Source organism: Natrix helvetica (assembly GCF_964273705.1).
Source record: "Natrix helvetica genome assembly, chromosome: 1".
NCBI classification, from domain to species: domain Eukaryota; kingdom Metazoa; phylum Chordata; class Lepidosauria; order Squamata; family Natricidae; genus Natrix; species Natrix helvetica.
Window position 1 is genome coordinate 304,611,362 of NC_138548.1, and position 140,713 is coordinate 304,752,074.

General features: G+C 38.4%; 4 protein-coding genes across 7 annotated transcripts; 2 read left to right on the forward strand and 2 right to left on the reverse strand.

The window, feature by feature from the left end:
* The first annotated feature begins 14,361 nt into the window (after nt 1–14,361).
* On the forward strand, nt 14,362–28,270 carry TSEN2 (tRNA splicing endonuclease subunit 2). 4 transcript variants are annotated; one of them, XM_081935350.1, is made up of 12 exons: nt 14,362–14,501; nt 16,289–16,507; nt 16,630–16,711; nt 17,720–17,756; nt 20,283–20,763; nt 21,199–21,276; nt 21,973–22,023; nt 22,501–22,639; nt 24,266–24,302; nt 25,136–25,247; nt 26,437–26,526; nt 27,851–28,270. In XM_081935350.1, the coding sequence occupies exons 2-12, from the start codon at nt 16,319–16,321 to the stop codon at nt 27,908–27,910; spliced, it is 1,356 nt and encodes a 451-aa protein (XP_081791476.1). In that variant the 5' UTR covers nt 14,362–14,501; nt 16,289–16,318; the 3' UTR covers nt 27,911–28,270. The 4 variants fall into 4 exon arrangements, with proteins under 4 accessions (XP_081791476.1, XP_081791477.1, XP_081791479.1 ...); XM_081935351.1 differs by having other exon boundaries at nt 14,367–14,518; XM_081935353.1 differs by lacking the exon at nt 14,362–14,501 and adding an exon at nt 14,548–14,720.
* Nucleotides 28,030–33,661, reverse strand: MKRN2OS (MKRN2 opposite strand). Its single transcript, XM_081935355.1, has 4 exons — nt 33,279–33,661; nt 32,926–32,975; nt 30,558–30,720; nt 28,030–29,036 (listed from the first exon to the last, which is right to left on the reverse strand). The coding sequence occupies exons 1-4, from the start codon at nt 33,494–33,496 to the stop codon at nt 28,802–28,804; spliced, it is 666 nt and encodes a 221-aa protein (XP_081791481.1). The 5' UTR covers nt 33,497–33,661; the 3' UTR covers nt 28,030–28,801.
* A 1,659-nt stretch (nt 33,662–35,320) lies between these two features.
* Nucleotides 35,321–53,306, forward strand: MKRN2 (makorin ring finger protein 2). The gene is made up of 8 exons (XM_081935354.1): nt 35,321–35,783; nt 36,965–37,093; nt 38,194–38,381; nt 39,959–40,266; nt 42,981–43,195; nt 44,045–44,155; nt 49,916–50,060; nt 50,479–53,306. The coding sequence occupies exons 1-8, from the start codon at nt 35,755–35,757 to the stop codon at nt 50,620–50,622; spliced, it is 1,269 nt and encodes a 422-aa protein (XP_081791480.1). The 5' UTR covers nt 35,321–35,754; the 3' UTR covers nt 50,623–53,306.
* A 4,547-nt stretch (nt 53,307–57,853) lies between these two features.
* Nucleotides 57,854–117,243, reverse strand: RAF1 (Raf-1 proto-oncogene, serine/threonine kinase). The gene is made up of 18 exons (XM_081937034.1): nt 116,927–117,243; nt 99,368–99,454; nt 92,741–92,971; nt 89,646–89,758; nt 88,331–88,433; nt 86,551–86,708; nt 81,627–81,722; nt 80,558–80,711; nt 76,392–76,419; nt 75,361–75,485; nt 73,622–73,739; nt 69,101–69,185; nt 66,852–67,028; nt 65,525–65,571; nt 64,620–64,738; nt 60,663–60,794; nt 60,426–60,560; nt 57,854–58,993 (listed from the first exon to the last, which is right to left on the reverse strand). The coding sequence occupies exons 2-18, from the start codon at nt 99,401–99,403 to the stop codon at nt 58,853–58,855; spliced, it is 1,998 nt and encodes a 665-aa protein (XP_081793160.1). The 5' UTR covers nt 99,404–99,454; nt 116,927–117,243; the 3' UTR covers nt 57,854–58,852.
* Between the last annotated feature and the right edge of the window lie 23,470 nt (nt 117,244–140,713).

Consider the following 140,713-nt stretch of genomic DNA (forward strand, 5'->3'; position numbering starts at 1 on the left):
GGCAAAACACAGAGGACTTGTTCTTTCACTGAGAAATAGGATTTAATTAGTTGCTTTACCCTTGTTGGCTCAAAAGTTAAAAGGTGGAAAACAGAACCACCTGAGTGTTAAAAATAAGCACTTGACAAAATATTAATTGTTTAATGTACATGCTTAGTGTTTTTTCAAAGTTATATTTGTGGGGTCCTCAGAGAGCAGCATGGACCCCGTAACTCAACTCTGAGCTACAAATATTCTCTGCTATTGGAAAAGTTAGATTTAATTCATAATGCAGCAATCCATTTATTATCAGGAATTAATCTGCAAGTCCACTGTATAGCCATCGTACTAAAATACAGTATGGTATATTAATTAGCTTTCATTTACAATTTAAAATGTTTAATATTTAAATTCCTAAATCGGTTTTGACAAAGTAATCCATTGTTTTAGTTTTGACTCAATATCAAACCTATGCTATCAGGCCCCCTGCATCAATTTTCTTCCTCACTTGAAATTAAATTGAAGCAGGTAGTGCCAGTCCTTCTCAGCAAGGAGGATTCTCCTGATTCTGCTCCTTCTCCCAACTTAGTATGTGTTCCTACAGCAGTTTTGCTCAACCTCAGCAACTTTTAAGATGTCTGGACTTCAACTCCCAGAATTCCCCAAAACACCAGGCATCCAGACTGAGGTTGAGATACATTGCCCTACAGGCTGAGATAGAAGTTGTCCCATATAGATAGATAGATATAGATAGAAGTGGGTTTCGGATCCCTTTGCAACTGGTACGGTGCAACGGGGTCTGGCAGCCACTATATGAACGCATGCATGCATTCTTACCTCCTGCAATGCTCTGCGACGCCTCCGCGATGCTCCAGCTGCTTGGTGGAGCGTCGCACAGGTGCCATACGCTACACGCGCAGATGGCCTGTTTCCTTCAAATACAGGTAAGAAACGAGGGCGGGCAGGTGGGCCCTCCGGAGCACCATACCGGAACAGTACCTGGTGCTTCTGGCAGACATCGGTACGCCCGTATCAGGGCGTACCGCCTGCAACCCACCACTGTCCCAAAGGTACTTCACACTCTGCACTCAGGTGATCCTGAGGACACAGATAAACCTTCAAGTGGCCTCAATGACTCTCTAGGCCAGTGTTTCTCAAACTTGGCGACTTTAAGTCCTGTGGACTTAAACTCCCAGAATCCCCCAGCCAGCATAGCTGGCTGGGGAATTCTGGGAGTTGAAGTCCATAGGACTTAAAGTCACCAAGTTTGAGAAACACTGCTCTAGGCTAAAATAATACAAATAACCAGCTGTATGAAAGGAATATAAATCGTTCCATTCCTCATCATCCAGTCAGAAGTAAAGTAAAGCTTCTTGGATGAGAAGCCAAACATTTTCAAAGAAAAAACAAAGAAGTTCAGTTGCCTCTTGAAAAAAAAGGCACCTTTGGGATAGTCATGACCTGTATGACTGAGAATCTCTATAAACAAGAAAAAGTTGTTTCAAAGATTTAAAAGGGGCAGGTTGGGGAAAGCGATTTTAGGAAGTAAACTTTCTGTTTTACTTCATTTGATTGGGGGATGTTTCTTGTATCACATGTGAGATATTTTAATAAAGTTAATATTCTTTCAAATGTTGTTTTTATGGTGCTTATAGTTTACAGTCTCATTTCTATTTCATTTTTAAGAATATAGCATTTTACTTATTTTCTTCTTAGAGATATTTCAGAGTGTAAACTGCAGGTACTACTTATAATAGTAGAATGCTATAGACTACCACAATAAGATGTGTGTTAATATGCAAATCCTTATCCATAAATTCACTGAATTTAATGATGCAAATCCTTATTGTAGCAAGCCAAATTTGCGGGAGAATCAAGATATAAAAAATGCCTTTAGAGAAACTGGCAGGAATTAAAAACAAAGCTAAATTTTAATGGCATGTAAAGCATGTAAGATAATCTCTGCTTTATGAGCCTTTTTTGGCAAAGTGACATACCATTAAAGTATCATTGCAATAAACCAACCTTATATAAGCAATAGCATGACTTAAATGAAAAATCAGCCTTTCTATACCAATACCAATATGTAGCCTTTTAATACAAAAAGAACAACTCTGTGGCACTCAGTTGGATTGAAATATGTTGACATATGTTGCCATTCTGTTAAAGTCTTTCTCTGGATTGTGATATATACCTCGTCCCAGTAATTCTAAGCTTTATTATCTATTTACCAAAAATAGTAAAAAGTATCTTCACAAAGACTGTCATTCCAACATACATTTTATACTCTATTTCTATTATAGAAATTCTATTATACTTATATATTTTTGACAATTCATTAAGTGCTAAAAACCAATGGTACACCATCTAACCCAGGGCTGTCGAACTCACGTCGTCACGGCAGCATCATGTTATGTATCAGGACTATTTTCTCCCCTTCGCTAAACCAGGCGTGGGCGTGGCCAGCACGTGACGCATCTAGCCCGCGGATCAGGAGTTTGACAGCCCTGATCTAATCCATTCCCTGCTCACACAAGTTCAATTGCTCATAATTATTTACTGTCTAATTTTGTATGCCACTACACAGAACCTGGCAATCTTCAGGATAATATCAGAAACTAAGAATTATACTCTTGATTTCAATTTAGATTTTCCTTTAAAAAAATGCAATTGATCAGCATAAGGCAACCAAGTTTATCTAACTATAATTTCTAACAAAAGTGTCCTGGAGTGGCAACCATAAAAGAATTTTGGAGCCAATCTTCGCTTTATACGTTTTCCAAATCCTCAAAATGCATGTCTAATTAGATTAATAAGGGGATTATTAAAGTCTACATTTACCTTAACTTTATTATACCATAAGCAGCCATGCCACCTAAATCTCAAATCATGTTGTTCTAACTCCAACATCTTCATGTTTCTCAATTTTACACCCATATCAGACAACAAGCAACAATTTTAAGTCAGATAATCCTCGCCCACCTCTTTTTTTTAGCATCTTACAACAATTTATATTTAATTCTTGGTTTTTAAATATCTTTTGCAATTGTTGAAATGGTACATTCAACTAAGGCAGTGCTTCTCAAATAGTGGGGTGGGCCCCCCAGGGGGGCCACGAGGCTCCGTAAAGGGGGGCTCAGCTCAAATTATTTTATATATTTTTGTTTTGCAGGTTAAAGTTTTTTTTAATATTGTGTTCCTTTAAATCCTGTGCTCCTTTAAATCTTTTCTGCTACAGTTAATAAAGCTATTCTATGTTGTAAATTGATCCACATTTCTTTCTTTTTTTATTCTCTTATACATTAATAAGGATACAGTGTTATGCAGAGGTGTGCTTATAACAATTTTATAGTCAAATGATACTATTTACAGTCGCGCGGGGCGCGCGAAATGTTTTCTTTTTCCTAGGGGGGGCATGACAGAAAATAATTGAGAAGCACTGAACTAAGGTATGTAGGAAGCACACTGTTAGATCTGGGCAACGAGAGAACAGACTGCGGACACGAAGTGACTTAACAGCTCTTTATTAGTAGTAGTAGTGATCCAGCTTGCTCTGTGGCCGGAGGGTTCCCCTTTTATAGTACTTGGGTACGCCTCTCGACCAATCAGAGCGATACCTGTTTCCCGCTGTAGCAGCGGATCAGAGAGGAGACTTCCTTCGATATATGTTAATATCTAACACCCCTCCCCTCCTAGACGGAACGTTGCGGTTAGTCACATAGTCCTTTAGGTACGTTGGTGTTTGTCTTATTCGGGAGGAGCGTCGTAGTTCGGGTTGGTTAGAAGTAGTTGCGGGATCGGTTTCTTCCTGTGTTTCGTTTCCGGGTGTTTGCAGGCTCTCATTGCTTTGGCGTTCGGGGATCTGCTCGCTTTCGTTGCTTGGGGGTTGTTCCGCTTCGCGCTCGACCTCTTGTTCTGTCCTTGGCTCGCAGGTGTCGTAGTTCTCTGTGTTAGGGCTCTCGAGTGGCTGGCTTTGCAATGGCAGGTAGCTCTCGTTTTCTGTTCGTAGATCTGAGTGCGCCAGGCGACCCCGTAGTTGATCGATGTGCCTTTTCCAATTCCGCCCATCTTCTAGTTCCAACAGATACGATCGTGGACCCGTGATGCCAATGACCTTTGCCGGCATCCACAATGTCCCCCCTGCATAGTTGTGGGCGTATACTGAATCCCCTATGCTAAAACTCCGAATTTTGCTTGTAGAGTCTGGGGGAGCTGTGGCAGAGTAATTTGGGTGAAGACGGTCCAGGTGAGACCGTAGACGGCGGCCCATGAGTAGTTCAGCGGGGCTCCTACCCGTCGTTGCGCTAGGGGTAATGTGTTGGATCAATAGGTAATGGTCAATGCGTGTTTGCCAATCACCTGGACCCATCCTAGCGAGGGCCTCTTTTGCGAATCGCACCATTCTCTCCGCCTGTCCATTTGATGCCGGATGGAATGGCGCGACGAGGGCGTGCCGAATTCCCTGACCTGCTAGATATGTCTCAAATTGCATGGCTGTGAACTGGGGCCCGTTATCGGAGACCAGGAGGTCGGGCAGGCCATGAGTGGCGAAAAGTCGCCGTAGAACCTTAATGACTGCCTCTGCCGTGGTTGAAGTCATTAGGACTACTTCTAGCCATTTTGAGTATGCATCCACAACTATAAGGAAAGTCTGACCTTGGAATGGCCCTGCGAAGTCGATGTGTATTCGCGACCAGGGTGCTGTAGGCTTCTCCCATTCTCTGGCGGGCGCTTCCGGGGGTGCTGGTCTCGATTCCTGGCATAGGTCGCAAGTGGCCACCCATTCCTCTATTTCTTTGTCCATATTTGGCCACCAAACGTAACTTCTTGCTAACGCCTTCATCCTAACAATCCCCGGATGACCAACATGTAAAGCATCTAATACATTCCTACGCAAGGCATACGGAATAACGACTCGATCCCCCTACAATAAACAACCTTGTAACACTGAGAGTTCATCCCGTTTTGACCAAAACACTTTGAATTCCGGGCCCACGTTTCCCTTCGGCCACCCCCTCCAAACCCAAGTTTGAACTTGCTTTATTAAATTGTCTTTAGAAGAAAACCTTGCAACATCGTAGGAAGAAACCAGTCCTGAGTCCAAACAATCAATGAGCAGCACCGGTACTTCGGGAGTGGGGTCTGGCAAAAGGTCCGGTAGTGGGCAACGGCTGAGTGCGTCTGCGTGTCCTAGAGTGGAGCCCGGTCGATGAATTAACTTGTATGAGTACGCAGCCAGGAAAACAGTCCACCTGGTCATGCGTGGAGAAAGGGAGACTGGAGTGGGGCGGTTTCCCGCCAAAAGTCCCAACAGCGGTTTGTGATCTGTAATCAGTTCAAAATCGCGGCCGTAGAGGTATTCGTGGAAACGTTTTACTCCAGCTACAGCAGCTAGCGCTTTCCTGTCCATCTGGCTGTAATTCCTCTCGGCCGATGAAAGAGTCCTGGAGTAGAAAGCGATGGGTGCTTCTTTTCCGTCTGGCATCCGGTGGCTGAGGACTGCGCCGACTCCAAAAGGTGATGCGTCGCAGGTCAATACCAGCGGTAGTGTCTGGCTGTATTGGACTAACAGCGAGTCAGTGGTGAGCAGGCACTTTACTCCGGCAAAAGCTGCTGCTTCGGATCGTTCCTTATTTCCATGGTGTGTTCCTCTGGAGTAGACGGTGTAGTGGCTCAGCAACGGTCGCCTTCTGTCTCAGAAAAACGCTGTAGAAGTTAAGTAGTCCGAGGAAGGCCTGCAACTCGGTCTGATTCCGTGGTGTGGGGGCGTCCTGGATCGCCTTAATTTTCTTTGAAGTGGGGTGTATTCCCTGACCATCGATTCTATAACCCAGAAATTCTACGCTAGGCACGTTAATTTGGCATTTTTCCTTTTTGAGGCGGAGACCCTTTTCTCTGATTCTGGCCAAAACAGTTCTGACTCTTTTATTTAATTGCTCCTTGTTTGCAGCGGACACCAAGATGTCGTCAAAATAGGGGACGACTCCCGGTATCCCTTGCAAAAGTCGTTCCATGACGCTCTGGAACAATCCTGGAGCAATACTCACACCGAATTGTAGCCGGTTGCATTTGAATGCTCCTCTATGCGTCACTATAGTTTGGGCCTCCGCTGTGGCGCTATCTACGGGCAGCTGCTGGTAAGCTTGTGCCATGTCTAATTTAGCAAATACCTTTCCTGGCCCCAACGAGTGCAATAAGTGCTGTACTACAGGCACAGGATATGCGCTTTGTTGTAGCGCGACATTAATTGTGCATTTATAGTCCGTGCAGATGCGGACTGATCCGTCTGGTTTGACTGGGGTCACAATGGGCGTTTCCCAGCGCGCGTGATCCACCGGCTCAAGGATTCCTTGCTCCACTAACTTATCTATTTCCTTATCTATTTTTGGGCGGAGTGCAAAAGGCACTCGTCTCGGTTTAAGTCGGATTGGCGCCACTTTGGGGTCTAAATTGAATGAGATCGGTTTACCCACATACTTACCAAGACCGGGGCTGAACACATCCTCGAACTCCTTAAAAATCTGCTCAGCGCTGCTGTTTTCCACGGCGTTGATTCCGGTGACTTCTAGCCCCAAGGATTCAAACCAATCCAGTCCTAGGAGGTTTTGTAATGGTGCGCTGGCGATGGTCACGGGCAGCTGGGCTACGATGTCCTTGAAACGGATCTGGAACGTGCCTTGGCCCACGATGGGGACTCGGTTCCCCTGGTAGTCTCGTAGCAGGATGTCTGGAGCGCGTAGTTGGCTCTTTTTGAGGCTAGGGATAGCCTGTTTCATGGATGCCCATGAAATGATCGTCAGGGATGATCCTGTATCAACTTCCAGCTCGCAAGGTGAGCCCTCCAAGAGGACTGTGACTTTCAGCTTTTTAGGCCGCTTGGTGCGGACCTGGCTTATTGTTGTGAGATACGTTTGCAATTCCTCTCTCTGGGTCAACTCTATCTCAGCATCTGTATCCTGAAAATACTCTCGTTGAGCGTCTTGATAGAACGCTCTCTCAGCTCTTTGTATGTAGTCTCTCTGGGAATACGCTCGCTCAGCTCCTTGTGTGTAATCTCTCTGGGGATACACTCGCTCAGCTCTTTGGGAATATTCTCTCTGGGTAAACACTTGTGGATTTCTCTCTGGGCGCCCTTTTTGATTTTGCCAAGCCCCTGGGTTGGGCTTCTGTTGGCGGTACATGGGTGGCTGCCGTGAGGCAGGGACTTCGCTCCGGCACACTCGTGCGATGTGCCCAAGTTTGTTGCAGTGCGAACAAACAACGTTCCTGAATCTACAGGTAGACCTGGGGTGATTCCCTCCGCAGCTTGCGCAGGGCGGCAAACGGAATCCGGGTCTCCCCCCAGGCCTCAAGTGACTGCTCCGCATCAGGTGACTGTCCTCGAACTCGGGATCCTCGTAGTCGGGGCTTGTGTCCTCGTAGTGAACTCTGGTGTGTCTTGGCGCTGGCTGGCCTGTGTTGAACCCGCGTTGAATTGTCTCCGCTGATCTGTCTGCTGCTTCTGAAGCTCTTGCCTCGTCGAGTACAATCTGTAGGCTTAAATTGGTTTTGGCTAACAGCCGTTTTTGTAGGGAAATGTCTCTCAGCCCGCTAACGAGTCGATCCATAATCTGCTCATCCAGGTCTCTGAATCCACAATGTGTGGCTGCTTTTCGTAGAGCTGCAACGTACTGGTTGATAGATTCTCCCGCCTTCTGGTTCCTCGTGTTGAATGCTTGGCGGCAAACATGGCGGGAAGGTTTTGGCGCGTAATGAGTCTGTAGAGCCTGTTGCAACGCCGTCCATGATACTGCCTGTATTGGAGTAGGCGCTGTGAGGTCTCTGGCCGTGTTGAAGACTTCTTTTCCGCAGTAGCCGAGGAAGATGTTTTTCTTCCGGGCGTCGGTGATCCCCGTGTATTCGTTCGCTTCGAGAAAACACTCGAAACGAATCATGAAGGCTTCCCATTCGTCATTCGCTGGGTCGAATGGAGCGGGGGGAGTGTGCATCGCCATCTTCTCTCGTTTGAATTTGTTGCGCTGTGGTGGCCTGAGATGGCTGCCGGAATTTCTGCCGAATTCCTAGGCTGGATCAAATCCGGAGATTCTGGAGGTAGCGTTCTTCGTCCTATCTGTCTCTCAATCCCATCCTCGTCGCTAATGTTAGATCTGGGCAACGAGAGAACAGACTGCGGACACGAAGTGGCTTAACAGCTCTTTATTAGTAGTAGTAGTGATCCAGCTTGCTCTGTGGCCGGAGGGTTCCCCTTTTATAGTACTCGGGTACGCCTCTCGACCAATCAGAGCGATACCTGTTTCCCGCTGTAGCAGCGGACCAGAGAGGAGACTTCCTTCGATATATGTTAATATCTAACACACACCACAATAGTAATGGGAGATTTTAACTACCCTGACATCAACTGGGAAACAAACTCTGCACCAAGTGGAAGATCCAACAGGTTCTTAAGAAACCTAGCAGACAACTTTGTTTTCCAAAAAGTAGAGAAGGGAAGAAGGGGATCATCCATATTGGACTTAATCCTCACTAACAGAGAGGAAATGATAGAAGGTGTTGAAGCCATAGGAACCCTGGGGGCAAGTGACCATGCAATATTGGAATTCAACATTATCCAAACACAAGTAGTAGAACAAAGCCAAACTAGAGTCTTGGACTTTAAGAAAGCTAATTTCAATAAACTTATAGAGAGCTTGGGAAAAATTCCATGGATGAGAATCCTCAAGGGGAAAACAACTCAAGAAGCTTGGGAAATTTTGAAAAATGAGATTACAAAAGCCCAGTCTAGCACAATACCAATGAAGAAGAAAAATAACAGCTCCCAAAAGAAACCAGCATGGCTGCATAAAGAACTATCTGACAAACTGAAAGACAAAAAAGGTAAGTATAAAAAGTGGAAAGAGGGGGACATAACTAAGGCAGAATATCAGCAAATAGCCCGAGCCTGTAAAGATGAAGTGAGGAAAGCTAAGGCTCACAATGAAGAAAGGCTTGCTACAAAATTAAAAATTAACAAAAAAAGCTTCTTCCAACATGTTAAAAACAAGAAAAAGGTTGAGGAAACAATTGGTCCAGTGCTAGGAGAAAGTGGCAAGAAGGTGACAAGCAACAAGGAGAAAGCAGAACTATTTAACTCATGTTTTGCATCTGTCTTTACACAAAGGGATAAAACAGTCCAACCTATCAAAAGCAGCACCACAACAATCAGATTAGGAACACAAATTGAAATAGGGAAGAAAATGGTAAGTGAGCACTTGTCTACCCTAGACGAGTTCAAATCACCAGGACCGGATGGATTACACCCCAGGGTTCTGAAGGAACTAGCAGACGAGATCTCAGAACCACTGAATTATATCTTTCAGAGATCCTGGAACACCGGGGAACTACCAGAGGACTGGAAAAGAGCTGATGTGGTTCCCATCTTCAAAAAAGGGAAAAAAATAGATCCAGGAAACTACAGACCTATCAGCCTGACCTCAATACCAGGAAAGATTCTGGAAAAAATAATCAAGCAACGAATTTGTGAACAAAGTAATAGCCAAAAAACAACATGGGTTTGTCAAAAACAGATCATGCCAGACTAATCTTATTGCATTCTTTGACAATGTGACAAAATTAGTGGACCAGAGGAATGCCGTTGATATAGTTTACTTGGACTTCAGTAAGGCTTTTGATAAGGTAGACCATAACCTACTACTAGATAAAGTAGAAGAATGTGGGTTAGACAGCATCACCACCAGATGGATTCGTAACTGGCTGACCAACCGCACTCAACGTGTAGTCCTCAAAGGAACTGCATCTACATGGAGGGAAGCATGCAGTGGAGTACCCCAAGGCTCTGTTTTAGGCCCAGTACTCTTCAACATCTTCATCAATGATTTGGATGAGGGAATAAATGGGAAACTCATCAAATTTGCAGATGACACCAAGCTGGCAGGAATAGCCAACACTCCAGAAGATAGGCTTAAGATACAGAAGGATCTTGACAAACTTGAACATTGGGCACTATCTAACAAAATGAAATTCAATGGTGAAAAGAGTAAGGTTCTACATTTAGGCAACAAAAATGGAATGCACAGGTACAGTATAGGTGATACCTTGCTCAGTAGTAGTAACTGTGAAAGGGATCTTGGAGTCCTAGTGGACAACCATTTAAATATGAGCCAGCAGTGTGCAGCAGCTGCCAAAAAAGCCAACACAGTTCTAGGCTGCATCAACAGAGGGATAGAATCAAGATCACGTGAAGTGTTAATACCACTTTATAATGCCTTGGTAAGGCCATGCTTGGAATACTGCATTCAGTTCTGGTCGCCACGATGTAAAAAAGATGTGGAGACTCTAGAAAGAGTGCAGAGAAGAGCAACAAAGATGATTAGGGGTCTGGAGGCTAAAACATATGAAGAACGGTTGCGGGAACTAGGTATGTCTAGCTTAAGAAAAAGAAGGACTAGGGGAGACATGATAGCAGTGTTCCAATATCTCAGGGGTTGCCACAAAGAAGAGGGAGTCAAACTATTCTCCAGGGCACCTGGGGTAGAACAAGAAGCAATGGGTGGAAACTAATCAAGGAGAGAAGCAACTTAGAACTGAGGAGAAACTTCCTGACAGTTAGAACAATTAATCAGTGGAACAGCTTGCCTCCAGAAGTTGTGAATGCCCCAACACTGGAAGTCTTTAAGAAGATGTTGGATAGCCATCTGTCTGAAAGGGTATAGGGTTTCCTGCCTAGGCAGGGGGTTGGACTAGAAGACCTCCAAGGTCCCTTCCAACTCTACTATTGTATTGTATTGTATTACATCAGTGGTCAATATCAATATTGTCTGAAATAAGAGCCTCCTACATAAAATTAATCTAAATTGCTGAAATTCTATTCAACAATTACAATTGTAATTTATCCCACTTCAATAAGTCTTTTTAATACTGTTCCATACCTTAATATAATTATTTCCCCATATCAGACAATTTATATTAGTTAATTTGATCCCCAGATATTTACTTTCTTCTCAATTTTAAAGCCATGTTTAAGACTGGTTTGATCTTGTATAATCATATTTTTAACCAACATAATTGCTTTTTGTTTTTTTAAGATCAACTAATGCATCAAAGACCTTCAATTTCTTTATTAAATGCTCAATCCCATTTTGAGATTCTCATAAACATAAACTAAATTAAATCATCAGCAAAAGCTATGAATTTGTAAACCACTTTTAAATTTTCAATCTCATTATTTTCTTATTCTAATGTCTCTTGTTCAACACCTCAAGAACAAAAATAAAAAGCCACAAGGATATCTTGTCCCCTTCTGTATCTTACATGAGTTAATTAAATTGCTATTACAATAATATTTTTCTGTATGCATAGATTTAATCCCTTAAATACAATTCTCTCCAAAATCCATACCTTCCAAAATTTGGAACATAAATGATCAAATTACTGAAAGATTTCTCAGCATCTAGAAAACTCGGTGCCACCTGTTTCTCATTGTGTCGTTGTAGCTATTCTACTATATCCCATACAATTCTGACATTCTCTCTTAATAGTCACATTGATCATCATGAATAAAATCCTGTAAATTTTTCATCAGAAAATATCAATGTAAATATTTCATAGTCGTTATTCAATCAATCTATAATTCTTAGTTGAAACTGAATCTCATCCTTCTTTTAGCCCCTTTCCAAGATTCTGGCAGAGCAGATCCCTGTAATTCATCATGCTTTTAAGTGGTTGAAAAAGTTGGTCTTTGAAACACTTATAGTATAAACTTGGTAATCCATCAGGCTTTGACTCTTTCCCTATTTTTATAATGGCTTCTGATATTTCAAATGTTGTTACACGATTATGTTATAGAAAGCCTTAACAAGCAATTTACAAAAGTGATTAGAAAAATATGTGAACCCTGTATCTTTAAAGGCACTGACAGTGGCTTGGGATACAGTGGCATTCCTCATCTCCCAGAGCTCTAAACCAGAGCTGTCAAAATCTCGGCCCATGGGCCGGATGCATTACGTGCGTGGCTCCCACACCCGGTTTAGCGAAAGGGGGGGAAAGTCCTGATATGTCATGTGGCGCCATGTGACAATGGGAGATTGACACCCTTGCTCTACACCCATTGGAGATCACTGGCTTGCAGTCTTCATGAGGAGTAATTGTCTGGAGCACTTGGGCAATCCCAAGTGGTCTCCTTGTCCAGAGAGGAATCACGAAGAGTCAGTTTACTCACTGTCTCTTCATCTGTCATGGTCATTAGCTCCACCTTCAGTAAAGCTCTCTTCATCTTGCCATTTCCCCTCTCAATGAAAAAGTGTTCTTTTAATCTCTGATGGGAAGATCTTATTTTGATATACAAGCATACTACATTTCCAGGTTAATGCAATAAACATGCATCTTCCTGTATCAACCCCAAAACTCAATATAAAGCAATTACAGATAATACTACTTCAAGTTATTTCCAAATGATTTAATCAAATGCATGTGTTATGCACCAGGTTACTGACCTTTCTTTAAATAAGCTGCAAACGTGAGCAATTTGGTTATCATTGTGAAATAAAGTAAACTGCTATTAACCCCAACTAAATATATTGACACATACCTATTTCTGGCAGAAAATAAGCATTTCAAACTTTTAAAGAAGTCTCCATGTATTACAATTTCTCTAGCTATACTTATTGGGACTAAAATTACTGTGGGGTATTATTTTCTGAGCCTTTCCCTCCAAAAAACAAAATTTAAAGCACAAATTTTGAAGCCAGTTTCAATCCTTGAAGCCATTATCAATTTCACAGATTAGTGATCCCGCAAAACAGTAGATAGCCATGCTTACTATGTTAAAGATAGTGGGTGATAAATAATCCCATTATTAATGGAATGGTTTGAAAGGGCAGTATGGGGGCAGAACGGTTGCCCAGCTTATAAAATGCTGTCAGCCATTCCATGAACTTTTCTGACTATAACACACTTGCTTCTGCCTGTTCTGACACTGCCAACGTAAATTAAACAGGGCAAAAACTAAGGCCAGTCAATATTGCTTTCAACATCCACTTTTCTGAAGTAATTAAAGAACATTTCATTGTAAGTGCTAGATTGACAACAGACTCCATCTCCCCTCTGTTTCCCCCTCACCCATTTTACTACTCATATTGGTGTATTTGCTTTGCTTTCTTTTTCCTTGTTCATTTTATTGTCCTATTATTTTATCTTCACTTCATTTAAACTTCCTTTTTGTTGTGGTTGTTATAAACCACCTAAAATAGCCCCATGGCCAGGTAGGTGGCAAATAAATTTAAGAATTATTAAATTCCAAGTAGTCACATATTCATTATATTAATTTCAATTATATTGTTTATAGTGTTTCACTATATTCATTGTATTTTAGATATTTGATTGGAGAGCAATTTGGTGCAGTAATGAAAGGCACCAGGCTAGAAATAGGAAGAGCTTGGGTTCTTGTCCTGGTTTAGGTACAAAGCCAGCTAGGTGATCTTCAGTTAGTGACTAGCAAGAAGGCAAAAGTAAACCACTGTCAAAAACTTTGCTAAGAAAAAAGCAGGGACCAGCCAACAGGATTCAGCACTGACCCGAAGACACAATGCGTGTGTGCTTGTGTGTGATACGCACCTCAGAATCCAAAAAAGTCACTGAATTTATTATACAGGCAGTCCTCGATTTATGACCATAATTGAGGCCAAAATTTATGTTGTTAAGTGAAAATTTGTTAAGTGAGTTTTATCTCATTTTCCGACCTTTCTTACCAGTTGTTAAGAGAACCATTGCAGTTGTTAAGTTACTACCATGGTTGTTAAGTGAATCTGGTTTTCCCATTAACCTTGCTTGTCAGGTCACAAACGGGGATCATGTGACCCCAGAACACTGCAACCATCATAAATACAAACCAGTTGCCAAATATCCAATTTTTTTATCACATGATCATGGGGATGCTGCAATGGTTGTGTGAAAATGGTCATAAGTCACTATTTTCAATGCCGTTGTAACTTTGGTCACTAAATGAACTGTTGTAAGTCGAGGACCACCTGTACATTACTATTTTTTTCTGACATTTTAAAATTCTTTTACATTCACATTGCAAATCCTCAGTTTTGGAAAAAGTTGGCTGGAAAACTGTAATTGTTGCAGAGAAAGAAATAACTGGATGTGCACAGAGATATGCAGAAATAATCTCCCGACACACCATTGCAACGAAGACACGCGCGTAAATACCATTAAGCTCAACTAGGCTCAGTTCGTTATAGCCCCCCCTCCTCCTCCTCCCCCTCCCCCGGAAAAGGCACCCCCAGCAGTCGCATGAAAGGCACGTGACCGCCCGAACCGCGATGACGGAGCAATGACGTCCCTTCGTAATCACGCGCTTTCTCCCTCCCCGCCCCCGCCTCCTCTCCGTTGCCTCAGCAACCGAGCCGTAAATCCACGCCATCTTCTGAAACGGCCTTCTGCTGCGCTTTTCTGTTGCCACAACGACCACGCTGGACCGTAAATGAGAACAGTCGTCAAAATAAAACCCTTCGGCTCTAACAGTACGTGGGGAGTTTAAGTAAGCCGGGTGGTCTCTTTCTGGTCGGGGTCTTCCTGTGCCGACGTCACAGGGGTTTGCCTTGCTGTTATCTGGGCGGGCGCGCGGGCAATGGTTCGGTCGCTGTCTTCCATTGGGTTGCTTTCCGACTCCCCATTCGAGACTGCCGCCCTGGGATTTCTGTGTGGCCTCCTATCCACGCATTGAGTGAGGCCCAACCTGGGTATTAGCTTCAGTGCTCGGCAAGGAAGCGGCGAGAAGTTAGGGCTAGGCTGCCCTTGGCCGCGTTACGTTTTACTCCCAAAGCTCAGTTCCCCTCTTAGACTCTAGCTCGCGAGCTCTGAAAATGGAGCTTTTTAAAGTGAAGAATATAGAGGCCAAATCAGGGAGATATAACTCTTCGCGCGCAGATGTAGGTGTATTTTTTTAAAATCCTCATAGCAACCTAATTAAGGAAAAGGCATTCTTTTAGTTTTTAGCATCATTAGTAATGCGAGAACAATTGGGTATCTGTGTAACAAGTTCATATACTGCATGCCAGCTTTTCCTCCTCAGAAGGCATATAAAGTCTTGAATGTCAGACCTAGAAGTAAACATGCAGCTGTTGTTGTTTTTCCTAAGGGAAACAAGCTCTTGTTACTTCCATTTTTTCAGAGAAATTTATATGGCGTTTCTTACTTATGGTACTAAGACTAGGACATATCTGCAGAAACCCATTGATAAACACTGTTTGAAATAACCATAAAAGTTATTTCTTAACTGTTCTGAATAAGATAAGGGGGGAGGGAATACATGTCTGTCGGGGGTGGATGTGTTATTACTTTCTCCTCAGTTGGCTTATGGTCTGTATAAAAGAAGAACTTGTGCAAGTGTCCTTTTTTTCCCCTTTCCCATTTTGGTATTGAGTAAAAGGTTATAAAAAGTGCCAGAGCAGATGGCAGCATCTAGAAGACACTAGACATTCCCCACCAACCTCCAGGAATGCTAAGCATGATGCAGCCTGTTAAATAATTGGATGGGGAGAACATGGCAAGTGGCTAAACTGGAGACTAGAGGGAAAAGTCAGGATGTATTTAAAAGAAAATAGTCATATTACTGCCAAAGGTTCCAGTGTCGATGGCTCTATGACATCCCCCTGAAGCTATATTTGATTCAAAATACTTCATTTTGTATTTGGGAAGAGCCTATACCTCAGTAAAGAGCCATACTATTATCATGCATAAAAGTCCATATTCAGTCTCTGGCATCTCCACTATTTTAAGCCTTGGACCTACACAACACTTTGCAAGCTGTTAAGAAAATGGGTAGTCTTTGTTTAACAACTGCAATTGGGACTGGTATCACTAATCCACATGGTTATTTAATGAGGTATCACATTACTATGATGGAGGTATGACCTCAGTTCTACCAACTCACCTGTAATCATTTAAGCAACTCACCTGTAATCATTAAGCACGTCACATGACTGCAGTTTGCAATTTTACTGACAGCTTCTCCATTCACTTTGCTTGTTGGAAGCAGGTTGTGAAGCACAGAAATGGTGTCCATAGGATACAATAGTTATCAACACCTGATTGTAAAATGCCTGGTTCTCAATTATTATTACAGAAATGCTACAACAGTTATAACTGCAAGGACTTATCATAAGTTATTTTTTCAGTGCTGCCCTAACTGTAAATGGTCCTTAACAGGGGATTTGCCAAGTGAGGACTACCTATATATAGCTTTGGACAACAAACAGTTAATAATTTAGAATATTACTAAATATTTATTTATGCTCTTTACTCTTAGGTTCTTCCATTGAGAGAAAGATAATACCAAATGGCAGAAGCAGTTTTTCACCCTCCCAGAAGGAAAAGAAAAGTATATGAATCCTATGATTCCCCATTCCCTATTTCTCCTTCCGTAGAAGGCAGTCATGGAAGAGTTTATAAAATGTGCCGGGCTGAATTGATAAATAACAATGTAATTGTGAAGAATCCTGAAGATATAGAACAATTATATAGCAAGGTATTTTTTGCTCATTTTATCTGTATAATTCATTAATCAGTCTTGGATACTGATCCTGCATTTCTGTCGGAACAAACATGGTTTGTTAAATGAGTGATATCCTAGCTTTGCTTGTTTTCTAGGGATTTTTTGGAAAAGGTATTCTTTCAAGAAGTCGACCAGAATATAATATTTCAGATCCTATGTTGACTGCTAAATGGAAAGGTAAACTGGCGCGTGTGTGTGTGTGTGTGTGTGTGTGTTAGACTTAAATAACCCTATCTTACATACCAGAATCCTGGACAGGATCACAGAACAGCAACAACCAATCTTCTGTCTCCCCACCTCCAACCTGGCACCCTAAAAGCAATACGCCTCTACACAGCCACATTCAACTGAATTGAGCTCTAGCTTCACCCTATTCTACAGGAAGAGCCAGTTGTTCAAAGCCTTTCAAAAGATTAGGAGAGTGAAGCCCTGCCATATCTCAGGAGAAAAGGTGCTTCACAAAGCAGGGGCTGTGGAGAGAAGGTGCACTTTCTTGATCCCATTGGTTGGTAGCATCTATCAGACATAGTTGAAAAAGTAGATAGGTACTGTGGGAGAAGTAATTGTACAAATAATCTGGCGTTTCACCCTCAAATCTTCCCTAAAAAGGAAAGATTGGAGAATGGACAAAAATTATCCAACTCAGTTGAGTCCAAGGAAGGCCTCTTGAGAAAAAGGCTTACAGTGCCTTCTTCAAGGGAGGTTAGCCCTGCCCCATCCTCCAGTGAGTCACTAATAACTGCTCGGATCCAACTGTATGTCACCTCCCAGAGGACCTGAAGCAACCAAGAGGGGCACCAGTCTAACACCAAAATAGCAAAACTGGCATCCATGAGGACCTCTGTCTATTTCCTCATAAGTAACCAGCTCAGAACCTTCCCAGATAAATTAAAAGGGCATTTGGTTACACAATATTGCAACAGTGCTGCTTTGCGTTCTCTGATTGTGCAGATTGGAAGACAGCTACAGTTTTCAAATGTATTTCAAGATTAGCATATTTCTAAATTTATTAACCCCATATATTTATATAGTCCCTTTCCCAACATTCAAAGTCATTTTCATAATAAAGCATTTTGAATATTATATGGTAAATATATTATTATGAATGTCTTTCTGAAATTGTATCTAAACAATTATTAATGCTTTAATATGTATATAAAATAGTAACTATACTTTCTATTGCAGATGCTAAATTAAATATGCCAATAATCTCATCAAAAAAGTAAGTTTTTCTTTTCGCTTTGTCTAGCCTAGAGCTTCAGCATGCTTAGTAACTATAAAAATAACAGTTTAATCAAGTGTTGTTTCATTAAGATACTTTAAAGAAACAAAGTACTCTTTCTTTGATTCCCCAATTAAATCTTGGACCGTCATTGTTCCAATTATTAAGTGATTATACTGGAGAAATCTAAATATGGGCAGGTTTTTTTGAACTAAGAATTATCAAGCAATGATTTAAGTTCTAATTTGAAATGCCTTTTGAGTATTACCAATAGAAGATAATATTTATGGTTCAGGGTTGAACTGTGGGATCTTGGTGCTCTCGGCTTGGTAGTTTTCTTACAAGCATTTCATTACCAAACTGGGTAACATGAATATACTTTCGAATATTAAACTAGCAGTCATCTGTTGCAATATATAATATACTGAATGTTGCTTCAGAATTAACAGGAAAGTATATCAAGTGTGGTCCCGTTTTCTTGTTCTCATATCAAAGAAAACAAAAAAATGTCTAGGTGAATTACACTTTTTGTACAAGGGCTTTATATGAAGAACCTTGACTTGTTTAAATATTGGTTAGTGAAGAAATTAGAGTGATTATGGCTTGTTTTCAATTATAATTTCAGTAAACCCTGTCTTTCCAGAATTATCGGTTATTTTCCTTCTTGGAATTAACACTTTCTTCTGGAGCAGTTAAGCTGGTTGCACATTTAAACTTGCCTTTTTGAATGGAGGACAGTTTCTGGCCATACTTGGACAGCAGTGGAGTTTGAACTAGTTTCAACTTTTCAGACTCAAATTTTATAATTCAGTAGAGAATGTGTGTCCATACATTTTATTCTCACAAAGGATGATCTTTAAAAAATTGTCTATGTTTCATTCCTCACTGACTTTTAATATAGAGATAAAAACATTTGTCTGAGAATGGGACACATATTCACATTCTTAAGCAATAATAACGACTTCCCTCTTTATAAGAGCCTGAACTTTAGAGTAATCCTTCTTTGTTATATTTGGGATGAAGAAAAAAGCCTTGCTTGTGGCAAAGAACATATTTAAAACTGCTGGATCCTTTCACTCTGACCTCTGATACCAAAAACAAGTTGCTTGTACAGTTAGAGGTCCTCAGATAATTATAAACGCATACAAAAGATGTTCTTTTCTTGAAATTACCATATACCTCCTTACTGAAATTTAAGAAGAATTTTAAAAAATATTGTGATGTCAAAGCAATCCAGAAAGTTAAAGGAGAACTCTATGTTTTAGAATTCTTAATCAGGTCACCATTTACTCTAGATCCTTAGGTGAGGAATACTGCTGAAGAAAATTATTCATCGGAATTTGCTTGTTTGTTCAGAAATAGGTTTATGTTCTATTATGAAAGTCACATCTGCCATTGCTGTTGTTCAAGAAATATGCTGAAAAGTCATATATTTAAGCATGAGTTAGCAGAATCTTAGAAATAGCAGTCATGCTTTGGTTTGGTTTATTCCATCTTTTTATTTTCAAAAGATGAATACAGGCATCAGAGCAATCTTGAATCCTAAAGGGCTGAGCAAACAACTCAAAGAAGCATTTAAAAATGGAAGTGTTGGAGTTTACTCTGACTGCCATCATCAAACATTACTGGCATCAGTAATTCTTTCTGAAGCATACTTCATATCCCAGTCAAGAAGAAGCCAGTATTATATATTTCAAAGTTTTCTGATACAGTGAATAACAATATAATAATTATTAAAGAAATTACCTTCTGAACAATTAATACAAATAAATGGTGAAATTAAATATTTCCTTTAGTCCATTGCATTTTTAAAAGAAAATAATTCTCAAATATTCCTAAAAAAATGTTTTCTAAATTTAATTAAGACCCTAGAACTCAAGCTGGAATTCAGATTCAGCTCTACATTTCTGATCTGACATTGTTGTATTATGTTTTATTTTATCTACATGTTGCTGTTCCTCCGGATGCTCAGCTTGCAAGAGTAACTGGCAAATAAAATAAATAACACAACAATCATAAAAGATATGAATAAGAGAGAGAAATTACTGGTTTCATCATTCAATAACACACGTTAACAGTAGTGAATTTTTAATGTATTTGCCTCAATTAATGCCACAACTTGTCTTGATCAAGAGATAAATGCTTTAGCAAATAATACTTTATTCTTCGTACGCACCACTGAGAATCTCAGAGGTTGGGGGGTTTCTCACTTAGGGAAATCTGGGTTACTTCTCACTAAGTAACCCAGAAAGATAATCATGCCTGTAATCTTTGTATGCTGTGCAATAGAAGAATAACCATAAAAATGTTTATGAGCAGCCAGAGATATAGAATATATGATTAAATAAACTAAATATTATTTATTTTTCATATTTATAAACCACCCATGTTCCCTCAAAAGAGGGACTCCTAATATACCAAGGTCTTCAGTAAAACTCGAGAAGTGATCATTTGTTTTACGGATACTTTTTATATTGTTCATAAGTTTATTTATGAGCCCATCCTTTCTGTTTTCTTCTATTCCAGATACCAGCATTATGTTGAATGGGCTAAAAACCGTCTGTCAGAACAAGGAATGGATGACTTCACAATTAACAACATCATACAAAATTACACTAAACAAATTAATCTGAGAATAGAAACTGGACAAAATAATGGATTTCAAGATGAAGGAACATTTAAAATGGAAACTAATAAAGAACGAACGCTTTTAATGGCTTCATCTGAAATTAATGACAATAACAGGTCTTTCAAAGATAATTCACGTTGTGATTCATTAGCTAAACATGACTGTAGTGAATCAGATATAACAGACTCTAACATTTTAGCTAAAACTCCTTCACCACAACAATGTGTTCTCAATATGTATGATAGCTGCAGAGAAGACAATTATGTTGAACCAGAATCTCATTGTTTCAGTAATAATGAATATGAGCACGAGCTCGTATTAATAGAAGAAAAAGAATCAGATTTGTGTATGAAAGAGGAAACAAGTGAGGAATTGCATGTAAGCATAACTTGATTGTGGGTAATGGTAAAGTCAATTTAAAACTTATTAAATTGGGTATTTTGCTTTATAGATATCTTTATCCCTTTTTATTAAGAGTTCCTGAAACTAATCAGTTGATGGATATCAGCAAAGAAATCATTTGCCATTTTACTTAAGGAGTCTGGTTGCATTTCCTCTGTCCTATTCTAATGCATGTTGCAACACCAATGAGCCTGAATAGGGACATCCAGAAAATCATGTCTTTGCCTGCAGAACTGTTATAATGTTAGAACAAAAGCTGGTGGATTTAGGAATGAAAAGCCAAAAATATCAAGAGGATGTCTTATGACACAAGGAAAAATAATTCATTATGATGGCTGACCTTTAGCTGATGCTATGTAAATTACAGAGTTGTTTTGATTTATTCTTTATAACTTTCATTATTTCTTGTAGTTAATTAAAAAAGCAAACTTAGTATGCCGAAGAAATCCTTTTTTGATTTTTGAATATTTGCAACTCAGTCTAGAAGAGGTAAGTTTTATGTTCTCTCTTAGTTTGCATCTGTATATATTAGGAAAAAGCTTTATAAAGAAGTATCTTTTTCAAAAGTCTAAACTGAAAACTTCCAGGCAAACGTATAAGACTGGGAGTTTAATGGATGCTTGCATAATTGGAACAGCAAAGTGACATTGTCTAGCAAACCTATTGTAAGAAGTTTGATTAAGCAGCAACTAACTGGAATTACTGATCCATTTGCCCCCAAATGTTGCATGATAGCAAAAATTGACTCACCAAGTCTTACCATCTCTTACTTTTTTTACAGAATGTTCCCTGAGATTTTCCCTTGATTTCCTCCTTCAGCAATGGATTTCTGTTGCTTAGCACTAATGTACACAATGGAAGTTTATTCCTCTCTGGACTGCTTCCATTTTGTGGTAGTACATAAGTAAAGGGGAAAATATCGGGCTTTTCCCAGTTTAACTTGCTTAGGAAAATGTCTCTGGTATTATAATTGCTGTGTAGATATAGTTTTCTGTAATCCTATACTTGCTTATTCAGATGTAAATTAATCTAACCAAATCCCATTTTCTTATAAAATTGTCAATATTGTACATTAATTTTGTATCTTTAAATATGATTTCCTTTTTAACTATCTATGTAAGAAAGCTTTCCCAGTATTCTAGTACTTTAAACATTAAACTAATTTTTATTTGATGTCATTTTTAGGCTTTTTTCCTGGTCTATGCTCTCGGGTGTTTAAATATTTATTGCAATGAGGTAAGTTAATTGCAATGAGGTAATGTTGTCAGTAGTAATTCTTGAGTGAGAGATCTGTTGATTGGAGTACTTATTAGCAAATAATAAAGCACTCTCTTTCTAAGGCACTTTATACCAACTTTAAAAAGAATGCTACTTATTTATTCTTGTAAATATTTTTATTAATTAATGTATGTAAATAATGTTTGACTACATACCTGAAATAATATTTTTGTTTAAAACTGACTGTTCAACTTCTATACAAGTATGAGGCAGTACTTTTTTAAAAAGAAATTATGCAGGACCTTTTTTCAGAAATTATTGTTGAACTTTTATCATTGTGAAATATTAATAGCCCTACCAAGCTACTATTGTCTGTTTTTTATAACATATTTCACATTTGGGTTCTATTTTGTTTGTTTTTATAATTTTGCAAAGCACTGTCTAGGACATTTTTAGAATATATTCATTCACAATAATCTTGGTTGTGTTTTTAAGGCACCTTTATCTATCTTGAAGTTATGGGACCTTTTTAGTAAAGCACAAACCAATTTTAAGGCTACGTACATGGCTTATCATTACTTCCGCAGTAAAGGATGGGTTCCTAAAGTTGGCCTGAAATATGGAACTGATTTGTGTAAGTAGTGTTCTTTCCTTATTAGCACCTAACGAAGTAACTGTACAAGACTGGATCCACCTGCTCTGTAATGTGAATGCTCCTCTTTCTTTACCTTCAGTCATTCTTTAGTGGGGTGGATGTTCTGCTGCTAGGAATATTGGCATATTATCTTAAGTATAGTTTCATCTGCTTGTCATATTTTTGGAACATATTATGTGAAGGCAGCAGTACTCTTCCCTGTAAGCTTGGGTTTAGTCTGAACATCCCATTTTAGGGATTTGTGCTGTTTGGAGAAAAAATGGCAAAGAATAATGCTGGGCTTATTGTTCTATGGTATGTAGTCCTCAACTTACAACAGTTCACTTAGTGACCGTTTAAAGTTACCACAGCACATGACATGACCATTTTTCACAGTTACGACATTTGCAGCATTCCCATGATCAGGTGATCAAAATTCAGATGCTTCGTAACTGGTTCATATTTAAGACTGTTGCTGTGTCCCAAAGTCATGGGATCGTTTTTTGCAAGCTTCTCAATGTGGAAGCCAGATTCACTTTAGAACTGTGTTACTAGCTTAACAACTGCAACGATTCACTTAACAACTGTGGCAAGAAAGGTCATGAAATGGGGCAAAATTCACTTAACAAATGTCTCACTTAACAACAGTCATTTGGGCTCAATTGTGGTCGTAACTTGAGTACTACCTGTATATGATTGTATTTATGTATTAAGTTGATGTATTAAAAATTTTTTCTGCACATCAGTAAAACTCTGCTAAACAGTCTCTGATCCCTTAGCTAATTGTTTCCTTATAAGGTTCCAGTTTCCTCAACGCCTTCAACAATGGCAGGGCTTCTAATTTATTTGAAAGGTTCTTAAAAATCCAGGGATATTCAGATATTCATCTGCCTCAAACAAAGCCCAGTTGAACCGTATAGTACAGTCTGACATTAAGAACTGACCACAGGAAATATTTTGTGACATTCTGTATAATGTCATAAAATGCTTTATGAAAATTGTTATAATTGTTTTTATGAAATTTGTTAAATTTCAATTCCATGGGAGTCATGGGACCCAGTTTTGGATGCATTCTGTAAGTTAGCCTATTTGAGGTATCTTGGCTCAAAAGGTTTTGCCCTATGATGCACCATTTTGCCCCGTTACAGACATGAGAGTGTCTATGGAGAATCCAGGTCATGATTGTTCCAAAGGTGCTTTTTCAAGAGGCAACTGGACTTCATTTTTTCTTTGAAGACATTTTGCTTCTCATCCAAGGAGAAGCTTCATGGATGAGCTCCAAGAAGCTTGTTCTTGGAGAAGCTTCTTGGATGAGAAGCTAAACATCTTCAAAGAAAAAACAGAAAATCCAGTTGCCTCTTGAAAAAGCACCTTTGTTACAGACATGAGAGTTTTATTAGATGGAAGTTAGTAAAAAATCAGTTTACTTTCAATAAATATGTGGTATCATTGTAACTTATTTAGAGTACATTCATGCTATAATATTAGAATACAAGCTCATCTTACTGTAAAGTGGTTTAGATTCTCAAAGTTTTGTAGTGGGTTACCACAATCTTACCTTGTTATAACTAAAAACAAAAATATGACTTTTGTAACAAATGAATGTTCATTTTATTCCTGTTGTAGTGCTATATCGAAAAGGCCCTCCTTTTTACCATGCCAGGTATAGCATTAAGGTTTGAATATAATTTTCATTTTTACTATATGCTATGCTTAATTTTTATGCTACTTGAAAGTATGATTATATGCTTGTTTCTAATTTGCTTTGGCATAATTCCAAATAGTGTTTTTCCAAAGCTGAAGCTAAGAGTAACCTCAAATTAGCAGATCCCATGGGCGGCCATCTTCAGTAAGAACATTCAGATAACCAATCCTACACTGGAATGTTCTGTTACCCACAGAATAACTCTGGAGATGCCCTGAGATTCAAATAAGGGTCTCAAATACTTGAATGATTGGAATTTCAAACATAAAGAACAGTATGTTGATTTTGTCATACTTCTATTGCATTATCAGTATGTATTTTATTAAAAGCTGCCTTATCTTTAAATGTTGCTTTGATGAAGGCAAACCAGTATTGCTCCTTCTAATTAAAGTAATTAAAACATGAAAGTGGGTGGTGATGAGTACCTCTCCTCACAAATATTTGTTCTGGGGGACCCTCACTGCTGTCCAGAGATGATTTGGAAAGCGGGGAAATGCCTTTGGTGGCCGGGGGAGGGGATGAATTTTCATGCCTTTGATGAAGATTGTTGGGGGCAATATGCTGACTCTGTAAAACTGCTTGGAGAGGGCTGTAAAGCACTATAAAGCGGTATATAAGTGCCATTGCTATTGCTAAAAGAATATGAAAAGAGAACTAATATCCTATTGTTTGCTGAATTGATTCTTTCACTTATGCTGAAGGAACCATCAGTATTTTAAGTTATTTGGGTTGTGATTTTGGAATACATGTTTTAACTTTTCATCCTAAAAATGTTGGGGGTTATTTTCCAGCTACTCTGTAATTGCTGAATTAATTAATGATGATTTTGATGGACCATTGCACAGACCATTCAGTTGGAAATCTTTGTCTGGATTGAACAGAACTACAGCAAATGTTTCCAAGGTAGCCAATAAGAAGAATCATTTTAAATTACACCAAAAGTGCTATGAAGGAAAATTGATGTATAACTTTAAGTGCAGTAGGTGAAATTATACAAAGAGTGTAATAAAACAATTTTGCAATAAATGAGAGTAAGTATATGTGTGTTTGTATGTACAGTATGTTTCTGGTTAACAGTGGAAAATTATCTTTCATATATGTTTCAGTGTGTGAATTGTAAAGCAATCACAAATGTGGTCTAGTCGACTGACACTGCTGTGATAGAGAAAAGATATATGAAACAGATTTTAGATTCCATTTTTGAAAAAAAACTGCTTTAAAAAGCTAAACTTTCATAATGCTGCTATACAGTATTTCAGCTTTCTAGTTTGTAGGGGGCTTGAGTTGTTCAGATTCTATTTCTCTAATAATTGAGGTTTGTTTGAATACTTAACTACCCAGTGCTTTTGCAGATCACTTTTCAACTATATTTTTAATTTTTATTTAGTTTGTTCTAATACACTATTTAGGATAAATGTTGATAATTCTCCCTGTACATTTCAGAAAGAGTAAATGGATAGAAGGAAGCAACTGAATTATAGTAGCTTGAGATGAAAGTTATCTCTGAAGGCCAAGTAACCTAATTTTGAGGGCTCTGCACCACTTAGATTCAAAGCCAAATGGTGCTTCAGACGATTCAGAAGCACAAATAAAATACATGCCCAAAACTTACACCAAATGCATATTTTCTTGGGACTGGGCTGCAACAGGCAGCTACATAAACCTAGGAAAAGACACAACTGCTTTCAGGAGTTGCAGGCAAGTCTAAGTTTCCATCCCTGCACACTCCAAAGTATATTTTGCCTTTGAATCTAAAGTGCTATGCATCCTTCTAGCTTACCTGTTCTTACATATACATTTTTCTCACTTCAGTTTCCTCTGAAAATTAGCTCTTGAAAATTGCCAGAATGATTTGGAGCTTCCCTAAATGCAATAAAGAGCTCTCAATGCTCTTCAGAAAATGATAAGATTTTGTATAAAACTATCTTATAGAAGGGCCCTTTTACCCTTGTTTTTAATTAGAATAATAGATGCTGTCTGTCTCATTACGGCTATAAAGAGTGAATGAACCTTAATTTGACGTTTTCGGGAAAAACATCTGTTGTATTTCCATTTACTTGACATTTTGGTAACATAATTTATTTGTCACCAGGAACTCATGTTCTGCTATTTGATTAAGCCATCTGATATGAATGAAAAAGAAATGCTTTCACCTGAATGTCTCAAAAGAATGAAAGTCCAGGTATGTATGTTTCCTCCCAATGTAATGTTTTGTCAGAAATGAACATTGAATTGTTTGTTTATTTACTGCTATAGTAAATAAATATACTGTGTCATTTATTCACTGTCAGTTCTCTAAAACTAAATATATATATTAGAAGAGATTGAAATACATCTTTTCTCCCTAAGAAATAGGAGTGATGCATAATTCAGGTATATTAAACTAATTCGTCCAAGAATAAGTTACAGGTAGACCTCATTTAGTGACCGCTTTGTTTAGCAACCATTTGCAGTTATGACGCTGATGCAAAGTAATTTGCAGCTTTACATTTACAACCTTCCCAGGTCTATAAAGCAAAGGAAAGCTTAAGTAAGATAAGCCCACAGTTTCACTTAGCAATGGCCTCACTATACAGTCAAGTTGCCAGTCCCATTTTTTAATCACTAATAAGAATTGCCTGCAATTATGTTTGAAAGAACAATGCTAAAAATATGTTTTGGTATAGTAAAATAAACTATGAAAAATAATGGTTTGAATACAAAATACTCTGTTCTTTAATTTTAAAGGAATTTGAGCATATTTTATCTTGAAATGAAGCAGCCCCATCAAATCACAAGAAGTCTATGAAGCATTCACCATACTAGAATATGTTCAAAGAGAAAAGGCTTAAGAAAAAAATCTCATAATATGTGCAGTGCTAAAAATCAGCTATGTAAAACATTCATCAAATAGGTTGATCTTTAAAAAAAATCTAAAGGTCAGCCAAACAATATTGGAAGTGCTATTGCAACTGATACAGGAAAGTATTAGTGGTAATTACTTTCTGTGAAAATGCCATAAATACTGGATTAGCAAATGCCAAAACCCTAATTGGGAATGTGCACATTGGGCAATTCTAGTGATTTGCCATTCTGCCTGTCTGCTAATAAGTCTGATAGTGATGCGGGTACTCAGGATGACAAAGATATTTTCATAAATAATCAAATTCATAAATATATGCTCCTTCCCCCTCTCCCCAAAATATAACAAGGTTTATCTATATTTTCATTGATCAACTGTTGCCTTATTTAGGGATGAAGCAACAATTATATATTGATTAAGGGGGAACAATATTTAGGAAATAATCATTCTTCCATTTCCATTAATAGTCTCAGTACCACTCATAGTTGTGCCAATGATAATGTTTCTGGCTTGCTATAGCTTGTAGACCAAATACTTACATTAGATAGAAGCAGCCCAAATGCAGTATTTCTCCTTAAGCTATCTCTTAAAGGATAGGAAAGGCATAGGAAAATATGCATTAGCTAACAATATTATTCAGTAACCAATGTCTTTCTTTTTAAAGGAATTGATCCTAAGTCGCTGGGTTTCATCTTGTGAACGTAGTGAACAAGAGGAGGTGTGAAATTGGAATCCAAAAGTTGAGCAATATTAATAATAGAAATGTAGCAAACTAAATAAATTTTAACTATTCCTCCTTTTAGCATGTATATTACATGTATATAATATAGAGCACTACAAGTTTGATTTTTTTTATGAAAGCTCAAATGGATAGTGACAATTAACATCAGCATGTTTTATGTCTATTAGCTTAATACTTCTAGAATTAATTAACCTCTACTATAGTCTTGGCTCAAAATGTTGTTCTGGTTACACCATGTACGTTGGAGATGGCTGAAATTGATTAAACAAAGTAGGTTTTTTTTTACTTCTGTCAACCAAAATTTCTTGCTACATTATGCCAAATAAAAGTACATTTTATTCATGTGTTTGATAGTTATATGTCCCTTCCAGGTCTATGATTCTATGGATGCCGAATTTAATTTTGTTGGTTAACTTCTATTCATGAATACACCCACAGAAAGGAAAATGTCATTGTCATTGCTAAATAAAATGTCATTGTCTTTGCTCCAGTGCCATCTGGAGTAGAGAAAGAATTATTAAAAATTGTCTTCCACTTCCAACAAAAAGGAAGTGTTTCTTGTTTCTTCATCCCATCCATGGATTTTATTTCTATTTGTAGATTTTTAGACTTCATTTCAATGTCTTTAAATTAAAATAATGCTAAATATAATTATTTAGACAGGTAGAAAATGTGTTTATTAGAAAAATTACATTGTGATTCAGTTTCTGCAGTTTTATGGATAATAGGAAATAATTCTGATTTCTCTTGGATTTCTGTCTAATTAAATATGATGGTAATGTTTCCCACTTTCCTTACAACAAGATAGGAACACGCCTTATGTCTTAACACGAACATTTTAATTTTACTTACAGTCAGTGCTTCGGCCTAAAGTCAAATGGCAATGGTAGAAGTACTGCCTTTTTGAGCAGGATGGTCAACAACATAAAAACCATTCTTGCATATTTCCTTATAGATGGTGATATATTTGGAAGCTTTTCTTGTTCGCGGAATTACAAACTTCTCTGTAAATTCATTTTTATTCATTTGCTGTTGCTTTTGGGCACTCAGCACACAATTAATGAATGTTAGTGCATATGTATAACAATTATGGAAACATTCTTCATATCTGTTAAATAGATAAAGAGAAATGAGTCTCAAAGCAACAAAAAACAAAGCTGCATAACTACTGTATATTTTATTAACTTCTGGTTTATTTATAACACGTTTTCTCAATGGGAATAGAATTTAAACAACTCTTAACTTATGTAACATAATTATCCTGCTCTTTAACCAAAACAGACATCCAAATACCCTGTTATTCATTCTAAATAAGGGAGAAGAAAAGAACAAGCCAGGCACTGGTTTTAGTTGCAAATTTGTATCATGCTCAGAATATAAATAAATAGTGGCAGCTTTATAAATAGAATAGATTTACAAATAAGAAAAAGTGTGGCAAAGAATATTGCCATACAAGGATATTGCAACAAATTATTTACTAGTCCTGTTTATTATTTGAGCATTATTGGAAAATGTGAGTTTAGTAGCTTCTTGCATGGAAGGCAAAAAAAAAAATAGATTGATAGTAGGAAAGTTCTGCACTTATCATGAAAACTCACTGCCGTTATTAAGTTAGTAACATGGTTGACTCTAGCTTCTTTATTGACTTCAGAAGGTTGCAAAATGTGATCACATGACCCAGGGACAATGCAGCCATCATCAATACATGCTGGTTGCCAAGTGCCCAAATTTTGATCATGTGACCATGGGATGCTGCAATGGTTGTAAATGTGAAAAACGGTCATAAGTCACTTTTTTCAGTGGCATTGTAACTTCAAATAGTTACTAAACAAATGGTTGTAGGTTGAGGACTACCTGTATCCCAATTTTTTAAAAATGTATTTTGAAAAGATCTTTCTAGTTTGTGTCTGAAACCAGTTTTCTTTTCCTGTCCCAAATCTTTCTTCTGGAAGAATGAAGAAATCTCAGAAAACAAACATCTAGTACTTGCCAGTGCCACCTGAGATTGTTATCTTATTTCACCTAATGATAAGTGAAGCTCATTCATCTAACATATAGAAATATTATGGAACACTAGAACTGCTTTCTGTTGTAGAATCAATAGTTCTTCTAAACTTTATCACAGCTGGTTCAAATGCAATTTATTCATTTAAAACTCTTGTTAAGTAAATTAAACACAGATAGTCCTTATTTAATTACTGCAATTGGGACTGGGAACTCCATCACTAAATGATGCAGTCATTAAGTACAACCCACATCATTAGGCACAATGTCAATGTAAGTTGCAACTTACATTCACTGCTGACTTCCCCACTGACTGCTTGTTGGAAGCCAGCTGAGAAGATTGCCCATGGCAATCATGTCACCATGGGATACTGCCACCATATAAATGAGCATTTTTTTTGTACCATTGTAAGTTCAAATAGTTGCTAAACAATGCAGTCACTAACTGAGGACTACCTTTATTTCTTAGAATAGGCTAATGAAGACAAAGGTTCTGAAGAGGTTTATTCTCTCCAAATGATTGCATGAGACTCATCTATAACTCACAGTCTAAGCAAAGTCCAAAAATTTAACGTTAGTTTTGCTATCTTAGAGGGAGTCACCAATACTATTTTAAATTCTGTACCTGTGTGGAAGCCAAATATCTGTTGCTGAAAATTGTCCTAGATAGGTATCCCATTGGTTAAGGAGGCCATACATATCAGGCTGCACTAGTGGAATGCTCACACATTGTTCCCAGCCGTATTCAGCAATGGTAATACCAGTTTCATTGTAATTATACACCAAACCTACAAATACAACAACAGATGTGATCAGAAGGGCGTAACGGCTATGTATGCAATGCTAATATGGAAAGCCTGATTATTAGTAACTATCTCTTGTGATATTTTCATTTCCTTATAGACATGTACAGAAGGTATTTGAAAATCCTGGTTATAAGAATAATGTGGAATAGTGGAACAAAGAATATTTACCAAGAGTGGTTTTCTGACCATCCAATTGTTATCTTTATTGTCTAAGAATTTGGTTTCTCAAGAACATTAAAACATATCATTTTGAACAATAGAAATATTATTCCAATAGAAATAGAATATTTGAATACTAAATTTACTTTGCAAACATAAATAAGTTTTCAGAGTTTGCCATCTTTTATCTATGTTCCCATTCTGAATGATATAATTAAATCTTTTCAGCTTGTCCTGCAAAACTGCCCTTTTACAGGCTGCACCCTTATGTGCACAACATTCACTCTTATTCTGTATGTTGATGTCAAATATGCAAGACAACTATGAAAGATTTAGTCATTATTCAACATAAATCCCAGCAAATAAAAAGATAGGTGAAATTTTAGTGAGTAGGCAGTCTATTTGTACACAAGCCCTATGTTCAGTGAGAACCTTTAAGTGGAACTGTTGATTTAGACTTGAGGTATAACTTGACTATAACTTTGTTGCTTATCACCAATCTGGTATGTACATTGAGAGCTTACACACTGGGGAAAAATTCCTTGTGTGTCTAATCATACTTGGCCAATAAAGAATTCTATTCCATTCTATTCTATTCTATGTAAAGAAAAAAAGATGATAGAATGAAAGCAAAATAGTTTGAAAACTGAGAAACAGAAGAACCCAGGAATATTTGCTAAAGAAGAAATACCAATGCTATCAAAGAAAGAACGCCGAAAGAGTAGGATTAATACTCAAGAAGCAGCCAATGCTTCTACATCCTATGTATACAAAGAAGCCAGTGGCCTGAAGAATGGAGAAGTAGAGAACCACCTTAATACACATCGTCAGTACAAGCATCCAACTGTTCCTTGACCAAGAGCATCCTGGCCCTCACATGCACTCAGAACTGAACTTCTGCACAAATTAGAGAATTAGCAAACATTTGAAATTAATAATTTCAAAAATATAGTGCTTCCAAAATGATCTCTGTCTTCTCCAAAGGCTCATTAATTTACTCAGTACAAGGCATAGAAGGGGGATCCTATCAAGGGTTTCCTAGTTCTCTCTAAGTATATATTCAGCCCCAAGATATGTTGCCTCCCCACTTCTCAGTGGAGTAGATTACTGGACACTTTTGAAAAGAGGGCTGGGCATATACAGCTGATTCTGAGACTACTGGCAATCCAGTTTGCATATCCACAAACCATGCCATTCCTAGAATCAAACTGCCTTTAAAACCTTATTAAATTATTTGCCGAGAAGCGGTGAGTACATGGGCCCTTCTAACTGGAAAAGGCCTGAGGGATAAACCAGCAAAACTGTACTTGTCTGGAGACTTCCTGGTCAACACAGACTTGTGTTTGAACTGAAGGGAAGGAGTTTTGAGTTGTAAAGCTGCTTCCAAAGGAACAGAATGATATCAAGAGTTAGGAGGAAACAGAAGTTGCAGATAAACTTGGTTTATTAGTGAGGAAACTGTTTTTCTCATTCTGTTATAATTCTGAAAACACTCTTCCTAGTTGTAGCTAGGGCATATATTTATTTATTAACAAATTCATATGCCCATCCATCTAACCAATAGAATTTTGGTCAGCAAACAGAAGAAAAAAGCACAATAATTATGTGTCATGAAGTTGGTGGCAACTCGGCAACCACCTAGATTTTCTCCACAATACACAATCATAAACTATTACACGTACCTGCATAAGAAACAGATATATGCTGTACTTCACTAAACATCCTGGTTGCAAGGGGGGGGGATGACACGATGACCCAGATCTTTATGGCTTTCTAGAAGGCCAGGAGGGTTGGAGCCCTCAAATCTCTGAGTGTTCCAAAAGTCAGAAGCTATGACAGAAAAGGCACATTTCCTAGGCCCCACACTAGGTGACACTGCTTCATAATGGCCATTTCATATTTCTCTTAGCACTGCATGTAACCAAACTACTTTATAGGATAGAAAATACAAATTGTTTGTCCTGTACAGTATATATTTACAATGCAAGAAGACTTCATACTAGAAGATTAATTATATGTTTTTCTTACCATTGGTATTAGTTATTCCAACATGAAGGTCAGAATCTCCATCATAATCTCTGAAAAGACATTTTAATGTTTCACTTTGGAAAAAGACAGCAGATATTTTTTTCTTTTACTTATTTGAATAGTTTTTGAAAAATAGGCTGGACATAATGCTATTCAAATACAATTAGAGATACAAAAGTTATTTGCTTAGCAAGAGTAATTACTTCTAAAAACCACTGAGTAAAAAGATCGCCTGTAATCAAATGTGTAAAAATCCTTTTCTAAATTGGTGCTTGCCTTACATTCCAGTAATGATAGAAGGCAGCTTCTATGTGCCTTGTTTCTAACCATAGAATAACAAGGAAGACCCATACCTTAGAAATGTCCCTATAGTGGGTTTCAGTAAAAAAGCACATTTTTCTCGGTGTCCATTAACAAATGGGCTTGGAATACTGACAGGTGCTTCTTCCAAACTTCCATAAATCAACCTTTGCCCACACAATGGACAGCTCTCGGGAACTAAGCAGCCAAAAATGTCTTTGTCACAGTGGGTGACTTTAATTAAGGCTCGCTCTGAGTCCAAAGGTTGCATGATCAGTCCTTCCTTGGGTAAATGAACCTGCTTTCCAACTTGTATTTAATAAACAAAAGCCAGTAGAAGTGGACATTGAAAGAAGGAAGAGATCGGTTGAGAATGACAGATCCCAGTACCAATTCTTCCTCTACTGTGGACTGGATTAGCAAATGAGATACAAGATATGGGAGGGACAGCTTTTCCTGGACATTCTTTTAAAGAGATAGTGTTCACTTTTTGTACTAATTGTATCTGGTACTTGTGTGCTGACTTAGATTTGATAAATGGAAAGCATCACATTTGTCTGTTATTAGTTTATAGAATAACCTGTTAATTAATGGTAAACAGATACCTCTTTGTAGATCTATCTCCCATGATTAAAATAAGGACTAAACACATTTAGAATTACCACATCTCTTCCTGACAAAGATCTTCTGACTTTTGCACCGCAGGCAAAAATGTAAACTGTTTTCTAGTTTATTTGGTCATCAACCAAAACTTTCCAAATACAACTCTACTATTCTTGTTAGTTCTACTGGCTGAGATTTCAGGAACTGCAGTACCAAATTACCAGGAAGAAACCAGATTGGGAAATAGTAGTTTTTGTCCTTGGCAGGAAAAGATCAGCATCCTAAATTTAATGCTGGTTTATCATAGAGTTATTAAAGCCAGGGGATGGCACCTTTTTAAATTAATATTCTATTAATTTCAATAATTCAAATTTATTCTGATGTACAAATAAATGCAAGAAAAAAACACAGTTGTCTAATAAAACATAGATATGAAAGATCAAATAAAAGTTAAGATTTCCAGATCTGAAACAGCTGCATACTTCTCATAAACTGCCAGATATCAGAGAGTACAAGGACCCAATACCGCAAAAGTTCCCAAAAGTTATATCCCCGGTTCTACCTAGGTAGTACTGTTATGACTGCAGTAATCTACTATCCGAGTACTGCACAGGTTATGTTTTCACAAAATAATAAACAAATATATTTATTATAAATGCTTACAAATGACATAAGATCAAGAATATTTGCAACCTATTTGGAGGAAATGCTGATTTTCCAATGATTGCTTGACATAACTAGTTGCTATCCTTACAAGATCACAAGGTTCATTTTTAACTGCTTATGTGCTTTATATTATACTGTTTTATGCAATATAAACTATGTCTGTCCTTACCTTTACCGTCATGAGACTGCTGTAACACTTTCCTGATCTCTATGCTCTGCCTTTTAATCTATACATTTTACAAAATAACTTCAAAAGGAGAACACAGTATGAAGAGTTTGGATTAGATGAACTTTAAATTGATTTAAAATGTGATGGTTGTTATTAGCGCCAGAATTGTTGCCAGTTATTCCACATACACTGAAGTTTTAGGATACTTATATTTTCTCTCTGTGTTTGTGTCTGTGTGTGTCCACATACAAAACGGATTTGCTCATTTAAAATGCATTTTAAGTTAAGTACTGATACATCTATATAGCTCTATCCTTCAAGGTATGTCAAGATAAATCTTTTAGTGTCCCAGTTTCACACCATCTTTTTTTTTGCTCTAACTTAAAACATTTTATTGCAATAAATCTACATTGACCCAACAGATTGCATATCTATTTCGCGCCTCAAAAACGAGGACAAAAACCTCCTGTTGCTTGTTGTGCATCCCACCATTCCCTGCCAGATAGGCAACAGGAATCATAGATATCCCAAAAGCAGCGGGTCCCGAGACCCTATCACTTTAAACTGGGGAGGGACACTCTGGGCGACAATCTCGCTTCCACCAGGCGGCCGCTGTCCGGCCTTCCGGATCTCTATCTTCTGTTCGTGAATATACTGTATACCTGGGGAGCCGCGTTAGTCTATGGTACCCAAAAGGCAGGAGGGCGGCCGTTCCTTTCCTGACTGACAGCTTTTTTTATTAAAAGGCGGCTTTCCAATAATTTGTCAGTCTGGAAAAGGGCGGCCGATTTCTTTCCGATATTTATCATAAACGGCCCTCCTGCTAAAAGATCTATACCGCCCACACTCTCCCGGGTGAAGGAAAGCCTCTCTCTCTCTCTCTCTACCTCCTGCTCTATGGTAGAGCGTTTCATTCATATTTTCCGGCCGGAAACCAGTTCCTGTAGCAAAGGCCCGGCTCTCTTTGTTGGGATCCCAAACAGCTTTCCCTTCCTCTCCCTCCCCCCTCCTCCCCGGCGCTACAGCGGAACCAAAATGCGAGGAGCCGCGCAGGGAGGAGACACCGAAGCAGGAGCGGTGCCAAAGGAGACATGAGCAGCACGAAGGACGTGACCTGCAGGTCTGAGTGAACAGTTACCGCTTGGGATGAGCTTTGCTTTCCTCCCCACCCCGAAAAACGGACGGGCGCCTGGAGACGCTCCGCCCACGGGGAGTGGGGGGAGGGAGGAGGAGGACGGGACCGAGACGCCTCCCGGCTCCTCTCGCTCCCTTCGCCGGTCTCCTCCATCTCCGACTAAGCCTCGAGAGGAAGGGAAAAGCCGGAGAACCGATGGTTCCTTGTCCTTGTTTCGCTCACTCGCCATCCCATCCCTTTCGCGCGGTCCCTGGCGGCCCTCTTTCATTTCCCCCGGTTTTGTGTGTGCTGTAGTCCTTGAATATGCGTATTATATATAGGAGAGCTTTTCCCGCTAACTCGCCACCCCATCCTTTTCATGAGCTCCCCAATGGCTCTCTTTCACTTTCCCCAGTTTGTGTGTGTGTATGTGTGTTGTGTGCTGTAGTCCTTGAAAATGCGCATTATACATAGGAGAGCTTTTTCCCGCTAAATCCATCCCGCTTTTTCACTCGGTCCCTAGTAGCCCTCTTTCACTTTCCCCATTGGGTGTGTGTGTGTGTTGTATCCTTTGAAAATGCTCATTATACATGGAGCTTTTTGCAGAACAGAGAGGGTTATTGAGTGTTACTGATTCCCCGTTAAAAGATCTAAATCAGATTTTCCCTAAATGATTCCTAAAGGAAAGGGTTTCTTGGGACCAAGGCCTTCGTGCAGTTGACCCAGAAAACTCCTCAACATCTCTACTAGTCAATATCAGCCGGTTCTCTTAATTCCTTATCATAAAAGATTGAAGTTTCACACAGGATGGAAGTGTAGCATTAATCCTGTGGATTGCTGATTTGCCCAAAGTCTCTCCTTATTGATATTCAAGGGAATATTTTTAGGATATAAAGTACATGCATTCAGAATCTTAAAATATATTTTGTAAGTTCTTTTAAAAGCGCCCCCCCCCAAAAAAAAAAACATTGCTAGAGGCAGCAGCGTAACCTTATTTGAGCCGTGAATTTAAAATCTACCTCTTATTTTAGGATATTTGTATATTTCAATATACAGATATTTTGCATTCTGCTTTTCTGAACTTTCTGGAGAAAATCTTGGCAGATTTATTTATGGACAACAAATATTGAAAGAATTATGTATTTTGACATCTGTTGCTGTATAACTTAACATTTATATTATTGCAGGTATTTTGTACAAGGAGTATGTCGTGAAGGAAATAGGTGTCTGTTTTCCCATGACTTGTCTACAAGCAAACGATCTACTATCTGCAAATTCTATCAAAAAGGACAGTGTGCCTATGGAAGTCGCTGCAAGTATGTATTATTGGTTTCCAAGAGAAAACCTGCAATTTTATCATGCTAAAGACATTTAAGAAGCTGCTTATTGTTTGTGTACTTCTTGTACTTCGTGTCAGTGCAGTTCTCACAATTTCTTACTAGCACTGTTTGCTGTGAGATGATTGAGAGCTGAAGGAATCTGGTAAAGCCACTTTTACAAAAGGAACTTTAGAATTTTGGTAACTGTTTTAAAAGAAACTGCAGAGAGATATGGTCCATAAATAGGTTTCATTTTTAGGGAGATGGCTTTCTAAAAGTTTGCACATTTAGCAATCCGACCATATGCATATCTACTCCAAAAGAAGTGAACTTCAGCAGATCTTGCTCTCAAATAAGTGACAAATTTGGCAATCTCAAAGTACAATGATAATGCAATGTTCAGACAACTGTTAAAAGGAGGAAACTCTTGACTTTGTAGTTTAATTCTTTTTTTTACTTCCACTCTAAAATCTAGTTCAGATATAAATTATGTGTTAAACTTCTAAGAAGTCAGAAATACTGATCTATTGTAAAATATCCAGAGATCCACCAATAGATTCTGATTTACTTTCTATATATATCCACATCTTAAAGTTATAATCCTGCACATGCTTGAATATTTATTTTATTAAATTCAGCAGATTGAATTAAGATTGTTAAACTAGAATATATGACAATCCATATTGATTTTAATGAGCAGCTATATCAGACTAATAAACATTACCATGAATTATTATTTTTAAATCATTTAAAATTCTACAGTATATCATTATATTGCTTTACAATTATGTTACATTGAACTTTGAATTTCACAGTATTTTATATATATACTTTTAGTTATATTATAAAGTTAATCACTCAGGCATTTAAATAACTAAAAGCCTGTTAATTCTTATTTATTTTATCTTCGGCATCTAGGATTAGAATAATTTAAGTTCCTACATTGAGATTATCAGTTCTGTGAAACAAATCAATATTGCAAGTATTGCTATCTTTCAAACCATTAAAAATTTCACAATAGCAGAATCTTATCTTTGTGTTCAGTGAGCTTTCTGAAATAAATGTTTTTAGATTATCATTGTTTCTCATTTGTTAAGATATGATCACGTTAAACCTCTGGGGTCCTCTGCATCCGGGGGCCCAGTGGGTTCTAGACCACTTTACATTGCTGCACCACCATTCCAAAGACTTCACTCTCCATCAGAGCAAATCCCAACTGTTACCAAAAGTAAAGTACACGAATCTGGAAAACGTGAAAATAAAACCTTGGTGCTCAGGGACAGAGGTGAGTAAGACTGGGTCATTTTTAAATGGATTTTCTTTTGTGTACTGATTCCTTAAATGTGAAGTATTTCAATCAGTTGTTATCCTGGTTACATTACAGATATACCCATATAGTTTTGTTGGTAGCAATAGAGAAGTTGTTACTGGCTTCTGGGTTTTCTTTTAAGTTTAATCTGCAAACATGGTATGGTATGCAGCCTCTCATCAAAGTATTAACCAAGCCTAATCCTTCTTAGCTTTTTGAAGTCAGCCATGGTCAGCCATCTATCTGGACTTGATTAGTTCTTCATGTCCTATCTTTTCAGAAAATAGACCTATTTTTTTTCTAAACAACAGCAACAACCTATTGTACTATGAACAGTAACTAGTTGCATATAATGATTTATCATTTTCCTTAGTCATTTACCATAATATCCATTCCCCTTATATTTCATTTGCCAATAATGGCAATTATGTTATACCAAGTGCAGTTGTTCAAGCCAAGGATAGATACATCCAAAGTATTTGCTTCACCAGACATCTGAAAATACAAGGCTCATCTAAATAGTTGATTACCATCCTTTGCCAGCTCTCTGTAGAACCAGGTCTTTGGACATATATTGTATGACAATTCTAAGGATTTCATCCATTGGAAGCATAGTTCATCATATTGGTTAAAAAACCTTTATGTAAGAAAGCTTCCAACATGTCTCATACCATTCATACCTATTTGAGGTGATTTTTTTTTTTACTATTTCTAGCAAATGACAGGAAATACCTTTTTGGTGCTGGCATCATGGATATAGAATGGCCTTGTCTTAGAAGCTTGCCTGACGTCAGTTACATTTTTTTAAAAAAATCACCTGCTAGGGTTTTATAGATCCTGGTTTTTGCTTTTTATGGGTCATAATTCACTCATTTTTTTAATTTATGTATAATATCAGGAAGATTTTATGGAATAAATATAAAGAAAATAATCGGGTCCAATATTCTTTCACTTGCTAGACTGACCAAGAAATAGATCCTACATTAAACTGTGTAGTTAAGGGCAGACCTGATTCATAATGGGTGAAGTCAGAAAGTAAGTTTAGCCCCAGTTTCCACCCCAGTAGTGATATTGAATTGCATTTCTTGATATTCTTCTCCCTGATTGGATGGCTGCTACTTATGGAGGGTGAATAGTACATGCTGTGTTTGGAGACCCATGTTGTAGCCAAAATATGCTCAAGCCTCACCTCTAAAGATCTTGAAACAAGTTCTTTTATGTGCACTCCTCTGGTTGTCATTATTGGTATTTTGTTAATCTGCAATGATTTTCATGTACTGCTAAGAGATTATGTTGCTGCTGCATAGTTTTGTGGGGAACTAATAGCCATAACTTTGTGGTTTTACAGTATGTCGCTGGAGATTATAATAATTATTGTGCTTTGAAGTTGAAAGCAGATTTTCCATCTTTGATGGAAGCACATCAACTGCTATTAAAATTCAAGCTTAGAAATGCTTACTAATTCCCCCTGCTTTAGAATAGGGATTTCATGAGAATTTTAAATGTGCCTTTTTTAAATGTGATCAAATATATTTTTTTCTTCCTATTCCAAGACTTGTGTGGAACCAATGAAGAAAGGACAAGGCCTGGTTCAGTAAGTGACTTGGCATGTTGCAGTATGCCAGCCGATATACCAGAAGCAAAGCCCCATTCGTATTTAGATGCTATCCGCAGCGGGCTTGAAGACGATGCTGAACCTGGGAGCTCATATGCCTATGATGAGCAGTTGTGTCCCTACGCAGCAGCCGGCATGTGCCAGTTTGGGGACCGGTGCCACTACCTCCATGGGCAAGTGTGTGAAATTTGTGGGTTGCAAGTACTCCATCCCTTTGATCCAGAACAGAGGAAGGCACACGAGAAGGTAAACGTGACCAGAAATAAAATTAACTTGGCTCTTGTTATTTTCAAATCAAATAATTATTTAATTGACAAAAATAATCAGGCCAACTAATAATACAGGATGTAAAATTTAAGAATGATAAAGAGTGAATAATTATATGGGTATGTAAAAATGTGGAACTGGTCCTCATCTGATTTGCTAACTCTTGCTACACTAGTGCCAATTCCTAATGGATTTTATGTACTGTTGCACAAAACATGACAACTGTGTATGTTATGGGGGAGGGATAGGTATTAGCACAGGTTATAGGCTTAGTCTGAAATCAGTACTGGAGAAATGAGTACTTAAAATATCCTTTGAAAATTATCACTGAAGAAAAGCATGCTTAGGCAACTCAATTTGCCCACAAGGGAATAATCATTCCTTGTGTGGATCTTCTCTATCTTCTTCTATATCTTCCAGCAGAAGCAGCTGAACAGGCAACATACCAAAATATAAATGTGATCTTACATTTACTTACATTTCAAAGGCTTACTGCAAACCTAATGGAATACTTCATTATTTTCCGTTATAGGAAATCACTGTATAATCCTTGGTTTGTATAGCTTCTCTCCTCTTTCAGACCTGCAAGAAAGAAATTGCAGTACCCCACAACATCTGAATATGGGGAATGGCAGCTTTGTTAAAAGGACTGTAAGATCTCTCTACCTAATCACATAGTGAAAAAGCAATTTAATTCTTTGATAAAAAAATGTCAGAAAGAAATATGGGCCCAATCGTATTAGTTCTAACTTCTTTTATATTTTAGAAGAAAGAATGTGGTGTTTATTGTATGCTGTATAGAATTCTTTGGATTATTGGAAGAATGTACCTAGTCTGGTTTTAGATCAATTAATGTTCTGTATTAACATGCAGATTACTTAATCCAAGGGAATATGGCTCATAGAAACAAAGATGACCCTCATTATTTATTTGAGTTCTATTTTATTTTAGCTTAACAACTGCAGAAACAAAACTAGAGATAAGATATTAGAAAACACACTGTACTTTACACATGCCTCAAAGCCTATTTCTTCCTATTTGCACATGCATAAAATATACAGAATGTATCCCAAAAGTTCTCCTCCAAACACAGCCATATGCCTAAATCCTTTAATAAGGATAAGAAGATCTAAGCTATATTTACTAACCGCAGATAAGCAGAACTGTGGTTAATTGATCTGTAGATTATAGAAGCCACCTGTACAAAATATGGTTAGATTTTTTCCCCTCTAATATGAACTTATTAGATAGAAAATCATGGTGAACTGTGATTGGTTTAAACATATATTTTTGACTGATTCTACAATAACATGAAAGTGGGAGAGAAAAAATCGCTTAGTTTAGCATTCAATTCTGAATATAACTCATTTATGAACGAAGGCAAATATACGTGTCCCAGGACAAGGTTGCAGGATCCAATCCGGGTCAGTCACCAGCATAATCATTTACAACCAATTTCGTTGTATTTAAGTAAGTTGACAATAAAGATTATACTTATACTTACCTGTATGTGGTGGTTCTCTTGTGATGTTAAAATCCCTGTTTGAAAAATAAACATACAGGTAATCCTTGACTTATGGCCTTTTGCTTAGCAGTTGTTCTAAGTTACAGCAAGCCTTCCCAAGTACATATGACAGTTCTGGTCTCTCCCAGTCACATTTTGGCTCTCAGGAGCTGGCCCACATTTACAGATGTTTGCTGTGCCCTACAGTTACATGACTGCAATGTATGACTTCTTTGCTGGAAACCAGTGTTTGGTTTCTGACAAAAAAGCATCTGTTCCAGACAATTCACTTAACATCCACAGCATTTGCTTAATGGCTGCAGTGATTAAGGACCAATGTGAAGAAAGTCGTAAAATCAGGCATGGTCAGGTGATGACCCACTTAATGTCCAGCATGATAAACAACCATAATTCTGGGCTCAATTGTGGTCAAAAGTCGAGGACTATCTCTAATTAAATTTTTGCAAGGTTTTTTCTTTCCCTTTTTTAATCAGTTTTTCAATCAGCCTATTTCCTTTTTAATTTCTCATTTCAGGCACTCTGTTAACCAATATTACATTAAAATTAACACCTACAAATGTTAAAAATTATTTATTCCTGTTCACCTTATGACTTATTGTGGCAAACTTTGTTAATCTTTGCTAATCTGTTGTATTGGTTGCATGTTGTGGAGCTTCCCTATACACACTGACCTGGTTCATTTGTCATGCTGTGATTTGTGGCTTATTGGGTAAAAATATGTGCTCATTTATTTTGCTTGATAATTTATAAAAGGTACAATTCTGTTATCCCATAATTCTATTCAGTCCCCTTTAAAATCCAGATTGTCATCCTGTATCTCTCATATTTTTTTCTGTCTGACACTTCAAATGCCAGTGTTATTTATAGCAGTGGATTATGTCCCATTTTTCAGTAAGAACAAAGTGACTGGTAGTTTTTAATAAAGTTATTTGGTGTAATGCAATTTTATTAGCGGTGGTTCTTGCCAATAAAATTGAATGCTAAAACTTAAAGCCTTCAGTGGTATGCAGAGACAGACTTTTCTCAGTTGCAGTTCTTCATCTACTTATTTCAGAGTAAGCTTCTTTGATTTTAATGAACTTGTTGTGTTTTACTGTAAGCATACTATTTTATCAATCCAGAGTAACCACTCCTTTCCTCTATCTTTGCCTTCTCTTCCCCTATCTAGATGTGCATGGCTAGCTTTGAACATGACATGGAGAACGCATTTGCCTTTCAGGCAAGCCAGGACAAGGTGTGCAGTATCTGCATGGAAGTGGTTTATGACAAGCCATCTGCATCCGAAAGAAGATTTGGCATCCTTTCTAATTGCAATCACACCTACTGTTTGTCCTGTATCCGTCAGTGGAGGGGGGTCAAGCAGTTTGAGAATCCCATCATCAAGTAAGTTCCCATAGCCGGTTCTTTCAAAACTTTGTTATGTGTTTCCTTTCAAACTGTTCAGTCCTTACAGCTTAAATGATAGAATAGCTGACAGTTGACAAGGATATTCACCAAGACACATAGGTTTGACAAAATATGATGTTGGATTTCTCTCAGTTGCAGATTATCTTGATTAATTTCAAACAGCTTTAGAATGGGCTTTGGGTCTTTGATTTCTGATGGATTATGTTTGTTTGGGCATCAGGTTATAGACTAACGTTTAGTGCTGTCTGATTTCTGATCATTATTAATGCTATTAAGCACAATGTTTTTTCTGAATAAACTGGTGCTGTTTGCCATAATTCTATTCATTTTTTTTTCAAACAAATTTTAGTTGGGGCACTTATGATGTCCCTCTAAGTTCTAGTTTGTTTTCATTTTATTTCGATATTTATATGAAACTGATAGGAGTTCTCCAGCAGATTTTGAGCTGGATGGTGCTAGTTATTTCTTAAGTTCAAATCCTGCCACTTAAAAAAAAAGAAAGAAATCAAATATTGAACTTTCCAGGAAATGAAGTAGGTGCTCTTCAAATGCTGTAAAGCTTACTTTTATTATAAAAAGTTAAGTTGCAGGAGTGAAAACTTAGATCAGAAAACAAAAATCGTATGGACTTTTCTTAATAAAGAGAATGCTTAGGTTTAATAAAATTACATGGTAGATGCCTTTAAAATCATGATAAATGGAAGGGTAATTTTATTCAGAGAACCTTGGGGAGGGAGGGATTTGTTGCTTTTTGTTCTATTTTTGGGTTTGGTAAAATAGCTTCTTCAACAAGCAATATACCTGCTTTTCTTTTTGCTACTCAAGGTCCTGTCCAGAATGCCGTGTGGTATCCGAGTTTGTCATTCCCAGTGTGTACTGGGTAGAAGATCAGACAAAAAAGAATGAACTAATTGAAGCATTTAAGCAAGGGGTTGGGTAAGTGTATGTACAAGCATTTAAGACCATTTGTAAGACATTTTTGTTCCGTGCTGTGCCGCTTGAAACTGTGGCTGAATGAATGGAGGGTAAACAAGGACTTCCTGTAAAGAGGAGTAAGAGAATTCTGTATGACCATTTATTTTCAACTGAACAAGTGTTGTACGTTTCAAAATAGGACCATTTTCAATCAATCATTTCAATCAGTATGTACATCTCTAATCACTGTAAGGGCAACCCATGCTACACATTCTTCTTTTCTGTGAAATCAGGCACCACACCAGAGTCTAAAAGAGCAGATGGTTGTATTTCTGAAGGGTCCTTGGTACTTTCGGAGTTTAGTAGTTTTCATTCAGACATTTCATTACCCAAACTAGGTAACATCATCAGTCCTAGTAAGGAGTGGGGTTTGCTCTTAGTTTATATTCTAGCAGCCTGTGTTGTCAAGTGTTGGTGGGAGTGGTCTTGGAGGTAATTTAGTTGGGCTGTTTATTGTTAGCTTATTTGGCATTTCCTTAATTGGGATACCCAATCCTCATTTCAACTCTGGGCTACAAATGATACCCAATCAAAGAATCCCTAATACCACTCCCACCAACACTGACAGGACATGACATACCGCTAGAATATGAATGGAGAGCAAACTACATTCCTTACTAGCAGTGATGATGTTACTGCTTTGGTATGAAACATCAGCAAGACAACAACCAAGCTCAGAGAGCACAAGGACCCACACCCCATTTCAGCCCTGAAATACCAATACGCACCTTTATTGTATTTCTGTGCTAATGGGATGTGAAGAATTATAGGGATAATAAAATGCACTTAGCTATTGTTGCTTACCTGAGACATTTTTAATTGCCTGAGGCCTCCTGTCTGAGCTCTTGGGAGAAGACACTGGAATTTCCTAAAGAAGAGGCCATGAAGTGATTTGGGAGATGACTCATAGTTCCACTGGTTTGGTGTTTTCCAACCAACTCACAGGAAGAAAGTTTGTCAAGACAAGCCATCAGTAGATGTCCTAGAGCTATTCTCTGTTATGCCCCATTTTACTAATTTATCCTTCACTTTATCAAAGTCTTTCTGAAACTGTTGAATTAAGATAAGATCATTTTGGTGCACATCTCCAGCATGAAACTAAAAATTAGCCACAGGCCACTACAAATTCGCAATTTCCTTGTTTTACTTTGCAAATCTGCCAAACAGATCAAAAGCATGCCTGAAGTTATTATTTGGAAATGTATCATTGTTCACAATGAGTAGGACTGTCCATCTGGCTGACACTTCTTTCAGCAGACCAAGAACAAAGGTGACCTTGGTCTGACCTGTAGAAAATCCTCTTTGTCAGCCTGCCATGAACAAATCACATGGGTTTTGAAAGTCGGGGATCTTGAGTTTCTTCAAACTTCTCTGGTAGACTTCCAGAAGAACAGAACAGTGTTGGCTTCCTGCTAAGATGAGCCTGAACTTTACCGCTGTGCTAACTCTATCACAGTGTTCTATGGCTTTATTATCTATGTATCTTGCTGCTGTTGAGGCTGTAATAATGTCTCGACTACATGTTTTGCAGACAGCTGGATGCTTCAAGGGTCTGTGACCATATTCTACACTGGAAAGTGAGATCCGGTGCCTCTCAGACAGTAGTGAGACTTACAAGATTGTTTTAAGGTCAAGAAATAATCATCAGAGGTTTCAGGAATACTTTTTATTGTTAGAAGGGGAAGTAAGAGAATCTTGAAAGTCTGCCACAGGTCCTCCCTGTCTCATCTTATATCAAATAAATTCAGGGCAGGGATTAGATCCTTTTTCAGGACTTTCCTTGTCCCTTAATAATTCACTGCCCCCTTTTTTCTTTCCTAAGCCCAAATCTGTATTTTTTTGCATATATGAAGGACTGTATTTTCAAATCGTATTCTTTTTGCTAGAACATCTTTCATTGATTTATTGACATTATCAAATATATTTTAGAAGTAGTAAATTCAGAATGAAAATGTGAATAGGTTTAAGAAATATGTAATATTTTGATCAGTATTTTTGTTATAGGTCAAGGCAATTGTAAGTTGAGGGATGAAAAATTTCACTAAACTTTGGTTTTATTGGAAAAAAACAGTGATCAGTATACACCATATAGTTACTAATATAGTACTTCAGAAGTTATGAATGCTCAAACACTGGAATTTTTTAAGAAGAGATTGGACAACCATTTGTCTGAAATGGTATATGGCTTTCTGCCTGAGCAGGGATTGGATTAGAAGACCTCCAAGGTCCCTTCCAACTCTGTTGTTTTGTTTTATTTTATTCTATTCTATTCTTTCAACTACTATTTAGTTACCATGTTTCCCTGAAAATAAGAAAAGGTCTTATTTTCTTTTTACCCACAAAATATGGCTTGGGCCTTATCAGGGGAGGACTTGTTGTTTTGGGGTTGCCGGGCAGCTGCTCTCTTGCGAGCGGGCTCCCAAAGAGCCGGGCATAGTTCTCAGGGGCGAATGGCTGTGTTGCGCTGTCACAGCAGCGCAACACAGCAGCCATGAAGCGAACACGCTCACGAGCAGCCACCTGGCAACCTCCCTTTCCAGCCGGGCAGAGCCCCATTCACTGACCTAGGGGTAGCGCCAAGCCATGAGCACCTGTTTGCCGCTGGACAGCTCTCGCAGCTTGGCGCCTTCGAAATGCCAGTGAATGACGCTCTGCATGGCTGGAGGGGGTGGCTGTTCTACTCTTGCGCCTCCCAGCCTCACGATACCCTGGCCCAGCTCTCTCTGCAGAGCCAGAGCACCTCTGCTCCCGCCGACAGCGGCATCCCAGCATAGCTTTTTCAGCGGCTTCCAAACCGAGTCTTCCTGCAGTGGCCGCTCTGGGCATAAGCTCTATGGTTGTGGGCCGGCTGCTGTCAGAGTGTACTCCCAGAGCATACAACTATAGAACGTACACCCAGAGAGGCCACTGCAGGAAGACTCGGTTTGGAAGCCGCCAAAAAAGTCATGCTGGGATGCCACCGCTGGTGGCAGCGGGAACGGAGGTGCTCTGGCTCTGCAGGGAGAGCTGGGCCAGAGCATCGTGAGGCTGGGAGGCGCAGGAGTGGAACAGCTTCTCGTGCAACCCCCCTCTCCAGCCGTGTAGAGCGCCATTCACTGGCATTTCAAAGGTGCCAAGCTGCGAGAGCCGGGCAGCGGCAAACAGGCGCTCTCACAGCTTGGCGATACCCCTAGGTCAGTAAATGGCGCTGTGCCCTGGCTGGAAAGGGGGGTTGTTGGGTGGCTGCTCGTGGTTACTTCATGGCTGCTGTGCTGCACTGCTGCAACAGCGCAACACAGCCATTCGCCCCTGAGGCTGTCGCCTGCTCTTTGGGAGCCTGCTCGCAAGAGAGCAGCCCCCTGGACAACCTCCCACCTCTGGCCAGGCAGAACGCTGCTCACCAACCTAGGGTATCCCAAAGGCGCCAAGCAACACGATCACCTTCCCCCCTCCCCCTGGTTCCTGCGGCTTGGTACCTTTGGGATACCGCTAGGTTGGTGAGCCGGAGGTTAGGGGTTGTCCAGGGGGCTTATTTGCGGGGGAGGTCTTATATTTTTGCCCACCAGAAAAATGTGGCATGGCCTTATTATCAGGACATGTCAGATTTGCGGGGAAACAGGTTAAATGTACGTTATGTTTAGCAAAATGACGCATTTGTAGTTCTGTGACCTTCACTGCTAATCTCTCAAACATTTTGTGCATGACTAAAAAAGCTGAACTTTCGTTGTTTACATTATGTTGCTCTCTATTTATGGAGCATTTTGCTTATCAGTGACATCAGGAGCTGTGCTGTTCATAAATCTAGAGTTGAAAACTGCAGCTGTTGATCAGAGCAAACTGATTGTTAGATTGTTTAGCCATGATGGTCTCCAGATAACCTGTGGAATAAATCCCTATGTGCACCAAGATAAAAGGAGATCCTGTGAGTTTATATTTTGCAAAGATGTACTGGAAAAGATTCAGTGGTTGGTTAAAAGTCTACCCTAAGTGGGAATATAATTTCTTTCACTTCTGTTAGTTTCTTTGCCAAATGATAAGTTTAACGTGTTTGACTTTGACTTACTTGTCAGATTTCTCATGCTACGTATAATTTATTCTGTTGAGTATCAATCATTAGTTCTGTGTTGGAATGTGAGACCTTAGCATCAGATTAATTGGAAGTAGAGTTAACATTTTTCATGTGCTATAAATCGCACTAGGAATTAGACTTATATACCGCTTCACAGTGCTTTACAGTCCTCTCTAAGCGCTTTACAGAGTCAGCATATTGACCCCAACAATCTGGGCCCTCATTTTCCCGACCTCGGAAGGATGGAAGGCTGAGTCAACCTTGAGCCTGGTGAGATTCGAACTGCCAAATTGCAGGCAGTTGGCAGAAGTAGCCAACTGCAGTACTGCATTCTAACCACTGCGCCACCACAGCTCTTTGAGAATATTTGAGAATGAAATAATAGATATTGTCCTTATCTTCAAAAATGGGGAAGAGAAGAATCAGGCAGGCAGGCATTTATACTTGGGAAGATTTTGGAGTAGGTTATCTGTGGTTACTGGTGGTGGTGGTGTGTGTGTGTGTAACTCAGTATTGACTCCTGCAATGGCATTGACAAGGCCCATACGGTATTTCTCAGCATTTTCAGAAGTGGTTCGCCATTACCTACTTCCTAGAGCTGAGAGAGCCCAAGAGTTTCTATCTTGTCTTTTATGTACACAGAGAGCATATGCACCAAGACAAATTCCTTGTGTGTCCAATCACACTTGGCCAGTAAAGAATTTATTCTGTTCTGTTCTGTTCTGTTCTATTCTATTGTATTGTATTGTATTCTATTGTAGTCTAGTCTAGTCTAGTCTAATGTCTTAATTTCCACACTAGTCTATCTCTTAATATGCCCCAAAACAATGAGGGTTAGTAGTTAATGTGAATTTGTTAATAACTTGTCTTAACAATCTTCTCGTTATTTTTTGTCTGCTTCCTTAGCAGAACATAGGAATGTTTTAGAGTTAATATATCTTGATTTCAGCAAAGAGTTTGACAAAGTAACCCATTATATTTTGATTTAGAGGATAATCATACAAGGGGTGAGTAACAATGACAGTAAATGCTGGCTTGGAAATCATATTCAAGATGTGCTGGTGTGAGAAATCAAGGAAAGTGGCCCAAATGGGCCTAGTGACTTTTCCACATCTTTATTAACTCCTTAATTGACTAAGTGAAGAGAAGGCATGTCATACTTCAAATTACATAAAATTTAGTAGGGTAATTAATATACTCAATAAATAACATTTAAAATTATCTTTATAAATTGGAGAAATGGGTTGAAAATAATAATTGGAGAAAGAACAAGAAGGTACCAAAATCTGAGTATGTTTCATTTTGACAGTGGCAGTCAGAGAAGAAATGTAATACGTGTAAATGTATAAACGTATGTTTACAGATTGTTCAGCGTGGGTTATTGCCAATATTTTCTAAGAGAGAAAAGGAAAGGTGGGGTTTATTCAGCATATAAATATAGCCAAAGGTTTTAATTTTAAATACTGAGTTGCTTTATACTTTTGTCATCACAATTCACTTTTCAAAATTGTCCCAAAATATGCATCAGGGTTGCTTTTAGGATTAATCATCTCTCTGTAAATTGGCTTTATTTTTCTTTTTAGAGCCACTAAACTTGAGTTTGTAATAATACATTGAGCCGTTAGTCTTCACGAGAGTGACTTTGATATGCACTCTTCACTCTCTTATTCTAGGAGAAAGGCCTGCAAGTATTTTGAACAAGGAAAGGGAACTTGCCCATTTGGGGGAAAATGTTTGTATCTCCATGCTTACCCAGATGGAAGACGAGCTGAGCCAGAGAAGCCACGAAAGCAGCTCAGCTCTGAGGGGACAGTCCGGGTAAGAAGATACATAACTCTCTTTATCCTGTCTCAGCTTCCCAAAACTTCTGGGATCACTAATCATTTCCTTTCATTTGAGACAGCACATGCGATTTTAAAAACACCTGAATAATTGGGAAAGGAGGAATACTTTGTCTGTGTTATATAATAAATGTAATACAGACATAATAAACCTAGTTCCTACTTTGATCATCCACTTGTTTGTTTCCATTTTAGAACCTAATTAATCTCAATAATTTTAAAATGTGTATTTAAGAATACATGCAGCTGTTTGTCTATCAATTGTAGTTCCAACAGCTTTGAAATTTACATACGGTAGTCCTCACTTACCACTTGTTCAGTGACCATTCAAAGTTGTGATCATGATAAAGTGAATAAGAGATATGTGTGAGTAACTAATATGCCTTCTGTTTTAGTTCCTCAACTCTGTTCGTCTGTGGGATTTTATCGAAGACCGAGAAAACAGGACTCTGCCAGTTGCCAATGATGATGTATCTGAGATTGGAGAGCTTTTTATGCATCTTTCTGGCACGGATGCCGAATCTGCTGCTCCTCCCTAGACTACCACAAGATCTCTCCCATGTCCATATTCCATATTGATCCTTCTGTTTCTTCAGTAACTTTGTACCACAATGTTAGAATTACTGTGCCATGGAGACCCAGATCCTGGTGAAATTCTAGTATGAGTGTCACTGTAGAGCAAAAGTGTTGAAACATCATAAAATGAGTGCTTGGAATAAAAGTGATAGATGTAATCATGAAGAGAAGAACTTTTCTATTAGAAGGGAAAGAGCAGCAATGTGTTTTTAGTTTAAATAAATATTTACTCCCATTTTATTGAAAAAAACCTTGCTATTCTAAGATTTGAGGTAGATCCAATTGGAGGTTGTCTTTTAATATTATATCTTAATAAAAGAGTGGAAAATGCATCTAATTATCCATGTCAAATATATCAGTGTGGCTTAAAATTATCAGATTCTGTTTTCAGGGTTGTAAGAGAAAAAAGCAAGCTATCCTCTAAGGGTTTGTAACACTGGACATGGCCAATTTTTTAAAAAACAAAAAGTGATCTTTGTTTTAAAAAATGGGCATGAGCATTGTTAATATATTTTATAAGCAGCATGGTTATTTAAACATTTTCCGCACTAGCTATGCTAAAGTTCTGGCTTAAGTTGTACCCATTTTTCCATTTTAATGCAACTATAAGTAACCACATTTATGATTATTAGTAGGAATGAGATATCTAAGAATGAAAGTACGGTCAAAATATTCCATGTTAGTTACATGACTTTCTTGGAAGCAGTAACCAAGTATATAGGTAGGGAATTCCTTTGTTAGTTAGCTCCAAGTAGGTGGCGGATGGACTTTCAGAAATACTTGTTTTAGTTCCAATATGCATGTTCAAATATGGGTATTTTCCCCCCTTCTATTTAATTGTGTCTGATTTTTGGAGACTGAACAAGTTCCTGCAGGTTGGGAAGAGTTTTCCTTCCTAGGGCTGAGAGAAAGTGACTGGCCCAAGGTCTCTCAGCTGGTTTTAGGCCTAAGGCAGGACCAGAACAGACAAGTTCCTGCTTTCTAGCCTGATGTTTTAATCACTACACCAAACTGGCTCTCATGGACATAATACGCATTGCCAAAATACTGATGCTTTTTAAAAAGTAGCACTGTCTGAACATTGCCTGAAAAGTAGGGTCATGCTGCATTTCAAATTTGGAGGCAAAAAGATGCTTCAGAGCAGCATGTTTGCTCATGGAGCCCCTTTTTATAGCTCTTTAAAGCAGCTACATCTTTTTCTGGATGCTGTGCATGTTTGCCTTGACATCCAAAATATTGCAAAACTCTCCAGTTCAGTTGTTTTAAGATGTTCTCTCATCCCAGTCCCATTTAGTGGAAGCAATTAATAGTGTTCAACCTTCAAAACAATGATACCATCTATATAGGAGAATAGCAGGTAATGGAAAATCATGACGGGTCAATCCAGCTAGTGGGTGAAAGTGGTAGAAGTTCAATGGAATAGAGACTATTTGGCCTTTCTGGATTTTGAATATGCTTTGTATGGAGATTGTAGTCCCTGTCAGAATGAACAAGCCACTTGTTAACTGTCTCATCCTGCTTGGTATTAATTGAACTTTAATATATTTTTAAAAACAATGCCCGTATTCCTAGTAACTGCAGGAAACATGTACTTTACTTGGCAAGCATTATAACAGTATTTCTTATTGTTTTCGGGGGAGGGGGGATCCCTCACTTTAACATACAACCCTAGAATTCCCAGGTAGCCTCCCATCAAAGTATTCATCATGGTTGACTGCTTAAATTTTGAGATTGTATAAAGTTGCTGAGACAACTATTAAACTTTTAGGCCATTACTGTCTGTTACTGACAACAGTGATTCAACACCTCACCATGTTGTAAAGCAGGGGTGTCAAACGCGTCGTATGCAGGCCATGTCCACCCCAGTTCCACAAATGGGAAAAACATCACGAAACATCATGTGATGGCAATATGACGCAGCAAGTTTGACACCTGTGTTATAAAGCCCTATCACAAGTGCTGCTGAAATCACATTCTAAATCCTCACAAATGAGATTGTGTAGATAGTGGGAAAGTATGTGGGGAAATAATAATATAGGCCTCTTTGTGGTGTAAGTACTATAAAGAAGCAGAGTATACTGTCTGGCTTGTTCGTCTAATATAGAAGCAGGTAGTATATACTACCAGGCGTATGTTTGGAGTTTTGTGAGTATATTATGAGTTCATTCTAGCATTCAATGGCTGTGTTTATATTTACAAGAATTTATAAATGCCCAACGATGTGAATGTACACGGTGTGGTCAGCACCTGCTCTAGTAGACCTTTTAAAATGCATTTAATTCAATCAGCTGGTTTGGCACTTAGGTATCAGGTGAGAAAAAACAGGTATGGTCATAGTTTATTCTCCAACAGCATAGTTCCAAAACAGCATCATTTTCTGTACCGAAACCAGATATTCAGTCTCATACAAAAGTCTTTGGTGGCATCTTTGATAATTAGCCACATGTTAAAACTCAATATCTAAAATTAGCTACCCTTGGGGGTATAGAGGTTGTAGACAAATGTCCAGGCAGACTGAATAATTAACTTGCTTCTTTGTCAATGGTTAGTAGTGTCATTTTCTGATCCATCCTAAGCTTGACACTTATTTTGAAGACTGTATCTGTTATTGCTGTAAATTTATTATTAGATAATTTATTAAACCTTGTTCCAGGTTTGTGGTCCTTCAAATGCTAATGCACATGCGCAGCTTTTTTACTACAGATTGAGAATTTGAAATGTTATTGAAGAATTGCAAAAAGAATGCAAAAAAATACAGCCCAGAGACGATATGCGATTTGCCAGCATACCTTTTGCAGAATAAGCAGAACCAACCTCAGTTTTGTTTTGTTTTGGCAAAATTTGTAAAAAACACTTTTTAAACCTCATGAGGACTTAAGGCAGGGGTGTGAAATGTGCAGCCTGCAGGCCAGATAGGTCATGTACTGCCATGCCCCCCCCCTTTTTAGCCAAGGGGGAAAAATCACTACATCACATCACATGACATCACGAGTTTGACACCCGTGACTTAAGGCATCTGTTTGAAATCACACAAACCTAAAAATCCTGAGCCAAAGGTTATTTATACCTTTATAAATAGTGTATCATAGATACACTTCAGAAGAATATACTGTATATTTTTCAGAATATCTACAAGATAGATAAACGTGATTATAGTTAGCCAATTACATTCCTTTTCAAGAACTCCCAGCATCCACAGTTGATCAGAAGGAATAATCTAAGCTGCTTGTATGAAAACTTACATTGTCCTGTCTATACATTGACTGATAATCATTCCAATGATTATTTTACTTCATTGATAAATTAGGCAAAATGGAAGACCTTGCATCAAATTTAATTCATTTGAAGAGGAAATTAACTTTTTCCCATATATTTAAATAGCCAGGTTAGTAGTAAATAGTTTTATTTAAATAGAACATAGGTTTGAATTCAGGTTACTTTCCTAACACTGGAAAATAGTGTTCTTTTGATTGATGGTGTGTGCTTGATGTCTTGAAAGCTTCAGAGGGCAATAATTTTAAACCTGAGTCAATAAAAATTCAGAGGAAGATAAAAGGAGCTTCTCTATCCTACTATGGTAACTACAAATTCTTAAATCAGATCTTGAGTTTCCAAACTACTACTGATAACATGATTATTAGTCTATGCAAACAGTTTTGAAATGAAAATGTTTAGTTTTTAATTCTGTTGGCTATAACTCTACATTAATATTCTGTAAGCAGCACAGATGCATAAAACAAAGAATATACCGGTTCTTTCAACAGTTTTCCTCTCTTACTTTATAGAGTATTTTTAGATCTAGTGTATCTTTGTATTGGATTATTGTCAGATTTATTTTTTAATTATGGATAAGATCATGGAAAATTCATATTAATCTCTTGATTTTTTCAAATTGGCAGTGTTCCAACAATTCAGTGCTCAAAATCTTATAGTTAATTACTAAGGCTCCAATACTCAAAATCTGACGGGAGTTCCAGTCACAGGAAGCTTAAGAGTTTCCTGCTGACATTAGTTGAAAAAAAATGTTCCAATTAGGATCTCTTATTGAAAAAGCATATTGCCTTCTCAACAGGCACTATGCAGACACTTTCATTTATTGATTCTCAAATATTTCTGTCTCAGGTCTCATTTATATTCTTAAAAATAATTGAGGACATGTACATTGTCAATATGTATTATATTAGAAATTAAAACTGAGAAAAGTTAAAATATTTGACTCCACGGAACCCCTAAACGGGCTCCAGGGACTCCCAGGTGTCTTCAGACCATACTTTGAGAACTGACACTATGTCATTCAAAATATTACAGCAGTACAGCCTGCTGGTTGGGGAATTCTGGGACTTGAAATTGCCGTAGTTGAGAAATACTGGATGATAGGATATAAAATGCACTCTTCTCCAACGTTGGTGGAGACAGCAGTCATGCACGGGTTAACTCAGTCAGTAACCAATAGAACTGAGTCGACCAAAGTGATGTCATCGCCTCAGAGTGTCTTCTCATTTTTTTAGACTCAGTTCGATCCAAACTGGCTGTGCTAACAGCTTTCTCAACTTTCGTAGATATTATAATTACTTTTAATTGGATTTTTTTCTAAATTTCACCTAAATTACATCCAAATTGGGAAGAATTAGTGGCTAGCTCCTCAGAGCTAATTCTCTCAATTAGCCCCAGGCTTCTTGAAGAGGCTCACCAGGGCTTCTTGGAGGCTTCTGCCTCCTGAGCTTACTGGCAATTTGAGAGGCTCTCCTGCAAGCCACGCCTCCTAGCAACGGCCGTTTTTCACCTCACATTGAAAACAACCTTTCTGGTGGCCATCACATCTGCATGATGGGTATCAGAATTGGCGGCCCTTTCATCCGTTCCGACTTGTGTACCTTTCACTCAGACCACGTGGTCCTTCGACTTGATCCCACCTTTGTTCCAAAGGTCAATTCGGCCTTTCATCGGTCTCTAGATTTCACTCTATCAAACCTTTGTCCTAATCCTTCTCACCGTCTTGAGCGCAAATGGCATAGGTTAGACATAAAACGCTCTCTTAAGATCTATATTGCCAAGACGGACATCTTCAGGCACACCGAAGCGCTCTTTGTGTCTTTCCATCCCACAAACAAGGGTCTGAAGGCTTCTCCATCTATGGTTGGGCGCTGGATCTGGTCAACCATAACTAGAGCTTACCTGGCGTATCACCTCACGCCTCCATCCAACATCACGGCGCATTCCACACAGCACGGCTACGTCAGCAGCGTGGATAAGGCAGGCCTCAGTGGAAGAGACCTGCACGGCGGCCATCTGGCCGACTCCTACTTCCTTTATCCGCATTATAAGGTGGATAGACATGCGTCGGCAGATGCGGCATTCGGACGGCGTGTCCTTCAACAGGTTCTTCCCTCTTCAAGCTCCTAGCCCAGTCTCATTCCCACCCAGGGATATGCCCAGCTTTGGTACATTCCATGCATGACCGCTGTCTCCACCAACGTTGGAGAATGGGACGTCGGTTCTTACCTGATACAGCCCTTCTCAAGGCAGGTGGAGACAGCGGTCATCCCCACCCTTTGGTTCCTGGCCTAGTTCGCGGAATGAGTTCTGGGAGCTAGGCTGGAGTATTGGACAATTGGAAGCAGTTGCCTAATGCACAGCAGTCTACTTATCTCTTTCATCACAGAAGCGGGAGGACACTTCTCTGAAGCGACGACATCACTTTGGTAGACTCAGTCTATTGGTTACTGACTGAGTTAACCCATGCATGACCGCTCTCCACCTGCCTCGAGAAGGGGCGTATCAGATAAGAACCAACGCCCCAATCTTTTCAACATTTCTTTCAAACAGCATATTTCCCCTATGGAATTTTAATGTTTTGTAGTTGCTTTAAATAGTGTCAGCCAATTTCTATGTAAGTATTGATACGTCCCTGGTACAACTCTAACAAAAGCAACCTAACTGTTCTTCGCTAATGTTTTACTTGCAGATGTGTGCCACTGGTTACGAAAATGGCTGGTGTTTGTGAACTGGATTAAAGTAACGTAACAAGACAAAAGAACATGCAGGGAATGCCCGCATGTATTGAAGCCTGGCAAACCAGATCAACAGATTTTTGCATATAATATAATCCTTATATTTGCACAATTGCAGCAACATTATGACTTGTGGGCATGGTAGTACAGTACATGCCAGGGTTCGGCAACCTTAAACACTCAAAGAGCCACAAAGGTCCTAACCTTGAACCTATGTTCAATTCTGGAGCCAACCCGAAGTCCAGTTACCCTACCATAGAGTCTCCTAGTGCAGCATCCTTTTTCCTCTACCTGTCTTAACAAAAAGCCCTATCAATTGTGGAACCGATTGGCTGCAGCAGAGGGATGAAAGAGCCACATGCGACTCCAGAGCCGCAGGTTGCTGACCCGACCTATGCTGTCTCTGCCTGAAAAATCAAACACCATAACATACCACACCCAAACTCCTAGTCTGCCAACTTTAATTCTAATTTCTTTGCAGCATCCTGAGGATGAGAGGATTTTAACTCCGAATGCTCAATAATGCATCACAGAATGCGCAGAAAATTCTGAGAGTTGAAATCCATACATCTGAAGTGTATCCAGATTGGGAAACAATGAACTGGCAAGCTGCATAAAATGTTATCTGTGTGAGATAAATTAATTGGAAATGTACAAGGCAGTTCAAAGGGAATTAATATAAAATACATATAGTATTAACATATATATTGAATGACTCAACCTCCTGCTTCAGTAATCCAACAATTTAACAAGAGAGAAAAGAGATTTTGGAAGTAAAATGGGCAATTTTTAAAGTATGAAATGGGTAGACCCAGTTACATTTGGCTATCAGAAAGGCATTTTCTTCTTGTGTAGGAAATCACAAGCCTACAGAAGAATTGAACAAATCACTCCTCCCTCCTTCCCACATTCATGGAATTTGGTAGAGTGCAAGTCTGAACCCAGCAAAGTATGTCAAGTATCTGTGGGACAATACACAGTGAAAAGCTGTAAATACAATGGTGTTTTTTTAAACGAAATTTTTGAAAAAATTGCTTCAGTATTTTTTATTCCCTTCCTTTAAAAGTACTTGATAAAGTAGACTTTATGGATTTGAATGGATATTTAAACACATACATACACGTACTGGGAGACCAAACCTTGTCGTGTGTAAAGCAGCCAGAAAAAACAAAACAATGACAAATTTAAATTTAATTTATTTATTAAAATAAGATAATCAGAAGAACCTGGGTTTACAATAAATGTTTTTGTCTCAGGAGCAATAAAAACAAATTAAAACCCAAATCAGCAAGGAAAAATCCTGTATATGCCAAATTTCCTTATAGTGCATCTCAGAAAAAAAAAAGGTTTTGTTCCAAACAGTAGAATGACTGTTTGCAGAAATATACTGACGTTACTTATTTCTTTCTCCTCCCACAAAACTATCATGTCTTACTGAACCCTCCAGGTGCTGCAAGAAGCAAGTCTGAAGTACCCAATAAGTTTCTTATGTTACCTTATGAAGATTGTAGCAAGATTGTGCCAGCTTCAGAGGAGTACTAGTTATAATATACATCTCATCTTAAAATGATTTTTTCCTATGTGCAAAATTATTTGTAGTGATGAAACTTTAACCACCAATATTAAGCGATTATGACAAATGCTCAGTTGGGGACACTTCCATGAACTTGCATTTCCCACTTCCCTTAAGTCATATTTACTAATTGGTGTTTCAGTTATGATTTCTCCAAGCCAGAATGTTCTTAAGGTATAAGAAAAACAGCACCATTTGCATTGCCTTTTCTCAAATGCTGTTGCTATACAAAACAATATAAGAGTTTGTTCAGCAGAATGCAAGAATTGAAACAAGAAAAGTAATACTTTTTTTCCTTTGTCCTTTTTTTTATATTTTTTGCATATGGGAAAAAAAATAAGGCTCAAGTGCATCTATAAAAAATAGCGATAGAACTTCTTTTTATACAGTCTGTGCACTATTTCCATAAGAGAAACTGTAGCAAAAGGCAACATGGAGTTTTGTCCCTGTAGGCTTAGAACAGCAAAAATTCATAGCAGCTCACTCTTAAAATTGGCACCCAGATGAATCCATACTGGCTGTTCAATTCTGTAGATTGAAGGTTTCAAAACATAACTGCTATAAAATAACTGTTATTGGGGAGAATGGTGAAGGCTGCCCGTGGATCTCCTAGAACACAGGTAACTTTGTTGAAGTCAATGTGCATGAATTTATGTCCTGGGTATGAGTTGCACGATGCAGAGAAGGTTCTGAAGCACTTCGGTTAATTTTGGGTAAAGAATGTTGCAGCAGTTCAATGGAAGACAATATCTGGAAGACAATGGGGAAAGGAAGAGAGAAATGTTTTTATTTTTTAGAAATCACACATCCAGATTATATTCAGCTTGTGAACATTAGAAACATTAACATTATAGATACACAAAAGAAAACCTGATGATGATAATGGGAATAATTTATGAGTAGGTAATTTCGTATATTTTGAAAATTGAAACACTGATCATCATTCATTACAATATAACATGATCATTTTCCAAATCAGAGTTCAGTAACAGGGCAGAATTTTTAGTTTTTGACTTGCAATTCACAGAATGTACCGTATTTTTTGGAGTATAAGACGCACGTATTTTCTTCAAAAAAGAGGCTGAAAATCTTGGGTGCATCTTATACACCGAATACAGCATTTTTTTTTGCCTCCTGAAGCTCCACCCCTTCACCAAAATGGCCATGCATAGTCTTATGGAGGCTTTCAGAGAGCTCCTGGGGGCTGGGGAGGGCAGAAATGAGCAAACAACGGGCCGTTTTTTGCCCCTCAGCCCCCAGCAACACTCTATAAGCCTCCATAAATGCATGCAATTTTTTTTGCCGAAGAAACAGCCCGTTTTTACGAAAAATGGGCCGTGTTTTGCTTGTCCCCCCCCCCCCAAGGTTATTCATGCCTCTCTTTTTTGGGGGAAAAAACGGGCCATTTTGGGGAGGTTTGCAGAGTGCAAAAACTTTTCCCCCACCTTTCAGAAAGCTGTTTAGTTAGAGTGGTTGATGAGAATTACATTGATCAAGTGCTGTCTCAGCAGAAACAAAGTTTTAGGTGCTACAGGTTGTCAGCTATTTCCTTCTCCAGCACATGGATAAATACACCTGGAAACATCTACCTACCTACTCTCTCTCTCCCTACCTACCTACCTATTTCTCTCTCTTTCTCCTCCCCTCTATCTACCTATATACCTACCTACTCTCTCTCTCTTCCCTTACCTATCTACTGTATTTCTCTATTTTTCTCTATCCCTCTACCTACCAACCTACCTACTCTCTCTCTCTTCCCTTACCTATCTACTGTATTTCTCTATTTTTCTCTATCCCTCTACCTACCAACCTACCTACTCTCTCTCTCTCTCCCTACTTATCTACTGTATTGCTCTCCATTTCTCTCTCTTTATCCCTCTACCTACCTACCTTCCTATACACTCTCTCTCCCTCCCTACCTACTGTATTTCTCTCTTTCTATTTCTCTATCTCTTTATCTACCTACCTACCTAACTACTCTCTCTCCCTACCTACCTACTGTAGTTCTCTCTCTTTCTCTCCCTCTCTATCCCTCTATCTACCTACCTACTTTTTTTAAAAAATGCCTCTTCAAAACCTGGGTGCTTTCTATACTCCGGTGCATCTTATACTCCAAAAAATATGGTATATGCTTTTTTTCCTGATCTTGTTTTATTCAAATGTATCATAAAACTATACTCACCTGTGGAAAAAGAGGTCTCTCTTCCCTCACTTTTTTTACGCAATCTGCTACAAGCCTCTTCATCGCTTTTGGACAGTTTTTGTATAGTTTACTGAGATCAGGCGATGTATAACCACGACCAACCATGAAAATGATCTACGAATAACAAACACACTTTTGTAAAGGTGTATTAACTTTATAAATGTGAAAATGTGCATCAAAAAATATAAAGTACTCTATAAAAAAATATTTTTTCACCTGATCTCTATTGTTAATGTTTGAATAGGGTAACTCTCCGGTCATCAATTCATACAGTACTATTCCATAAGAATACACATCTGATTGAAAGGTGAATGGATTGCTATCTTGCATTCGAATTACTTCCGGTGCCTTTAGAAAATATAAAATGATTTTTTTTTAAAAAAAAAAACAAATTATAGCAACCCACCCTAAAGCCCATAATTTTTTTGTCCATACCCCACCATTGACAACCATAACTGTGGACTAGAACAGTGTTAAACTTTGAAAATAATTTTCTAATGCATTTAAATTGTGTCCAAGACCATACATGCATGTCCATTCACTATTACCTTTCAAGATAAGCAACGTTATGTGCTGCTTGGAAAACGAATAAAAAGTAGAGGATCAAAAAAAAAATAAAGCTCTTAGGTTAAAAATAAATCATGAAGCATAACTTAAGGTGAATGATTATCTTCCTTTTTTTCCTCTTATGATATCTGTCTGTGACTAGCAAATTAAATTAAGACTGTGGACTTCTAACACAGGATAGTCAAAAGAAATATCTGGTGTTGCCTATAGCGTTGGATGAATACAAAAGACTGGAACAAAAGATATCTCCCCAGCACCAATCTTCTGCATGGATATAATGGAAGGTTGAAAAAAACATTGTACGTTACTATAGTGAAAGAAGCCTCACATTCTGAAGGCAGGGGTGGGAAGCGTGAAATTATGCATAAATGCAGGCTATGCAGTCTGGACCTGACTCCAAATCAGATATTGAAGCAAAATTATTACTTTGTTTGATGGGCCCTCCATAAACACAAACATACTATTAACACTGCAGCATCAGAAACCGGGATCTTTCAGAACAAGGAAAACAGCTGTAATGGAATAGAGAATGGGGCGTTGGTTCTTACCTGATACGTCCCTTCTCTGGGCAGTCATGCATGGGTTAACTCAGCCAGTAACCAATAGAACTCAGTCTACCAAAGTGATGTCATCGCCTCTGAGGAGTGTCCTCCCACTTTTCTTGACGAGGGAGATAAGTAGTCTGCTGTGCGCTATTTGATTGCTCTCAATCCCGATGCTCCAGCCTACCTCTCCGATGTCCCTCTGCGAACTAGGTCAGAGTCTGAAGGGTGGGGATAACCGCTGTCTCCACCTGCCCAGAGAAGGGGCGTATCCAGTAAGAACCAACGCCCCATCCTCCTAAGTTGGTGGAGACAGCGGTCATGCATGGGACGTACCAAAGCTAGGCCTGTCCTAGCTGGGAGCTTGAAGAGGGCAGAACGTGTTGCAGGACACGCTTCCGAATGCCGCGTCCCCCGAAGCGTATCTATCCACCTTATAATGGCGGATAAAGGGAGTAGGAGTAGTCCAGGTGGCCACCTTGCAGATCTCCTCCACTGAGGCATGTCTTGCACATGCTGCTGACGTGGCCACACTGCGTGTGGAATGCGCCATGATGTTGGATGGAGGAGTGAGGTAATGTGCCAGGTAGGCTCTTGAAATGGCAGATCGGATCCAGCGCCCAACCATAGAGGAAGAAGCCTTAAGCCCCTTGTTTGTGGGATGGAAAGATATGTAGAGAGCTTCGGTGTGCCGGAAGATGGCCATCTTGACGATATAGATCTTAAGAGCCCGTCTCATGTCTAACTTGTGCCATTTGCATTCAAGTCTGTGGGAAGGATTAGGGCAGAAATTTGGAAGAGAGAAGTCTAGAGATCGATGAAAGGCCGAATCTACCTTTGGGACAAAGGTGGGATCAAGGCGAAGGACCACACGGTCCGGGTGAAATACACAAAGGTCAGATCGGATGGAAAGAGCCGCCAATTCTGAGACCCGTCATGCAGATGTGATGGCCACCAGAAAGATTGTCTTCAGTGTAAGGTGATGCAAAGAGGCAGACCTGAGAGGTTCAAAGGGCAGTTCCTTGAGAAAGTCAAGGACCTTGGCAAGATCCCATGAGGGGAACCGGTGTATGACAGATAGGCAGAGATTAGACGCGCCTTTAATGAACCGGCTGACATGAGAGTGCAAGGAAAGAGGCTCATCTCAGTGAAGTGAGAGAACCGAAGAGAGAGCTGATACCTGTCGCCGCAGAGTGTTTGGCGAGAGTCCCTTATCAAGCCCCTGTTGTAAAAATTCCAAACCTTGGGACTGCAGCATCCAGAGGGTTGGTATCCCAAGAAAAACATCAAGTAATGAAAGTCTGCCACATTGATTCGTAGATTCTGTTAGTGGCTGGGCGGCGAGAAGCCTGAATTGTCTGAATTGCAGTCTCAGAGAGGTTAGCCGCCCTCAAGACCGCCCGCTCAGCCTCCATGCGGTCAGGCGGAGACAGGGCAGGTCGGGATAGTGAATGGAGCCCTGATGGAGAAGGGACAGTATCATTGGGAAACGCCACGCTGGACCTACTGAGAAATTAACCAAGTCCGCATACCAGGGTCAGCGCAGCCAATGAGGGGCGATTAGTATGAGTTCGGCCTCATTCTCTATCATTTTCCAGATCACCCTCTGTATCAGGGGGAAGGGAAGGAAGGCATACAGGAGACCGTGAGGCCACCTGCACCTGCATGGAATAGAATGGTTAGAAGTCATGCGCTTAAGACCTGCTGCTATGCCCCGCTCAATGGCCTCAGAGATGATATCATCCATGCCAGGTAAGAACGGTGGCGGCGGGATAGCGGGGAGATGTCCTCCTGGTACAAGGGCTCCCCATCCAGAGTGACGCTCCTGTCACCTTCGGATTCCTCCCCACTATAGCCCAGATCGCCTGCGCCCCTGGCTTCCTCAGGCTGGATAATGGAAGCTGCAGGGGAGAGATCATCCTCCGAATCAGAAGATAGCTCAGAAGAGGACTAGGACGGAAAGGCCTCTGGGGCTGAAACAGATGGGATTCTGTGTTTTTGGACTTGCCTCTGGCCTTTCTAGGAGGAACCTGAGTGACATTGCCCTCTTCCTGAGAAGATGGATTGGCTGCGTTCCTGTGATCAGGCCTGGGAGTCTTAGAAGGGGGCCCAGTGGGGAAAGCCCCCAGGGCAGGTCTGCACCTATGGGTCCCAGATGAAGGGGGCTCGGTGGTGGGAGCAGGAGTCAAGGTGGATGGTGGCACTTGTGGGTCCTGGGCAGGAGAGGAAGCCATGGCATGTACTCACGACTGTGAAGTTCCGAAGAAGGGAGTCAAAATGGCCGCTGGAGCTTCTTTGCTCCAAAGCAAAATGGCCGCTGAGGCTACAGAGCCTATGGGCCAGGCGCCAGGAGGTAGCCGAGGCCACAGAAGGAGCGAGGGCGGTGAGGGCCCTGTGGAGAAGCTGCAGTGGGGGGAGCACTTGCCAGCAGCGGTGGTGCATAGCGATGGTGGTGGTGCCTTCCCGGTGGTGGTGGTGGCATTTGGCAACAAGGAAGAGCCAGCAGAGGCTGCAGCGCTAAGCGGGGCCTCTAATGGCCAGTGCTAGGCAGCGCTGTATTCAGGAAAGCCTTGCAAAGCCTCGGCGAGATCAGGAGACTAAAAGCCTCCAAATAAACCCTGGCAGTCCCTTTCAAGAAGCCTTGGGGCTAATTGAGAGCCCAGGCTCCAAGAGGAGCTATGGACAAAGATCTGTCCTTCCCTAGGAATTTAGAAGTCAATCTTTTTGTAGATTAAGCCAATTAAATCAATTTAGGTTAGTCAATTAGAAATACTTGAGAAAAAAGTTGAGGAGAGAGCAATTAGCACAGCCAGTTCCGATCGAACTGAGTCTAAAAAAGCAGGACGACACTCCTCAGAAGCGATGACATCACTTTGGTAGACTGAGTTCTATTGGTTACTGGCTGAATTAACCCATGCATGACCACTTTCTCCACCAACTTAGGAGAACACTATATTTTGGGGATTATTTTTTTTCAAAATTTGCTGTACAAATCCTCATTAATGTTAGAGCAATGATGCATTATTATTTAATCATTTTTCCCCCTTTATACTTGAGACCTTACCATCCAGAGAACCGATCCTGTAGGCTGTTCCACCTGTTGAGAACCACTCCATCTGGATTTGACTGTTGCCAAACCAAAGTCTCCTATCTTCACTGTTCGGTCTTCATGAAGAAATATATCTTCGCAATTGTTAAGGAACACATCTGGACCATAATTTGAATTACCAAGCACTGTCCCACTTGCAAGTAGGTTCAGCCAATGTGTTTAGGCTATCCATACTGTTAACTGTAATGTTTATAGCAATTAATGCATTTATAATATCAACTGAAGGAGCCACTTATGTATACTTTCTATACTTCATTATCAGCCTTTCAAAAAGATAACTACTATTTATCTATGTGTTTTGCTAAATAAAAAGATCATTGTTTGCCCCTCTTCCCACCTACAAAAACTCAAGATTTACAAATAGGCCAACAACACTTTTCTTCTTATTACTGTCATTTTGATTTGAGAGAAAGGCTAAGGAATAGATTGTGTAATATTGATTGATTGTTTGGCACTCACTACTCTCAACTGATTTATCATTGGATTTATGATATGAACACTTTATTTATTATATGTATTTATAAATATTATTATTTTAACTTCTAGTCAAATTATCTCTTTTTGCAGAGAAGTATTGCCTTAAGGACACTGTATTTCAAAAATGTACTGCATACGAACACGTCCACAAGCAGAACAAGTCTAACAATTAGATTCAAGCACTTGTAATGCTGCATTCTGTGAGACTTTTTATACTAATTTTCAGCCCTAATTAGTATCAAAATACTGAATGAATGCAGAAGGATTCATTTGTTTTGTCAACAGCAGTCATCCTGATCTCACCTAATCACCACCCTTAATTAGCAGTACTAAGCTTTATTGTCTTAAGCGACTACTAGCAATCTCACAAACAGAAAGGATACTATTTGATTTCATGTCTCTGTGTATTATATTCTTTGCATGCAAGTAGCTATAAATAGAATTAGATAAATTTGAGAAATCTCAACAGCAATAAGCAACTGAATTAATTTCCCCAAACTGTTTTAGACAAACAATTCTATCCATGCAGAATCATTTTCTTTCTCTACAAAGAGAAATATAGGTAGCCCTTAGTTAATGATCATTCATTCAGGAACTGTTTGTAAGTCACTCCTATTCCTATAAGAAAAAATGCTTTTTTTCTTCTCCGGAGCCCAGTTACACTAAGATCCTGGACACCTCGTACTAGTAACATCCACCCAACCCACTTGTGTGGCGCTGCAGCAGCCACTTGTATGTTCTTCCACCCCGGCAGAACCCAGCCCCCACTCGATTGCACTTGCACCATAGCACAGCAGCCTCTTGTGAGCTACCTAGATTTGTGATTTCCTGCTGGTTTCCTTTTCTTGTTGGAAGCTGGCAGAAAGTTGCAAGTAAGTGCTTGGCTTAACGGCAACCAGAGATTGTGTCAGCCAAATCTCTAGCATGGGGATTTTTTATGTATGCTTGCTATCAGCTGACATAGTAATGGGGGGGGGGGGTTGTTGGTATTTGGGTTTGGGAAGTGAGCTGGTAAGTGAAGGCCCATGTGAACTAAAAGGGAGGTTTGCTCTCAAGAATTACTGCGGTGCTGAGTGGAGTTGTTTACACCCAGTCAAGGCCAACTGTCCTAGAACTCCAGGTGAGCGAAAATACCTGAAGAAGAGCTTCACATGATATTATGCAGGGCATGGATTGGACATTCAGCTTGGGACCCTGGGGGAAGGGATTTGGGGAAACTTTCATCTTGTATCTTTCACGCCTTTTGAATCAGATCTTGCTTTGCTTTGCCACTATCATTTCAAACTCAGTAAAAGTACCTCTTATCTACTTCAGTGGAGTTGGGGGTTTTGAACGGAGGCAGGCCTGACAGATTGCTATCTGAGGGGTTCTTGGAGCTCTCTGAACTTGGTTGTTTTTCTTGCAGACGTCTCATTACCCAAACTAGGTAACATCATTACTAGCACTGATGGTGTTACCTAGTTTAGGTAATGAAATGTTTGCAAGAAAACAACCAAGCTCAGAGAGCACCAAGGACTTCTTATTTCAACTCTGAGCTACAAATATTCTCCTTTGTTAGATTGCCATCTCTAAGCGACGCCTGTCATCACAAAAGGCTTTGCCAAAAACTTAAGATAACATTTCCTCTAGAATCATTTTTGTTCTACTGAGCAGTCAACCTCTCAACAACCTCTTAATGCAACAAGGTCTGTTATCATTAAGCCTACTTACTCCATTCCTTGTGCTGTCTGTCTTGCAATATCAATACGCTGTAACATTGGAAACTTTGTTTCCTGAACATGTAGGTGGTTATATAGGCTACTTCCTTCACACCACTGTGTCACAATGGCCAGATTATCTTTAGTCATGTAGCCCATAAATAGTAGAATATTAACATGTCGAGTTTTCCTGCCAGAGACAAATAAGAAAGCATATTCAGATGAAATTTTAAACATCTTAACATCAATTAAAATGCCAAAAGGCCAGCTTCACATGGGTTATACAATGTAATGCAAAACAAATGTGCAAGATGGATGAATTTCTAAACTCACTCTTTAATATTGACATTGTCTTAATTTTGCTATAATTCGAAAACAGTATTTTTTTAAGTTCCTTGGACTGCACTCATTAGTATATGGTAGAACCATGTGGTTCCCTCACCTGCTAGGGTCCCTTAATTTGTATAGGGGTAAGTAGCTGTTTATTTCATTGTTTTTTGCTTATATCACACAAATTTCATGTTGTTTTCCATCTACTTAATATCTTCATAAAATCACAGATTAAGAACACAAAAAATGTTTACACTAACAACATTAATACTCCTGCATCTTTAGGAGAAGGAGCGGCAGAACCTGCATGCAGAGTCAAAAGAGGCATTAGCCTAGAGAATCTACATAGCCTCAAATGAACGAGTCCCTTGAATTCTGCTGACCCATATCTAATGCCAAGAGAGTTGAATAGATTCCTGCATACAGGCATGATTAATAATGTATCATTTGAATTGGAACTACATGTGTGGTCCTGATCTTTCATGCCCGACAGTACCAAAATTCAGATCATTTGAAAAGCAGGGCTTTGGGCACAAAGCCCATTATCTGTCACTTCATAAGCACTCGGGACAAATACAGCTTGGGATCAAGCTTTAATGCGGTCTGTTGCCAAGAGATAATGCAGCCATTACCAAGGAGAGCATTAAAATTAACTGTCTGGTTATTAACATCAATCAATACATTTAAAAAATGGTCTTTCAAAGATATTCCTTCTCAATATGGTAAATTAACAGTAAAGTTATGAAACATTTTAAGAAACTGAAATATCTCAGAACTGTGCTCCCTAATGACTAGAGTTCAGTATTCGAAAAAATTATTTTCCATGCTGGAGAGTTCAGTATTTGAAAGACAAGGTGAAAGAAGTATAGCTGCCATCTTTAATTTTCCTGTATGAAAGGAAGTAATTATATGCTGGGTGGATTAAAAACATTTGAGGCATACCTATCTAATTTTTGAATATTTTAAGACATATATTTCTGGTCCAATAATGGGCGACAAACTCAGTCCCTTGACTTTGGAATGGCATCAACTAAAATTTGACTTCAGATAGAAAACATTACCATTGGGTTACATTTGTAGAAATATTCAAGACATATGTATATTTCTCCTATCACAGCACAAATTAGGCAGGATAACTAAGGATGAAAACTTACATTAACTGATGAAGAGAATATATTTGGTAGTTAGAATCTATATATTAGCTATGATGAAATGTAAATATTGCTTAAAGTTTGAAAAATCCATGTATTGCTTTATGTTAATACATTTAAAATGTTTTATATATTACCTTAATTTTTTATCTATCTATCTATCTATCTATCTATCTATCTATCTATCTATCTATCTATCTATCTATCTATCATCTACCTACCTACCTACCTACAAACACACACACACACACACACAAACACACACACATGTTGATATATTTATTTTATTATTGATAGTTGCTTAGATCTGTAAGTGCAATGCATTTTAAACTTCACTACAATCTAAGGAACAATACTGACAGGATAATTTTAAGAAACAATGTTTTCTAATAATGAAATTCTGGAATTTTCTCCATTTTATTTTTAAGCATAAAATTCCAGGAATCTGGAATAAATGCAATATTATATCTAAACTCAAAGATGTCACTGCACGTGTATATTTAGAGCACATTGCAAATATTTGAACAAAGCATGCTGATTTCAATGCCTTTATTTTTTGTCCTTAAAATGAAAAAGAACTACCTGCTAGCTTCCCTTAAAATATTTGTTGAAATTATTACATTGACATTTTTTTTCATCCTGGAGATCTTTCTATGTGGTCATGAAGAATCAACTTTGATTTGATAGAACACAATCAATCAATCAATCAATCAATCAACTTTCTTTTTTTATTCTCCCCACCAGCACGTTTCACTGTGTTGAAATCCCAGTAATATTTTACCTTAATACAGCTACTTCATTTCTAAAGGCTTGAAATTGTTCTGGGGTTGGATCTACAACCTTTAGGATCTTTACTGCTACATCACCTGCAAAAATAATCAGTAATTACCATAACACCAAAATCAATCATGGAAAAGTCTCAAGTGCAGAATTTTTATGTATATACACAACAGTTGTTATAGCAAGGGAACTTGAAAACAATATGCTACAGTGGAAAGTGCAAAGCCAGAAGATTAATTCCTCTGCATCAAGCTATTTCATAAAAAAAGTATACTTCTCGACAGAGATCTCTAAAATGGAACTTTTCAGATTGAAAAGCACAAAAGCATTTTTTTCCCCGTCAGAGACAATACCAGTTTGGCTATAAGCAACGTGCTTTGAATGAAAAATGCTCCGTTTTTATTTTGAAACAACCCGATTCCTGTATGGAATAAGCTGTTTTGATTGTTTTTTAAAATGTATTCAAGTTCTCCAAATCGTCCCTGTTTTGACACCAAGACATAGTGCTGAACTCTAAATATCCCAAATGACCAAGATGTGCATTTCATATTATAAACAGCTATTTTGCTCTCAAAACAGGTCACTTCACAGTTCATATATAAAATATTTGCAAATTATTAAACATATTATTCTGTTAATTAATATTTAAACAGTTTTAAAACAAAGAATTAATTGATTATATAGAAAAGCATTTGTATTGATCACATCAAGCTATGTGCTTAGAAAAACAGGAATTCCAAAACATCTCACTGTCCACATGAGAATCATATATACAGGTCAGGAAGCCACAGTACAGACAGAATATTGTGAGATAGACTGCTTCCAAGTTGGCAAAGAAGTGAGACCCAGGTATACTCTGTACTTATTTATTCAACCTACATGCCAAATATATATGAAGGACAGTTGGATTGGAAGTTGATCATTAAAAACTGGAGGAAAATAACATCAATAAACCTGCACTATGTCAATGACATTACTCTGATAAGAAAAACCACAAAGAATTTGTAAGCTCCAATGTTAAAGTCAAGGAGCGAAAATCCAGGACTAAAATTAATCTAAAGAAGAATAGACTAATGATAATGAGCATAATAACCAGCCTTAGAATTGAGAATGAAAATACTAAAGTTGTCGTTAATTGACCCTAAAAGACAGAAGCTATCAACAATAAACAAACAAACCATTTTTTAAAAATGCAGACACTAACACTTGTAGAGCAGGAATGAAGGCACTGGGAAAAGATATTTAGATGCTGTGATGTGTCTATAACTACAAAAATTAGAACAGGGCAAGCAATGGTATACCCTGTGATAGAACAGGGGTCCCCAACCCCCCAGGTTGCATCCCACTAGCAGGCCATGGCCTATTTGGAACCAGGTTGCAGGAGGGGTGGGCTGGCATGTATGCACATGGAGCTCAACTCGCACAAGTGGTGGACCGGCACACAAGTGCGTACAGCTCAACTTGCAGCCGAACTGTGTGTGCATGTGCATGCACTCTGGCCCACTGCTCACAGGAGTTGAGCTGCACAAACATGCATGATGGCTCACCATTCATGTGGCCCAGTTCCCCTCTCCCACCCCACCCAGCTGGGACACCAAGCTGTAAAGGTTGGACACCACTGACATAGAACATTGCCTGTTCTGTGGAAGTAAAAACTGAACTTTGAAGAAGCTGGTAAAAATATGGACACTTTTGAACTTGAGAATCTTCTGAAGACTTCTGAGAATACAGTGGTCATCATGGGAAAAATATCCATCTATGTGGCTACTAAAAGTCAACACCAACTTGATGGCATGTAGTCAATCAAAATTTAAAGAACAAAACTATATATAGCTATATATAGTAAATGATTGCATAAAAAAGACAAATAACATAAATCTCTGCAGAAGGTATGCTTACTATACTTAAGAATCTGAACAGAGACAAACATCAGTTATGCTTAAAATAATGTACAGATCAGAGTGCAAAGATCTCCAAAGATCTACATAACCCAAAGGTTCTTTCAGTTTGTGAAGCAGCAACTTTCTCCCCTTCCCTCACTCTGAATGCTTCCAGCCAACACTCTTAAAATATAGAAAATTCTCAGAACAAGTTGCATAATGGCCCAGGGGTCTATTCAATTAAAAAGAAGCAGTAGGAGGTCTCACGCAGAATACTCAGGCACATGGGGGCTGTTAAGTAGCTCTTTGGATCCTAGCCACTGTTTCAAACGTTGTATTCCTGGAAACTGTCCCAGTCTTAAAAGGTTCAAACAATAGCGTATATACTTGCCCTTCATCCGAGTAATGGAAAGGATGTGTTGAAGCACAATTTTTATGAAGGAAAATGTCAATAATTGTCTTTGCTACTTTGAGCAGGGAAGCCTCCTCTAGCAAGTATAATGCATAGCTAAGACTTCTTCTCAATATGACGCTGGGCCAAACCAGCAATTCCACTTTCTCCTGGTCTTTTCTGCTGTGGTTTCGGCAAAGATTAGATGCTCTTATTTAAAGATGGCAAGCATCAAACCTGATGGGATACATCTAACAGCTCTTTTTGAAAGTCTGCCCAAAGAAGAGTCTGACTTACAGTCTTTAGCCAGGCAAAAATCCTAATTCCCATAAACCAATTCAGTACTAAATATTCAAACTACAAATTCAGAAAAACTGCAGGGATCTTGTATTGACAATACAAGATTGGAAAGTCAAAATTGGAGAACGTGCAGCAATGAAAAATCTATCTACATATTTGGAGCAGAAGCTAATTGAATTCAAGAAGAAATGGTTCCCTTGAATGCATCATATCATACAGAAACTCGAATTTAGTCACTTAAAATATAGTTTCTGAACGAAAAGAGAAATTGCCTTAAACAATTAAAATGACTCAAACAGAAATGAGCAATAATCATAGCAGTTTAAAGTACAGTACAAAAGTACTTAAGTAGCAGTCAGTCGGGGTGGGAGAACAAAAGAATGGAGTGGCTTGAATGCTTCTAAAAACACTTGTCCTTTTTTTATAGTCTTCATCTTAATTTTTATATTAAATATCATCTTTTGAATTCTCACTTCAATTCTCACCTCAGTATAAAGTTTATGCAAGAGCAGCATTAATATGAATTTACATGAAGTCCAACAACAGCACGGATGAAAGCAATTATACTGCTATGTACGTACTTAGATGTTGTTGTTTTTATTTAACTTTTTAAAAATATAAAAAAGAAAATAAAAAACAGTGAGAAAACAACTTAAGATCTTTGCAAACACATTAAAAATAATCTATATTTGAAAAGGCTATGGCATGTATCTGATAAAGTTAAATGCTTGGGAGAGCATTTTGTTACACTTTTAAGTTAGCAAAGTAGTTCTTCTAGCCTATCAAATCTGGCCCATTTTTATCTTGGCCAAATAAGAAATAATCTTTCCTTTTGGGAAGAATTTGGGTCTTGTTGCCCTTAGAATAATATATCTACAATGGGTTTGGAAAAGAAAGTTGAGATAACAGAGAATAATGCAATTGATCTAGATATTCTGCACTAGTGACCTAAAACTAATTAAAATTTGATTATAGGAAAAACAACTAACCAGCTCTCCTTGTTTTTCTATCCATAAATTTTTAAGCAAAAAGAAACAAATGTAAAACCTTATCAAGTTATCTTTGTTTTTAACCTTAGTTAAAGTGCTTGAGAAACCAATTTAGACTATGTCTTATCTTCCAAAAGCTTCATGAATTGTGAACACCCATTAGCCTATTTAGTCTGTCGTATGAAATTCAATTTAGTCTGCAGTAGACATCTGATGCTGCCCTGATTATGTGCTGCACCCTAGATGAATCCTTAAATAGAAATTTTCCAGTTATGAAATGCTGGGTTTTCCCCCAATCAGCATAAATTGCTGATTAGGAGATAAAAGTATCGTTCAGATTATTAGATATGGACACACTTAAATTGAATTGAGACAATGAAAACCTGAACTATTTGCATCCTATATAAATATTTGTTCTTTGTCAAGCCAGCTTTTCCTGTAGCAAACTGGCATTCTCCTCAGTAAATGACCTTTATACATGATCACCCTATCCTATGGGTACCAAAACAGGAAAGAAATATACATGTACATTTATTTATTTACTGTCATTCCTTTTCAGAGCATCAGCCAAGTCAGACTCTATCCTATGATGGTCCCTGTATCCAATTACTTTTTCTGATCTTTCTTATTCTGTATCTTTCAACACAATTGAAAGACATAGGAAGTTGGATATACTATTGCATCTTAAAACTACCCCAATTATGACATATTCACCCCATTACATACACTACTCCCACATTTTAAAAAGATGGTACTGTTATTCCTATTATATATTTCTGGAAGAAATAGCTAATCTGTTATTTGGTAGACCACTCCACTCATCAAAAACATTATTACAATCCTTAGTACTTACTTGTGAATCAAAAATATATCAAAGGTATAGAGAGCCAAGTGTATTTTTATACTATTTTATATATATTAATAATAGTTCAAAAGTTAATGAAAAAATACTGAATAGCTACCATGCCATTTCCCCTTATAAACTGTTCCAAATGAACCTGATCCAACTCTGGTTGAGAGCATCACTTCACTTGCTTCTATTTCCCAATAATAGCTTGAATCCCTCTGTCCACGTTGCCTCTGCAAAATAAGCAAGTATTTCTAGTACAGACAGCACGATATGGAATCCATGTTTTAAGGATTTATTAAAAGTATATATGAAATATGTTTCATGTTACTTGAATACACAACCTGCATTGGCCATACAACATGCGAAGTTGAATTGTGCATTTAAATTCTGACAGGAAAACGGTGTTTAAAAAATGAGGATTACCGTATTTTTCAGAGTATAAGATGCACCGGAGTATAAGATGCACCAAAGTTTTGAAGAGGCAATTTTTTTTAAAAAAAGTAGGTATGTAGATAGAGGGATAGAGAGGGAGAGAAAGAGAGAGAAATACAGTAGGTAGGTAGGGAGAGGGAGAGAGTAGGTAGGTAGGTAGATAGAGAGACAGACAGACAGACAGACAGACAGAGAGAAATAGAGTAGGTAGGTAGAGAGAGAGAGAGTATGGAAGTAGGTAGGTAGAGGGATAGAGAGAAATATAAAGAGAGAGAGAGAAAAATACAGTAGGTAGGCAGGTGTTTCTGCTGGCACAGCACTTGATCAATGTAATTCTCATCAATCAGTTAAAGAGCTTTCCGAAACGGGAAAAAAGGTTTTTACACTCTGCAAACCTCGCGAAAACGGGCTCGTTTTTTTAAAGGCATGAATAGCGGGGGGGGGCGGCTTGAAGAGTGCTCCTGGGGGGTGGGGGTGGGGCAAAAACAAGCAAAAAATGGCCTTTTTCATGAAAACGACCCCTTTTTTTTTCCAAAAAATTGCATGCCTAGTCTTATGGAGGCTTATAGATTGCTGCTGGGGGCTTGGGGGGGGGCAAAAAACATCCAGTTTTTCGCTCATTCCTCCCTAGCACTCAGGAGCTCTTTGAAAGCCTCCATAAGGGTATGCATGTTCATTTTGGTGAAGGGGAGGGGCTTCAGGAGGCAAAAAATGATGTATTCGGTGTATAAAACTGTAGGACCCAGATTTTCAGCCTCTTTTTTGAGGGAAAAAGGTGCGTCTTAGACTCCGAAAAATACGGTAAATCGTTAGCTTTCTGTTCAGAAATCTATGGATCATCTGATAATTTTGTTCCCAATAAAATGTTTCAAGTTACAGAACTCATTTTACATTCTTCTAAAAATAAATGCAATCTCATTTCTGTCCCCCTGCTTCTTTTCTAATACTCACTGCATTTTTGTCAATTAGCATGAGTTCCCCTAGCTCAAGAGGCTGGAGCATATACTACGGTACCATTACAGTTCTATCATAGAAGGTATGGGAGAATACCTCAAGTGCAAATAAGAAAACATTCAATGTTATAAAAGCCCTGTTGTTTTTTTAATTTGAATAAAGGATGCTAGTGCCCATCCTCTTCCCAACCTCTTCTTTCTTTGAACAGTTATGCGGAGGGAAGCTGTATTGAAAGCTTTGAGATTTCATCTGCAAACTTGCAAGCAAAGTTCCAATCAGATATGGTAAAGAGAGAACACCAATTTTGATAAGTTCATTCCCTTTTTTTTTTAGAAATTCACATAATATTCAGGTTAGGTTAGAAACATTTAGCTCCAGTACACACATATGCAAATCAGATCTGAATGTGCAGATATTTGATGTCTGTACTATATTCATTTCATACAATTGTATTTTAATACTTACTATTTTTTTTTCTTGAGGATTAGCTCCTGCAGCTCGTTCTCTTTGAGCCGGGACAGGTGTTTTAGGCTGTGACCACCCTGTTGGACTTGTATTGTTGGGGCTTCCCGACATAGCTGGTGGTGAGGCTTCAAATATTTAAAGAAAAAAGTAATAGATTCTAACAATACAGGATTCCTTCATAAGTAAAGATTGTAGACAAGAACTAGCATGAGACCTGCATATATGCCACATTGTATAAAGGCTAAATAGCACATGACTGCAACATTTTAGCCTTTCCCATCTATGCAGGTAATCCTCACTTAATGGCTGCCCTGTTTAGCAACATTCACAGTTGTGACAGTGCTCAAAATTACTACCAATCCTCGTACGTATGATCACTGCAGCGTCCCACAGTCATCTGACCACCATTTCTGCATTTCACTGCCAGCTTCTGACAAGCAGACTTAATGACTGCAGGGAAAAGTGATGTTAGTCGGCCACAGCCACATGATGTCTCGCTTAACTACTGTGTCACTTAGTGACGGAGCTGCCAGTCCCAAATGGGGTTGTTAAGCAAGGACTATCTGTATACACTGCAAAATACAGCAGTTTCTCTTCAGAACATTCTGCCTGACCTGAGTATTCTAGATCAGTGGTTCTCAACCTGTGGATCGGGACCCCTTTGGGGGTCGAATGACCCTTTCACAGGGGTCGCCTAAGACCATCGGAAAACACATATTTTTGAAAAATACGGAAAACGTAAAATAATTTTATGGTTGGGGGGGTCGCCACAACATGAGGAATTGTATTAAAGGGTCGCGGCATTAGGAAGGTTGAGACCCAGTGTTCTAGATAGTTTGAGCTTTTCCAAACATCCTGTTTCAGGAACACTTTGAAACATTTCCTGTTTCCCAAGATAGACATTTGGAGAGGACTAAATCTGGAAAATTTGAAGTAGTCCATTCTGGCAGGAAAATGAAAAAGTTGTGGATTGCTTCATTTCACACTTTTAAGGAGTATCTAAATTACCATATTTTAATGAACGCACTCACCAGATTCACTGTGACTACGTATAGCATCCTGAAACAAAAGGGGAAAAAATACTGTCATTCTTTCAACAATAACTACTGTGAGAAACAGAACAGAGTAGCCAATGTCTCTGTAAGAGAACCTGACTCAGCAGCTTTGATTTTAGACTTCAAAACATCAGCCAAGACATATGGTGAGAAGGGATATTGGCAATTCAAAGCACAAGGAACCCTAACTGCACTTATGCAGCAATTCTGACATGCTTAGCATTCAAAATGAGGCCCAAATGATTTATTTGCAGTTTATACAGGAATGTCAAAATTGTTATCCCCATTTTTGTGCACTGCTTATTTTAATAAGTTGTTTACAGGCAATCAAAAAATAAATAAACCAAGAAAAGAAGAAATAATGCATAGGACGGTTTTAATATTTCAAATTCATTTTCCCATAAAATGGTTTTTTTCCTAGTGTCCAAAGCAGATACTTTGCTGGAAACATAACAACAAACTGGATCTGTAAAAAAAAGAAGTTCAGATGCCCTCCAGCATAGCACTACTGCAGCTGAGCTGGTTTCTTTCTCTTCCTTTACGTTACGCATGCTAGTCTACGTAAACATGCACAACTGTGATCAAACACACATTTGTACTGCTCCTCATCTGTCCAATACCGTCCAAATTAATATTTGAATAACTGACGGAAAGACGTACATGCCCAAATACTCCAGAAAAGAATACCCAAGGTCAAAATGTGGGCAAAATAATGGCTTGAAGATGATGAATTTGTTTGTCTCAGTAAATTGGCTTCAAACCACTCAGAATTTTTTTTGAAAGATAAGTGGGTGCATAAATGAATGCAATCCATAAAACAGAAATGGTGAAGGTTCAAATAATTTTCTAATAAAGCTATGAAAAAGTTGAATGGAATCCTGTGTGAGAATTACATAATCTATTCAGTTATAAAACAACATAGGTTCAGTTATAAAAAAAGACAACTGGGAACAATTTCAGGTCCTAAGCATTGTGTGTAAAACCAGCTTACGTATTGTTTTCATTCTACTTTTTCAAGGCATAAAACCTGTGTTCCAGATAATCAGCAGAGCTTCTGAAACAGTTCTTGCACATGTGCAAAGGGAAAAGAGCACGTGTGCACCCAAGGTTCACTAAATCAGTGTTTTTCAACCTTGGCGACTTTAAGTCCTGTAGACTTCAACTCCCAGAATCCCCCAGCCAGCATAGCTGGCTGGGGAATTCTGGGAGTTGAAGTCTACAGGACTTAAAGTCGCCAAGGTTGAAAAACACTGCACTAAATGATGCCTTAGATCCCTGTCAGAACTGAAATCAACTACTGCATGTTCTTGTAGATTTATGTAGAACACAGGTTGCTTTCTGATATATATATTTTTAAATCCATTCTATTTCCAGCGAGACATAGAACCAAGGTCCCAAATTGCTAATGGTAAAAATAAATGGCTGTATTTCAGCCATTTTGAAATTATGTCTTACTAATTTGAAAAGCACTTTCACTTCAGTTATGTATTGTGTGTTCTCTTTTAAAAGAAAAAATATGCTGAAATCTTAATTTATATAAACCGAACTATGCAGGTTCCCATTCAACTGCTTAGTGAGAATCCATACTGATTCCTCAGTAAAAAAGATGACTATTTCTGGCTCTATTTTTGTATATGTATTTAACCAGCAATTGGAAAATATAAGGGGATGACACTGAAATGAAAAAGTTCAGGCTAAGTGGCTATGGGATCTTATTACTGCAATTGAAATTCTACTAAATAAAAAACAGCCCTGATTTTTGTATTAGGGTCAAGCAAACATGCCACACCAGTACTTCAATATGAAGTTTCAGTTAATTCACTCTAATCTGGTCAGCTGTTTTAGCAATTTTGTTAAATGAACCAAGCAAAGGCATCCAGATAATACCTACTCTTCCCCTTAAACAGAATCGTCTGCACCAGGACCTGGGAGAAGCATTCAGGCTGTTATTCTAGTTCAAAGCAATGAGAAATAAGAAAAGAACAGAAGGAGTAGTAAAAAAAACAGTTTCCAGCTGCTAAAGATGAAAGAAGTATAGAACAGACTTTTGGGGGGGGAGAGAGAGTTAATATAGTAGCTAAGCATAGGTTACAATATCTAAGAAGTGCAAGAATTTTAAAACTGATGCAATCGCCTCACAAAATTAGCCAAGCAGACCTTCCATAGACCATGAAAGTTCTCAAAATTATTTTCTTGGAGAAATTGGAGAGTAGTAAGATTCCGCTATAAGCCAAACTTGCATGCAAAACGGACCAATGAAAAAGAATTCAAGTATGTTGTGACTAAACAAAACACTTAACTGTATAAAACCCAATAATGCAAAATCAAGTAGAATTAAACTAATCAATTACATTTCAATTCTCAAAAATGCCCCCCCCAACTTCATTCAATGAAAAATCAGGGGGGGGGGGGAATCAAAAGTATCACAGACAGACTCCAAGGAAAAATCATGCTCCCATTTTGTTCATCTCAATACTTTAGGAAGCACTTCATTGCTGGTTTCAGCATTTCTAGATGTGAGAACACAACCTACTTATCTGTTCCGGAAAAGGCAGATCAATGCAATGTACATGAATACAAAGAAAAACCCAACACATTCATGCAAATAGGTCAAGGAACTCAAAATTCTAACATTGCCATGTCTCTAAAAACTTTAAATTTGGTCGCTACTACCTGGGGACATTTTTTTATAGAAAAGGCAAATAGCTTTTCCAGAATGAAAATTTGAACAGCAGTATTATGCAAGAAAATTTTATTATAACAAGTCAATGGATATGTTTCATAATCTCTTCCAATGCATTTTAACATTCACATACTTGAAACTTCACCAATATTAACAATATTCCCAAAATCTACATTGGCCACATAATACCCTGCTATTTGATATCTGCATTGGGAAAATAAAATCAGTATTAATTTTTTAAAGCTTTTTAGTACAGTAAGTAAACATTAAATCTAAAATCTTTTGGATCTCAAGCAAACAAACATTTAACAATCTGTGATTAATTTTATTCATGGCAGGCCTTATAATAAGGCAGACTGAACAAACTGCTTTAGATAAAATAAACTGATTCCAAAATATTAAAATACAAGACATTACCATATTTTTCGAAGTATAAGAAAAAAAAGAGTGAAAATCTGGGTATGTCTTATACATTGAATACAGCACTTTTGGCCTCCCGAAACCCTGCCCCATGCATCCTGTTTTTCACAGAAATGGATGTGCAGAGGGCTTGAGAGGCCTACAAAGTGCTCCGAGGGCTGGGAAGAGCAAAAACCAGCCAAAAGCCGGCCTATTTTTTGCAAAAAAACAAGGAATCAGAGGGTTTGGGACGCCTGTAGGGCTGGGAAGGGCAAAAATGAGTGAAAACGGGCCCATTTTTCACACAAACAGGGGTGTTTTTGCCCTCCCAATCCCCCAGGAGCATTCTGCAAGCCTTTCAAACTCTCTGCACACCCCATTTTTTGCAAAAAAACGGGCCCATTTTCGTGAAAAAATAGGCTCCTAGGGGCCGTGGAGGGCAAAATCTTTTTTAAAAAATTTACCTTTTCAAAATCTTGGTGTGTCTTATACTCCAGTGCGAGTATAGTCCGAAAAATACGGTATCTATTTATTATTCTATTTTTATTCTCAGAAGATGTATTTCCAGATTATTTGTTCAAATGCTACATTGAAAAGAATAATGTAGCAGCCTTTTTATCTTCGAGAGCATAAATAGCATATTGTTGTGGGTCCTGTGATACAAAAGTTGTTCTTTCTTCTACTCAATCAGCTATTGTAAGTACAGTTGTAGTACAATCATAGTTATAAAGTTCAAAATTGGCTCCACTGTTCATTAGTTAGCAGAGATAATAGCACTGAAAAGCTTGATATATTACTAGATTTAACATACATGGCAGCAATAACTTGTTCTTTGATCCTCTAATAGCATAGGCAATTGATAACTTATGTAGGATGTTGCCTAAGAAATGTTTGAGAAAAGGGTTTTTCTTAGGCTGGGCAACAGTAAATGAACAGCATATAACATAGCTTAATGATTTAGAAAATCAGAAAAAATACATCTGAATGAAACTAAGAGTTATTAAATAGACATACAGTTAGATATTGTAAAATACCAATTAAGTAATAGGAGTAAGAATACCTCAATTATCCGGTTATCCACAGGCATAGTAGTACTGACCATGTGGACATTTGGGGTAGAGGTGGATCTCTGCCTTTGAGAAAGGGAACATTCAGGAGGAGGATTTGTCCCACTGAATGTGAAGACATGAGGTGTAGAATATCTATGCTGAGAACTAAGGAGAGAAAACAAAATTATAGATGTATGCTTTTAGATGAAGAACTTAGCATTAATTTGTGAAAATCTATAGAACCTATTTAAGAATAACAAGTTCTCTAGAAATAAAAAGTTATTTTGGAAATGATCACAACTATGATTTTCCCCTTAATCCACCTTGGTTTTTTACACCCAATTCCCATAACATTCAGATTAGAGAATCAATTTTAAACGATGGCTTTGAATAAGGACCATGTCCCTAAACTGTAGATTTATTCTCAACTATGGAGTATAACTCCAGGTAGTTCTCGCCTAACATTTAATTATTTATTCATGACTGCCTTTCCAATTACTTCCCCATCATCTTTTCCTGCCTCCCCCTTTGCTCTTCATCCAGGCCATATGTGGGGGAGCACTGTGGCAAAGTCCCACATGCCAGGGGTGAGAACTATGAGTGGCGGACAAGGGGCGGGGCAGTGGTGTGCACTAGGGAGCTTGGGCAGATATGCATTGTGCATCACTACTAGCTGGGGCCTTCTTTCCAAGGACACAAAAAAGGCCTGGCTCTGGTGGCACGAAAGAAGGGCATAGCTGGTAGTGACATGCAGTGTGCTGGGTATGGCAGAGGGTGGGGCAATGTGGCAGATAGTCCGGCACACAAAAGGGCAGAGTTAGGTGAGTGAGGTGGATAAGTGGAAGCACTTATTGCTTTATATTGAGAGGCAAAGGAATTACTTCTTAACTTATGATGACTGTGCAAAGCTACACTGCTTTGCTGGGCAGCCTGAAGTGGTACTGAAAAAATTAATCAATTTGAGATGAAGTATTCTTTCAAAAAAACCATTTTACACACATGAATTTTGCCCAGAAATTCATAATACTGCTATCTTGTGAAAAACAGTAACAATTTAATATAACTTAAAGGGCCGCTTACTTAACAGGCATCCGAGAGACAGATTCACGTATTCGCCGAGTCATCAAAGGAGGTGCTGAGATACCACTATCACCAATATTTGAATGTGGAAATAATCTAAAATTAAAGCATCCAAAGAAAAAATTACTGAATTCAAGTGATCTTAACTTTTCAACTAGGGCAGTTACGTTTTTTTTCCAAAAAGAAAAATCATCTTAGGAAAAATCATAATCAATTGACACAGTATTTAAGTTTAAAAATTCATTCACATGACACGCTATGTCATAACTAGAAGGTATTATATAAACCATGGTTAAGCAAAGTATGATTTAACACAATAAACTAAGAATTCTTTTACTGATACAATATTTTCTCATTTTTTCTTGATAGCATTGTATCTTAGGTAAGGGAATAAGAATTGTTATGTTCCGTTTCTCATTTATCTTGAGAACCAGTTTTTATAAACAATTAAAACAATTAGAACCAGTTTTTATAAACAATTAAAACAATCAAATCATTTGAACAGTAATATAGACAAAATGCTTCAGTTTAGAAGTACAGAGGTGTGTACTTTTTATTACCAGAATGTTGTTATGTTATCTCACATGCACCGATCTTCTTGCTTTTATATATTTATCTTGATTGCCTCAATCTTCAACTGTTTCATGCTTCGCATCCCTTTCTCTCCCTTTTTGTCTTAACTTTCTGTCTAGCCTTGTTTATAAGGAAATACCCTGCTAAGCCTTTATTTGCTTTAATAGAAAGTAACAGCACATATATGTAAGTTGTAGACTGTAGATGTGCATCTTCATGGATTGTTACTATATAGCAGTGAAGGGGCTTGCATATCTGAGTAATACAATGAGCTATGCTATTAGAATATTCACTCCCAAAAGGGTTTCAAGACAGGCAAATCATAAAAAAGGGAATTAGGCTAAATGCAATCTATTGAGAAAGAAACTGTTCTAGTGCCCGGATAAGAAAACCACATGGACATTCACAACCAGAAAATATCAATATGATACTGAAAAGGCAAGCCACTCTTATTAGATCACTAATAAACTCCTGGAGAAGAGGATACTGCAAGTACATCAGTATTTATTGTGTGGTCCGGTTAAAGCCAAAAGGATGTGGCCAGAGGCAAAAGAAAAAGTTTAGTGCTAAAAAGATATGCGTGCCCTTGGTATGTGGAATGTCACAACCCTGAACCAAGGCAAACTTGATATTATCAGAGCAATGGTAACAAGACTGAACACTGAATTCTGGGAATCCTCACATTAAAATTTACTAGAATAATACTCTATACAATCAAATATTCTACTGCATGATCCAAATCTATGCTCCAGCCACAGGTGCAGAGGTAGCAAACATTCTATGTCAACACAAAACCAAAAAGAGACGTCACATTCATTAAAAATGACGGGAATGCCGAAATTGAAAGTAATACAGTGTCTGGAATAATGGGGAAATTTAGCCTCAAACAAAGGGGAGCAATAGAGTTCTACCCAAGAAAAAACATGAATGTTTTTACCAATATTTTCATTCCCACAATCTAAAATACTATCAGACAAACTATAAGACCTCAGTATCTCAGAGTAATATCCTATTATGATTATGGGATGAAAAATAGGCTTAAGAAATTCAATTGATAAAAAGAATGCTTGAAGAATAGTGAGGTGAAATTTGTGACGTGATTACAGATCAAACAGACAAAACTACCCCAAAATGCAGAGGCAATAGTTATTTGACACATTTAAAATAGCAGAACGTAGAAAACAAGAGAAAATTCTACCTAACGAAATGCTGAGTTACAGAGAACAGCACAAAGAGATAAAGGTTACATTTAATAAATAGTGATCCCCAAATGGAGGATAAAAATGGAAAAGACAAAAGATTTGAGTAACAAAATTATCAAAATGAAGGAAAACTTTTAAACAAAGAGGGGCATAATAAAATAAAAATAAAAAAAGGGTAAAGATCTACTGGAAAAAGAAAATATAAAGAAAAAATAGTCCAAACATATGGAAAAACTATAGAAAATATCCAAAAATAAAAGATACAAAAGTTTGATTACTGAATTGGAGCCAGACATTATGGAAAGTGAATTTAAATGGGTTTTAGAAAATAATAACAATTAAGCTGCAGAAATGGGTAAAATAACAGTCAAAATTAGTAAAAATTTGAAAAAAAAAGATGCAGTAAAGAGCTATAGATGAAGTTAACCGGTTATCAAAAGCACAGCAATAACCAAAGATTGAGAAATGCCTGTTTATCTTCCAATTTTGAAAAAAGAACAATCTATAGAATTTCACACTACAATACTGAACAATTGCACATATCTCACATGCCAATAGGATAATGATTTTACAATCCAGATTTCAACAAGAGAGAGAACATGAACTGCCAGATGAACATGCTGGATTCAGGAAAAAAGGCATCCAGGATCATATTGCTAAGATCTGATGGATAAGTTTAAAAAAGCAAGAGAATTCCAAAAAGTTACTTATATTTTCTCTATTAATTATACAAAGACAATACAATAATACAATACAATACAATAGTAGAGTTGGAAGGGACCTTGGAGGTCTTCTAGTCCAACCCCCTGCCTAGGCAGGAAACCCTATACAGTTTCAGACAAATAGCTATCCAACATCTTCTTAAAGACTTCCAGTGTTGGGGCATTCACAACTTCTGGAGGCAAGCTGTTCCACTGATTAATTGCCCTGTCAGAAAATTTCTCCTCAGTTCTAAGTTGCTTCTCTCCTTGATTAGTTTCCACCCATTGCTTCTTGTTCTACCCTCAGTTGCCTTGGAAAATAGTTTGACTCCCTCTTCTTTGTGGCTTTTTTGGAATCTACTAAAGACTTTTGTGTGTCTTTAGTAGATTCCAACTAATTATAAACAGCCCTTCTCCAACTCATTTATCTTTTGAAGTATTTTTATGATGACCAAGAAACTACAGTACAAGTAAAATATGGAGTAAAATAAAGCTGTTTGCTACTTGAAAGAAAGAAGATAGACCTAAACCAAATGTTAAAGTACAGAGATATCAAATTGGCCACAAAGGTACATACAAAGGTACAAACCAAGGCCTTGACTTTCCCAGTGGTAAAATATTACCCTGAAAGCTGGACCACCAGAAAGATGGAATGAAGAAATGCTTCTCTACTATAGTTGCTAGAGAAAATTGTTTAGGTTACCTAAACAGTGCAAGATGAATTAAAACCATATTATTTATTGAGAGCACAAATAATGAAGCTAAAGCTTAAATACTTTGTATACAGAATGAGGAAATCTCTAGCGGAGACCTGAGACCTATGGAAAAAAAGACAAGTTGGGGGAAAGGTATCAGGTCAATAGATTGCACTTAAAATGGTCTGCGCAATGGTTTACACAACAGTAAAAAAGGGGGGGGGGGCGAGGAATTACATTTTTTCCATGAAGATTGTTCTGTGCATGTGCAGAACAGAAAACCAAGATGGTGGCGCCACCGAGGATAGTACGGTCACATGTCTGCTGGAGTTACTACCTATTCGCCCGAACCGGACCAGACCAGTAGGAACCCATCTCTGACTATAACTGATGACATAAACATGAGCTTATGAGAACTCAAAGAAAGAGTTACTGACAGCTAATAATGGTGAAATGATAGCACCAAGTTGGAAGTGACTGGAAAAAGGAGTACGCAAGATTTTGGATGCAAAAAACTTTGAATTTGAGGCACTCCCATTTTGAGTCCAAAACAGTTACTTTGAAACATGCTATTTTGGGTTCAAAGAGGAAATATTATCAAAATTATTGAAACAACACATAATGAATGCAGAATAGCCATTCTGTATGCAAAGCAAGTCATTCTGATTTTAAATGCTTTTGCAGATTCCTTGCAGAAATGTGTAAGTTGTCATTCTATCACAAGAATTACATTAACTTTAATAGAGATTTTTAGTATAATGTCAGAACTAGTACAAGAAATAAACTAGCAAAGAAAAGAGTGCAAAATTACCAAAGACAAAGGACTAGTAGACCTGCTTACTCACTGCTTCTTTAATTATTGTTTATTGAGCAAATTACATTTGGCTTAGCTAAAATATGGAATTTATTTATTTATTTATTTATTTATTTATTTATTATTAGCGTTTATATACCGCCCCCTCTCCCGAAAGGGACTCGGGGCGGTGTACAGTCCGTACCAAAATACAACAGATTAAAACGTAGAAATAACTATATAAATACATGTATAAGAAATCCATATATATCACAATTTCTAAACCACCATGGATTCACCACACCAAAATCAAATAAAACACGATGGCCGAATCAGACTATAAAAGTAATTACAATAAAAAGTTGTTTTTAGATTCTATATAAGTACTTCGCTTTGCATCTTTGAGCAACACAACCCACTATAAATTTAGCTGTAAAGTTGCAGCAGTGAGTGAAATGACAAAGATTCTAAACAAACAGGAGGGACAGCTAATTTTACAAATACTTTTCCCCATTCCTGATATTACCTGTTGAAACAAGCACCAGAATTAAAAACAAAAGAAAAACAAACAACTGAGCGCTTTAGGGAAACTGCACTGGCAACAAACACAGACCAAAGCCTAGCTCCTGCCAGGTGTACTAAGGACAAATAAAAAGTACAAAAGATGTACCTAGAGTGCATGATTAAAATAACATGCACACAGTTAGTGCATATCAAGTCACAGGTAGAGGCATTAGATAGGAATTAGGCAAATTGAAATGATAATAGCAAACAAAGTAGTTCACCCTTTCAGAAAAATTACTTGCAACTTTTACATAGAAGTTTAGGAAAGAATCATCAACCAGGCAATTCTTCAATAATAGGGTGGCCGTATTATTATTATTCTTTTTTAGCAATCAGGATTCTGCATTATTTCAACAAGTAGAATTACTTCTATCCCAGATCCTCAAAAGTCCTTACAAGAGTTGCCGAATATTGCTCCAGTCCACACACATAGTTGGAACTTTTGTGCTGCAGTGCTCATGGAATTTGTAACCGCAGGTTTGACATCGGAATCCATTTAGTAAAAACTTCTGACAGATGTCACAGTATGCAAGCTTCAGAAATGTTTTCCGTGCCTGGAAAACAATTGCAATTGTTTGTCATTTATGTTGCCAATTACAAAGAGCAAACAACTTTCAATAAATGTGTTTTCAAAAACTAACTTTAGCTTATATTTTCAAATGGCTTCAATACATTTTCATGGGCATTGAGTTTTTATAACAATCAGCAAATTCTAAGCATCATGATCAAATTTTAATAAGCACACAGAAACAAATACATGCTCAAGCAGGTTTCTCTCTGTTTGTATGTATGATATCACATAGAGAATTCTCAAGTTGTTCTTTAATTCCTCTCCCCCCCCCCCAAAAAAAAAAACAAGTACATATTTCATTTGCTAAGAGTTATTTTTTCTTCTCACTATGTACCATATCAATTTCAAAGATTCTTTGAAGTTCAACATACCCAAAGGGACAAAAATTTCAGAAAGGCTAACCCATGCTAAATTTACAGATGGGTTTAAAAAAAACACTTTGGAGTATCTTTATATATCCTAGCCCAATGCCTGCATTACTAAATGAAAAGACAAAAGGATCGCGAAATTGTGTGTTCCAATCTTTGTACACTGATGACAAGAGCTTTTACATCATATAGAGAACTACACATTTCATACAGAAGGCTGCATGAAACAACGTTTAGAGCAGTGGTTCTCAACCTTCCCAATGCCGTGACCCTTTAATACAGTTCCTCATGTTGTGGTGACCCCCAACCATAAAATTGGTGTCTCGGTTCCTAAGACCATCGGAAGATGTGTTTTCCGATGGTCTTAGGCGACCCCTGTGAAAGGGGTCCCGACCCACAGGTTGAGAACCACTGGTTTAGAGTCTTTCTTTACATTTTTCTCACCAATTTTCAGAAGTTTCAGAAAAAAAGAGCTGAAGCTGGCATGTCCCCTGCTCCCCCCATACTTTCATTTTGTAATACCTGTACTTGATTAGTGAGAATATGCTATTACAGTCATTAGGCCAAGATTGGAAGAAGCATTAAGCAACGATCCAGGTGCATACAGGATCATAACATAAATTAGAGTATTTTTTGCTTCTTTCTTCATGCAGGAAAGGTCAGAATATCTTTGACTACTACATATTTACGTATATATGTACCAGGAGAACCCGTTCACAAATTTGCTGCTAAGATCTATAGAGGAGCATGAAGAATGGAAAAATCACTAAATAGTTAAGAAAATTAGTTTGTGTTATTTACATTAATTATTAAAAAATAATTTTCTAATATAGGCATTGATGCGCAGGTCAGAGGAGGGACTGTACTTCACCCCTGGCTACTTTAGGTATAAAATACGACTACAACTACACTTGTGACCATCTTAATGGACATTTAGAAAGGAGAGGTTTTAAACTGCATTTGGTAATTCTTAATCTTGCAAGGAAAAATGTCAAATGCAAACAAGAAAAATCTGCAGAAAAGAAAAGGACAATATACTACAAGACTAGTGAACAAAACTGTTCGTTTTATATCAATATTGGAAAGATCAAAAAACTCAACTATATTATAGCTTTCTGATTTACACGTTTATTTTGTGAGAAGATAAAATAAAGGATAAAGTCTGTACAGAAATCTAGCAGCACTGCTTTCCATAAAGCATTTCCAGTTCTTCTATACATACAAAAGATCAACATACGAAGTTATGTGTTGTGAGTGGAACATGATCAAGGAAGTCAACTTGTAACTCTTCTCCAATCAAGGAAGCAGCATCTGTACTCCAATCCAATCGTGCTTTTTTACTATAAAAAAAAAACCCTCTTAAATATCTGCAAGTATTCACTATCCAAAGAATTATGGGAAAAAATTATTTGGAAACATCATTTATTTCAGATAATTGTTAGTTAGAAACAGAACTACCTTAAGATACACGTGAAACTGTATTTTACTTTCTAGGCTGAAGTATTCAAAACTTGCAAGCAATAAAAGTTAGTATTATAATTGTTCATGGAGGCCAAGGGTGGCACATGATAAAACGTAAGAAACATCATCATATAAATACCATCATTTTGTAATTAGGTCAGCCATCAGTATAGTACACAAGGCCACAATTTTTGTACTTCCATATTGATGTCATTGTATCTGTTGATATTTTGTCATCTTCACTAACTTTGTTAAACATGGTGTTGCAGATTCTATATAACCACTTGAACAGGAGTTTCAAACTCGATTTCGTTGAGGACTGCATCAGGGTTATGTTTGACCTGGGGGGGGGGGGGAAGCTTGACATCACTCCTGTTGGGGGCACCTATGATGGCCCGAGCGCTCTGCCAGTGAAAACCGACTCCTGAGCTCCATTTTCGGCTGTGATGGCCTCCTGCAACCGTGTCAGTGAAAACAGAGGTTGGGAGTGCCTCCCGCAGCCCTCGCAAGCTCAGTTTTCAGCTGTAATGGCCTCCTGCGGCCCTCAGTCAGCGAAAACAGAGGTTGGGAGTGCCTCCCACAGCCTTCGCGAGCACAATTTTCAACTGTGATGGCCTGCTACAACCCTCTACCAGCAAAGACAGAAGGCTGCATGTGGGACAGTCCTTCAATGTTTCCAGGGTAGCCCTGCCGGCAAGATCTAAGCACCCTGTGGGCCAGATTCAGTCCCCAGGCCTTGAGTTTGACACCCCTGCACTTGAAACTTAAGTTATCTGGAATTTACATGTTTGGGAGAAGAAAGCAAACTGACATCATCCATGATTTGGGCTTAATGTGGCCTTCAGTATAAGCCTTAGAAGGACTGAAGTTATCCTCCCCCGCAGCTTTGTATAGAATTATGTGATCTCATCCTATAAAAAGCAAAAGAATATCTAAAAAGCGAGAATCATAGCTGATTTATAGAAAAAGAAAAAAGTCCTGTCTTAAGAGAAGAATCTGCAGCTGCTATATGAAATGAAATATAGTAAATATTATCTTAAATAACCTCATGGGATGAAATTATTTATATTCAATTTAATTCCAATTCTTACCCTTTGTGTTCAGTAAGTAATTGAAAAACAGCACAGCATTCTGGCTGCAGACCTCTAACTTTGAGTGCTTTCATAAGACAGTCATGAAGAGTCATTCCATTACGTACATTTACCTGTTAAGCACAAAATAAAGTTTTTCTATTTTCAAAAATATAAATAATTTATCTTCTTAATCCTCATATTTCAATTATAGAGCAATTATTTTTAAATTCTACAAACTCAATTTGTTAGACAATACCAGATGTCTTAAATGCTGGTAAACTATTAAGGTCAATGCAGTGAATAGAACTGAAAATTCATCTCCTTACTATTGTCAATTTTCTTTCGTTGGCATCTCTCCCTGTAACTCTGTATAGTTTCACATTGGAAAAACTAAATGCAAAATGCATTAAAGATATTGACTTCTGACCACAATTGGGACCAGAATTTCTATTGCTAAGCAAGGCAGTTTTTTGAGTGAGTTACCCCTGATTTTATAGCCTTTTTTGTCATGGTTAAATTAATCACTGCAGTCATTAAGTGAATCCAGTTTCCCCCAATGACTTTGCTTATCGGAAGCTGTCAGGGAATATCGCAAATGGCGATTACGTGACCTTGGGACACTGCAACTGTTGTATATTCATGTTGGTTGCCAAACATCCAAATTTTGATTACGTGTCCATGGGGATGCTGCGATGGTTCCAAGTATGAACACCAGTCAAAAGTCATTTTTTTCAGTGCCGTTGTAACTTTGAATGGTCACTAAAATAATTCTTGCAAGTTGAGGACTACCTATAATTACAATATAGCAGCAACTCTAGGAGAAATTTACTTCTCAAGGGAGACACACATACTGTCCATTATGTTTGTTAGGGGTTCAATTGCATTGATGCTAAAGCTGCATTCATTGATTGTTCTTGGATCTAATTGGATGGAACCAGGATGAACTGGAAGAAGAAACTGAACAGAGATAGAACATTAGAGATAAAACATTATTTGATCAGGAGATAGAGTCAATGTAGCCAGACTTTTGCAGAGCTATAGTAACTATAGGGATTACTTGTACATGGATATTGATGAGTCCAACTTATTTTTAATCCTTGAGGAATTCCGGTCACACAAAGTGACCATCTTATTTGAAGACTGGTTTATCAATTTTGCCTAGCCCCAGAGATACAGATCTTGTGGCATCTACCTCAGTTCCATCATATCTGGATTACTGCAGTATACTCTACCAACACCAACTTCAAACAATACTTGAAAACTACAACTGGGTCAAAATGCAGCAGCCCAAATGTTAACAGACACTGAACTGAGAATGTAGGTCTGATCTTCTGAAATAGCTATTGTGTTTTTCAATTTGTTTCCAGGCTACAATTCACACTGCTACAGATGTTCTCCAAAATCCCAAATGGTTTAGCCATTTAGCCACATACATTTAAAAGAATGTGTTGGTTTTTTCAATCTGGACTCAATGCCTATGGAAACTGTATTTGAACTGTATTCTGATGGATTGTTTGTTGGTGTTTCCAGTGGAATGCACCTAAATTCTGAAATTACATTCACTTGAAAATGATCTCATTTCTTCACTAAAATTCTTCTAAAAGTTGAGAAAATCTTCAGTTCTAGGAAGCTGAATTTTCTGACATATCATATTGATTGTATATATACTAATATACTGATTTAACCTCTTGCTCTCTTGTTGCTTATTGCAGTTGTTGCATTGGAATTTATTCTGCTCTTTTGGGGCCTCCAGCACTCATTTAGACAGTTTAAAGCACCAAGAGATTCATTATGGACATTTAGTGGCAAAATAAATAAAAAATCAGGGTACGACTTTTGTGTTAAGGACTAGGACAGTAATGGCGGAGGAATCGGAACACAAGCCCTCTATAAATTAAAAAACCTCGCAATCACTAAGGAGAGATTTCCTGACAGAACAATTAATCAGTGGAATGGCTTGCCTTCATAAGTTGTGGTGCTCCTCCACTTGAGGGTTTTTAAGAAGAGATTGGGCTAACAGCCTGAAAAGGCAGAGGGGTTTCCTGCTTGAGCAGGGGGTTGGACTACAAAATCTCCAACTTGGATTACAAGGTCCCTTCCAACTATGTTATTCTGCTACTTTAAACCAATACTTTATATCTATGTATATTGTTGCAAATTGTGTAAAGCTGTATATAGAAGAGACAAAATACAAATTCTATGAATTAATATTGTTAGCATGGTTTCCAAACAAATCCACAATTTTAAATTCTGATTGAGAGGAAACCTGATAATTGTTAATCTTGATAATCAATTATGTAGATGATTAAGGCAACCAAGGAAAAAGAAAAATAGTCGTGATAGTTTCTGCCTTTTTTTTTAAAAAAAAAGCAAAACACAGTAGACAGCCCACCAGCTTTAACACCTATATTGGGCTTCTTTACAGTACCATATCTACCTCAAATTTAAGCATTTTTAAACCTAAGGTTAAATTCTACACAAACAGAGAAGGATTGGAGAATGCCATCACTGTTCCATATTTGGTCAAAAAAGAAAAAAAAAAGAGTAGGAAGTCAGAGAAGAAAGCAAGAATGCTATTCAGATGAGAAACACTTTTTAAAATAATTCCTATGGTAAAATTAAGATTCTGTGCAAAATTACCATTACCATGAGTCCTGAAGCTTGTCAGCCATTTAACAAAAGAATCCATTTTGGATTCTTTCTATTTCGCCTAAGCTTATGTGATTTTTGCTGCTGTTTAATGATATATATTCATAATGTGGATAAAAGTCTAAAATTCTTTGAGGTTCAGTTCAGTAGTCTCTTTCAAGCCAAGAGCAAAATACAAGAAACCATCTAATGTCCAGAAAGGATGCATTAGCAGGACCTACTCAAAAGAGAAGATATACATATATTCAGAGAAATTACACTAGTCTCACTACTCTCTCCAAAGTTATGTGTTTGTTTGTGTGTGTGTATATTCAGTAAACATGTTGAACAAAATGTCAGTGTATCCATTCTGGACTCTTCCACATTTAAACATTTTTAGACTACTGGGGCACTGGAATGTTTATCAACGAGTAGGGAAAAAACAGTGAATCTTTTATTTTGACCAAAACAAGAAACAGACTCACCACTGTGCGTTGCTTATTAGGCAAAAAAACACGAATAGTATTACTTGTCTTGGAGGAATCTAAAAGTTTCCCATCATCAGATGCTCTGCGCTGATAACCGAATTGTTCAACAATGGTAGGTGAAATACAGCTGGATCCATTGAAGACAGAATCCTTTAATCCAATTCCATCAGGAAGAGTCTTCCAAGCTCCGTGAATGTGGTCCATTGAAGCAGCTTTAAGCAACCAAACCTTAAAGAGAAAGACAAGTCTCCTCAGGAGCATGCTGAAACCAGTTTCTTATTTTGCGATAAAGCAAGTATTTGAAACACCAAATGCAAAGTAAAAGATTTATAATTCAGTTATTAAATGTAAGAAAACATCAACAACTGTGTGGTTATTTTTGCCTTAGCAGATGTACACTGATACACAAACATATTGAGCAATAACAATAGCACTTAGACATATACCACTTCATAGTGCTTTCACAGCCCTCACTAAGCGGTTTACAGAGTCAGCCTATTGCCCCCAACAATCTGGGTCCTCATTTTACCCACCTCCGAAGGACGGAAGGCTGAGTCAACCTTGAGCCTGCCGAACAGCAGCTAGCAGTCAGCTGAAGTAGCCTGCAGTGCTGCACTCTAATCATGGTGCCACCTTGGCTCTTTATTTCTGGAGCAGAACACGATAACCACCAATAAGATCAACTGTTTACAGGGAGTCCTTGGCTTATGACCCCAATTGGGACCAAGCAAGGCAGTTGTTAAAAGAGTCACACCAATTTTACATATATTTTTTGTTGCCATGATTGCTAAGCCAATCATTGCAGCTGTTAAGTGAATCATGCCATCTTTAAGTGAATCTGGCTTCTCCCATTAACTTTGCTTGTTGGAAGTTAGCTAGGAAGGTTATTAATCGCAATCATGAGAATCCTGAATGCTGCCACTGTCATAAATACATGCAGTTGCCAGATCTCCAATTTTTTATCACATGACCATGGGGATGCTGCAATGGTTGCAAATGTGAAAACCATTTTCAGGTCATTTTTTCAAGTGTTGTTGTTACTTCAAATGATCGCTAAATGAATGGTTGTTAAATCAAGAACTACTTGTACATTTCTAAGATTTCTACATGATTACTTCCTTGAATCAAAGGACTAAAAGCGTTCACAATGGCAAAAGGCATACTAAATAATTAATAACTTGTTTTTCAATTTTTTTCTCAAAGAAAACCCATCTATTTAGGTTATATGTGCTTCTTTGTAAGTCATAGGAATTTAATTCAGTCCATGAAGGCCAATCTTTCATTTTAAATCCCCTGTCCACAGCACATATAATAGTAATGCCATAGAGGGGATAGGACTCTTTTTAAAAGGGAGGCCATGGTTTTCAGTTTTAAAACTAAAGTAAGTGTGCTAAGCCAAAATACTCTTAAGTTACATTCCTTTAGTCTCATTTAAATATTGCGCTAAGCCATAATGCGCCTTAACATAGTAACTGAATCTATCCATTGCAGCTTAGTATTGCATAGACAGGCTATTATTACTTATTCAAACATACAGTACATAAAAATGTTTTTGACTTTGTATGGTGTGGGAACTCAGCTACTAGTGCCTCTGTTCTCTACAATTCATAAGGAATTAAATGCAGACATTTTAAGAGGGAAAATACACCATACACATAGCCATGCCTAATCAATTACACAGACTACTTTATTTCAGTTCTAATAACAGACATATTTCCTTGCTAACAACTTCTTTAAAAGGTAGTAGCTCTGTCTTCATGCTCGGTTTTGGCCTCTACAGCCTCCAGAAACACTCTGCTGGCCAAAAACAAGACGTGTGTAAGACCTCCTGGGGCCTCCATGCCGCCGGTAGAGTGCTGCAGGAGGACTGGATTGGAGGAGGGCTGCCCGCTCACCCACCCGCTGGCTGGACTAGCCCAGAAGCACTGCGTCTCCCAGTCATGGGCTGGATGCAGGACCCGAGGCGAAGGGGAAGGTGAGCAGGCGGCTATCAGGTGAGAGTGTCATGCTGTTTAGTAGCTCTTGTGGCTACAACACAAACGTTTATGCTGCCTTGAGTCTTCAAGTTTCATGAGACAAGGGATGTTACTTTTGGGGAAACCGCGAGATTGCCCTGCCTCCCCACTGGTCTTCGGTGTGCAGCTCGTCGGCCTCCAGACGTCAGACTCTCACCACCCAGAACCAGTTCAAGGATTCCTTCCCCCCCCCCCGGGGGCAGAAGGAGAAAAAGACACAGAGAGAGGGGGGAGAGAGGAAGAGAAAAGAAAGAAGGAAGAAGAGAGAGAGAGAGAGAGAGAGAGAGAGAGAGAGAGAGAGAGACAGAAGCAGAGGGAGGAAGGAAGGCAGGAAGGAGAAAGAAAGAGAGAGAGAGACAGAGAGAGGGGCTGAGATAGAGATAGACAGAGGAAGGAAGGAAGGAAGGAAGGAAGGAAGGAAGGAAGGAAGGAAGGAAGGAAGGAAGGAAGGAAGGAAGGAAGGAGGGAGACAGAGACAAGAGAGACAGAGATAGACAGAGATAGACAGAGAAACTTGTTGATTGTAAGCTGCTTGGGGCTGAGAAGAATTGCTGCAAAACTGAGTTTCATGAAGTGGACCACTAGACTTCTAAACAACTTATAAAAAGAAAAGTCAACCAAAAGAGCAACATGCAAACAAAAGCAAATAAAACACCCCCAGGAGTAAAACAAATTAAAGTTTAATTTGTGTGTATTGTTTAATGGACTGGTAATTTTGTCATGCCCACCAAGTCACATGACAATCTAGCCATGCCCACCCATTCAGTCCGCTGCCCCCCAACAGTGTGAGGGACCGTGAATTGGCCCCGTTTAAAAAGTTTGAGGACACTGATTTAAAGGCCCCTTCAGCAACCATTCTTGCTTACATGGAACCCTCAAATTGGGAAGGGATTAAGTGTTGAACAGAAATTATTTCACATAAGCTTTTTTAGGTTTATGTTACAGAGTGTTAGAAGCCACAATCACATATCATTTGATTTTCATTTCAGCACGTTCTCATGGGTTTCAGTGTATTAAGCATTCTTTTCTGAACAACAATTCGCACGTCCTTTTAATCTAATAGGCTATAAGATTTAGAGGAAAATAGATCCCAGAAGTCTACAAAATTCATGCCATTATTAGTAGATACTTTAAATAAGTATCTCTGGCAAAGCGCTTCTGAAATGTATGCAGAAATTATTCACATATTACATTAAATAAGCACCCTAATTAGTACATTTGTAGCTATAACAATATCAACATTTTATAGGTCAATAATGATGACATCAATAACAATTCATTGAACTGTCAGTTCAAATGGATCTCTTATCAAAAGTGGCAAAGAAGGTGAAACATTATCAGCCCTCTATTGTTGATGTTTGTTGTTCGCCACATCATAATCAAACAACCTGCAACGTGTACTTGATATTCCTTGTCTATGCTATTTGTTTAAAACATTGATAACTCACCCTTTATCTAGAAAATCAAGCAAGCTCTGTCCAAATATCTTCTTCACAACAAACCTATGAAGTAGTTTAGACTGAGAGACAGCAAGTGACACCAATGATTTTCATGACTGAGGATATTTGACATAGCTTTCTAGTCTTAACTCAGTTTTTTTAACAGAGAAATTTTAACATGCTAGAAGCTCATTGTTGGATTTTGTAGTTATGATGGTACACTGCCTATTCACTATGAGAATCTCAGGTTCAAAAAGTACTATCATTGACCTGACATTTGTGGAAAGGCTGTTTATTTGTGTGTTTACTGAAAGGAAATATTTTTGCCAACTCGTGTGCATTTTCCTGTGCCATTTCTCATTACAAACATAATCTTTGAAAACAGATATTCCAAGTATTTTACAGGGTATTTAAAAATATCACTTCACTAGCTTTCCTGAAAAAGTTCAACAAGAAAAAGCCTAACATTAATAAATCTATGATTTTTGGAAAGTACTGCTAATCTTCACAAGATATCTGAAAAGTACATGAGTTGGCAAAAATAATCCCTTTCAGCAAACACAACTAATGTACTGTATATTTTAGGAGAGTTATATTTCCTTGTACCAAAAACAGACATACCATATGCAGAAGTCTGAGATAACCAATGCACAGAAATAATATTAAGCAGAAATTAATATATCATCAATATTTAATTTCCAATAAAACAGTTTAGCTATTTCCTATGTTTTTCATATATCAAATATAAAATTCACATGAAACTCTCATAAAAAATATCAACATTTCAATTAGAGGAAAGTTCATTTCCTCTAATGAAGGCATTATAAAAATCAAATAAATAAGATATATCCTAATTTATAAGAATATAGAAAGAGTTACCAAACAACAAATATGAGACAAAAGGTTTTTTTTTTTAAATGGAAATTTAATCCCTAGATTCTGCTGTGTGTGTCTGTGAAAAATAATTTTATGCCAATATCTCATCACCCTACTAAGATGACAAATTTCTACATCAGTGGACTTTTAATGTACTGCCTACAATGTTCCTACCAGGTAGAAATAAATAAATAAATCTGCTGCTCCTAAAGCATTTGTCATTCTGATTAAAAAAAAGTCATGTCCTTCTGTACTTCCTTTTTGAAATTCATATTATTACTTATTTTACATGGTACATCATCAAGTATGGCAAATCAAAATAATACATCCATCAAACTGCTTTAAGAGTTCCTGATTGTATTAGCAGCAAGAAGTGAGGATGTTATGCTGAACTTGAACTATCAATATTGCATAGCATGTAATCATCACCAAATTATCAACATAATCTCACATTATGCTAGGCACAAAGTACACCATTTATATAATGGCAGCAGAGTGGCCCTTTGAAGGGAGATATAAACAGTCCTCTGCTAGAAATTCCACAATGTGAAAGTTCTTTGCTCTAATGGGCTTTTAAAAATGAGATGCCATTTCGCGAAAAAGGATTGTATGCAGTTTGGGCAGCAAACAGATTTTATATTATCACTGCAGTAACCATAAATTGAAAGGTTTTGAGAAAGATCTGTATGAAATGATTTTTTTTTCAAAAGTACACAAACATGTTTTTCCAAAAGTAGAGAGAGACAGATGACTATTAGGAAAAAGTGAATATATAACTTTTTCATGGAAAGTTAAATGTCTTACCACTTAAACTAAAAAAACTCAGTTTTTATGATCCTGTAATCCCTTAATTAAACAGCTAAAACAATAAACACATGAAAAATAATATAAATAGTTCTGAAAATATATTAAGGAATTTGGACGGTTTCCTTTTATAATTCTTCCATATACAGTATGGCAGAGACATAATTTTTACTGGTTTTATGATTTATATCTGATTTTTATACAATACAATAGCAGAGTTGGAAGGGACCTTGGAGGTCTTCTAGTCCAACCTCCTGCCTAGGCAGGAAACCCTATACTGTTTCAGACAAATGGCTATCCAACATCTTCTTAAAGACTTCCAGTGTTGGGGCATTCACAACTTTTGGAGGCAAGTTGTTCCACTGATTAATTGTTCTAACTGTCAGGAACAGTTCTAAGTTGCTTCTCTCCTTGATTAGTTTCCACTCATTGCTTCTTGTTCTACCCTCAGGTGCCTTGGAAAATAGTTTGACCCCCTCTTCTTTGTGGCAACCCCTGAGATATTGGAATACTGTTATCATGTCTCCCCTAGTCCTTCTTTCTATTAAACTAGACATACCCAGTTCCTGCAACCGTTGTTCATATGTTTTAGTCTCCAGTTCCCTAATCATCTTTGTTGCTCTTCTCTGCACTCTTTCTAGAGTCTCCACATCTTTTCTACATCATGGCGACCAAAACTGAATGCAGTATTCCAAGTGTGACCTTACCATTATAAAGTGGTATTAACACTTCACGTGATCTTGATTCTATCCCTGTTTATGTCACCTAGAACTGTGTTGGCCTTTTTGGCAGCTGCTGCACACTGCTGGCTCATATTTAAATGGTTGTCCACTAGGACTCCAAGATCCCTCTCACAGTTAGTACTACTGAGGAAGGTACCATCTATACTGTACCTGTGCATTCTGTTTTTGTTGCCTAAATGTAGAACCTTACTCTTTTCACCATTGAATTTCATTTTATTAGATAGTGCCCAATGTTCAAGTTTGTCAAGATCCTTCTGTATCTTAAGCCTATCTTCTGGAGTGTTGGCTATTCCAGCCAGCTTGGTGTCATCTTCAAATTTGATGAGTTCCCCATTTATTCCCTCATCCAAATCATTGATGAAGATGTTGAAGAGTACTGGGCCCAAAACAGAGCCTTGGGGTACTCCACTGCATACTTCCCTCCATGTAGATGCCGTTCCATTGAGGACTACAATTTTTAATGTGTTGCTTTTTGTCTTTACTTTGTAAAACCTGCACTTCATAATCCAACCCTTCAGAATTCAATTGTGTTTGTTTCTAAACTTTATACCTATCAACACAGATGATAATAATTATCAATTCTCATTTTCAAGATGTGAATTTTTTCCTTTCAAGTGTCTTTATTTTGAAGGGCAGTATATGTTTCAGAAATGACACAACAATAAAAGGCTAAGGGCTGGAGTCCACATATTTTGCCACGGGGATGCTACCATCACCATCCGGCCTAGAACATGCAGAAGTACTTACTGTGTGGAGCTCCGTGATCATGCATTGATATCCCATGCTCCTGTTTTCAGCCACATCTCCACCATGGCAAATGTATGTGCTCCAGCCCTAAGAATATCAAATGCAATATGTCCATCAAAACTAGGCCACACCAGGTTCAGTGATAAAGTGATATACCATATATAATCTGCTCAAATTATTAACTATATTCCTCAGTACATGATAAATTTCTATTTCCCATCTTAATACACTCCAAACCTTCAACATTCCGCTTTGGTCTCAAGTCTCACTATATCACTGAGCTTGTACCATGACTAATTACTATCTATTGAAATAGGGGTATTTTTTTTTCTATCTACTGTATGTCCACCAAAAGCTGTTTAGAAGTATACAGAGGAATCATCCCTCCCACGTATGCATTTTTAAAAGAATATTTTCAGAATTTTAATTCAGTATAATTTTGAACCTTATCAGTAAGATTTATCTAGAAGCTCTTCAGTCACTAGAGTCATTTATTTTTTACAACAAGATGCTTGTTTGAATGCTCAACAATTTACCTAGATTTTGGGTCAGACATTAAGATACAAAGTCAGTGTAGAGCATGGGTATCAAATTGGCGGCCTCTGGGCCAGATGCATCATGCACAGGCCACGCCCACCCCAGCTCCGCAAAGGGAAAAAATGTCACGAAACCTCACATGACAGCAATGTGATGCTGCAAATTTGACACCTGTGCTGTAGAGGATAGATTGATTACTGAAGGACGTTAACCATGGGAAAAACACAAGATAAAATTTGAAAACCTCTCTGCCCATGCATCTACAGGGATTCCTCAATTTACAACAGTTCATTTAGTGAGCATTCAAAGTTACAACAGCACTGAAAAATGTGACTTACGACCATTTTTCACTGTTATGACCTTTAAAGTATCCCTATGATCATGTAACCAAAATTCAGATGCTTGGCAACTGATTCATATTTATGACTGTTGCTGTGTCCCAAGCATATGTGATAATCTTTTGCAACCTTCTCACAAGCAAAGTCAATGGAGAAGCCAGGTTCATTTAACAACAGGTTTGCTAACTTATCAACTGCAGTGATTCACTTAACAACTGGGCAAGAAAAGTCGTAAAATTGGGAAAAACGTGCTTAAGAAATGTCTCGCTTAACAATTGAAATGTTGAACTCCATTGTGGTTGTAAGCTGATGACTACCTGTATTAACCCAACCTAGACCATTCTTCCCATCCTCAAGTGTCAATAAAATATAAGGTTTGCAAGGGATCTAGAAGATCATCTAACACAGTAGTTCTCAAATTTTTCTTTACCACAGACCCCCTTTAAATATATTTTGTGGCCATGGACCACCAAGACATAACTCAAGATTTAAATCATAACATTTCTTCAAACCTTCGTGGACCTTTGTGACAACATCGTGGACCCCCCCCCCCTTATTGGTCTGCACACCACAGGCTGAGAATCACAATCCTCTCTCCAGTCGAGGAATCTACTATTATATTATTATAACATTTAGTAACATAAATTGCAGAAGCATTCCTCTTCAGAAATGCAATTTTGTGCAACGCACAAAGTTTTAATCATCACCACCACAGTAAAAGAAATGCTGAAAATGTGCAACAAAGGATTGCTATCAATCCTAGAGATGTAGATTAAATATTGAATTAGCAAAAACCATCTCTCCTTTTGGGAGAGGGGGCGGTCTATAAGCGCTAAGAAATAATAATAATAATAATAATAATAATAATAATAATAATAATAATAATAATAATAATCTTTTCCCTAAAGCCTGCCAGGTTCCCTAGATTGGGAGTCTCCTTAATAAACAGAAGGAACCCCTCTATTTGTAACACAACTCAGTTCAAGCATCTCTGAAATGGAAAAATGCAAACTAGTGGTTTCTGAAATTCTGTATATGTTATAGTAACTATAATAGTGGATGCCAATAAATTATTTGTCAGTATTAATGGTAAACCATTCTAGGTTAGCCTTTTAATCACAGAAAAACACTAACTTTACCAAAATTATGACAATGACATGAATTAGCAGCACACAATATTTGAAAGATGGGGAGAGAACCGGCAAATACCACCTCTGACTGACTCCAAAGTGGGGTGTGAATGAAGATTTTGCAATATCCTAACCCTAACCCTAACTCTTTCCCTGCCACGCCCACCAAGTCACACCCACAGAACCAGTAGTAAAAGAAATTAAGTTTCACCACTGCCACAAAGGCTTCCAACCCAGCTATTTCTTCCACAATATATAAAACCAGGATTTTTATTGACAATGATAAGTTAATTATATTACTTCTGCAATAATTTCTGCAGTATCAAAATTGTTCACCAAATTCATTTACTAATCCCTTAATCTCTTGAAAATGTAAGGGCTTTTAAAAAATTCCGCAATTCCACTACATTAAGTGAAAATTGATGAACAAAGATGCGCACATACCATCTCCTACTAACAACACTCTTGTAAATTTAGGGACTTTTACTTTTCCATAGCAATTAATGAATATTAAACCTGAAATTATAGGGCGGATACCAGGTGAGGCACCCCTGGAAAATAAGTGCTGGCAATGGGAATTACTAAACTGCTAACCCCGAGGCACAATGCCAAGTGAGAGTGCGAAACTCCAGAGAACTCCAGATTTCCACCCTACCAGTTCAGTTATCTGCTACAAAAAGATTATCCTTCACTGCAGTCATCCTGAAAAAGCTGTATCGCTTCAATCAGTCATACCTTATATGTGGGCTGAAGAATGCAATTCTGCATATTTCATGAACTTGGGAATCAGAATCATCTCTCTTTTCTATGGACAATATGTACAAATACTGCAGTTATATTTCTGTATTCTCATGGTTAATGGTTTCTAATCCTTTAAAGAAAAATGCATGTTACTTAAACACTGCTAGGAAGGGCAAAAGGCTGAAAACAAAAGCTAAACACAATTCAGGATTAATCTGATAGAAAAGAGAAAACAGAGATGCTTGAACTGCAAATGAATTAACAAAAAAGGGAAAACTCTGCATGCCCTGATCTGGAAAGCACTCTAATCTTCTGAAGCAGTGTTAAGTAAAAATGGGAATGTACAATACGGAAGAAATGTCTACCACTTTGGCCACTAATATTTTTCTGAAAAACACCATTTGAAACAACTCACTGTAAGTGAAAAAAGAATTATTTTTCAAAATAAAAGTTAAACTAAGCTAAAAATATTCTATATTTTCTATATAAAGGGAGAGGAGAAATAATTTGTAGGGAGGAAATTTTATACCATGATTGTACTTCCAGTAAATTCTAATGAGCTAATGCAAATAATTTTTACGCAACACTTAAAAAAACTGGAAATTGATTTGATGGTGCAGAACATAGTGGCTCTGGAATCATGATATATTATAAAGATATCTCAAACTCCTTTCTTATGCACTGCTTCATAAATATTGCAAAAAGTATTATTTGAGCATTATTGATGTTTGGATTAATATAAATATTAGTAGGATTAGAAGAAAATTAAGATAAATTTCACTTGCATCAATTAATATATGAAGACATTTTAATTTCTTTAGCATCACATGACTCTTACTTATCAGAGTAGAGATACCTCAGAATTTATTAAAGTGGCAATATGAGCTATATTTATATCACATTTCTACAAAGTGGGTTTTAGGTGAAAATTTAAAAATACAAGAGATGATGGTTAGAGTATTTTATGTGAAAAAGAAGAGCAATGTCAATTAAAAGTTAATTTAGAATGAAATGTAATGGTAAATTTTCATTCACTGTTGCAACACTGGAACTAGAAGAGAACTTATTCATAAATTATCTATTCCTTCTGTTTCAGGTGTCTGCTAATCCAGAATTCAGATGACGAGGACACTGCTGGCTCTTAAAACCTAAGTATTACCTCGGACATTGGGCCAGAATATTGAGTGAGCTTATCTCTAGATATTATGGGAACATATTGGTTAGCATCTCAGTTGCCAATTTATTCTGCTATTTTGGTATATATTCTTTTTACTAGTTCTATTTTACTTGCACACTAAACTGAATAACTGAGTTGATCTACTGCTAAGGGTGCCCAATATTCTGAAGTCAATTGCCAAAGTGCATAGAGAGTTACAGTCCGGCACCTTGAATGGCAAGTGCATAATGTTAGATTTATCCTTTGGGGTTTTAAGAGGATTTTTTAATATGCCACTAGTGATATTGTGAATTCATTATTATTAAATTTATCGTTAAAAAGCAGAAAAGCTATGAAAAAATTAATCTATAAGAAAGCTGAAATAAAGGAGGGGTTGAAATGTATATTTAGAGAGTAAGAAAGATGACCTTGATCTTCTGCCGTGATAATGCAAGTAATCCCAGCAGAACAACAAGAGATCTCTTAAATCTACAAGAGAGATAATATTCAGAAGTAGCACAAACAGACACCTCCCTAGTTCAATGGAGGAGGAGGAGAAGGACGAAATTCAGCACAATCAGATTATCAAAATTACCGTATGTTATTATAGCCTATATAAAAGTAGTTTCAGCCTTCTTATTTATTGATCCAATCTACTTAGTGGGGTTGCTATCAATCTTGCAAATCTAATGGCTACTGACAAACAGAAAACTCTGAACTAGAGACACTGCTTCAGCAATAGCTAGATATGAGGCCTTATTTGAGAAATCTAGCTTTAGGGACAACCTCAAATTAATCTAAGAAGCCAACAATAGAATTTGTTTTTATTTCAGAGCAGATGCAACATGTCTTAAAGGTGGGACTTATTAATATCTATGTAATGATAATTCTTATTGTCATGGTCTGGTGCCACCAAACTCAGAGAGGAGGATGACCCTTAGATCAGTCCTTCCCAAGTTCCTAATGATTTTTCTTCTCCCCTAAAGTCACAAGTTGGTTGACCCTGTAAGGATATTGCAAAATATGGAGGCACCTATAGCCTTGGACGGATTTGTGTCTGCACTGCCTTTCCCTGTTTACCAATTCAGAGGAGCTCCTTCATTTACTGAGAAACTTCCAAGACATTAAATGACAGGGGAAATGCCTAGAGAACCACTGGTAGAAAATAAGCAAATTTGATTTGAACGTGCACTGTAATTATAAAAATGGTAAAACACTATTCCTCCACTCCTTGTCATGTTTGGAGAGGTCTAACCAGCAACTCAATTTAAAGAGACCCAGATGCGGAAGGCTGGGCCAGAACATAATTTGCTAGGCTGCCGTGAATAGTAACTAACGTTACTCTCTAGGTGTCCTGTATATAGCTGGGAGCAGGACATCTAGTAGACAAAATTGCCTGGATGCTAGCCAGATGGCTTCCTAGTGATATGTTAGAGGTCATATATTGCAAAATTATCTGGGTCGCAACATCAGTTCTACCATCAGCTTGGATCCCTATCCATTCTTGATAAAAGCCTCCAAGGAGATGAAAAGGACCTTGGACAATCTTCTCTTGACAAAAATCTTGCTGAGGTTTGGTGAGCCTCTAGTTGCAGACACCTCTGAAACTCATATGAACCATTTTCAGTCAAGGTAAGCTAATATGGAACAAAAACTCATAATGATTACTCTTGTGGATAATTGTGGTGGACAAAAATAGGTGAAATCTGTCGAAATCTTGACAGATTTCAATGCTGTTGACCTCAGTGCTTTTGTTGGATCATATAGAGTTTTATCAGGGACCCTTTGCAGTAGTTTCTTTCTTCTTAAATATCTTCTTGCAGAGATATTCTATCTTTGTTTCTGGATTGGGTTACGTTTGTAATTTGGGGTTTCTCCTGAACTCGCAGTTCCTGCTTAAAAAGCAGATGGCAGCTTTGGCTACGAGAGCCTTTACAAAGTTCCCTTTTCTGCTCCAATTATAACCTTCCTCAAACCAGGCAGCTTTCCTCAATGCCCTTCATGGTTTAGTCATCTTATATTTGATTAACAGCAATATGCCGTAAGTGTGCCTTAAAGATCCTGCCAAAACTTCAACTGCTGCAGTGGCTTGAGCAGTCATAGGAATTACAGGTAGTCCTTGAGTTACAACCATTTATTGGTGACCATTCAAAATTACAATTGCACTAAAAAAAGTGACATACAAACATTTTGCACTTATAACCACTGCAGCATCTGTAGCATCCCTGTGGTCTCATGATCAAAATGTGGATACTTGGTAATTGGTTGATATTTATGACAATTGCTGTATCCTGAGGTCATGTGATCACATTTTAGCAACGGAAATTTTGTACTCAATGGTGGTCATAAGTTCAGGGCTACCTGTAGTTGATGTGCTCCAAGTCCTATACTAGTAGCCAGTTTGTTCTTGTGCAATTCAAGCTATTGGATGTTCTATTTAAAGCCCTTCATGGTCCAGGTCCACAATATCTGTGGGATTACCTCTTCCCATTGATCCCTGCAGGTTCTTTCAGATCCGGAAGACAATGTTCCCTTCTTGGTTCCTTAGGGCAACGGTTCCCAACCTTTCTGGTTCTGCGGACCGGTGGTGGTGGTGGTGGTTGGGAGGTTAGGTTTGTGGTTAGGGGAAGAGGTGGTGGTTTCATGCCTCATGAAAAAAATCAAGCTTTTTTTTTTAGAACAGAGACAATTTTCCCTAAAGTTGAATATATTATTTTGCATATCAAGTTTTCAGATCCTTTAATCCAATCGATTGTTTACTGACAGATATATTCTAAAACCAGAAAAATGAACAGATAACATATTTTTCACTCTAGATTCACATACACTTTATCCCAAGATGTTTTCATCCGCTTATCTTTTTATAATAGTTTCAATTACTTATTTATTTAACCTTCAAGCCAGTCTCAACTCTTGGTGATTGCCTGGACAAGCTCCTGAAGTTTTCTTGGCAAGATTTCAGAAATGATTGCCCTTGTTTTCCTCCTAAGGCTGAAAGAGTAATTGGCCCAAGGACATCCATCTGGGTTCATGCCTAAACCAGGATTAGAACTCATGGTCTCCCAAAGAGACTCTCTTCAAAACTATTGGTGACATTTTATTAAAAAATATGTTTATATAATTGGCAGTTTTAGCATGTATATAATGTATATAATATGTTTAATTACAGAAGCCTGCTTATAATGAGATTATTAGCTTAATTTTCAGTATTTCATAACTTCAGTAAAGGAACAATACAATTAGAAATCAACTAGTCTATAGATTTAATAAAGACCGAACAGATATATGCTTATACAGTTCCAAAAAATTAGAAATAAAGAAAAATAGAATAATCACTAAAGAAGTAAACTTTGTGTAAAAAAAAAATCTCTAGAATATGCAAAAATATTCACATTGAAGAATTTAGACTAATAAAAGATAAAATTAATTTACCATTTATGCATCATACTTGCACCAATGAAATATCAAAATGATCTGTTTCAAAATATCAATGTTTCAAAATCAACAAATCATTAAAATAATTTTAGAAATAAAAAAAAACATTGGTAGCACATTTAATATGCAAGATTTTAAATGCAGGGTTAGGAATTTCTAAATAAATGAATATTTGTGCGAATGGTACAACTGAATTAATAGACAAGAAAACTCAATTTAGTTCAGAACAACTTCTTATAATAAGTACTACTAATTTAAGAGGCCAAAAGAGATCTTATAATTAAATTAATGACAGATTCAAAAGGATTTTGACCCGCTAAATTCAGGAGCAGTAATCCATGAGTTAAACTTTAAAGCAGCTTAATCTTACTGAATGGGGCAGAAACCCTGACTAATAGAGAATGTAGTAGCTAGCTCTCTGCCTCATTTGCCCAGCATGCAAGAACCTCCAGAATATCAAGGGTTAAATTCTTAAATACCACATGAAAGTCCAATGTACCCTAAAAAAACAATTTTAAGAATCCCATACTTCAAACTTCTCCATAGGCATACAGACTCCAAGGTAAAATAGGAAGCTCTACAACTTTTTTAGGGCATGGCTACATGCATATTATAAGAATAGAAGCAAAAACAGAATATTAATTATTTGAAGGAATTCTACCTAAACAACTTTTTCTTTGGATCAGCTCCATTTAGGTAATATCCCTGATGAATAAAAATTAGTTAGAAAGAAAAAATAATAAACATGCATAAATAGCATATTATTGTATTCAATCCATTCACTTCCACTTTATTTATAGACAGGTGACCAAATGAAAAGAAAAAGAAAACTTTTTAAAATGTTGGACCCCAGGATTATAGCTCAGTATGGACAAAAAAGTCAGGATAATAAATCAGCTATAAACCATGATTTGTTAGTGTGTCTGGATGCCCTTTGCTTATGATACTGTACAATTTCAATTTAATTGATTAAAAGTCCCCATTTAAGGGACTTTGGGTGCAATGGACCCAAACAATACCTTAAACTATAAGCAAATTGGTTGCATTCAAAATATTTTACCTTCTAGTTCTGTTAAGTTTACCTTAATTTTATAGCATATGCCATTATTACTCACTTGCATAATTAACCAATCTGAAACAGACAACTGGCCTCAATTAGTCTTGACATTGACTTTTACTATATTAGTTTCAGATATTGCACTCTACTACCTGTGCCTATCTTGATGCCGTCAGCCTGTCTGTCTTGCCACTCTACACTTCACTCTCTGGCAGTTGTGGCAGCCCTGTCCACTTGCACTTGCTGACTGTGCCATACATTCAGCAATTACATTATATAGAGTCAAGCAAGATGTGCCTCACCAGCAGTGGAGATAGCAAAAAACAGCAGAATGCAGCAGAAATGGAGTAATGGGTTTTGCATTATAGCACTGGAGTGGTTGACCCCAAGCATGGGGCTTGAGGTGCCACTCCTAAGTGGTTGGGACAAGACTGTGGCTAAAATAGAAGCCCCAAATCATCCAACTAAGACTGAGCTTCTACTATCCTAGCACCATTACTGATGAATGCCACTATGCAGGGCAGTCAGAAAGGAAGAAGGGAATTAACAGGGGAAATTGAAGAACCCCTGCAATCATAAGTGCAGGCAGGATGCCAAGCACCCAGTTTTTGATCGCAGTTGCAGGGACACTTCAATGGTCATACCTCAGTGGCTGAGCATAACTACCATTTGTTCAATGCCACCATAACTTTGAACAATTGCTGAAGAAATGTTTGTAACTTGAAAACTACCTGAACAGAAAATATCCACCATCTAATCCAGCAGGCTGTCTCAAGATGTTCAGACAGGCTATCACAATCTGAATAATCAAGTTTAGAAAGACACGAGATTGAGAAATTCCCTAAGAATGGGCTCCAACACAAGTCCGAAAACTTGGAAAAACAAACTTCTGGTCCCAGTGACTGACTCAGATTAGATTCTCTAAGGACATTCAACCTATGTTTATAGTGTAGGAAGTTAGCAATCCCCCTCCCTCTTCTAGAAAAATGAAATATCCTAGGAAATATTGAAAAGGCAGAATATTATATTTCACTGGATGCGAAGAGAGAAGCATGTTTTAAAGACAAAGTAGCTCCCTGCAGCTTCCTGCCCATCCCCCTTTGTCAATGGGCCATTAAAATGCCCAAGCCAGTCTATTCTACATAATAAAGAGTTCTCCCCTTCAGCTCCAGGGTGATGGGATTAAAGTATGATAGTATTAGTCCTTTACCCAACTCACCACATGGCATCTGTGAATTCAACCAAGCCTGGATTCAAAACACAGCCTAGAGAGTTGCCCCTGCATGGGCCCATGGGCGTCTGACAACCAATCAGAATACATTTCTTACACAGGAACAAGAAACAGAGAGGTGGGGCTGAACAGATTATAAAAAACCCAGCAAGCCCCTTCTTCTTCACTCAACACTGAAGCATGTGATCACCTTTTCTGTTCAGGACTCAAGCCATGTGGTCCTGTCCACCATTAAAACCATCTTTCCAAGCAGCCTCCATATCTCCAGTGTCTTTTTCCCCACTTGGAGCCAAACCCAGAAGGACATTTCTTCCAACAATAGCTTATGAATTTCTGGTTGCTTTAGTTATATGGTAACCTCTTGAGGAGCATGTACAAACTATTTGTCTTTGAAATAAAAAAAGAATTTCACTAGCAGTAGCTTGGTGTTATTAGTTCTTCAATAATAGGTTGGAAACAGGTGTTGATGATTCAAGAAATGCTTAATACCTGCCTGTTTAACACCTGATCTTTTTAAGGAAAGGGAATAATTGAAGATCATGCACAAACCAAGTAGATTTTCTTTTGTGCTTACTATCAAAACAATTTACTGAATCCTTTGTAGACAACACCAAAACATTTGGACTATACTTAGTTTGAAAACTGATTAATTCTAAATATATTCTGTAGCAATTAGCTGATTTAAACCTCTCATTCCTGAAAGCAATACTGTATTATGAAAACTGTATTTAGTCTATAGACTCTATGATTATGTCACCATACTACAACCTGTGAATAAAAACATCATACAAATGAACTGTTTAAACACCTAGAAAAATGTTCAGAGAAGAGCAGCAAACATGATAAGGGCCCTGGAGGCTAAATTGTAAGATGAACGGTTAAGGGAACTAGGTAAATACGGCCTAACGAAGAAAATAATTTGGGGAGGGGGACATTGTAACTATCTTCCAGTACTTGAGTGGCTCTCACAGAGAAGAGGGGATTGACTATTCTCCAAAGCATCTGAGGGCAGAACAAGAAGTAATAAATGGAAGCTCATTAAGGAAAAATCCAACCTTGAAGTAAGGAGAAATTTTCTTGTAGTGAGAACAATTAATCAATGGAACAGTTTTCCTCCCAGAACTGTGGGTTCTGGGTAACATATGGGTAAGATTAATTAATAATACTATCATGGTTAATAGTACTCTGACATAATGCTAACATCTAAAATATGTCCTAATTGTGCAAGACATTATCTTTTTTTTACCTGACAAATTCAAACAACACATTTCTCTCCCTACAGAATTTATGTGGTTTTTTTTTTCTTTTTAGTGATCTTGCTATGTTGCTTTCCTGATTGCTACTGTCATTATTTTAGGATCTATTATGTTTTAAACTTAATTACTGGGAAAGGGAATTGTGAAACTGAGTCTGTGGACTGAAGTAGCACAAAACCCCAAGTAAATAAATGAATTCCCATGGATAACAATCATGTGTACAGCAGAGTCAAACTGTTGAAATTCCCAATTGTTGCAGTACTTTTCCAAACAGCTGCAACCAGAGGATTTGCTGCCAACCTTAAAGAAATTGTCTGGTTTGTAAGTTTTTATCCATATCTACAATTGGAACAATGAAAAATCTCTCATACACCCAATCTTAGAACGTCTAACACACAATGTATAAATTCTAAGCAAATACTAGGCAGGCTGCTATTGTCTGCAATCCAAGGGCTCCAAAGCAGAGCCCATCTACATTCTCTTTTTTTATACCAAAAATGTTCATCTTGCATCCATAAGGAAACCCCTCGAATGAAGATTTCTTCATAAAGAACAACATTATTATCTCTTATGAAAAAGCAACAGCCTAATTGGCTGGCACAGAAAGGAGGCAGCTATGGTGTTGAAGACCTGATTTAAGACTAGTCAGTCGAGAAATAAATGCACATACAAACACATTCCCAAGTAAAGTCATACTTCCAAAGTCTCTAATTAATTCTATTTCTTTATGCAACAGAATGCCAATGTAAAACTTCCCTGAAGCTTTCTCTACCAATTATTCTACAGGTAGTCCTTGACTTACAACCACAATTGAGCCTCAAAGTTTTGTTGCTAAGTGAGATAGTTGTTACGAGGATTTCCCCCCATTTTATGACCTTTCTTGCCACAGTGATTAAGTGCATCACTGGAGTTGTTAAGTTAGTAACACAGTTGTTAATTGAATGTAGCTTCCCCATTGACTTTGCTCATCAGAAGGTCGCAAAAGGTGATCACACAACCCTGGGACACTGCAACTGTCATATGAACCAGATGACAAGCATCCAAATTTTGATCATGCTTGTAACTTGGAACAGTCACTAAATGAACTGTTGTAAATTGAGGACTACCTGTACTGAGTTAATGAAATATAGTGGCGAGGAGCATCAAATTTCACTTTAACATCACTAAAATTTGCATTCCTATGTAGCAAATTCAACTGTGTAATAAAGGTCATTTAATTTTTTATTTGTCATAATAGCTACCACATTTTGTACAGTTTTTTTCCTGGAATCGGAGTACACATTTAACAACATTTTGGGTCTGGATTTGTGAGGATCACAAAGGTTCTTGAAACACTTGTTTTCCCAGATCTTATGAAACTGTAAGAATAGGAACTACTGCAATGCATTCTACATAGAGTACCCTTGAAGAATATGCAGAAGTTTCAACTAGTATGAAATTGGCCATGCAAGCAGTTTTGGATGCTCAAGGCTGCACATATGACACCTTTGCTGCACAAGCTGCACTGGGTGCCAGTTTGCTCCCAGGTCCAATTCAAGGTGTTGGTTCTCATCTTTAAAGCCCTTTAATGGCACAGGACCAGATTACCTGAAGAATCATCTTATTCCAATTACATAACCCATCCCACCAGTCATGCAGAAAGCATATGTTATGGACCCTGTCAGTGAAAAAATTTCATGGATGATGGAGTTTGGGAGGACAGTTTTCTCTGCTATTACCCTTGCCCTATGGAACATCCTGTCCCCCGAGATGAGGCTGGCCCTCACCCTTCCAGAAGAGTATGAAGATCTGGCTCTGCCAACTGGCATGAGACTAAAGAGTGGCATGCACGCCAGGGGATGGTTGTTGGCTTGAGGGCACTCCCTCCACCTTATAATTTGTTCATTAACTCCGTTTTTAATTTTGTTTCTTTTATATGGATTATGACTTTTATCTGTAAACTGGCTAGAGTCACTGAGACAGTGATATGGACAGTATATAAATTTAATAATTTGTTCTGATTAAAATACCCAAGAACAGTTTAACTTATGGCAATGATGGAGTTAGATCATGTTTGTAAAGTTGCATGTCCAAATGTATATATATAGATACACATACACAGAGAAATGTGTCTATAATATCTTGTAATTTTATTGTTAGGAATGCTCGTACAAAACAAATCTATAACAACTACATTTCTGATATGAGCTTAAGTATTCTTGCTTATATTTCACTGATGCTCTCAAACACATAATCACCATTGATAAATGAAGTACTTCAGATGGCTAAAGTACTTCAGCGTACTAATGTAAACTAATACAAAAAAATATTTTGAACACTTACAGAACTATGCAGAAAGATCAGACCCAATTAATTCATTTCGCTGACTAAAGAAACATTAATTAGAGGAAAGAAAAGTGAGAAATCTTCAAATCGTTAGTCTTCAATATTCTCCCAAATATAATTCACTGAGAGGGAATATTCAGGGATTACATAGTCAGTCATGTAAGGAAAGAAGATAGCATAATCTTCTATTCACATTTTGGATCCTATCAATATAATTTTCTATATGTCTGTCAACCTTTTCCATTTTGGAAAATCATCACATGTGTGGACTTCATCTCCTAGAAATTGGTATCTAACATCTAAAAAATGCATAGGTCAGGGATAGCTATGGTATATGTCTTTAACACCAGTATACATTTTAATAAAACTCACTAGTATATTAAGGTTTCAAGAAAACTTTTCCTACAAATGAAGAAGTTAATACAGTATTCAAACTCAACAAGGAAACTCAACCAGAACCAGAAATGTATCAGAATAAAAATCATTGTATTATGTAAGCAAAGCATTAAGGAGGCCAATGTTCACATTTTTTATCCTATTAGATTTTTCTTCCTGGGTATAAAACAAATAAAACAAATTTCAATTACTGTCATTTGGCTTAAAATTACAAGGGCATACCCTCTGGAATAATTAAAAATAGCACTATGAAAGATGCCAAAGAAGAGACTTTCAGCTAAACAGCAACTGCTTAGTCTGCAACATTAACTGGCCTTCTTTTTATAATTCTTTGGCTACAATACCAAACTACAGCTAACCCAGCAAATTTTTAAAAGGTTGAGAAAGAAGACTCAATCGCTCTCTTGCATTCAACTCTCCCTTTAGTTTTTCCTTTAGCTTACAGTTCATTTTTAAAGTTATTTGATTCTGTTATCTGCTGCTTGTCTAATGAAACATGTTTGCTGAACATTATTTTCAACAAATCTTTTCAAATACAGGTCAGCTCTTTATAAGTTGTGATCCTTAAAGGTAAATTTTATTTTATTTAAACACCTTGTAAGGGTGGCAATACAGGCACAATTGTAATAGCCACTTGATCTGCTCCATGTCAGCCTGGGGTCTCCAGATCCACTGACAGATTCTATGTTACTAGTTTGACTTTTGGTTTGCGTTTTATATGCTATGGATGTCTGAAATAGAATCGGAATTTCATGTCCAGGCCTCCGAGCCTCCATTTATGGCAGCAAAGGTCTTTCTTTTTTTCTGTCCATAAATATCCATTGCCCTATTAATATTTTATTGCCAAATTCAATGGAGAGGGGGAGATTTTTCAAATAAAATAATGCAAAGACATTACAACAGAATTAGAATAATTTAGGATATTTGGGACTGTTGCTAAGATTGGATAGAACATTTTATTGCAAGCAAAAAACCCTGGGGGAAGGGCTTTGATTTATTCTGTGCTTACTTAAGGAGGAAACTTTATGGAAAAAAACTAGGATACCAACTCTAAACTTTATTTAAAAACCAAGTGCAAGCCTTTATTTCATAAATATAAGACACACACCTAGAGTACTATATACCTTTTGGTTTAGTACTCCTGCTTTAGGCAAGATACAGCTGGGCGATCTTAGGCCAGTCACTTTCTCTTTCTCCTAGAAAAGATGCAATGGCAAGCCACTTCTGAAAAACCTTGTCAAAACAAGTGGTGGGACATGTCCAGGCAATCTCCAAGAATTGGACACAATTGAAAAGAAGGAAAAAAACTTTTCCAATCCATATTAAAGAAACATTAATATGATACAATTCTTCCTCTATTAAATTACTGTGTCCTTAGATTTTTATCTATTCTATAGCTAGCAAAAATGTTTCCTTGATCCATGTATTCTATATAACTAACAATAATAAAAATTATAACTGAAACATTAAAAACCCCTTGGGTCTAAAATCCTGTAACAAATAATTACTGTTAACACCACACCCATCCAGCAAGTCAGCAAATCTACCTCACTCAGTTCTCAATCTAAAAATATACTAGAGGTCCCAAACGTTCTTAAATGATATTATGTACAGTAAATGGAACACATAGTTTTATGAGTATTTGCCAGTACTCAAGCAATTTTGGTTACACCACAGCTGTACTGGAACACCTGGTTGGAACATAAACAGTCACTCACACATCATAAACATCACTTTCAGGTGGCACTGAAAAGTTTAATTCATAGATGTAACAGCCATCATACACCGAAGTTTGTGTACGGCTGATACATCTGATTTAATCTGCAAAAATGTTAATACTTAACATTTCTATTAAGATGCTGCAGCGGTCATAAGTCACTTTTTTCAGGCTGTTGTAACATTGAACGGTCACTAAATGAGTGATTGTAAGTCAAGGACTACCTGTATAAAACCATGTATGACTAAACGTTGATAGCTTTGTTCAACATTGCCCAAAGAAGCAATTAAATGTTTCACTGGTATTATTGCCAAGAAAAAATATAGTAGCAAAATAAAACAAATCTAGAATACATAACTTTAAGGAAAGCTTGTCTTATGAATAATTGTATCAGCTGCACTCATTGTTGCATTTAACAGCAACATATGTACTAGTTACCAAAACCTCCAGCTTTTCAAATAAAAACTTAAAATTTTTCAAAATAACTTAAAATTAGAATGTTTTTAATTACGATTAAATTGCCACACAAGCACCCATGTTACAAGAAGCCTGAAGAGAGGTAAAACCAATGTGTCTATGTTCTTAATCAACTTTTAAAAAAACTAATTATGTATAGCTGTTTAAGTATACCTCACTAAGTTTTAATATCATTTGTTCCATTTTGAGCTATCCTTGTACATGAATTCAGGCATTAAGCTACAATTAATGATCTTACTTTGGATTCCTGCAATGTAGTTTAACATACCAGTTAAGGAAATCGTGGTTTAACTTTAGAACAATGTCTCAATCCACCTTGTGAAAAACACAACTTTCATGAGTTAAAATACAATGTCATCAAGTATGTACTGCCAGACAGATGGCTCATAGAGCTTCACATGAAAAGACATCAAGCAGTTTAGTCTCTTTTTCTCTTGCTAAATCTTTGACTGGAAGCACTGTTATTTAAGCTATCCATACTGTTTTTCATGTTACAATCATAAACACATGTACTTGGAAAGTAAATCCCATGCAAATCATAACTTTTAATTTAATTTAGTTCAATCTTGATAAGTCTGACCTATTAGTGGAAAGCAATATTCTTACTTACACAAAACTATTCAAGTCAAACCTATTTATATTACCATTGCTGGGGCTTGGTTTGTATTACTTAACTTTCTTTGATCTTTTATAAATCAGGGGCACTTAACGACCAAGAAAATCTGACTAGGCTATAAACAAAGGCAGGTCTCTCAGGATCCACAAAGAATGATCACAGCCATAAACAAAATTAAGAATAAATTCTCTCCAGACGTTTCACTTCGACACAGCCAAACTCATTTTCACAAGTCCCCATCAGCCTTATAGCCAAGAAACTGAAGAGCAGCTCCTCAATTTCCTCTGTTCGATCTCCTTGCGGCAAACCGCAATTGCCTCTTTTTTTGTTTTCCCAACCTGGCAAAAGCCTTTCCCGTCTTCGTCTCTCCTGCAAGTTTAATTCAAAATCCTCTCTTCTCCCGGGAAGGGGGGGGGATCCTGCTGCGCTCGCCTGTCTCGCTCAACGGCCGCCGAACCGACGCTTCGGATGCTCCGCACACAAACCCGCAAAGAAAGCCAGGGAGCGCCCAACCTGCTGTCCGATGACAGCTGGCTAGAGGCGGCGGCGGCGGCAGCATCCATTCCTGCCCTTGTCAATAAACGGAGGTCCCCGGTCGCACCGATTCCCGCCAACCAACACATGGGACTCGAGTTGCCCGCAGGACAGCCTGGTGGCTCCGGCTCTTCTCCCCCCCACCATCACCACCCGAGAAGAAAATGAGGAAGGAGGCTCGAAAGAGCCCAAAATGGCAAAAGCAAACTGGGAAGAAACCAGACTCTTCCTCTGGGGCGCCCTTCTTCGCAGAGAAGCTGCATAGGAGCAGGCATCCCGAGCAAGAGGGCGAAGAAAGCCCGAGAGCGGCAGAAGCAGCAGGGATGAAGCCCACCGCTCATCCCGAAGCGACCCCGATGCATCCGCCTTTTCTCTCGGCGCGTCCGAAGCAGAAACTCAGAAGCCGAGCTGCAAACGCGGCGGCCGGTGAAGGAGGAGGTGCCCTCACTCCCGCAGCCTGTCCGAGCCCCGCTACTCTATGCACCGTACACACGTACCCCCTATTCCTTTCGAGCCAGCAGCCCAGCGTTCCCTTACTCCTCCGCCCGATCAAGGAGACTCGCCGCCGCCACCACCACTCCCGTCGCCCCCGTTCTAGGAACTGGCGCCGTACCTGCCCCGCTTCTCGGCCGCTGCCGCTTTTCCCCACCGCGAGGGCTTTTCCCTCAGTCGAAGCCTCCCGCTCCTCTCGTCATCTAAAATGGCGGCCAGGGTAACAGCCAGACATTTATTGCAAACGCATCGAAGCTCTCGGCGCTCGATTTCTCCAGTCCGGAGCGCCGAGGTTTCAACGTCTCGAGCGGCTTTCTGCCCGCCCCCCTGAGGCTGTCCGCCAGTCTAGGTCGCCCTACCCGGGTCTGGAAGGGGGAGCAAGGGGAGGGGGTGTGGCTCGAAATCCCCCCCCCTCGAGGCAGGTGAATAGTCCTGGTTAGGCGAGTGCCCGGTGTCGTTGCTCTTTAATCTTGTTTAGATGGATTAAATTTCCCAGATGTGCCTCGTTTTCCTGTAGGTCTTCTTACCTATCTTAATCAAAGGAACATCCAGAGAGGCGTTTATAGCCCCCCGTTGCCCTGCCATTTCCAGCCGATACGCCGAGTAATGTCTTATTGCTCGTCCCTGCGTTGCGCTCTACATTTCTGAAACCGAAGAGTTACTGCGACTGACGAAGCAATTGATTTATCAAGGGCGGCGTTAACATGAGATTCCTTCGCGTGGTGTGCTGAATTAATCCAGATGCTAGAAGGGGGGGGGCGTGTTTCAAAATTCACTGAAGTGCAAACTAACACACTGACTAGGTTTAGTCCTACTTGCTAAGCAAGCACGCTTCAGCTTAGTCTGTAATGGAGCAAACCCAACCTGTCACATCGAATGAGGTAGATAATTTTAATCAGCAAAATTCAAGCAATTTTGTTCATTTTCTAAGCTGTGCTCATAAATCTTAAAGAGAATAGTATGGTCCTTCGGCTTGTTATGTAAACGAAACCCTGATTTGATTTAGCATGTGTAAGCCCGCTAAATTGCCGTTTATTCAATACATTTCAAACCATAGTGTGGTGTGATGATCCTAGCATTTTGTAATGATTGATCCTAGCATTTTGTAATTATTTCCAGAGTGAGGCCTATGCTACAGTACTTAGGGGCAAGATTAGTGGGCAGTGAATCGAGGTTTTCAGTTCATAAGTTCCCAAATCAGCCCAACCGACATTTTTAAAAGAATGGAGCAGCTGTCCTGAAAAAATAATACAGAGGGCAATTACAACTTAGCCTGCAGCATATCCAAATTTTAAAAAGAACAAAAGCAGTCTGTTGCTGTTTAGGGTGGGAAGGAAAAGGAGAGAGAAGTGTGAAGAGAAAGCATATCCAAAGGGAATGGAAAGTAGAAGAAATCAGAGGGTGGGAATTGTGATCCAATCAATGTCTATTTATCCTTAATAGCACCATTGGGAGCACAAAAGAAAAGTATTTCAACACTTCATAAACTAAGGATCCTTCTATGCTACATTTTTCTGTTTCCTTCTAAGGCAGATTTTAAACACATTTGTCTTCACTGCTACTACTCTTCCAGCATAGAAAATACGTGCTGAACACAAGAAGTCAATAATTATGCTCTTTCCACCTGACCAAAAAGTGCAAAAAACATAAGTGTCCCATATGCCACACATTTCTGTGGGGCCTGGGCAGAGGGAGGAGAGAGAGAGATATCTATATATACATGCCAGTACTTCTCCCTTCTCCACCCCCACCCCACCCCCCATGATTTTGCTGTGATGGGAAAAAAATCTAAGCTGTCTTGCATTTGTTTTGCTGCATACACAAGTATCTAAAATGTACTGATTTTATACTGCCAGTTTTGCAGTTGGTGGCTTCTCAATACTTCGTATGCTATAGTGCTATGCCGCTATAATAGCTAAAGTACGGGAATAAGTCCTAAGCAAGGCACGCAAGTACCAGAAGGTCTATTTCAAAAGGCAGTCAAGGGTTAACTGGATTGTTTTGTCATGTGCAATTCCTTGCAGGAGTGAAATTGACACACATTCTTCCCCCTTCTCTTTGGCAGGAGACCAGTCAATATGCAAAATGCTAGACTATATGCATTGTTTTCCAATGCCTCTTTTGAAAAGAAATAGATTGCTTGAGCCAAGAGATGGCCAGTGAAAGAATGGACCTCCCGCAATCTCCAGAGTTGTGTAGAGTAACTTTTCTCAGAGTTTAAAATAATGTGGCTCAGTGCCAGAAAAAAACTGAATTGCTGAGCTAACCTCATTTGATTGGAGAGATCTAGTTTTGAACTGAGGCAAAATCCTTGTGTAGAATTAAACAGTTTAATACGGCGCCTTGAAGATTACTTTGTTTTCTGGTCTGTACTCCATCGATTACACTATTTTTTTACGCTCATATAAAACCTGTACTATAAGTACCATAAATATTTGTATGATAGGACAAACCACTCTGGTTGTTTAATGTGGACATACAGTCTGCTTTCCTTATCCTTTCCTGTACAGCTTCAGTTTCCCTAACTATTGTGAACGGCATTCTTTGGCTGAGCATGTTGTCTCAACTTGGTTCATTTTTGCTTAAAACTATTCAGAATTTGAAATGCATAAATTATTGTGTTTTCCAATTCCTATTTGTGGCAGCTGAGAACCAGTTTGGTGTAATGGTTTAAGGCATAAGGCTAGAAAGCAAGTGACAATGAGTCTCAAGGCCTGCCTTAGCCATGAAAGCCAACTGGATAACTTTGGGCCTCTTAGAATATTTTTTAACTTAAAGCAAAGATTTAGAATTCAATGTACCGGTACCTTTTTTGTTTTCGTCTCCCAATCTATTTTGTTTAATTTTGTAAATGCTGAGTATATAAGCAGTATAGTATACTGCCTATACTAAGCAGTTATATAATTTCTTAGCTATCTGCCTATTGGGAATTAAAAACCTAGTTTATTGTGTACTAGGTTATGCTGCACCAGCTCTTTGTTTTGTATCATAACTTGGCATATATAAATCAGCTAATCATTGATAAGGTATTTGTACATATATTAAAAACCTTGAAAATGAAAATTATTTCACTGAATTCACTGAAATGCACATTTAAGCAGGATCACACATGTGCAGGATCAAGCTGTACTTCAATTAAAACATATTATACTGGCATATAGTTTGTGTAAAGCAGGATATCTATGATATTGTTCCAGAATTGTATTGCTACAGTAGCTATTTATAAATTATTGAGCAGGAATACAGTACTTTGTTAATATTATGCTTTCATTAATGTTCACATACCTCTAGTTACTTCATAAGAAATTGTTTTTATAAAGACACTGCATTCTAAATTATTAAAAATCTGAAACAATTGTGGCAAACAGTGCTTAGCAAAGATCATGTGAATTCAATTTTTTATGGCAGTTTTTGCTTGATGAAGGCCTCCCAAATTTTGTAACAGGCCCATGGATCTGGGCCAGCTTCCAAGGCAGTTCAAGCCTGCTGCCACATCATTTCATCTCTCCTTCTGGCTTCCAGCCATCCATGTTTTTCATCTGCAATTCTCTTAGGCCTTCAGTCCACGGTATTGATTTTGCTATTTAAATATGAGATTTGCTTGCTTCAGTCTAGTTCAATCATGATGGTTTTACTTTATGAATGCCTGTCTAGAATAAGTTGTATGCTCAGCTTTATCCATTAACATGCATAATACACTTCCTGAGGGATTCAGTGGAATTATACCAGAGATATGTTGGTGAAATGTTTAACCTTTAGAATATTTTGCTTCTTTCTTAAAAATATTCATTGCCCAGCAAAAGTTTGCATAACAGATTTTTCCAGGAAGGCTGTAGCATTTTAATTCTATTAACTGATTGCCTGTGATGCCTTATCCTGTTTTTCCATGTTCTGAAAAATATATGACACATGGTTTACCACCCACTGGGAAAGATAAAACATTTTATTTGGTGTCTTATTGATCAGCATCTTTGAGCATTTTTTTTCATATCAATAGTGTGCATATGCTAAATTCATGTCCATTATTTATATGTACTAACCAAAGAAGAAACTTGATGGTTTATTTATCCATTTCCACAAAATACGGATTATGTATTTGACATGCAAAATTGTGACACTAAGAAACAAGCTTCCCTATGAACACCTGTACTGCCTGTGGGAATCCCACAGGGAATCCCAGTTTGTTGTCCAACTCTTCCAACTTAAAGAAGTATGTGTTTGTGTGCTGGATGAATCATCCAAATTGCCTAGTTTTGTTTTGTCACAATTCTATTCAGGGAGGGTGATGTAATTTTCTTCCTTGAAGGCTCATTAGGAAAGTACCTGAATAATTCTCTGGTTAATGTGTTTGTGTGTCTGTGTTGAGAGAAAGAGAATATAGAACATATGTGTAGATCTAGAATTTTAGTTAAACTGGATGTTGAAATGCTATTCTATGTTGAAATGTTATTGCCGTAATTAAGGACAATATTCAGAATCTAAGCTTTTCTCCACATACTTATGAAGAATGTTCACAGAAGAAACACACATAGATATGTTCCCAGAAAAATATACAGGCAGAAAATATTGTTTGTTCTGAATGAGGTAAGAAAAAGCCTAACTTTATTTCTTATGAGGATTGCCCTCATAAGAATGTCTATTACATTATACTGTATATATGCCCATTGCTCATCAGACCATTGGTTTCCAATGTATTTACAGGAATAAACTCTGTTGAGAGTGATTGAGGCAAGATGTCTTGAGAGAAACTTCCTCCTGATATTCGTCTCTGGTTCTTCTCCATGCACTCACACTGTCACCAAGGATCAAGGCTTGCTTCAAGAATCATTCCCTGCTCACAAACATACTAATTCTCCTTCAATGCTGCCTTTCAGTTATTGTCAACTTTTCTTCATCTGCTACAATCAACCATCTATGACTGGCCACAGTCCTCATAACACCTACCAGCCAATTATCTCTTCTTTCAATGGCCTTCCTCTGGTTTCTAAGAATGGCATTATTTCAATCCTTTAAGAAGTAACAGCTACTACTCCCCACTAGGCAGGTTCTCATAAAAGGGATTGACTCAGTTATCTGCTGCTTGAATTGGTTTATCTAGCATGGTATGCTAAAGGATGTTGATCTGATGTCTAGAAAATCTCTAGATGCAAAAACATATAACCCATCCTATTTTAATAACTAATCTGTCTGAAAGGTGTCCTCTATTTGGAAGTTTATCCTACAGCACCTTCCAGACAAGCTAGTTATTAAAACTTGGGCAGTATAATGGGATTCTTGTGTTGCTGGTTTTTTTTTAGAAATTGCCTCTTTTTCTTGCTCTCTTGTATGATGATATAAGAGAAATTGTATATATTTATTTAAAATAGGATTTGGCAAGATGATATGGTATTGACATTCTGACAAAGCTTGTAGTATTTGATATTATATTCTGATAATACCTGCTCAACTTGTACATTACTCTATGCCAAAGTATTAACATGTCTACCCAAATTCTATAGAATCAAGATAGTTTAAGGATGCTATACTTACCTAGCCATTTGGTTGTTTTGAAGTATTTATGGATATATAGAATGTATATGTGCATAGATTGAAAATAATGGCTTACTTTAAAATATTCAATTTAGCAGGAATATTGAAACAGGAGCTGGTGATAAGGCTTAAGCAAATGCGTATGGGACATCCTACTGTCCCTAATGGGATTTCATTTCCACAAAATACGGATTATGTATTTGACATGCAAAATTGTGACACTAAGAAACAAGCTTCCCTATGAACACCTGTACTGCCTGTGGGAATCCCACAGGGAATCCCAGTTTGTTGTCCAACTCTTCCAACTTAAAGAAGTACGTGTTTGTGTGCTGGATGAATCATCCAAATTGCCTAGTTTTGTTTTGTCACAATTCTATTCAGGGAGGGTGATGTAATTTTCTTCCTTAACATGCCTACCCAAATCCTATAGAATCAAGATAGTTTAAGGATGCAATACTTACCTAGCCATTTGGTTGCTTTGAAATATTTATGGATATATAGAATGTATATGTCCATAGATTGAAAATAATGGCTTACTTTAAAATGTTCAATTTAGCAAATAAACAGGAGCTGGTGATAAGGCTTAAGCAAATGCGTATGGGACATGCTACTGTCCTACTGTCCCTAATGGGGTTTCATTGATCTTAGTTGAGGCATGGTGGATTAACCAAATAATAATTAAACAAAGCATTCTCTAAACCCCTGCTGGCGAACCTATGGCATACGTGCCACAGGTGGCACGCAGAGCCCTCTCTGTGGGCACACGAGCTGTTGCCTCAGCTCAGCTCCATTGTGCACGCGCATGCACCTCCTGCCAGCCAGCTAGTTTTTGGGTCTCTGCTGCGCATGCACGGAGGGCAGGGTGCATGAGGGAGACCTGCTTGCATGTGGAGGGGAAACGGGGTCGCACCTACATGCACAGGGGGGCAGTGGTAGCAGGGGGGTCATGTGCATGTGCAGGGGGTGGGGTGCACTACTGAAATTTTGAATGACCCACAGGGGGGCCATGTGCATGTGCAGGGGTGGGGTGCACTACTGAAATTTTGGCAGAAGAACGTTAGCGATTTTGGTGGGATTGAGCAAATTAAAGATAAAATGAAAAATGCTTCACCGTTGAAGTTGTTCTCATTCCCACCAAAACACACCCAGATTTTTTAAAAGTTATCTCCATCCTCCTGATTGTACTGCAACATTAAAGGCATCTTATCCCTTTCAGGTAATCAGGAAGTAGGGGGAGAGAGTGCGGTGCAAGTCTCTCAACCAACAAAAGATTGTCAATTTTTGCCTTACCACATATTCAAATGAATTTGGAATATGACCAGATAGTGCTTGGAATCATGGTTATGTTTAGATTGTTGAGAATCTAGAATCCCCCAAACCTTTGGGTCACAGTCCACCACTGGGACGTCAGGTGTTAAGAACTGGGTGCCTGGAGCGATGGGCAAGCACGTTTGTGCATGCATCCCCACTGAGCAACAGGTGCGTGGGTGCTCCATTTGCTTGAACGGCAGGCGGTGTGCCCGCCACGTACGCAAATGGGGCTGTGCCCACATCATTTGCCCACTTCTCATGCAGAACCATGTCCTCCCCCCCCCCCCCCGGTCTAAGAGCTGGTCCACTGGTCTCGACAAAGTTCAGGGAATTCTGATCTAGAACATGATTAGATTGGGAACTCTGGGACTTGACTACACTACGTAAGTCTGCCAACTTTGAGAAATGCTGGTCTAGAACTTCCTCATAATATCTGGCAATCAATGTTACCTTTTGCTGTTACAGTAGGCCAGAATCTGAGTTTTCTTTAAGTTACCTCATGATGCATTGGGTTGTGACTAGGTAAAATCTCATCATTTCTCCCTTTAGAAAAAGTTAGAAAAAAATATCTTCAGAGAAATAGTGACAAAAGAAAACGCTATAAACAAAAGCAGTTGAAGACCCTAGCATATGATACCACCAGGATGATATAATGTTGCCCCTTATTCAAAAGCTTTTCTGAGGAGGTTTAACTGTGATAACACAATTAAAATTCTAAGGTGAGCTGTAGGAAAGGTTCCCTGAAAGAAGATCAGCTATAATAATGCCGAAACAAATATCAAAATGTGGCAGCTCCATGAATAAGAAATTAAATCTGTTTGAGACAGATGTATAAAAGGTTATAAATACTACACCTGTCCTGGTTTCAGATGTTCAAGGAACTAAAACGTAACCTTTATGCAACAGAATTTTTTCCTGCATAAAAATCAGGTAACCTCCAGGAGCTAAAGATGTTCTTCAGAGTTTCCCTGTTGTCATGCCTGCAAGCCATCTTTTTGGACTTCAGACCTGCCACACTTTCTACTATGGGAAAATGGGAGGGGAGATTATATGGAGTGGGGTGATACATAGGCATAATAACATTCTTCTTAGAAAGCCAAGGTCATCTTTGTCTCTGCACCTGGCGGGATCTGGATAGGAGGAATCTGTCTTCGTGGCAGTGGAAGATTGGACCATGTGATGAACTTGTGGGTGTTGGGGCAGGATCTTGAACTTTCAACTGGGTGGGGAAAACTGGAAGCTTTCAGATTCAGGTTTTCCCAGATGTGCCAACGTGGCTCTTTTAATAAACTGGAACTTTCAAAAGAAAAGTTGACTGATAAGCAACATGGAAAGGAAACCCACAATTGTGGTATACACAGAGGCTGTGCTTTGTCCCAATGTGTACAGAAGTGACGTGATTTGCCTGAGGCACTTCATGTTACCTTGAAGCTCGCCAACAGTGAGATTAGCCAGGAAAAACGCCTGGCATGCTTCACTTTTAGCAGGGAGCAAGTGAGGGGAGCAATTTTAAAAACTGTGTTTCACACAACCCTTTATCAACCCTTCACAATGAAGCAATCTTTGAAGGTTTGCACAGGCCTGTTGAATAAACATTAGATTATAAACAGGATAACCTCAGTGGTGGCAAATTGATAGGGCATTCTGTTAGCAAATTAACAAAGATATTTGGGGAAATTGCCAGGTTAGAAGAAATCCTTGATATCATTCAGTCCAATTTCTCTTGAAGCTTCAAATGTTATTAAAATACAAACATTGACGTAAGTGCTCTCGAAAAGACAGTCACAAAAACCCACTTTTCAGAGAAGGCAGGGAGAAAATCTATCCAGGTGCAAGTTCATCTGTTTAAACACTTAGAGATATCAGCTGAAAAGTAGCATAAATTCTCCAAAACATGGTCTGCTGTTTTATTCTATAGCACCCAAAAGCAGATAATAGATTCACAGCAATCCATTACTATGTCTGTAGATTCATAGATCTATCTAAAATAGAGTAACTGTGCATTAATTCTGAATGGGAATATATATTTTTAATTATGATTTTCCAAATATGGTGGATTTTGAATTTTAAAATAATTTATGTAGACTAAATTACAAAACAACCAGGAGCAATGATGGCTTGATTCCAAGCATGACAATATTTTAGCTGACATACAGTGTAATGCATCTGACCTTGTTGCCTTACTAAGGATAAACAAAGCAGCTGCTATATTAAGCCACTGATTGAACTACCTGATCTTACAATCACCCACTGGTCCCCCCTTGTAGAAACGCAAATTACTTTATTTATTGCTCTGAGACAGCTACTGTACCTGCACATGCAAGAGGAGGAGATCTCAAGTTGTGACAACATACATGGCATTATTGTTAAACTCATTACTTGTTGCATAAAGTTTAGGACTTACCCTGTTAGTAAAACTCAAAATACACACCATCTTGAATCTCTTTCATCCAAAGTTGTAACTGACTACCCCAAAATTAAGGTCCAGCATCTGAGTTGAAGGACACTCTGAGGTTGTCCATTTCTAATTCAAACGCCATGGTGAATCTTGTCTTACATATAGCATGCAGGGTTTAAATACCTGATCATGCAAAAATAGGTTGTATGAACATGGCCTTATTGTAGGTTGTTTGGTCGAGTTTTTGAGTTTTTCAACCCAGCATCTCTTGAATTTTTTTTTAGTTAATGCAAACCCAATCTATTTTTAAATGACTTAGATTAATCCCAATCAATTGTGATTTATTGATAAACACTATTTTTTTATTAAAAAACTAGTGTTCAGTATGCCAAATTGAAATTGCTTGTAGGGGACTTTATGGAAAAGGTTAATGGCTTCTGCTTCTTGTGGGACCATATTTTCTTGTTCCCTATTCATGCATCACTGCCATATGTCCCCCCTTTCCCATTTTGTGTTGATCTTCACAGTTTTTCACAATTACTATCACCTGTTTCCTGCTTTGCGCTCAGCTTGAGCCCAGATTTCCACTGTACCCTACTTCCTCTTGTCTGTAGTTCATTGCTGAAACTGTGGTATATGTCTGTTTATCCCAGAACCAATTGTGCAAACTTCAGACATGGCTTGGCTTTCTTTGTGATCCACTTAGTTACTGTTTGGTTCTCCAATCCTGATTCTTACATGCTGAAATTGATGTCTGGCTTAAAAGTACATGTCATATTTCATTCCTAATCTGATATAGAATTAACTAAACTAGTCCTCACTAGGTCAGCTCCTGCACTAAGAAGACTGGGATAGCACATGTTTGGTTGTATTGATCATGTTTATGCCAAATGGTAAACATTCTGCCTTTGCAATTCCAGGTAACAATTAGCTTTTGACCTAAAACATCAAACATAAAATCTGCCTGTCCTTTAAACTATGAAGTGACATGTGAACTCTTGTTCCTGTTTTCACCTCTCTGTCATCACCCGAATTTTGTAGCATAGTTAGACCTGCTCTCCAGCTTGTGAACATTACAATTCCTATTCACAAAGAAAACTGCTTGTCACCACTGCAGAGTATGAGTGACAAAACACTTCTGTTGTAGACTGTGCACATCAATAACGTTGCAAAAAGCAGAAAAATGCAGTGGATTTGCATTTATAAAAAAGGTTCACATATTGTATTATTTTTGTTTTCTATGCCATCAAATCAATGTTGACTCCTGGTGATTGCCTGAAGAAGTCTCAGCAATATTCTTGGCAAGATTTCAGAAGGATTTGCCCCTATCTTCTTCCTAGGGCTGAGAAGGTATCATTGACCCAATGTTACCCAGCTAGCTTTGTGCCAAAGGCAAGACTAAAACTTACGTCCACCCTGTTTCTAGCATGGTGCCTTAACCATCACACCATACTTGGTCTCTAGTTTAATCATAATTTACTTTAAAAAAATAACTATGCAAAGCCAACACAGAACAAATCACACTACCTCTCATGTAAACCCAGACACTGCAATGATTATTAAGACATTAATTCTCTACCTTTTTGCTTTGAAGAGACTTTGTAGTGTAATCAATAAAACAAGAGACAGCTTGGCTAGAAATCCATTAAACCAAAATGATGTCATAAAGAATCAGTCCACACAAAACCATTGAGGGAAGATGTGAAACCCAATATAACAGGAACCAAGGTCAGGCAATCCCACAGAACTTGTGAAGAGACCTTCTGCTCTTTCAATTCTTTAATGATATGACTGGATGCAGCAGGATGGCCTCTCTCTGTTTCCAGCACAACTAGAAATCACCAATATCAAAGTTTTAGCTCTCCACTGCTGGTATCTTTTCTGTATCAAGAAATGGATCCCATTTAGAGATGAGAAAGGAGGTGGTCACTACTCCTCATATACTTAGTTATACAAATATATACAATATATTCAGGCTATACAATATATTGCCTGAATATGATGACCAGAATAATGGCATCAGTGCCAGATGGTTGCCTGATTGTATTACAAAGCTACTCTCCACACTGTAAATCTTAACACTGTTACCTAATTTCTGTGACTCTTGATTTCTAGAAAAAAAATTTGTCCCGGTATGCTAGCAGATTGGAATGTAGTCTGGCAGTGATGTAACTACCATAATATAAATAATATGAGATAGTCTTACATTACATTCTCTTATGGGTGTTTCTGATTTTTATGATCTAGTGCGCCCGAGGGAAATCCCTTAATCATGTCTTTTTTTCAGAGATCTTTTGGCCTGACAATGTTCTCAAACAACACATAAATATGAGTGGCCATTTTGTATAAAAATACAAAACCATTCCCCCACCTCATCTGGTGTCTTACTTTAGATAGAAATATTCTTTTAAAACAAATTAACATTAAGGATAATTATATGAGCAACTGTGCTTAGGGGAAAGGGGGGCAGGACTGACAAGATCAGCCTGAGTAATTTATCAGGGTTCAAATGGGGATAGAAAGATATTATAGCACCACGATTTCCCTATATTAAAGGTGTACATGACAAGTAGGATAGAGATGGTGTTTCTCTTTCTCATACCTGGTGACAACATTTTCAACATGGTATCTCTCTACCAGTGAAATAACTTTTCCATGTATGCATTTATGGTAAAATGGTCATCCAATAGTGTAGACATATATATTATTTGCAATGGTGCATCAATCACTAAACATACTTTCACTTCATAAGAGCAACGTCTGTGAGAAGACTTACTATTATACTTTAAATTTTCAGTCACTATATCCATTCACTCATTGTTAACAGTTGCTTCTAAAGATAAATTTTAAATTAAAGACTAAAGATAAATATAGCAAGTAGTATATTTTTAATAATTTTATAGAAAAAGTTAACATTCAACAGCTTGAAACACTTAATTGCTTAACCGTCTGGAGGGTGTCAGTTGAATCACACTAGAAAATGAATTATAGAATAGAATAGAATAGAATAGAATAGAATAGAATAGAATAATAGAATAACAGAGTTTGAAGGGACCTTGTGGGCCATCTAGTCCAACCCCCTGCTCAGGAGGGAGGAGACCCTATACCATTTATGACAGATATATGTCCAGTCTCTTCTTGAAAGCTTCCAGTGAGGAAGCACCCACAACCTCTGAAATAAAGAATTGAAATAGAGAACAGAACTTAAAATAAAGTATGGCAAGTGAAGCCAGAAAAACATATATCAAGTTCAAGAAGCAGCTGTGAGGATTGAAGATGTAGACATATGAATTTTGCATGTTCTCCAGGATTTTAGTAGCTGGAGGTAAAATCTCTAGAGTGGAGTTTATACAGTTTTTATATGTGAAGTTTATTTGGACTGAGGAAATTAGGAACCCACTGAGAGAGGAAGGGAAAGTGACTGGAGAGAAGGGTCTAGGTATGGAAAAATATTTGCCTTCACTTCTTTTCTATTTCACAGCATACCTTATGTTTATGGCAGGGAGTAAAATATTAGTCATGCCATTTTTATGAAGATGGGCATTCAGAAAAACCTAAAGTTACAAATATCAGCTTTTATTAGTCTATCACAGAACGCAGTAAATTCTTCCAAAGTAAGCATTTTTAATTTGTTCCAAAATACTTTTCCCTTGCGTTTAATTAAGCTGCACAATGAAGACCGATTAAGGACAACAAAAATTGCTATAGTAACATTCCCCCCCCCCCCCCCCAATAATCAAAAGTTGAAGATAAGGAGCAAATCATTTATCTGCTTTGTGAAGATAATATTGTAGCTACAAATTATTCAGATCTTTTTAATCTTGTTTTTTATTTAGGATATTGGTAAACCATGACGCAAAGCATTCAGAAGTTGTTTAAATCAAAGACAGATTATATTACTGCTATGAAATGGCATGGAAAAATAAATAACAAGAGTTAATAAACCACTAATAACTGCAGATTAGTAATCTTGGTGTTTGTCAACTGACCAAATATTATTGTAATGGGCAGGGTAAATCTTCAGAATTCTGTTAACTGAACAGGATTTGAGTAAGAGCAGAGAGAGGAAATCTGATACAGGAGAAGTAATTGATAGTTGATATTTGCTGCAAATGCCACAATAATCCTAAACAGATTAGATTCTAATCCTCACCCCAACCTAATGCCACTTGTCTGCAATAATTATATATATTTATAATTATTGCAGATATTTGTGTTACAACCCCTGGTATGTCCAAATATGGGAGGAAGCTCACTACTCCCCCTTTCTGTCCTTCGGCTCATTACAGAAAACCATCCAGGCAGAAAACCATATTTTTTATTTTTAATGTTGCCTTTTTATATTTGTGTTGTATTTGTGCTGATAAATAAATAAAGGGAGACTAGTATAGATCTATTTCGAGCTATTTAGCTCTCATCAGCTAGCCATACCCTTACTGGGATTTGAACCTGGGCTGTATTACATATTAGGCAGGAGTCTTAGCCACTAAGCCACAGCTCAGCTGATAAGGAGAAGAGCCTGTGCCTTAGTGGCTAAGACTCCTGCCTAATATGTAAATATGTAATACAGCCCAGGTTCAAATCCCAATAAGGATATGGCTAGCTGATGAGAGCTAAATAGCTCGAAATAGATCTATACTAGTCTCCCTTTATTTATTTATCAGCACAAATACAACACACACACACACACACTATTTAGCTCTCATCAGCTAGCCATACCCTTACTGGGATTAGAACCCGGAATATATATATGTATATGTATATGTATATGTATATGTATATATATATATAATAATCAAGAAAGTGATCATGGACAGGAAGATGAACCTTGGCATGTCAACACTACCTGGCTTGACAAAGTGGGGTTTTCTCTCCAAAATGTATCTGGCTGGCTTTTGGGTGGTTCATCAACCTCAGCAGAAAAGGATGGGAATCAATTATTCATGGAGACCCTATGTAATATACAAGAAGCAATGTACCAGAAGATCCAGATATGAGATTCTGTCTGTAATGTTTGTAGAACAGCTGCAACTGTTGTACAATCCTCCCAGCTACAGGATTGCTACCTTTCTTGAACTGTTTTACTTTACTGCAGAGTTCATCCAAAGAAGTAGTTGTAGGTAATTTCGTCCTCTCTTTTTTGGTGTTGGAGGTAGCATGGGATTTCATGGCTACCAAGAAAACTGTGAGTATCTCAGGTCATTGCTGGCCTGGCCTAAATTGAAGACCAATTTGGTAAGAATGGTAAAACATCATTATTTCTCTGTCCTTATTGCATTTGTGGAATACTGTGCAATAATACTGTTTAAGAATGACCTGGATCCTTGTGGAGAAGGATGAACCATTTAGGTGGGCATTTTTGTGGAGACAAAAATCACTCATATTCACTCTGAATTGGAAACTGGATGGTTAGAGTCTGGGGGAGTCTCAGAAATGGACATAGTTCTTTGTGATACAACACTATTACCTGACAACCTGCCTCTCCTGATTAAAAGTTTTGGGAGGGGCTAGGAAGTTTGGTCTAATCAATAAGCAACATCTAATTGTGAAAAGAAAAAAAATGCCTGCTTGGAAAAGGTACTGATTTACTCCTCTTCAAGAGGCCTACCCTGGTCCCATTGAATTGGAAGAACTATTATGCTATCTTCAATCTTCCTTTTGGTGGACGTTGATGGAGAAGCTGGTGGGGCAGCAGTTTCTTCTTGAGAATCCTGAGAGAAGAAGATAAGACCCCAGACGGCTATATGGAAGTCGAATTATAGAAAATGAATGCATTGTTCACCTTGAAAGATGTCCTGTGGCAGCATTTGGATATTAGAAATGCAGCCATTTTTGTCTGATATAGATCTCTCAGTGGCTTCCAATATTGTGGATTCTGGATCTTTCTGGGTCACCTGTGAGTTTAGATTTGGCACTCATGTCAGAAGCACCAAGGCACTTCTGGGTCAAAAAGATTAGCTAGTGACATCACCATTGCCCTGGGGATGCCCAGTTGGGGGGCTCTGTTGATGTTCCCAACAGGAGCTGGAGTGAAGGATAAGAGTTCAGTCCCTTCCCACGGTAGCTCTAGGGTCTTGAACGTGAGTTTGCTAACCTACTCCCTATGTTCCAACCTATCTAAAGCCATTATTTTTACGCCACCAAGCTCCCATGAATTTAGGTTTAGAGACATCAATGTTTAGTCATTTCTCTTCATCCTAAATTGGTGGATGATCTCTGGAGGGCCAAGGATGGGGGTTGCTCCTCCATCCTGGTCCTATTAGATCTCTCAGCGGCTTTTGATACCATCGACCATGGTATCCTATTGCGTCGTCTGGAGGGGCTGGGGGTGAGGGGCACCGTCTTGCGGTGGTTCTCCTCCTACCTCTCTGGCCGGACGCAATGCGTGCTGGCAGGGGAGCAGAGGTCGACCCTGAGGCCACTCACTTGTGGGGTGCCACAGGGGTCGGTCCTCTCGCCTCTCCTGTTCAACACGTACATGAAGCCGCTGGGTGAGATCATTCGTGGTTTTGGGGTTGAGTACCATCTGTACGCTGATGATACTCAGCTGTACATCTCCACCCCGAACCACCCCAACGAGGCCGTCGAAGTGATGTCCCGGTGCCTAGAGGCCGTACGGGTTTGGATGGGAAGCAACAGACTCAAACTCAACCCCTCCAAGACGGAGTGGCTGTGGATACCGGCGCCCCGGTTCAACCAGTGGGTTCCATCACTGGCCATCGGGGGCGAACAACTGGCCCCCGTGGAATGGGCGCGCAATTTGGGCGTCCTCCTGGATGCCCGGCTGTCGATGGATGACCATGTGACAGCCGTGGCAAGGGGGGCGTTCCACCAGGTTCACCTGGTGCGCCAATTGCGCCCCCTATTGGACCGGGACGCCCTTCACACAGTCACCCATGCGCTTGTGACGTCCCGCCTGGACTACTGCAATGCTCTCTACATGGGGCTCCCCTTGAGATGCACCCGAAGGCTGCAGCTGGTCCAGAATGCGGCCGCGCGGGTAATCATGGGATGTACCAGGTACTCCCATATAACACCTCTCCTGCGCGAGCTGCACTGGCTACCTGTGGCTTTTCGGGTGCGTTTCAAGGTGTTGATTATCACCTTTAAAGCGCTCCATGGCACAGGACCTAGCTATCTACGGGATCGCATCCTACCCCATACATCCCTGCGACCAATTCGCTCTCACAGGGAGGGACTCCTCCGGGTGCCGTCCACTAGGCAATGCCAGCAGGCGACTAGGGCCTTCTCTGTGATGGGCCCGACCCTCTGGAATGACCTCCCCCCGACATCAGAACTACTACCGATCTCCGCTCCTTCCGCAAGAAACTCAAGACCCACCTGTTCCAATCAGCTGGCCTGGCCCAATCGTAGTTTTAATTTTCAATCCTCCTGGCCGGCATTTTAAATTTTAAGGGGTTGTCCTTTTAATCTGTTTAAATTTTTATTATCATTGTACAGACTCCATATTTAATTTGTTTTTAAAAAGGGGTATTTAATATTGTTATTGTATATACGGTTTTTAGCTTTTGTCTGTACACCGCCCCGAGTCCCCTTGGGGAGAGGGGGCGGTCTATAAATTCTAAATAAAGTAAAAGTAAAGTAAAGAAGATTGCGTTGATGTAGAATATGTGTATCCACCAGCTAAGATATCAGTCCCTGTACCGTTATACTAATATTGAGGGAACTGAATTATCTACCAGTCTGTTTGCAAGTATAATTCAAGGTGCTGATTATCATATATAATGCTTACATCTTTGAGACAGCCTCTTCTGGATATAATCTGCCTGCCTATTTCATGAAAGCAGAACCCACTATTCAATGTTATTTCCTATTGAGACCTGTGATGGGAGAGGGGCACAGAAGCTACAATTCTCTATTGGCACCCACCTCCTTGGAACAGCTCGCTCCCGGAACCGAGAATGGCCCGTTCTCATAAATTTCCAGGAGACCATTGAAACCTTTTTGCTCAGAAAGTGTTCAACATCAAGCACATTGTCTATTGTCTGAGTCAGTTATGCTATTAGCTAGTTTATTTTTGCATTTTTTTAATCTTCTATTTTATTGTATTATTGTATTATGGTTGTTTGTAATATCACTAAATGTCTCTTTACATATCAGTACATGGTTTAGAATTAATTATAATTGAAATAGTAGATAATAAATCATTTTACAGAATTCTTGTCAGCATTACATTGGTTGGGAAATTTGGGAGTGCCATCTCAATATGTCTGGAGAGCAGAACGCGGTGAAGACTCTCAGGACAGAATGAGCTAATACAATGCCTATATACCTGTTATATAGGCATTCATATATTATTTAGAATGAGGAACAAGTCTAATTCCAGACTGCAGCATTCATTCTGCTGGGAGACAGACACCATTTCAATTTTTTCCTTCTATTAATTAAGGTTTTACACATATTCAACATGGGAGAAAAAATTTACAACTATCATTGTCATGTGTTAGTTTTACTACATATAAAATACATGGTAAATGCTTTTCAAAAAATAGGCCCACATTTGTAGAATGAAACAGTATACTTTAAAACATCTTTCAGCTTAGACCAGGCAAAAAATGGCAGTGAAAAGAAAATGATTTTGAAGGGGTCCAGTGTGAGTGTCGTTCCCAGGAAACACATGCCAAGCCTTAAATTTTACATTAGCCTTGACTAATGTATTAGTTGCCTGGGAACAGATCAATTCATGCAGATTGGAAAAGCACCTGGTTGTTGAAGGATGTCATATTTAGTTCTTGTCTTCTCACCCCTAATTTTAGTGAATTCCTCATGTTCCTTGCTAGGTCTCTAGTAAAAGTATAATGGTTCATCTGGCAGCAGAATGAAAACCACAATCAAGTGCTAAATATTTCGGACCCAAATATTTAAATGGGTAGGTGTCCATGTAAGATCTTAAAAATATTTTGAAGTGCTAATATTCATGATAAAACAGTAAAACCAAGTTCAAATATACAGTGAATGTAAAATAGTTCCGCCATTATGGTCTCTTCTGCACACAAGCAGCAGGAGAAACCTGAAACAAGCAAGAGCACCACACTTCTGTCTAAAGCCATCATTTTATTGTTTGGATTGGTTTAGCATATGATGTAAATCAGCCTTTATGATCAGAAAAGAGGGCTGTTGTTCTGAGAATAAAATAGAAGCTCCAAATGCAACTGTGAGTTTCCTAAATAAGAGCCCAGAATTAATCAAAACAATAAATAAACCTAATACTTTCCCCCTGTTTGTTTGAGTGGGATGATAACAAGTGACCATAGAAACAAACATTATTCAAGCAGCCAATGAAGAAAGTAATCTGATGCATTCTGTTGGGAAAAAAAGGAGGGGAACATTATTTCTCAAGCCCCCAGAACCGCTCATAGATGGAAACTTCTAGGTGTAGAGAAAGATTATATCCCAATTTTATGTATCTAAAATTTATCCAAATTCAGCAATATCCACCCTTATCAGAACTTTAACATGTGTTTATCTTGAAAAATAAAACTGTTGACGTTTTATCATTTATTAGAGTTAATGCACATAAGTGAACTTACATTGAGCAATTGCATTCTGTGAGCTTTCCAATATTGTAGTTCATTTGGGTTTAGTTTGATTCTTCCCCCTTCTCCCCGCTTCCACCCCATCATTTAACCTGTCATTTTTACTGACTGCTCTCAATTCCCTGAAGTGGTTCGCTCTTCCAGTAAAAACCACATTGATTCAGGTTCTACACAACTGTTAAATATAGAACCTCTAAGCTAAAGTAACAGGAGAAAAGAGAAAAGATCCTTCTACAATTTATTTTGAGAACAAGAAAAAGAAGTAATATATTTCACAAGTATAAGCCTGCTTCAGGGAGCAATTTTCAACACCCATAAAAATCATGTATCTTAAAGCAGAGGTGAACAACTGTGACTGACTGTGGTCCCCGAACCTTTGGGGGGGGGATGACCCAAGAAACCCTAAGTATTTAAAATACACTTTCCCATAATTTAAAAAATAAAATTGAAGAGGTATGCAAGATTGGCTTAGCATGCTTAAAAACATCAAAGCCAACTATTGCAAGAAACACTAAAAAAATATTTTGTCCTGCCTTGAAGACAGCAGTCCTGTGTATACTTGTTAATGGAAAAAAATATTTATTAAATTTGTTAAATTTATATGCTGCCCATTTCACCTAGTAAATAATGTGTGTTTATTTGAAAGAGATAAACCCAAGCATCACAATTTCATTCCATCTGGTACTAGGGAAAATCAAGACCTAAGATCAGGCTCTTCACAAAAGAAGATGATATTTCAAAATAGTTACCAGTTCTGTTCAGTATTCAATCCTAGTGATAGAAAATCTACCAAGGTCTTAAGCATATAAGGCAGACCAGATCATCATACATTCTCTACACAGAGAATGGATGTCCACAATGAGGGAGTCAGACAGCCTGACCAACTTTAATTCTAAATCCAAAATATATCCTGTTCTTGAATAAGGTATTATCCTGGAACAGACCTACAGATGTCAGGCGATCATGAATTGCTAAGCTCATCCTTTGGAAGAGAAATCTAAATAAAGGATTGACTCCCTAAAACAAGTTTGAAGGCAATATTACAAGCGATTCCTTGTAACATTCCATCAGCTAAGACAACAGAACAATTAATCATCAGGGTGTACTACCGGTATATAACAGTGTATTATCTAGAAATATATGCAGTGGATATAGGTGCAAATGGATAAAGGCTTAAGATGATCCTCCATTTTGAAGGTAAATTATTCAAGAAACCTAAACCCTCATCTTTTTTTTTTATAAGTTTGTATCATTGATTGCTGAAATCTTTTGGATAAGTACATACCATTGATTGCTTCTCCTTAGCAAAGACTAATAATTTAATGTACTGTTGAATATAAGTTATAACTGTTGTTTATACCAATTTAAAACAAGCCATATTGTTTTGAAAATGTAGCATTCGTTGGTCAGGCATAAAGTGATCATAAAGGGAATGAGAGGGCCAGGATTACACAGCAGGTTGTGAAGATGTTAACACACAATCATCACACAATTTGTGACTATTAGCACCTCTGAATTTCAGAGATAGTTTAGTCTCATTATAACATATAACTTTTCAAAACTAGTGGTCTATTACATGCCATGATAACAAAATAAATTTGTTATTTTGGTTTTTTTTTTTAACAGATTTTTGTGTTTTTTATTTTTAAAAATCACCTAAGTGCCTGTCTAAGTGATTCAGGGATTGAGGCAGTTCACTCAATTCCACAAATTAAAAGAGCTCATCTGTTAATGTCGGCAGACTTTATGATAGTCTCTCCCAATTTAAATTTATAAAACTGATTTCTAAGGTATGGAGAAAATGTATCTTCCTGAATCATCAAACAAATAAATACAGAGTTATTTAGCATAGGATATTGTGTTGTCATTTCAGTCTTGTGTAAGTTACCTCTACATAACAGGAATCCCTATAATACAGCAACGTGTTTAAATTTATAAAAGACAGAGTTCACCCTCTCTCCCACCAGTGAGACAACAGACCAACCACAATTCCGGTATTGCATAAGAAAGAAAAAGAAAAAAACAGCACTCCTCTGGTTTTCAAACAAGCTAATCCAGAGCCAGAAAAAGACAAGTCATCTTACAAAACCAATTGATGCCATCCAGATCAGGCAGGTCTAAACCTGAGTTGAATGGAAACCTTCCTAAGAGACTGATAGGCACTGAGTAAGTATCACTGCATTCTTCCTTCAGTCATCAATCCCCCGAATTCCCCTCTTTCTCCAACCCCCTTCCTCCCAAATGTGAGAACTACTGGTCTCTGAAGAAACTTCTTTGTGTTATGACTCAGATGGTTTGTGCTTATAAAGGCATTGTAAACTGGAAATGGCAAAGAAGGGGAGGAGAGATGCATGCATAACATCTGACACTTCTCTGGGATATTCACATACCCACATATCAGGGGTGAAATCCAGCAGGTTCTGACAGGTTCTGGAGAACTGGCAATTGCCACCTCTGACTGGCCCCAGAGGGGGGTGGGAATGGAGATTTTGCAGTATCCTTCCCTTGCCATGCCCACCAAGCCACACCCATCAAGCCACACCATGCCCGCCAAGCCACGCCCACAGAACTGGTAGTAAAAAAAATGAATTTCATCACGCCACATATATTATATGATACGGAGAAACAACACAGTCTAGTTAGGATGTGTACATGTACATGGCGAGAAAAATAAATCTCTTGAGTTTACCAGATGGATGGCATAGGGAACAAAGCTATTACAGAATCTGGTAGTCCTGCTAGAAATACTTTGAAACCTCCTCTACAACAGAAACAGATCTAAAGTGGATGTGTAGGGTCTCTAACATAATAATAATAATAATAATAATAATAATAATAATAATAATAATAATAATAATAATAATAATAATAATTTATTTTTTAGCCGCACCCTCTCCCGAAGGACTCGGGGCGGCGTACAACAAAACATAGGAAATAAATATATCGACATACATATAACAAAACATATACCAAGACATATATACGACATATACAAGGAGGAGGTGAACTGATAGATAAAAACAAGTAAAAACACAATGTTTAAAAACCCCTAAATAAATTGAATGCAATTAAAATACCCCAAATAAAAAACCCGTCAGGAGCGATATAGTTGGATCAAAGTTGAGCCAGGCCAGCAACTTGAAAAAGGTGGGTCTTGAGCTTTACACGAAAGGAGCGGAGGTCAGAGGTATTCCTAATATCCGGGGGGAGGTCATTCCACAGGGCTGGGCCCGCCACAGAGAAGGCTCTACTCCTAGGCGCCGCCCCTCGACACTGTCTGGTGGACGGCACCTGGAGGAGGCCCTCTCTGTGCGAGCGGATTGGTCGCAGGGATGTATGGGGCAGAATACGATCCCGCAAGTAACTAGGTCCTAAGCCATGGAGCGCTTTAAAGATTGTTATCAAAACCTTGAAACGCACCCGATAGACCACAGGAAGCCAGTGCAGCTCGCGCAGGAATGGTGTCACATGGGAGTACCTAGTACTCCCCATAATTACCCGCGCGGCTGCGTTCTGAACCAACTGTAGCCTCCGGGTGCATTTCAAGGGAAGCCCCATGTAGAGAGCGTTACAGTAGTCCAAGCGAGACGTCACCAGCGCATGAGTGACTGTGCGTAAGGCGTCCCGGTCCAGTAGGGGGCGCAATTGGCGCACCAGGCGAACCTGGTGGAACGCCCCCCTTGCCACGGCTGTCACATGGTCATCCATGGACAGCCGGGCATCCAGGAGGACGCCCAAATTGCGCGCCTGCTCCACGGGGGCAAGTTGAATGCCCCCGATGGCCAATGATGGAATTAATTGGCTGAACCGGGGAGCCGGTACCCACAGCCACTCCGTCTTGGAGGGGTTGAGTTTGAGTCGGTTGTCATCCATCCAGATCCGTACGGCTTCCACACACCGGGACATCACTTCGATGGCCTCGTTTGGGTGGTTCGGGGTGGAAAAGTACAGCTGAGTATCATCAGCGTACAGATGGTATCCCACCCCGAAACCATGGATAATCTCACCCACCGGCTTCATATATGTGTTGAACAGGAGTGGCGAGAGGACCGACCCCTGTGGCACCCCACAAGTAAGGGGGCGTAGGGTCGACCTCTCCTCCCCTGCCAACACACGCTGCGTCCGGCCAGAAAGATAGGAGCCGAACCACCGCAAAACGGTGCCCCGGACCCCCAACCCCTCCAGCCGGTGCAGCAGGATACCATGGTCGATGGTATCAAAAGCCGCCGAGAGGTCTAATAGGACCAGGATAGAGGAACAACCTCTATCTCTGGCCCTCCAGAGATCATCCACCAACGCGACCAAGGCCGTCTCCGTGCTGTGACCGGGGTGGAAGCCGGACTGGCGCGGGTCTAGATAATCATTTTCCTCCAGATGCCGTGGAAACTGGTAGGCCACCACACTCTCTACAACCTTCGCCAAAAAGGGAAGGTTGGAGACAGGACAATAATTGGCCAGCTCCAAAGGATCCAGGGAAGGCTTCTTGAGCAAGGGTCTCACCACCGCCTCTTTCAAGGCGGCCGGGAGAGACCCCTCGCTCAGCGAGGCATTCACTAGATCCAGGAGCCAGTCTCGTGTAACCTCCCAGGATGCCAGTACAAGCCAGGAGGGGCACGGGTCCAATAAACCTGTGGTGTGTCGCAGTCGTCCACGCATTCTGTCCAAATCCTCGATGGCAACCAAGTCAAACTCCTCCCAGGTCGATTCCTCAAGACTCGCCACGGACGTCTCCATTGGACCACTAACAGGGACCCAATCCTTCCGAATTTGAGCGATTTTATCCTGCAGATATTTCCCAAATTCCTCTGCTCTGCCCTGTAGAGGGGCCTCCCGTGGCCTCTGAAACAAGAGGGAGCGGGACACCCGAAACAGGGCGGCAGGGCGGTTCTCTGCGGATGCAATGAGAGTGGCACAATATTGGCGTTTGGCCACTCTCAATGCCACAAGGTACGTCCTTAAATGGGCTCGTGCCTGTGTTCGATCAAGTTCGGAACGAGAGGATCTCCAACGACTCTCTAGACGTCTCTTGCGGCATTTCATCACCCTCAGCTCCTCGGTAAACCAAGGGGCCAGGGTGGATCGTTGCCGCCGGAGAGGCCGCAAAGGCGCCACC

Excerpts from the sequence above, each read along its gene's own strand:
- TSEN2 (XM_081935350.1), top strand. The coding sequence starts at position 16,319 with ATGGCAGAAGCAGTTTTTCACCCTCCCAGAAGGAAAAGAAAAGTATAT. Across the intron at positions 22,024-22,500 it reads TAAATATTTATTGCAATGAG|GCACCTTTATCTATCTTGAA; the intron begins GTAAGTTAATTG and ends TGTGTTTTTAAG. Across the intron at positions 24,303-25,135 it reads CCTCCTTTTTACCATGCCAG|CTACTCTGTAATTGCTGAAT; the intron begins GTATAGCATTAA and ends GTTATTTTCCAG.
- MKRN2OS (XM_081935355.1), bottom strand. The coding sequence starts at position 33,496 with ATGCAACCTTTGGACTCAGAGCGAGCCTTAATTAAAGTCACCCACTGT. Across the intron at positions 30,721-32,925 it reads TGGAATAACTAATACCAATG|GTTTGGTGTATAATTACAAT; the intron begins GTAAGAAAAACA and ends TTGTATTTGTAG. Across the intron at positions 29,037-30,557 it reads GATATTTGGCTTCCACACAG|ATATGAAGAATGTTTCCATA; the intron begins GTACAGAATTTA and ends TCTATTTAACAG.
- MKRN2 (XM_081935354.1), top strand. The coding sequence starts at position 35,755 with ATGAGCAGCACGAAGGACGTGACCTGCAG. Across the intron at positions 35,784-36,964 it reads ACGAAGGACGTGACCTGCAG|GTATTTTGTACAAGGAGTAT; the intron begins GTCTGAGTGAAC and ends ATATTATTGCAG. Across the intron at positions 43,196-44,044 it reads TTTGAGAATCCCATCATCAA|GTCCTGTCCAGAATGCCGTG; the intron begins GTAAGTTCCCAT and ends TTGCTACTCAAG.
- RAF1 (XM_081937034.1), bottom strand. The coding sequence starts at position 99,403 with ATGGGATATCAATGCATGATCACGGAGCTCCACACA. Across the intron at positions 75,486-76,391 it reads ACGTAGTCACAGTGAATCTG|CCTCACCACCAGCTATGTCG; the intron begins GTGAGTGCGTTC and ends AAATATTTGAAG. Across the intron at positions 65,572-66,851 it reads CAGACAGCACAAGGAATGGA|CTACTTGCATGCAAAGAATA; the intron begins GTAAGTAGGCTT and ends TTCTATTTATAG.